Genomic DNA, 143,592 nt, shown 5'->3' on the forward strand with positions numbered 1-143,592 from the left:
ACATGGTTGGTTGCCAAATAAACGGAATTTAACTCCTTGAAATCTCACGTCATAAGGGTGAGTGGAAGGAAATCAATTTCATGCTTTCATTTTTTTTATTAAAAGGCCAAAATACTCTCATTATATGTATTGAGATTGATAAGGCAAATTAAAAGAAAACCATTGACATGCGAGTGATTGTCATATCAAATTTCGTTGGTAATTTTCCAAATTAACCATCTATCATGTCAAAATGGTTAAATTGAAAAAATGTCTAAAACCATAAAACTTTTATGGTTTCATATTGGGAAAAAACAAAGTATGAGTGGTTAAACTGCTAAATTGACCAAAATATATGTAATTTGCTTACTAATAAATGAAAATTTTAAAACTATTCAATCTTTATTATGGAACTCTATTCCATTTCTTGCCAAACAAACATTACAATTCATTTAAAAGATTCCATTCATATCGGCAATTATCTTTGCAATTACCTGAACCAATATTGACATGACATCATTGGGAGAAGGAAATACAGCCCTAATGGTAGCCGATTCTTTTCTGACAGTATCTGTAAAAAAAACATTCATAACAGTTATAAGTCCCATACATAAAACACCCATTTTTTACTTTAAAAAAATAATAATAATAATTTTTAACAAATTTTATAAATGTCCATACCTATTATCTGTCTGTAGCGTGTTGAAAGTGCATTGTCAACTTCAGTGGAATCACGCGTGTAATCTTGATCACCAAGAACTAACCGCGAGTCTTCATTCATGACTTCAACATCAAACATTGGTCTTAAACCCACATAATGTTGCATCGCACTTGTGCCTCTGTTAAACTGCACACACATTTTAATATTATTACTCAATTTTCCTTTAGAACACTAATTCATAATTAAATTAAATGATAATTACTATCTGGAGTTGATGATGATGATCATGCTTCATGTGGATTTTAAATTTTACATTCACCAAATTTGGTGTTTTACTATTCAATGATGTGCAACTGTACAATTTGCTCCTTTGCGTTTCAATGATGTGCATTTTTAGTTTTTTTGATTGTAAAATGATATGTTAAATGTAATATTTGTTACTTATAATATTTTGTTATATACTAAATTGATGATAATTTGTGATATATATAAATTTAACCTTTATGTTTCAACTAGCAATCTTAACTTATTGTAAATCTCATGTTTTTAATTTAATAAAAAGTTTGTTTTAGTAATATGATAATCAATTGTAAGTTAATTATAGACGAATAATTTATTTTAGTTATAAATGTCTCTAATAATTTGTTACTCTAATAGAAAAAGCATGACTCAAATTTGTAAAAAGCTAATAAGTTAGAAAAAAAAAAAAAAAAAAACAAATAGAGTCCAGAATAGAGTACCTGTGAAAGGATTTTTGCACACTCTCCCATATTAGTCAATTCTCTTCTCTGAGATGCAGCATCGAATCGAGTCAACAGCTTGTTCTCCAGTTCTACATATATATATTCACCATAAATACACTTCACTTGTTATTGATACAAACAAAAACAAACAAAAAAATCATGGTTTTTCACTTTTTTTTATGGAAAAAAAAAAAGAACTTTAAAATTTAATAACAGTTGGAGACCATTGCAGTATTCTTGCAGATTAGTAACAGCAACCTCCAGTCCTTTACTAGCAGTTGCATTCCCTGATTCAAGGGATACACCATGCCTTCCAATATCTTCCTCAGCAAATGAACCTAAAACCAAACACAAAAACAATAACATTCAATTTCCAAAATAAAAAACTTTTAAAAGGGATTATGTCATGATTTAGCAACCAACTGTTTCATATGTCTCATTTAGTCATTTTAATGTTTTGGAGGGTAACCAACTACTAATGTTGTTTCAGGTGCTGATTTGGCATACTTTGTCCACGTGGCAGATTAGTCATTTTAGTTATTTTTCTAATCTCCGGAAGGGTAACCAACTATTTTGTATGTCCTCGTTTAGTCATTTCACTATTTATTTATTATATATAATCTAAAAAGTTATATATACTAATTAGTCACTTTATACAATATTATATATTTATTTGCATATATGCTAAATTATGACATAAACCCTTTTTAAAACATACTTAAAAGGAAATATTGTTAGACAGTTGTAAAAAGAATGTCATCATACGTAATTTTTGTGCAATAGAAGCAGCCTCCCCAACACGCTTGTCATCAGAAAACAGTGACGAAAGTTGTAAGAGGTCGTCTTGGCTACTGTTGAATTCCATCAGATACTGCATGACAAAAATAAATTTAACTTTTAAGGTAATTAAAACCTGAATGTTGAAAAGGGTATATGGGTAAATATTATATATTTAATGGTCAAATGTGACATATATCCTAATCAACTTAATATACCTTTATGAGCTCCATTGTTTGGCTAGCAGTCTCGCGTTGTGAATCTGCACTCTGGTAATAACAAAAAAAAAAAAAAAGTTGAAATAAATATTTTGAGAAAAAGTTACATTTATTGAAAATGATCAGAAGCGTTGATTGATTAATTGATCTAATGAACTTCACCTGTAAATGATCCCCAATCTTAGCAGCTGTTTGTCCAACGCTAGAAATACGGGAATCCAATCTTGCAAAACTACTAAATATTGCATCTACACCTTTTTCTATCTGAAAGATCAAATAAAAAACATTCCAAAAGGTGGTTTCTATATAAATATTATTGAAGCAAACTGTTGATTAAGATTTAAGAAAGAGAAATTAACAAGGTTAGATGAATAAGTTACCTCACCGAGTGTCTTGGTATGTTTAGAGTCTTGGGAAACAACATCCTTCTTAAGCTTATGTAGTCTCCCATCAATCTATAATAAACATGGGAATTTGTGAAAGAAAAATAAACTGGTGTTGTGTATGTAGTACATAAATACATGTATGAAAAGTATAAAGTCAACAATTACCTGTTTCTGAAGTTCGTATAATTGCGTACAAGAATCCTTAAAGATTAACAATAAAGCATCTACTTTAGGAAATAAGGGACTTGAATGCCCTTTAGCTGACTTGCCACTTGGCACTGCATCATTTGTTGTAACACTTATCAATCCTTCCATTGAGTGAATCTCTTCATCACGGAAAGCTGGCAACATCCCATTTACTAACTTTGCATATAATCCATCAAATGAGAAATCCCCCTTCATAAAAATTAAAAAAAAAAAAAATAGAACATTACAACAACATAATTTAGTCAAATAAACTCATAGTCATGCATACACAGAACACGAAGCTTTACCTTGAAATCTTCTAGGTCTAAATCAAGTGACTCATATTCATCTCGAGCCTCTTTCATCTAAAATCCAGAAACAAACATTTAACATTCAGCCTTTTGTAACTTTATTACAAGAAAGCAGAATAACTGATAGTTTAACTAGATCATCGCAAATGCCTTTACTAATTGATTGAAGAATGAACTGAACAAGAGATTTAGATTCCAAATAACTGATAGTTTAACTAGATCATCGCAAATGGTAACAATTTATAGAAAAAGTATACATTTGAAATTTTGTGGAGTGGTAACACCAACTCTAAATTCAACGTAAAATTGATACTGATTTCACCTCTATTCCACAAATTAAGCGGAATTGTTCACCCAATGAGTTCCTATCTGATCATGGATCAACGACTCCATTTCAGATCGAAACTTAATAACATCAATTACTATAAGCTGGTGAAAACGAAAAATACTGGCGAAATCATTTGATCAGATAATGATCAAATGTGTAATAGTCATGATGTATATCCATTGAACGAGTAGAAAGAAACCAAAAACAAGTTTCATATGGAAATTATGTTGAATGGTTTAACCTCCTGCATGACGGGAGAAGGTGATTTTGATATTTTTTCCTTAAGAATTCTTTTTCGGGTTCTTTGATATTGAGAATTTAGATCAAGGGCGGGTAAGCGAAATGGAAGCAGAACGTCCTGTTCTTGGTGGCGTCGTGACTTTTAGCATGAAGAATGTGATGGGTGTGTGTGACGCTGCACCTCCGAAAATAAGATAAACAAAAAACATTGCATGTTTTAATAGAGAATAAAAGAATTTATTATTTGAATATTTATAATTTGACAATCATATTATATTTTTAAATCAATTAATTTTTCTACTTAAAGAGTTAACTCTAAAACAATATAAGATATGTAACACTCCAATGCAATCCACCCTCCAAGTATTTCATTTTTGCAAAAAGGGACCTTCTGTACGTTGTGCATACATATGTGTACGCTAACATGCAATGGGTGGCTGAGGCTCGTACGTTGGGCGTACGAGCATGTACGGGGGGCGTATGTCGCCAATGACCAAACCCTAATTTCTTGGTTTTGACACTATTTAAGCACACTTATATCATTTGGACTAAACCCTAATCAGCCTCCATAGCCTCCTTCCGTCCTAAAACCCTAGTTTTGCAAGAGAGTGTGAGTTTTTTTTGTCTTAAAGTGTTCTTGGTGTCCATTCTTGTGGGTTTTCAAGAAAAAGGAAGTAGTGTTCAAGTCTTCAACGTGGGAAGAGCTTGACGATCCTGCATTTAGAGTATCTTGGGAAGCTTTGGAAGGTAAAAAGCTTTCTCCTTGCTTATCCTTGTTGGTTATTGAGTTAGGGTTTTCTAGAAGTTCTTTTTTGAGTCCATAAATCGTCTCTTGGGAGTTTGGGCAACTCCAGAAGTTAGGAAAGAGAGATCTGAGGTCCTTTGGCTTGATTATATCATAAAAATGCAATCTTGATGACTTCTAAGGCTTCATGCATGAGTTAAGACTCTTGGAAAGGTCTTAATGAGATAGATTGGGTTGTTAGGAGCATATACGGCATGCAAAGGCAATGCAGTTTATACGTTGGGCATATTATGTTGTGTGCTGCGCATACAGCCCCTTGACCCAGTATGCTAAGTGTACAGAAGAGGTACGTTGGGCATACGCTCTCAGGAAGCTTTGGGCCTTTGGCAGACTTCAGACCTTTGGGTCCTAATGCTTTTGGGCCTGGACTTGCTGGTATTTGGGCCTGAATTTATCTTTGGGTCAATGTTGGTATGATTGGGCCTATTAGGCCTTGTGGCCTAATATAGAGTTGGACTTTGATGCTAGGCCTATTAGTGAAGGAATGACCTTTGGGCCATTATGGAGGGACTTGGACTTAGGATTTTGGGCTCTTTGATTAGGTTGAGTTATAATCCTAATTAGGTCTATTTGTATATTTATTCAATGTGAGATTTTGGGCTGGTAGTCGAGCAGCTATTGTTTTTAGCAGACTGAGGTGAGTCTTCTCACTACACCAATGGGTCAAAGGAGTTTTGTCATGACGGTAGCCGTCAGGAGTAATGATGTTTATTTATGGATGGGTGTGTGATCATCTGTCTATGATTAGCCGTGGAACATGGTTTAATGGATGCAGAGTGTGGCGTCGACTGGAGAATGAGACCGTAGGATAGTAAGAGAAAGTACTGTAAGGCTGCAGGGAGTTACAACATCCATGAGTTAGTACGAAAGGGTGTGGTGATACTACGGGGAGTCGTAGTATTCACCAGTTAGCAAGAGGGTGTAGTGACACTACGGGGAACCGTAGTCTTCACCAGTCAGCAAGAGGGTGTGGTGATACTGTAGGGAGCTGTAGTATTCACCGGTTAGCAAGAGGGTGCGGTGATACTGCGGGGAGTCGTAGTATCCACCAGGCAGCGAGATGGTGTGGTGATACTGTGGGGAGCCATGGTACTCGCCAAGCAGTGAGGGAGCATTATGGAACTACGAGGAGCCGTAGCTTTCACTGGTCAGAGGGAGAGCGCTGTGGAATTACGGGGAGCCGTAGTTTTCACCAGCCAGAGTCGTGGTTATCATAACCGAAGGGAATTGGAGAAGTGGTGTACGCATGGATTGCGAATCTTGGGTCACGAGTTGAGTACCAGATTGGAATTGAGTGGTTCCAATTTTGTTGTTGAATTCGACTATCTAGCTTGAGTCTGGATTCGGTCATGTGTTTAGTAGGCAAGATGAGGTTTCGGATTCGTAGATGGGTTCATTCTGAGAAGTATTGTTCTCCATCAGATGTAATAGACCATAGTGAGTTAGTTTGTCAGTATGGGAAGAACCGCGAAATGCATGGAATCAGTGGTTAGTAGACGACAGGGGTCGAAGGTGAGACGATTTCAGATAAGTTGTAGTATTCTCTTGGGGTAAAGCGAACTACGTGACTTGTGTGTCGCGATGAGCTGAGATAGCTATTGTGAGCAAGAGGTTTGTAAAGTCATTTTATTAGGTGTACAAGGGGTAGCCCTTGGAGGTTCAACCTTTGGGTCGGGAGCTGACCTGGTACTCAGAGTTGGGAGTGTGTTATCCGAGTCTGTTATTCGATGAGCGATTATCAGGGTGATATTCTGCATGGGCGGTCTGTCGGGGAGATAGACCACTATAGTTTCCAATTCTAGAGAGTTAGAGCAGTTACCTTCACGGAAAAAGGGGTCTGTCCTTCTTCGGCTTGGGAAATGTCTATTTGGTTTCGGATGCCTTGGGAGAAGGATCATTGAATGTTAAGAGATTTTCCAGTTGTGCTTCTCGGGTTATTTGTTTCGATCTATGCGAAGAAAAGGAACGATTTCGAGGGAAAAATCTAATTTAAGTGGGGGAGAATTGTAACATCCTGCTCCAGATTGTTTTGTGATTTAAGGCCCGTGGGCCTTAATCCGAGTATGAGAAGGTTTTGAGGCTTTAAAGGAGAATGTTTTAGGCCTTTTTGGGACATGGGTAAGGTAGGTTGTGTGATAAAAGAGTTCGGTTTGTGCTTTAGAGCCCAAATGTATTGTTAAAGGAGCTGGTTCGAGCTTTTCATGAATTTTGGATCTGATTTCAAGTAGGCTTCAGGCGGAATAAAGTTGATAGAAGCGTAGGGCTTCTCGTTACCTTTTTGTGGATATAAGGATCGTCGGAAACAGATTTATAAAGAAGAAGTTATGGCCTTCAGAAGTTTTGAGGTTTACAGGCTTAGCCAAGTACGCTGGGCGTACAAAAAGCGTACGTTGGGCGTAATTTTGGAGTACGCTGGGCGTACTGACCAGGGATGGTCACGAATGTTCTTCGGAGTACATTAGACGTACTATATGTACGCTAGGCATACGCTGATCAGACCTGAATGCTATTTTAGGGTCTTGGACCCTATTTAAGCTCCTTATCTCATAACCTAACCCTAATATCTTCAGCCTCCATCCCTCTAAACCCTAGAACTCGACCCTAAGCCTCCATTTGAGTGATTCTTTGGCATTTTGGTGATTTGTTGAGTTTTTGGTGCATATTGTGGAAGAAGGAGTTCCTTGAGGAAGCATTGCTTGGCTTGGAGCTTGTGGATCCAAGCCCTAATCATGTTGATCTAGCTCCAGAAAGAATAAAGTTTGAATCTTGGTGGCTTTCTCATGTGGATCTAGTGGGGTGATCACTTGTTGTGTTTGGCTTTTGAAGAAGAAGGAGCTTTGAAAGAGAATAACTTGAGCACCTAGCTTTTGGATCTATGTTCTTCTCTTGTTGGTGCATCTTCCAGAGGTATCAAGTTTTGAACTTGCTTATTGTTGTGCTAGTTTTTTGTTTTGGGTCCATTTTAGGGTTTTTGTTCCCAAAGCTTGAAGCTTTATGAGTTGTTGATCTCCAAAGCATAATATATGTCCCTTTGAGTATATATAGTGGTGTTATGTCACAAAAATCCAATCTTGGACGTTGGAATCAAGCCATGCATGAGATAGGAGGTTTTTGAGATAAGGAAGTGAGTGTTTTGGGTGTTTGTGACCTTTCCAGCCAAGCAAAGGCTTAAAGTCACTGACTTTATGGAGTAAGTGCCATTAGGGAGTCCAAATATGGGGATTGAGGTAATGTCTTAACTGTTTAAGACCAAATGAGTAGAAAGAGTGAATCTGGGGAGTACACTGAGCATAATTCATGTACGCCCCGCGTACTGCCCCAGTGTCCCCGATGGCCAATATGTATTCGTGAGTAACATTGAGCGTACCAAGAGAGGTACGCCCCCACGTAACCTCATTGTGGACTTTTGGGCTTAGTCTCATTTTGGGCCTTGAGTGTTGGGCCTGGAGTTTGGACTTGTTGCAATAGAGTCTTGGACAAGAGGATTATATATATATATATATATATATATATATATATATATATATATATATATATATATATATGTGTGCTTTGGGCCCTTGAGTTGGGCTTGCCATTAGATGTGAGAGAGTTGGGCCTCGGGAGAGCCTATTTATTATTGGGCCTTGGTAGGCCCAATGGGTTTTAGGTCATTGATGGGCTGGTTAGTGGACTACCTTTAGACCTAATGAGCGAGAGTTGAGAATTAGTTCCTAATTGGGATAATTGTGGGTTTGGCACAGAGCTAGAGGCCAGTGTGTGGCAGCAGCGTTTATAGGGACTGTTCATCATCCGAGGTGAGTCTTCTCACTATACTTTACCTAAAGTGGTAATTACGTGTGACCAGAGGGTCTTATGTGCTTGCCTGAGTTATGCATTTTATGTGTAATATGTGTTGTATGCTATAATATGTGATATTTAGATCAGACCAGAGGGTCCAACGAACTGTGCTATATTATGACCAGACCGGAGGGTCCAACAAACTATGAGACCGGAGGGTCCTCACTTAGACCGGACCGGAGGGTCCAACGAGTAGTGAGACCGGAGGGTTCTCACCCAGACCGGACGAGAGGGTCCAACGAGCCATGAGACTAGAGGGTCCCATTGAGACACATTGGACCGGAGGGTCCTACGGAGTTATAGCCTCGAATGGCTAATATGTGTATGTGGTATTTTGAGGAACTCACTAAGCTTCGTGTTTACCGTGTTATGTGTTATGTGTTTCAGGTTCTTATCAGGATCGCGAGAAAGCGGCACCTCGATTGTACACACAAGAGAAAAGAGTCATGAATGAGGATCCTGGATTTTGATAATTACTTGAAAACTATTTTGAAATATGTTATGACATCGACACTTGAGATTTTGAGAATTATTATATGTGATGTTGGTAATTTAAAGTCAAAAATTTTGTTTGAAAATTTACGGTGTTACACCTGCATTTGGGGGAGTGAGGCACAATATTTTGGAAGAGGCGCATAAGTCCAAGTTTATTATCCATCCGGGGGCCACAAAGATGTACTGAGACTTGATATTGATCTATTGGTGGCCCTACATGAAACGAAAAGTTGCTTGGTTTGTGGAGCGGTGTTTGACTTGTAGGAATGTCAAAACCGAGCATCAGAGGTCCCACGATAAGATTCAGCCGCTACCCATCTCCTTGTGGAAATGGGAGGAGATCACCATGGACTTTATCACAAAGTTACCCAGGACATCGCGGGGTGTTGATTCTATTTGGTTTATTGTGGATAGCTTTACCAAGAGTGCTTATTTTATTCAGATTTCCGAGAGTATCTCTGCCGAGAAGTTAGCGGATATCTCTGTGCGGGAAGTGGTAGTCAGGCACGAAGTGTCGATATCTGTAGTCTTGGAGTGTGATGTTCGTTTCACCTCCAGGATCTGGAGGAAGTTTCATGAGGAGTTAGGTACTCAGTTGCTTTTCAACACAACTTACTACCCTCAGACTGATAGGCAGATCAAGCGGATGATCTAGACTCTTGAGGATATGCTTCGGGCATGTGTTTTAGACTTTATAGGGAGTTGGGATACTCACCTTCCACTAGCAGAGTTCTCATACAACAACAGTTATCATGGTAGTATTGACCAATCCACGTTCGAGATATTGTATGGTCGGAGGCGTAGGACTCCAGTTTATTGGGGGGGGGGGGGGGAGGTTGGCCATCGAGTCATGGGAAGCACTAAAGTGGTGCTTAAAACCACCAAGTTGATTCGGTAAGTGTATGACAGGCTGCGAGTTGCGCAGAGTTGTCAGAAAAGCTATGCTAACCGACATTGATCGGATCTCGAGTTTCAGGTGGGAGATTTTGTGTTGCTGAAGGTCTCACCTTGGAAAGGTGCCATCCGGTTTCAGAAGAAGGGGCAAGCTAGGGCCCCAATTCATTGGTGCATTCAAGATTTCTGCCCGAGTTGGACGGGTTGCTTATCGGTTGGATATTCCTAATGAGCTCAGTCAGATCCATAATACCTTCCACATGTCTCAGCTCCAGAAGTGTGTAGCTGGATAAGGCTACAGTTATTTCATTGGATGATATTCAGGCGGATAGGAGCCTGAACTATGTGGAGAATCTCATTCCAGACTTGGATAGAAAAACTAAAGCTCTTTGTAACAAGGTGTTGAAGCTAGTAAAGGTGCAATAGCAGCACCGGAAGGCCTCGAAATGGACTTAGGAGCCGGAGGACAAGATGCGAGAGCATTACCCAGATGTATTTGCGACAACGGACTTCGAGGATGAACTATAGTTCAAGTGTGGGAAAGTTGTAACACTCAAATCCAGGTATTCCATTGTTCACCCTCAAAGTATTTCATTTTTGGCAAAAGGGACCCTCCGTACGCTGAGGGTGCATATGCATACGCTGAGGGTGCATATGCATACGCTTAGTGTACGCGTGAGCATGCAACAGGTGGCCGAGGCTTGTATGCTAGGCGTACGAGCATGTACGCGGGGCACACGTGGTCAATGACCAAACCCTAATTTCTTGGCTTGGACACTATTTAAGCACACTTATATCATTTGGACTAAACCCTAATCAGCCTCCATAGCCTCCTTCTGTCCTAAAACCCTAGTTTTGCAAGAGAGAGTGAGTTTTGTGTCTTAAAGTGTTCTTAGTGGCCATTCTTGTGGGTTTTCAAGAATAAGGAAGTGGTGTTCAAGTCTTGAACGTGGGAAGAGCTTGAGGATCCTACATCTAGAGTATCTTGGGAAGCTTTAGAAGGTAAAAAGCTTTCTCCTTGCTTATCCATGTTGTTTATTAAGTTTGGGTTTTCTAGAAGTTCTTTTTTGAGTCCATAAATCCTCTATTAGGAGTTTGGGCAACTCCATAGGTTAGGAAGAGAGATTTGAGGTCCTTTGGCTGATTATATCATAAAAATTCAATCTTGATGACTTCTAAGGCTCCATGCGTGAGTTAAGACCGTTGGAAAGGTCTTAATGAGATAGAATGGGTTGTTTGGAGCATATATGGCATGCAAATGCATAAAGTTGCCAACTTTATGCCTTAGGACCCTTAAAACGTCTAAGATCTGAAGTCTGAGCGAAAAGTCTTCATGCATTAAGGACTTAATGGAGTTGGATGCAATGAAGCTCGCACGCTAGGCGTACTATGTTGTACGTTGCACGTACAGCCCCTTGACCCAGTACGCTAAGCGTGCATACGAGGTACAATGGGCGTACCCTCTCAGGAAGCTTTGGGCCTTCGGTGGACTTCAGACCTTTGGGCCTTAATGGTTTTGGGTTTGGACTTGCTGGTGTTTGGGCCTGAATTTATCTTTGGGCCATTGTTGGTATGATTGGGCCTATTAGGCCTTGTAGCCCGATATAGATAGGACTTTGATGCTAGGCCCATTAGTGAAGGAATGACCTTTGGGCCATTATGGAGGGACTTGGACTTAGGATTTTGGGCTCTTTGATTAGGTTGAGTTATAATCCTAATTAGGGCTATTTATATATTTATTCAATGTGAGATTTTGGGTTGGTAGTCGAGCAACTATTGTTTTTAGAAGACTGAGGTGAGTCTTCTCACTACACCAATGGGTCGAAGGCACCAATGCCAGCCCATTACCTGACATGAGATTTAATGGTTTTGTTATTTGGTATGTATTAAGTTATGTGAAGACCATAGGGGATCCCATGGCACTTGGTAAGACCATGAGAGGGAGCCCATGGCCCTTGGATGTAAGACCATGGGGGTAGCCCATGGCATCCTAGTTGAAGACCATGGAGGGAGTCCATGGAAAATTTATATGTATATGTGCATGGCATTTTGTGGTTTTGTGTTTTGTGTATTTTAGGAAACTCACTAAGTGTATGTTTATAGTTTTGTTGGATGTTTCAGGTACTTCTGGTTCTAAGGGCAAGGGTCGGGCTTGATGGCGAAGTGTGCACTCTCCAATATTTCCGCACTTATTGTTTAGATACTCTGATCTTTTGGACAATGTGTTTATGTAATAAAATCTTTGAATAACAAATATGGTAGTGATTTTTAATTATTAAATGAAAATTTTTATTTGAATTTTTGGGGTGTTACAAGATATATTGTTTTATTTTAGCAATTGATATGACATATACTTTTTAACCATTTAGTATAATAAAAATATTATTTTCAGTAATTTATGTAATGTTATATAAAAGATAAATATGTTATGCCGTTGCGCAAATTTTTAGTTTATTTTTTGAATTTTTTAATTATGATATTTGACAATTAAAAGATTGCTTATAAACTAGTTTTAGAAAACATATATTTACACTAGCATTTCAACCAGTTTGTAGAGTTTTTATAAAATTCTTTCTGGTATCCTTAATTTTAATATTTAAAATTTGGTTAATTAAGTAATAGGCAATTTTGTATTGATATAATTAGTTGAACTTTTCAAACAAATAAATTAGAATGTTATCATTGTTATTTTGACCCTAAATTCATATTTTTTTAAATGTCTTTCGACTTAATTAACCATCAAAGTTACAAAAACATCATCATTTTTGTCATTTATGCTTAAAACATAATAATTAAGCCATTAAACTTTAGGTTTTTTTTTGGGTTTTTGGAACTATAGCACAAAAAAGTATGACCAATTTACACAATTAGTCACTCAAGTTTTTTTTATACACAATTAGGCACTAAAGTTATCATTTACGTGTCAATTACACTTTTTGTTCCCTGGTACCAGAAGAACCGATAAATTTACAGATGTGGCACCAATAGTATCTTCATTTCCCCACATCAAGGCACATCATTTTCTCCGGTGAAGGTTAAAACCTATGCACAACACCTTCAAGGAAGAAAACTATGTTGTTGAACCAAAAATAACTTTTTTATTCACAAACTTGTTTATTTTATCATCGTTGACTATGCGATTTGGAAGTAAATTAAAATACACAAAGTAGAGAAAAAGAGTGGAACTCTTGTGCAGATAGAACGCAGAAACAACATCCGAGCAATCGCCATTACATCCAATCACTCAGCCGGCTATCCAGGTCCTTCGTCCAATCACCGTCGTCTTGGTCCGTCATTGCAGCACTCTTCGCATCCTTTCTTTTCATCTTATCGTCAGTCTTTGCCTATGAGTATGATCACAATGTTAAGTAACGCCTCTACCCTAAAATCTATATTTCGACCATGAGATTTCGATCTTCTTGATCTTTGATTTAAAATGTCATGGTTTTGCAATTGATTGTTAGATATCTTAACGACATTTGGTTTATTTTGTTAGGAAATCTAGCTCCGGAAATGTGATTTGAATTGGGTTAGGGTTTAGATCTCTCATAAAAAATTGCTTTTCTTGTCTCTCTTTCTGCCAACGCGTCAAAGACGAGATTCAAATTATTATCATACTTCCAATTTGGGAAAAGAAGCACAAAATCAAACGACAATATAACAAGGTTCAAGATTCGAAGTTCAAGTGGGCATCAATTTCAATTTCACATACTAAGGTGAAGGGCAAAGTGTTTATTTTAGATTCGAACTTGACATTTTTTTGTACCGAGTAGTGGTAGAGAGCATCGGAGGTGAGGCGTTTCAGGGAGGTGGTGGCGCTGGAGATGAGGCGTCATTGGAGGTGGAGAACGACAGCGGGAATAAACGAACAGATTTTAGAGCAGAAGCTCCAACAAAGTGTTTTTTTGATATATTATGATTGTGAGTTAAGGAAAAAAACCATATTGATTTAGATTTGATTTTTAATTTTGAAAAAATTAAAAAAAGTCACCTAGATTATAATCTAACCTATAAACCGGATAAATTTTGGTTCGATCCCTTAATTTTACGGTCATTCTTAACTTTAGTGACTAATTGTGCATAAAAAAACTTGAGTGACTAAATGTGTAAAGTGACCAAATTTCGTTGTGCTACAGTGTCAAAAACTTTTTTTTTTCATTTTCCCATTAGAACTTTTTATAGTAGGTTTATCTGTTTTTTTTTTTTTCATTTTCCCATTAGAAACCACCCGATATTGATTTCTCCTTTTTTCCTTCTTGAACCCAACTTGTATGTTTCCTTAAAAAAATCGATGTGCATGGTTTTGTGAAGGTGATGAAAAAAAAGACCATGGTTTTTTCCTTGCTCGACTATTACCTTTTCACATAGGTTAAGAATAGAAAGGTACAACCATCATCACAAAGCACCATCATTTTTGCAAATCATAGACCCTTTTCACAAAGCACTCCTTTTTTAACAAATCAAAAAACTTTTTCACAAAGTACAACTATTTTTATACATAAACCCTATTCAAAAAGCAAAAACCTTTTCACAAATCACAAACCATTTAACACGTCAACCCTTTAACAACTTTGTATGTCACATAAGACCATTTAACACGTCAACCCTTTATAACCCCTTAACATGTTATATAAAATATTTAAAAACATTTAACACATCAACCCTTTAACAACTTTATATGCCACATAAGATATAGTAAAACATCTTAACAGATTGCATGCACATAAAATCACGTAGAAGTATAGTAACATAATACATGAATAACACATAGCAAATAAAACAAATTGTTTTTATAGAGGATGCGTGTTTAGGAAAATCTATGTACTCACCTTAGCCTCTACAATATGGTTTCACCTACACAAAGTCTTGTAGTGCCTCTCTAGCTAGCTCGTCAATGAATCCCTATATCCAATTACAACTTTATTAATTTCAAGTTCAACACCCTATAACATCTTGTTTAGTTTACGTCAACTAATTAAGTTAACATTTGCTTATTTTCTGTGTTTATGATCATAACGGTCCATATGATCTCTTTTAGTTGTCGAATAAACTTAAATACAATTATAATTATATCGGGTTAAGGCTTTACCACCTTAGATTGTTTTATTTTTTTGAACAACAAATATAATATAATCCTAAACTACTCCTAAATCCACCTATGTCTCAGACAAGATTTGAACCCTCGAACTCAAGGAGAAAGGGAAATACCTTAGATTATATTTTAATAATCAAAGCTTCATTGTGGTCTTAAAAACTCAAAAGTATTAAATGGCATGGGCATAATATAATCAGGTTGACACTTAGATTATAATTTTGATAACATAACCCTTGTTGTGATGATAATGCTTAGATTATTATATTCTTCTTGTTATTGATCAAAATTTTGTAATAGTAATCATGATTCAAAATTTATAAACTTCTTAATAAGCTTTTATGGATTATGTCGATAGGCCCGACCCAATACATGAGGAAGTTAGGCTAAGGTCCAGGACATCAAACTAAAGGGGCATAAATTAAGTCCACTAAGTTATTGCATGTATATTACTTTGGCCCACAAATTTAGTCCAAGAAGCCAAGAAGGCAGTCGACGTTTGGCTCTAGAGGCGAGAGCGGAACTTCTTGAGCGCCAAATAATTGAAACCTAAGAATCACCCAAAGAAAAACCTTTGAGATGCAGAGATCGAGGAGCCCTTTAAGGCACTAAAGTCTAAATCGAGTTGGAGAGATTGGGAATCTGTTTACCATCCTTCTACATCCTATTTCTACTAATTATTCTCATTATATTCTCTTTAAACCTACTCCAGCACTTAATCGACCATCTAAAATTCTTAGGGGGTGTTTGAGATTGTTTTTCAAAATAGCTTATTGATTTATTGGTTTTTTAAAAAAGCTAATAAGTCAAAAAAAAATGTTTGGCAAACTCAAAATCACTTTTCAAAATAGCTTTTCTGTTAGCTTTAAAAAACACTTTTTAAAAAGCATGTAAAACTTGGTTTTTTGAAACTTCTTTTAGATTTTTAATCAAAATAACTTCAGAAATGAGTTTTAAAACCAAACACTGTTTAGCTTATTGGCTCATTGGCTTTTTCACAATAAAAGTTGATCCAAACACTTTAAAAAAAACTATTTTTTTACCACTACAATAAGTCAATAAACACTTTTATATAAAAGCATTTTTAGAGTTCAAAAAGCACTCCCAAACACCCCTTTAATAATCTCAAAATCAAAGTATTGCAATTTCAGATTTGAAGTTGGAGTTCGATTTCAGATTTTTCGATTTTCTTAACCAATTAACTATTAACCAAAGCAAACATCTTAGGGCAAACGACAATGAAAGTAGAAATCCAAGGCCTTGTTGGATTTTTCAAACTAATGTCTCTTGAAATGATTTCGGTGAGTTTGATTTTTCTTAATCTTTTTCTAGTTTTTTTCTAAACCTGCTGCCATCAATCTTCACCTCTTAATCTGGTTTTTATGGATAGTGGTTGTGGTTTGATTTTTACCTGTTTGAGTTCAATTATAGTAGAAATCTCGATTTCTAATTTCTCATCAACTGACTTGGGTTATTGGGTGAGTTTGATTTTTATTAATGTGATTTTAATTTCTCCCTATACTAGTTGCTAAGGTTCAATTTCTTACTTTTGAGGTTTGTTTCAGGAGTTAGGTTTCTACCTGTCTAGAGTTTGATTACAGTAAAAAGGACCTATTTGAGTTCGATCAAGTCTAAAGGTCTGATTTCTCATCTTAGTTTGATATTTGTTGGTTTATGTCTGAATTTTGAGATTTGCTTCAGGTAAAACTTCTGGCTGCTTGCTTTAGATATGATTTCTAACGATATTTTCTAAAATATTATCTTATGTTTCTGTGATTTGGGAGTCATAGTTTTGTATCCATTACAAGGGTGTATGAATAAATTTATTGTTAGAAATCAAAATGTTAGAAATTCTAATGATCTCACATTCCGACTCTTGTTCGGTTGAAAAGTAAATTTGAACAAATACAACAATTTAAATCATATTTGGTTTTTTGTTTGAGTGGTCTAGATTAGTTTCATTAGTTGATGATGAATTAAAAAATATTGTTTATTCTTGAGTCCAATTTACAAATGGTGAAGAATCTGATATCGATGGATTAAGTTTATTTAATGAGTTACAAATTTTGCAGAAAATGTTATCGGATGAAACATACAAAGGTGCAAGTCCTTCGGCCATCTATTCAAATAATGGAGTATGCAAGGCGAATGAATATGTTCCCTAATATGTTGGTTGCAAATAAGCATCTATTTACAAAATATTGAGTGTTGTAATGTAAGAGACGTTTTTGCTTAAAAAAAATGCATGAAGACATTGTTTTAAATTTTAGGTGATTTTTATAGGTTTTTGTTTGTATTATTTGTTTGATTATAAAGTTATTGCATTTTTGTATTTATAAATTTTTTATATATAAGTTCTGTCTATCGTATAGTACTTATATATGAGTATAAAATTTCTTATATCGTCCCAAGTATTAAAAACCAATGAACCGGTCATGTACATAATAAAAGATTCCACATACTTAGAACCCTATCGTATTAATTCTAATATTCAGCAGAAGTCATTTAGCTACTTGGCGTTGAAAGTATGAATTAGATAGTGAAATTAATAAGGCTCATATTGGTTCAAAATTCGCATGTGTGGCCTTTTAGGGGCATTATGTCCACTAATTTCCAGCACTTAATTAACAATACTCATTGGCTTGGTTTATCAATGCTAATAAGGAGCAAGATTAATAGGTTTGGCAGCAAAACACAAGTACAGAATTCGTAAAACATGGCAAGAATTTGAAGTAAAGTCACATGACAGCAGGGTATAGCAATAAAAACATTTAACTAATGCATGAACTAACAAACTATTCTTGGTGTTTTTCATGACTAGAGAGTAAGAAAAAAAAAGTGTGTGTGTGTATGTATATTGCTGGACATGAAAGAACAGTATGATACACAGGGCTGGACAGAAAAGAACATCCATGCCTAAACAACTAACGGGTTTACATGACTGGAATACTAGGTACCAATAACCAATGTCGGGGAAAGTTATATATATGGACAGAAGTACATGCGTAACAAAAGAAAGAGACAAGTTTTGGGATAGCGACCCTAACATGCACGAGAAACTGTATATAGCAAGAATTCAAGGGCAGCAAAGGTCTTCACAATAGATAAATCGCACAAAAACTTGCATAAAATTAATTGTTCACTCCGAAAGAAAGAAAGAAAAGAAAGAAACAGAAGCTAGGAGAAAATAATTAAATCGTGAAATTGGATGCATGTTAATTATTCCATGACTAGACATTAATGGTTATGTTGGAGCACCCAACTAGCAATGAACAAGAAAGGTAGAAGCCAACAGCAAAACCGTTTCAGGGGAAGGAATTAAGACACAAGTACAAGAGGCTAATCTTTCTTTTTTACCAACTCCAGAACGTGCTTCCAACATGAGAGAAAACGATGCATGATCTATCGATCAGGGAAGGAAAGAAATGTACAGCAAACAATATCAACAGGATACATGATCGAGGAATAGATTGAATCATGTACGTAAGAAGAAGAAGCTTACCAGATTAATGTCGATCGTTGTCCCCTGCTTCGATCCAAGGCCACGCAATCTCCGTATAGTATGACCGTATCTCTCTTCCAATTCTCTCACACGTATCTTTCTGCCTCTCTGATTTCAAGTTTGCTTCTCTCGATTGAACGCGTAAAATCGATATAGGGTCGTAATCAACTTGCAGTGGGATTCGATCAGAGGCGAGAATACGGAATAAACTTGGAGGATATGACTGAATACGTACACCACTGAGTATTTAAACCTAATTCTAGAATTTTTCGTTTTGGTCCTAAACTGTCGAAAGTTTGATGGTTCCTACCTCATTCTTGTTTTCTATGAACTTGTTGATGCTTCTGGGAGTGGCAAAATACCCCCTCTACTTATCTTATTTAGTTTCAAATAATTTAACTATTTAATTTGTTTAAGTTTTTCCCATTTTGACAATTAATACCCTATTATTATTTTAATTTTCAAATAAATCCCTATTAGTTATTTAAACCTCAACTAAACTCTTTTAATATTTAAGGAATTCTATTATTTAAATTAATTACTTGTAACATTTCATTGCATATTTTTTATTCTATTTAATGTCAAAATACCAAACCCGTAATTTTAGCCATTTAATTGTTTCATGACCATGAAATTTGATAAGATTAAAATAATTTCAGCCATTCAATTGTTTCATGACCATGAAATTTGATAAGATCAAAAGAGTTTCCTTGAAGTGATTAGAAATTTAAGATAGGAATCGATAATGTTGTTTGTTGAGAAATTTAGACGAGGTTCGATAAAATAGTAATATAATTATACAAAATTTTGAAATTACAAATATAACCCTGGATAGCAGAGATAGAGTTATAAAATTGTTTTCAAAAAGAAAATCTAAAAAACCAAGTGGATGTCATGTCAACACAGCGTGGTTAAATGTGGATCAGAAATGCCTATGTGTAACATTAAGGATGAGCTTTTTAACCGAAAAATCACACTAAAACTAGAACCGAACTGAATTGATTAGTGGTATTCGGTCCGGTTTCTGGTTCTCCCAATCCATCATTTCTGGTTTTCGGTTATTTTGATTCTTGTCTGATTCAGACCGGTATTGATACTGAACACCTTAGATAACACATTTCCTAGTAGAACTGAAACGGAACCGGTTGGAACCGGTTAGTGGCCGTTTATGGTAGTCACACCCGATTTAAACAAATAAAGTAATCACTGCTAGTTGCACTAAAAATATAACACAGGGAAGTAGGATCGAATCCTCAAGGACACAACCTAATAGTCAATGCCTTTTGATATCAGGCACATTCTAGTCAACAAACAAAAAATATAAAATGGGGTTTTAACATTAAACTAAAAACTAAAATTGCAGTGATATTAAACTAAACGAAAATCAATATATAATAATAACGATTTCAGTTCTGCAGCGACTTTCCTAATCATGCAATCAGTTCAAATCTGGTTATTTGAGATGTGTTCTATCTAAGTTGATACTGAGAAAAACTAATAAGCTCTAGTATAATCTCTTTTACCTAAATTAGTTATCCAAAACAAGCTCTTTGAATTAACCCTAACTTTTTACTATCCAATTAAACAAGCTCTTAATTAAATCAGAAAAATGCATTACGTTTTGTGTAAAATTCCCAACAATATCCAATACTTCTTACAAGCTCGGAAGCGTAGAGATATGATTGTTTAGTTTATACTAGAGTTAAATCCCAAACGGAACCAATCTGATACTTATTATTTTTTACCAGTAGACAAGAAAAATTACGTATTTTATTAATTGATTAACTGGAATGATAAAACCCTAGCTAGGTGATCAGACTAACAAGAATTAAAAATCAAACATTCATTAACCTCAAACTGAAAAACCTATATAGAAACACAAAACGAAAATCACATCTATAAAATAATCACATGAAAAGTGCTAGTCTATGCAGAACTGAAAACTAAGGTTTAGCCAGACATGGCTAAAAACAAAACAAAACTATATAAAAGAAACATTTATTGATCAATCTTCTAAACTTAACGAATGAGATGATTTGTAGCCTTCCGATCTTCAGAAACCATTGAAAGTTATCAGAAATAGTCTTCAAAAGGTTATTATGTCGTCTGGAATCGTCTAACCCTTGAATATTGATAATGAGGGTTGTATTTATATGCGAGACAAAAACTTTCGGTGAAACAAACCGAAAAATGCGATCGCAAGTTGGTTATATGCAATTGCAAGTTTTTGAATTTTTTCCAGATTTGCCCCTAAATGATTCAGGATGCTTTTTTTGACGTTTCTGGAACTTTGGATCATCCATGTGATTGCAGATTTCCAGGTTTTTGAATTTTTTCCAGATTTCTAGGTTTTTGAATGTTTGTTTGTCGAGAAATGTTCCTTGACAGAGAATCTTATATGTCAAGAGGTCAGTGGGAGTCTTAATGATCTTGAATAGTTTCAAGAACTAATCAAGAATAAACTTATTATTTATCACTAGCACACGACTTGAGGTTTGTAATCTATCGTGTTGACATATTCTTGTTTTTATGCCTATTCCAGTTAAGTTAACTATGCATGTGAGTTCTATGAGTTCTCATTTGATTGCATTAGACAAAGCACCTTGATCAGTGAAAGTACATTGACCAGTATAGGTGGGCTACTAAATAACTTAGAAGCAATGGTAGGACCTTGTGCGACCAGAAGGCGAGGAATTAAGATTAAGCAAGTTCAGTCCACAAGAGTTTGGATTTGTCATAAACCTTGTCTTATGAAAGTGGTTGGAAATGACAAATTTACATGGATAAGAACACATACACCATAAAATCTAAGTGGCAAGAGGTTTCTCTCTACTACATGAAAATGATTGTGAGGAAATGCTTTCACTAAGTAGATTTTGAAGAGTTGGCAGTTGTGTTAATTGCGTTCTCAAATTCGAGTATGATTACGACATCCATTTTCATAGTTCGAATTGTGAGAAATGGCAAAAAGTTTGAACATTTGGGACTTATCGCTATAAGTTCTGAAAAGGTTTAGACACACACATAAGTTGTCTATTAAAAGGTGTATGAGTTTGAGAAGCATAGATAAAGGCTTATCGAACCATCTCATATAAGGAATCTGAACTTTGGTAAGAAAGTCAATAGGTATTAATTTCTAGAAGTCCAGTTGATTTCTACGTATATGCCAAAGCTAGTGGGAGCATAATTATTATGCTAGTAAGAATATAATTATCAAGCTAGTGGGAGCGTGATTATTATGTTAAGTGTTGCAGGTTAGCAATGCTATTTATAGGAAACAAACTTCTAAAATTGCAAAGTCGCAAAATTTGGAAATTGTTTTGTTGTAGTAATGCTTAAGGGATAGAGCATTAATACTTCATTTTGAATCTAAAAGTTTAGATTGAAATTTTAATAGGACTTGGTCATGGATATATGTGAATGTAGTGTTGAAATGTTTTAACATTGGAAATTCTATATATGGAAATATTATATCAGGAAACCGATCAAGTATCATGTCTTTATGTAAGACATTATGAATTGTATCTTGTAAGCTTCGTGTATAGGATCGATTGCATATGCTATAATATTCGTCTGTTCTGTTTTTTCAAATGTCTAGCGCATTAAGAGGGAAAAGGGACCAGAACCAGATATGACTAAAATTATTGAACAATTGTCAAGGACAATCTGAGGTTTACCAAAGATTGGTTGCTTGTGGACAGTTTGAAGTATAGTAATGGATGGACCATATTGATATAATTCTGAATATATAGGATTCTATTTGGAATGGATAGTCATATAGCAATTATGGAAATCTTTCCATAATGGGATGGGAGTTGGATATTAAGAATTTATGTGTAAGTTAGAAACTTTCATGCAAGAAGGATGTTCAAGGTATGTACCTTAAATGTGAGATTTCATTTCCATAGAATTGTTTTGTAACAAATCTCCAGTGGAATGTTTTGTAATATCATTGGCAAAGTCTCTGTGACTTTGGTGCCTTGACATTACAAAAGGAACATTGCATGTAAGTTTAGATCTAACAAGATTCTAGTAGTGGCAAGAATTTGGTATTCTTACACTTATAATAAGGATTAGGGAATTGTGAAATGAGCATCATTGGAAATGTGTTTAGTTGATCTGTTTCACAAAAGGAATGACCATAGATAAACATAGTGTGCATGCTTGGAACATGGGATGACTATTGTTTTAATTCAAGTATCGAGTTGATTGATTGAAACATTATACAATGAGTAAAGTCTAATTAATATGGTGATTAAATAATAAGTGTTTTTGTAACACCCCGAGATTCAGGTGCATTTCTTTCATCCTTGTTCTTTATTGAATTGTCATGTTTAGTCCTTCAGTGGAGGATGTGTAGCAAGTGAGTACGTTGGGCGTACCAGAGGGGTACGTTGTGCGTACTCACGCGCTTAATTTGGACGCGGAGTCGCCAAGGTACGCTGGGCGTACCTAGAGTTACATCGGGCGTACCCGGCCCAGGTGAAAAAACCCTAATCCTCCTTGTGCACTATTTAAAGGGTGTTATGGCTCATTCCTTAGCCTCCATATCAGTGAGTGAAACCCTAAAAGAGAGCCCCATCTTTCTTAGAGTGAGAGGGTGTTGATTTGAGCTTGTTGGTGCTTTAGTGGCTTGGTGAAGAAGGAGGAAAGGAGATCTTGGAGGCTAAAGCTTGAGGTGCCATTTTGGATCTGAGATCTACAGAGGAAAGAGCTACTCTTGGAGGTATAAAGTTCAAAACTTTCCTCTTCTTTTGGTTGTTGTTGTATGTGTCCTTTTTAGGGCTAAAACCCCAAAGGTGGAGACTTTATGAGTGTAAAGTGCTCCATGGTCCGAGATCTGTCTCTTTTCAGTGTTATTAGTGATGTAGAGCCATAAAGTTCCCATCTTGGATGTTACTTTGGAGTCATGCATGTGTTTTAAGCCTTCTAGAGTTAAAGGTTGGAACATTTTGGGAGTTAGTGACTTGTTCAGCCATGCAAAGGCTTAAAGTCATCAACTTTATGGATTAAGGGGCTTAGAAGGGGTCAGATCTAAAATATGGACGTAGGTCTTAACTGTTTAAGACCTCAAGAGCAAAAGGGCTGAAGCAGGGGAGTACGCCGGGCGTAATCCCTAGTACGCGCCGCGTACTGGGTGGCGCTCCCCGATTCTGTGGTGCAGCCGGGTACGCCCAGCGTACACATCTGGTACGCACAGCGTAACCCGGAGAGTTGACTTTTAGGGTATGGTCTAATGTGGGGCCTTTGAGCTATGGGAGGGGTAAAATGGTCTTTTACCCTTCTAAGAGTGTCATAAGAGAACATAGTCTAGCCTTGAGAGTTATATTAAATAGAGTATTATTTTCATATGATTAGGCGGAGGCTAGGCCAGCATTTACCGAGTCAGAGATTTACTGAGATACCCGAGGTGAGTCTTCTCACTATACTTTACCTAGTGTGGTAATAGAGTTTAGAGACAGAGTATTATAGAGTTATATGCCAGTGTGATTGCATGTTATTATGTGTTGTGATTTGTTGTGATATGTGATATGCATGATTCAGAGTTACAGAGTTGGGACTTTCGGGTCCCTAGAGTTAGGGCCAAAGGCCCACAGAGAGTTGGGGCTGGAGGGCCCCACTGAGACACATTGACCAGAGGGTCAACAGAGTTACAGCCTCGAGTGGCTATTATGTGATTAGTGTGGTATTTTGGGGAACTCACTAAGCTTATGCTTACAGTGTTATGTGTTATGTGTTTCAGGTACCGGTGATGACCGCGGGAAGGCGCCGGCTTGATTCGTACACACATATGGGACTGGATGTATTTTGATCTTGGGAGACATTTGTGATTTAAAAACATGATGTTATGACATTTTATGAATGAATGGTTTTATTTAAAATATGTTTTCAAATTGAAAAATTGTTTTAAATTTTACGGTGTTACAGTTTTATTTATATTCAAAAGTTTCGAGACCATTTTGGATTAGGTTATTCTTCATTTTTATTCCGTATGTTTACTTCCCGAGTAATAAGATTATTCAAACATCCACAGTCAGTCATACTTTGGAAGTAAGTAATGAGGTAAGACTGTCATGAATCCGACTGTAGATTGTCTAAGTGCTTAGACATAGCACAAGTTTGATGCAGTGTTCATGAGTACTCCTGAAATAAGATTTGAGTATTGGATTAAACCCATGCTCATTTGAACCACTTCATGGATTTTATCAAGAGTGATTATGAGACGATAATATCTTATATTCTTGAAACGGAGACATATAGTTGTTGTTTACAAATCGGTTGTGCGTTGATAATACGTAAACACATTAATAACTTGATGTTATAAAACGTATTGTTGTGTGTGATTTGATGAGTAAATAGTACAAGCATATGAGTCAAAGTTTATCTGTTCCTTTTACCCTAAGGGGATAAAAGCGATATGTGTGGGTGTTGGATTAATGTCTAAGTCCATAACTATAATTGGTAAGACTTGACCCGACCCGGCATGGTCCATTTGGGTTGCATACCATCATGCACTTGGATAGACTATAATGAGAGAAATAAGACACTTATGGTTATTAATATATTATAAGTTCTAGTATTTTAATAATAAGAATAATAAGATTATTTAATTAGTATTGATCAAGAATTAATCTAGGATTAATTAAGTGATCAAAAGAAGACTAATTAAATATATGGGTTGATTGTGTAAATCATCCATACTTGTATAGTGGGCTAATGCTCCATGGATAATCAAGTTGGGCTAAAACCCATAGGATGGTCCATGGATGCTCCATCGTGTATTTGTACCCATGGATCATGGAAATGAAAGGCCATGTCAATTAGGGTTTACATGGTGTAACCCTAACTATATAAGCATCTTATTCTTGACCAAAATCGGCCACTAGAGAGTGAAGTGAAAGGGCTAGCCGATTTCATGAGTTGTAGAATTCTCTCAAGTTATTCTAAGTGTTTTGGTGATTGTGATTCCATTTGAGGCTTCCACACTATTGGGGCTAGGCACTCAAGCTTCATGAAGACTTTCTACATCAAGAGGTATGTATTCTATCTTGTTACATTCATTGTTTTTGTATGCTAGATTAGGATAATACCTTGGAAGTTCTTATTTGCATGTATAATAGAGAAAACATAGATCCAAGGTATTTAGGGTTGCATGTACACTTAGGAGTGTTAGAATGCTCAAAACCTAACAGTGGTATCAGAGCCTAGGCTTGTTTTCTTGTTATACCTGCAATAGAAGCTGAAAAAAATGAATTTGGTGTTGTCTGATCATCAGACTCGGCGAGTCCATCAGGAGACTCGGAGAGTCCATGCCTAAAAAGTGATCAAATCGATCCAACTCGCCGAGTTGGTTCATGCACTCGACGAGTTGGACCCCCAGACAGCATATTTTCGAGTTTTTTAGCTAGAAATGGACTAGGAACATTACCCTAAGTTGTTTTTGAACTTATAAACTTGTTTTTGATGTGGTAATGTTCATGCTAATCCATTTTCAAAGATAATTGTCAATAGATTCATGTTTTGTATTAGTTTAAGGTTTAGACTAATTACATGAAAAAGTTTGATTTGAATTATCTTGTTCTTATGAGTTGCTTAGATTAATAGAAAAGTTAATTGAAATAGTTGTTTTCAATCCATTTTAATCTAAGAGTTGAGTATAAAATGTGTTTGTGTAACTTGTCCTCAAGTTACATGAAGAGTCACATTAAAGTCTCATAAAATTCATAAAAGTTGGCAATGGTTACAAAATGAAAAGTCTTGTGTCATTGAATAATTTTTTATGACTCCATAACTTGTCCTCAAGTTAGGGAAGTTCAAGAGTCACTTCATTAAAGAAAAATATGTAACCATAATTAAATCCATAAGTTATAAAATAAAGAAAAAGTTAGTTCTTTTATTAGTTTAAAGTCTTCCATAACTTGTCCTCAAGTTATGGAACTCGAAGAGTTTTTGGATTAAAACTACTTTAAACACATAAGTTATGGAATTAATTAGTTTTGAATAGTTTCAAAACTTGCCCTCAAGTTTTGGAATTTGAAAAGTTTTCCTTATGAATACTTTAATTCCAAGTTAGCCCTTAGAATTTTAAAAGTTAAAATTCAACCCTTATACTTTATAATATTATAAGTTAATAATATATATATGTATAAGAGTAAAGTCAGTCTTACCGCTAGTACGCCTCATTCACGAAGTCGGTCTATAAGGTGGGTATAAGGTTGTTGCCTATAAAATGGCAACTTAATGGGTGTCCACTCTCACCCACCGCTTGCTTGACTGGTGGAGGGTCGTTAGCCGAACGGGTTTGACAGGACTAGAATTCTCCCTTCATTAAAAGTATTAATGATAAATACTAAGTAACTAAACTCTTAATAATACCCAATCTTAGTTACTTAGGAAAAATGTGAATAAGGTGCTAACCCATGAAATTACACTTTACACTTTGTCCAAGTCGTTAGTGGAGCGTGTGTGGTTAACCGGCACACTAACTTAGACTTAACAAGGTAGGTAAAGGGTGACTTAATATTTATCATAGTATCGATGGAGCGTCTGTGGTTAACCGTCACATCGATTGAGGGGTAATTTATTAAGGGTACCAAGTGATTTGCATGGTTACTTCACACCTTGTTTTGTGATCCTCGGCATCCCAGTCACAAAACCTGAAGGGCACACTCGAGATTGAAACATGCCTTTGAAAAGTTCAATGAATCTCAAAGATCTAGGAGTTTCAAAACCAATTAAAACCTAATAATACATTTCGTTTATCTTGGTGGAAATTGGTGAATCGTCATTCACCTACCTTCAAATATTTTATAGCTTGGATTACGGCATACCTCTTCTAAGTTATAAAATAGTTTGTTGGGTCCTAACCTTAATATTTCATATTGGGTGTCATATTAAGGACTTTAAAATTCAACTATCTTGAATGTCTCCCAAAAGATGTCTGGTTTAGACATTTATGATCTTCCCAAATCTCTTGAAACAAGCTTTCCTAAATGAAGATGATGTCCCTTGGTAATCATACTTCATTCACCTCCTCCAATTATTCTCCTTAACCCACAAGTTCTTGAAAAAGTTTAAGGTCACTCAAGCCCTATTGGCAAGGCAAGGTCTAGGTGTGAACACATCTTGGAGATGTAGTCACATATTGACAAGCCGGGAGAGTTGGGTGTCGAAGTCTTGAGAAAGTTGGTGGTTCAACTACTTTCTAAGTCACATAGTGAGTTCTTTTGGAACACCTATGAAACAGACTATGACAAGACCCTTAATGATCTTATATATTTGTTAAGATCGACTTCCTTAAAACTTGATGGACATTGACAATAGTGACACAGGAAATCCAGAAAAACATTCTCTTCCCAATGGAAAGGGATTGGTCATAGTCAACTCGGTTGACCAAATGGTAAAGAGAAAAGCTAAGTTTGTGATAGTCTCGTGTACCATTATCAAAGAGTCCATATGTTTATATTGCCAAAGGAAGGGGCATTGGTTGCGAAGCTGCCAAATTTACCTAAGGATGTTGAAGTCAATAAGTTTGACTCTACTTCAGGTAAAGTCCACTATCTAACTCTGCTAAGTTTCTATTCTGAGATTCTTATTACATGATGTGACTGGGTCACATGTTGATGTTTTAAGAATCAAAGAAAAGTAAAGAAACCTAAAGAAAGAATATGTTGAATCTGATCGCATAGATGGATTTCTATCGCATAGTTTGAAGATCGGATTCCTGAGCTACTTCTTAGGAGTTATGAGATATTGCCTAGGAATAGATGACAACAAGTTTTCATATGGATTGTAAGGATAAGTTTTTCCGCAAAGTTTTAAAATAAAAGAAAATTTTTGATTTTATTTATTTTAAAATATCCTTACAATGGCATTTGAGGAAAAATTGGTGCTTATATGATTCCATTAAGAGCAAGAGTGGAAATATGAAATTGATTCTTTCATTTGTGGTAATGTCTAGATTTACCAAATAAGGAAATATTCTCATCACCCAAGTTTCAATTGGACCGAAACTTGGAATCATGCAAGTTGTATAGCATGATGAATGAGAACTTTCAAGTTTTGGAAAAATTAAGACTAATTACTTGTTCACATGGATGTGTGAGTCAAGTAAAGGACTAAAGGATCGAGTACACATTCTTGTGCACTGATTAAGTCCACCACAAAAGTTTGATAAGACTATTCGTCATAGTTTACTAAAGCTCAGTAAATATGATTATACTTACATGCTTAAGTGTAACTCTGAGACATTGGAAAAGGTTCCAATGTATGGCAGGGCGAATAAGAAGAATCAAATTAGGCAGAAGGATAAAAGTTTCTCAAATCTGAAAAGATGGGAGAGTACTTTAGTATCAGTTTTGTGATCATCTTAATGATTAAGAAACCATATCAAACTTAGTTCTCTAAGGAAATCTTAGTGCATTCTTGTGACTAAGAAGAGGGATCTTGAATTGTTGAAATGTTTAAATCAGGTAGATGAGTCATACTTCGTGCCAATACAAGTCTTAGAGTCATACTCCAAGATTGTAACATGAGTGACATGTCTTAAAGAAGGTTTAAAACACTTGTCAAATGTAAGAGTAAAAGTTTACTACTCTTGTACATTTGGAATTGGTAAGTTGTAATGTTTTGGATAAAACAAAGACCAACTTAGGCCTATTGGGTAAAGTGTTTTTCTTGATTAGAATCTTCACTATCTCTTGGATATTTGACAAGGGAGTCTTATAGGTCAAGAGGACAGTGGGAGTCTTAAAGGTCTTGAAAGTCTCAAGAACTAATCAAGAATAAAACCTGAAGTTCTTCACTAGCACACGACTTGAGGTTTACAACCTATCGTGTTGACATATTCTGTGCCCATTCCAGTAAAGTTGGCTATGCATATGAGTTCTTATAGTTCTCAATTTGTTGCACAACAACTTGGAAGCAATGGTAGGCCCTTGAGCTGCCAGGTGGCAAGAAATTAAGATTGAGTTCAGTCCATATGAGTTTGGATTTGTCATTATCCTTGTCTTGTGACTATGATTTTGACAATTCACATGGATAAGAACACATACACCAGTAAATCTAAGTGTCATAAGGTTTCTCTCCGATTCATGAAAATGATGGTGAGGAAACACTTTCACTAAGTAGATTTTAGCTAGATAGCAACTGTGACATTTGCATTCTCAAAGTCGTTAGTGGAGCGTGTGTGGTTTACCGGCACACTAACCTGGACTTGTGAGAAGTGGCAAAAAGGTCTAAACATTATGATTACGGCATCCCTCTTCATAATTGTTTAGACACACAAGTGTGCTATCTAAGGGAAGGTGTATGTTTTTGATAAAGTCTTATCAAAACAATCTAGTATCAGAAATCTGAACTTTGGTAAGAAAGTCAATGAAGTATTGATTTCTAGAAGTCCAGCTGATTTCTGGGTACATGTCAAAGCTAGTGGGAGCATAAGTGTTATGCTAATAATCATCATGTTAGTGGGAGCATGATAATTATGATAAGTATTGCAAGTTAGCAATGTTAATTATAGAAAACAAAAGTTTCAATTGGGAAAATTTTGTTTTGCTATAATTAAGGGAGAGGAAATTATGCTTCATCTCAAATCTATAAGCTTAGATCGTGAGGTTTTAATCATTTAGTCAAGGATATATATATGAATTTCATGTTGGAATGGCTCAACATAAGGAATAAGGAAATTCTGTATATGGGTCCATTATTTGCGTTCTAAAATTCGATTATGATTACGGCATCCCTTTTCATAATCTGAATTATGAGAACTTGGCAAATTGAAATGGAAATGTTATAGCAAAAGACTGGTTTAGTCTTTATGTGAGACATCATGAATCGATTCTCATATGCTTCGTATATAGGATCGATTACATGTGCTATATTCATCCTTTCTAAAATTTTCCAAATGCCTGGGGCATTAAGAAGGGAAAAGGTTTAGAACTGGATATGACTAAAAGGATTAAACAATTGTCGAGGACAATCTAAGGTTTACCAAATATTGGTTGCTCAAGGACAGTTGGAAGTATAGTGATAATTCTGGAAGGACCATATTGACATAATTTGTAAGGAGGCAACTCTTGTTCAGAAGTGATAGTCAAAATGGAATCTGGAAATGTTTCAAAGTTAGAATTTTCAATCTGTGTAAGATTAAGGAAACTTAATGCAAGAAGGATGTTTCCAAAGAGTTGATCTCCTTTGGAATGCTCTGTAATGATTGTTGTCAAGTCTTTCTGATTTTGTACATAATCATTACAAGAAGATCAATGCATATAAGTTTAGAATCTAACAGATTTCAGTAAATGACATGAATTTGGAATTCTTGTATTTGCAGTAAGGATTTGGGAGTGTGAAAAGAGAATCATTGAAGTTATGTTCAATGGATCTAGTTCACAAAGTAAAGATCATAGACAAACATAGTATGCATACTTGGTGTATGGCATGACTAGTGTTTAGAAAACATAGTGTACATGCTTGGAGCATGGGACAACTATTGTTTTAAATTCAAGAATAAAGTTGATAGCTGAAATAGTATACAATGAATAATGTGTAATCATATGGTGATAAATAAAAGTTGTTTTATTTATGTTCAAAGGGTTGATACCATATTGGATTCAATTATTATTGTGTTTCATTTTGCATGTTTTGACTTCCCGAATAAACTGGGTTATTCTTCCGGAATGACTAAGTTATTCAAATCATCCACAGTCGGTCATATGTTGGAAGTAGATATGAATTAAGATTGTCATGGGTTGGCTTGTAGAGGTCTAAGGTGTTGGACAAAGGGCTACAACACTCATGAGTGCTCATAAGTTCTGAGTATTGGATTCAACCCGCGCTCATTGGAAGCACTTCATGGATTTTATCACGAGTGATCATGAGACGATAATATCTTATATTCTTCAAACCTAGAGATATGAGTTGTTACTATGAGTTGATAGTACATTGATTGCACGAAAACGCATTTGGTAACTCGGTGCTATAAAACGTGCCTTTGTGTATGATTCAACAAGTAGTAGAACAAGTCATATGAGTCGAAGTTTATCCATTCCTTTTACCTTCGGGATAAAAGCGATATCTGTGGGCCCCTCGATGATTTGATGATGACAAATGGAAGTGCTCGGCCGGGCCAGGACTGATTTGATTTGTTCAGTTAGTCAGTCGTCATAAACCGCAAATCGGGAAACAACAAATGGACAGAGAGAATGATTATAATCCATGTCTCAGTCCATATGATATCTAGAATGGAGGAATATATGATCCCTTATTTAATGGACAAGTCATTGACAAAGGTCAGAGTTCATCTACAAGGTCAGAGTTCGACAGAAGCTTTTGAGAGCTACGATTGCCAGTTGGTTCCTGAAGTCATACGCAATAATAGTTTTAGACTTATCCAAGTGGGAGACTATTGGATTAATGTCTAAGTCCATAACTATAATTGGTAAGACTTGACCCGACCTGGCATGGTCCATTTGGGTTGCATGGCATCATGCACTTGGATAGACTATAATGAGAGAAATAAGACACTTATGGTTATTAATATATTATAAGTTCTAGTATATTAATAATAAGAATAATAAGATTATTTAATTAGTATTGATCAAGAATTAATCTAGGATTAATTAAGTGATCAAAAGAAGACTAATTAAATATATGGGTTGATTGTGTAAATCATCCATACTTGTATAGTGGGCTAATGCTCCATGGATAATCAAGTTGGGCTAAAACCCATAGGATGGTCCATGGATGCTCCATCGTGTATTTGTACCCATGGATCATGGAAATGAAAGGCCATGTCAATTAGGGTTTACATGGTGTAACCCTAACTATATAAGCATCTTATTCTTGACCAAAATCGGCCACTAGAGTGTGAAGTGAAAGGGCTAGCCGATTTCATGAGTTGTAGAATTCTCTCAAGTTATTCTAAGTGTTTTGGTGATTGTGATTCCATTTGAGGCTTCCACACTATTGGGGCTAGGCACTCAAGCTTCATGAAGACTTTCTACATCAAGAGGTATGTATTCTATCTTGTTACATTCATTGTTTTTGTATGCTAGATTAGGATAATACCTTGGAAGTTCTTATTTTCATGTATAATAGAGAAAACATAGATCCAAGGTATTTAGGGTTGCATGTACACTTAGGAGTGTTAGAATGCTCAAAACCTAACAGTGGGCCCCTCGATGATTTAGTGATGACACCTGAAGTGCTTGTGTAACATCCCAAAAATTTAAGCCAATTTAAAACTTTTCAAACAATCCAAAAACCATTAGTTATTACAAAACTTGTTTTCAAAAGGTGCAATATCAGAGTATCCCAGAAACATAAACATAAATATGAGGAGCTGTACGATCACGCCTTTGCCTTGTCGTGATCCCCTGATGTACCTGAAACAATAAACTGAAACTGTAAGCCCGAGGCTTAGTGAGTTCCCCAAAATACCGCTATACTACACATAATACATATACAAATAACAACATGTCCTGGGTCCACAGCTTTACAGACTGGATTACCCCTGGGCCCATGGTGTGAGTCTGGATTGCCTTTCGGGCCCACAACTCACATCTGGATTGCCACCGAACCCTTAGTACGAGTCTGGAATGCCTAGCGAGTCCTTAGCTCGTATCAGGATTGCCACCAAGCCCTCAGTACAAGTCTGGAATGCCTACCGGTCCCTTAGCTCGTATCTGGAATGCTCACGAGTCCTCAGCATGAGTCTGGAATGCCTAACCTGGCCCTCAGCTCATCTCTGGCATACTCTAAGGTTTGTTGGACATCGCACGGAGCAGTACAACCTCAACTCATCCCATATAACATATAACATATAACATATAACATAACTACTGAGCATGCAATAATCATATAACATCACAGGTAGTCCTACAGATCTACCTAACTATCATAACTACTAGCATGCAATACTAACTCATACTCAACATCCAACACTGCTAAGATAACATATCCAATGGTCCGGGCTTGGTGCCTTACACCCCTTAGTATAGTGAGGTAACTCATCTCGCAAGTAGTGCTGAGATACTACAAATCTCTTACTGTTGTCTCATCGAGAGTCCCGAACTGTCACATAATAATAAATACTAGGTTAATACCCAGCGTTACTCCCTTGACTAAGTGTCCTCATAACTCATTAAGTCCATTCCCCTTTTGTTGGCCCAAGGTCGCACACCAAGTCCTTCACTTGAAAGTCCATACACATAAGTCCACTAATGGCCCAATTTACTAAATTGGGCCAAAACTCCTTATTGGACCTAACCCCATGATTCACTACCACTAACTGGACCAAAACATCTTATTTACCAAGTCCAGCAAAGGCCCAAACCTTACTAGCCCAAAGATTATCCCAACCCCAAAGCCCAAATTACCAAAAGTCCACAGAGGGCGTACGCTGGGCGTACCCCCAAGGCTACGCGGGGCATACCTGAGCCTCGCGTTGACTGGAAAATTGTAACATCACGAAATTCAGGTAAGCTATTTAACCCTTCCACTTTGTCAAGTTATCAAGAGTGGCCCCTTGAGAGAGAGTTCTTGTAGCAAATGAGTATGTTGGGCGTATTGGGGAGTACGCTTCGCGTACTCATGCGCTTAATTTGGACGCAGACTCGCCTGGGTACGCTGGGCATAACGGGTCCAGATGCAAACCCTAAATTATTGGCTTGTGCACTATTTAAAGGATGCTAAGGCTCATTTCTCAGCCTCCATACTAGAGAGTGAAACCCTAAGAGAGAGCTTTCCATCGTCCTTAGCTTGAGTGTGTGTGTTTTGGAGCTAAAAGTGTCTTGGTGTGTTAATGAAGAAGAAGGAGAAGAGCTTGTGGAGGCTAGGACTTGAAGTGCAAGTTTGGATCTGAGATCTTCAGAGAAAGGAGCTTCATCTAGAGGTATAAAGTTCAAAACTTTCCTCCTTATTTGGCTAGATGATTGCATGGACCATTTCTAGGGTTAAAAGTCCCAAATGTGGAGACTTTATGAGTGTAATGTACTCCATGGACCTAGATCTGTCCCATTTCAGTGATATTTGTGTTATAGATCCATAAAGTTTCCATCTTGGTCGTTGTTATGAGGTCATGCTTGAGTTATGAGCTTTCTAGAGTTGGGAAATGGAATGTTATGGGTGTTAGTGACTTGTCCAGCCATGCAAAGGCTTAAAGTCACCAACTTTATGGATTAAGAGGCTTAGAAATGGTCAGATCTAAAAGTTGGACGTGGGTCTTAACTGTTTAAGACCTCAAGAGCTTAGAGTCTGAAACTGGGAGTTACGCGGGGCGTAATCCCAGTACGCGCGGCGTAAGGGGTCGTGCACCCCGTTTCTATGAGGACGTCGGGTACGCCCAGCGTACATGTTTGGTACGTGCAGTGTAACCTGGAGAGTTGACTTTTGTTGATTTTTAGGGTCTGGTCAATTTTAGGGTCTTTGAGCCACGAGAGGGGTAAAATGGTCTTTTACCCTTCTGAGAGTACCAAGAGAGGGAAGAGTCTAGCCTTGAGAGATGTATTGATTTAGATTATTTATTTCATATGATTAGGCGGAGGCTAAACCAGATTTTTACAGAGTTTGAGATTACCGAGTTACCCGAGGTGAGTCTTCTCACTATACTTTATCTAGAGTGGTAATTAGAGTTATGTGACAGAGTATGTTGTATGCTTTTGCATGATGTGATTTCTATGTGATTTATGCTATGTATGTTCAGAGTTCACAGAGTGAGGACCGGAAGGTCCACAGAGTTAGGAATGGAAGGTCCACAGAGTTAGGGCCAGAGGGCCCACAGAGTTATGGGACCGGAGGGTCCCACTGAGACACATTGACCAAAGGGTCAAACAGAGTTGTAGCCTCGAGTGGCTAATATGTGTTGTGTGTGGTATTTTGGGGAACTCAATAAGTATTTATGCTTACAATGTTGTGTTATGTGTTTTAGGTACCAGTGAGGATCACGGGAAGGCGTCGGGTTGATCAGTACACACACGAGGAGTTTTTACATACTATGATCTTGGGATGTGATGTTATGGATTGTTGTTAAATAGTGATATTTTTATAACAATTATGAATGAAAGTGTGTTTTAAATTGTGAAAAAATTATTTGAAAATTTTGGGTGTATCAGAGCCTTGGTTTGAGGGATTCGGATACACCTTCGGGCGTATATGAACTCAAACTAAGGATTTGAGGGATTTTCAAAATAAAATTCACAAATTTTTCTCAAGAGTAAAAAGTTTTTGAACGAGCAGAGCAATGTGTACGATCAGCCAGCGCCCGAACAGTGATTTCCCAAAATACCCTTACATTATGAGTTATGAGATATGTTATGATATGATATGCATGCTAGAGTAGGCTAGGTATTCTTATTAGGACTAGAGTGGCCTGATTTGTGATGCCTTAGCCTAGGGGTTTTGCTGCTAGGAGATGCTTGAGAGTGAATAGATAGCAGCGAGGAGCTTATGAGAGATCTGCTAGAGAGTAGACTATGTAAAGAGAGAGTAGAGTACTTGGGACTTGGGATCCTAGGAGGAGGACTTGGGGTGCATATTGATGCGGTGTGGATGGTAGTATTGGGCTCGTACTACCGGAGACACCGGATCAGTCCGCAGCCCAAGTAAGAATCCTTAAGGTATCAGGGATCAAGTAGGAATGGGAAATCGAGTGTGTGTACACTCGAGCGAGTCTCTGATATCTTGTGTTGTATTTCAGAGAGACATCATGGTTAGGACACACCACAGGCCAGGGACTAGCGAGGGGGTGTGAGCGATGAGGAGCTCCGCCAGATGATTCATGATGAGGTGGCTGTTGCCATCCGCACTGAGATTCCAGAGATGTTCGGGTCCATCAAGACCACACTGATTGAGACTTTTGATGAGTGGTATGATGCTCTTACTGATATTGCTATTGTTCCAGCCACTGCAGCCGTTGCTACTGCCAGGCCGCAGGGGGTGACGTGTTGTTGTACCGGGAGTTCAGCAACACGAAGCCACCAGAGTTTGATGGGACTCAGGATCCGATAGCCGCAATGAGGTGGATCTCTGATATTGAGGGGTGCTTCTACACATGTTCGTGTCCGGAGCATCAGAGAGTTCGGTTCGCGCTGAACCAGCTTCGCTTGGGGGCGAAGGACTGGTGGAAGTTTGTGACAGCGCACTATTCTGCTGCAGAGCTTGATGCGGTGACCTGGGAGAGGTTCACCGCTATGTTTTGTGATGAGTATGTTGTTGGCCTGATTAATGTCTAAGTCCATAACTATAACTGGTAAGACTTGACCCGACCCGGCATGGTCCATTTGGGTTGCATGGCATCATGCACTTGGATAGACTATAATGAGAGAAATAAGACACTTATGGTTATTAATATATTATAAGTTCTAGTATATTAATAATAAGAATAATAAGATTATTTAATTAGTATTGATCAAGAATTAATCTAGGATTAATTAAGTGATCAAAAGAAGACTAATTAAATATATGGGTTGATTGTGTAAATCATCCATACATGTATAGTGGGCTAATGCTCCATGGATAATCAAGTTGGGCTAAAACCCATAGGATGGTCCATGGATGCTCCATGGTGTATTTGAACCCATGGATCCAAAGAAATGGAAAGTCATGACAATTAGGGTTTACCCTAATTGTAACACTATATAAAGATCTTATTCTTGACAAAAATCGCCCACTAGTGTGTGAAAAAGAAGGGCTAGACGATTTCATGAGTTGTGGATTTCTCTCAAGTTATTCCAAGTGTATTTGGTGTTGTGTGAACCATTTGAGGTGTCACACTTGGGGCACTAGGCACTCAAGCTTCATGAAGACTTTCTACATTAAAGAGGTATGTATTCTATCTTGTTACACTCATTGTCTTGTATGGTAGATTAGGATAATACCTTGGAAGTTCTTATTTGCATGTATAATAGAGAAAACATAAATCCAAGGTATTTAGGGTTGCATGTACACTTAGGAGTGTTAGAATGCTCAAAACCCAACAGTGGTATCAGAGCCTAGGCTTGTTTTCTTGTTATACTTGCAAAAGAAGCTGGAAAATCGAGTTTTGATGTTGTCTGCCCAGCAGACTCGCCGAGTCCAAGGCAAAATGCATCCAACTCGCCGAGTTGGTTCGTGCACTCGACGAGTTGGACCCCCAGACAGCATAAATTCGACTTTTTTGGCTGGAATTGGACTAGGAACATTACCCTAAGATGTTTTTGGACTTATAAACTTGTTTTTGATGTGGTAATGTTCATGCTAATCCAATTTCAAAGATAAATGTCAATAGATTCATGTTTTGTATTAGTTTAAGGTTTAGACTAATTACATGAAAAAGTTTGATTTGAATTATCTTGTTCTTATGAGTTGCTTAGATTAATAGAAAAGTTGAGTGAAATAGTTGTTTTCAATCCAAATTAATCTAAGAGTTGATTCTAAAATGTGTTTTTGTAACTTGTCCTCAAGTTATATGAAAAGTCACATTTAAGTTTCATAAAACTCATAAAAGTTGGCAAAGGTTACAAACTGAAGAGTCTAGTTCTAATTAAATGGTGTTATGACTCCATAATTTGTCCTCAAGTTATGGAGGACCAAGAGTCTCTTCATTAAATAATAAATTAAAAAAAGTGTAACCTTAATTAATTCCATAAGTTATAAAATAAAGAAAAGTTAATTCTTTTATTAGTTTAAAGTCTTCCATAACTTGTCCTCAAGTTATGGAACTTGAAGAGTTTTTGGATTAAAACTACTTTAAACACATAAGTTATGGAATTAATTAGTTTTGAATAGTTTCAAAACTTGCCCTCAAGTTTTGGAATTTGAAAAGTTTTCTCTTATGAATACTTTAATTCCAAGTTAGCCCTTAGAATTTTAAAGAGTTAAAATTCAACCCTTATACTTTATAATATTATAAGTGAATAATATATATATGTATAAGAGTAAAGTCAGTCTTACCGCTAGTACGCCTCATTCACGAAGTCGGTCTATAAGGTGGGTATAAGGTTGTTGCCTATAAAATGGCAACTTAATGGGTGTCCACTCTCACCCACCGCTTGCTTGACTGGTGGAGGGTCGTTAGCCGAACGGGTTTGACAGGACTAGAATTATCCCTTCATTAAAAGTATTAATGATAAATACTAAGTAACTAAACTCTTAATAATACCCAATCTTAGTTACTTAGGAAAAATGTGAATAAGGTACTAATCCATGAAATTACACTTTGCACTTTGTTTAAGTCGGTTAGTGGAGCGTGTGTGGTTAACCGGCACACTAACTCGTATTTAACAAGGTAGGTAAAGGGTAACTTAATGTTTATCATAGCATCGATGGAGCGTGTGTGGTTAACCGGCACATCGATTGAGGGGTAAACACTTAAGGGTACCAAGTAATTTGCATGGTTACTTCACACCTTATTTTGTGATCCTCGGCATCCCAGTCACAAAACCTGAAGGGCACACTCGAGATTGAAACATGCCATTGAACAGTTCAATGAATCTCAAAGATCTAGGAGTTTCAAAAACCAATTAAAACCTAATAATACATTTCGTTTATCTTGGTGGAAATTGGTGAATCGTCATTCACCTACCTTCAAATATTTTATAGCTTGGATTATGGCATACCTCTTCTAAGTTATAAAATAGTTTGTTGGGTCCTAGCCTTAATATTTCATATTGGGTGTCATATTAAGGACTTAAGATCAACTATCTTGAATATCTCCCAAAAAGATGTCTGGTTTAGACATCTATGATCTTCCCAAATCTCTTGAAACAAACTTTCCTAAATGAAGATGATATCCCATGGAAATCATACTTCTTTCACCTCCTCCAATTATTCTCCCCAACCCACAAGTTCTTGAAAAGTTTAAGGTCACTCAAGCCCAATTGGCAAGGCAAGGTCTAGGTGTGGTCACATCTTGGAGATGTAGTCACATATTGACAAGCCGGGAGAGTTGGGTGTCAAAGTCTTGAGAAAGTTGGTTGTTCAAATACTTTCTAAGTCACATAGTGAGTTCTTTTGGAACACCTATGAAACAGACCATGACAAGACCCTTAATGATCTTATCTATTTGATAAGATCAAGTTTCTAAAACTTTATGGACATTGACAATGATGACATTGGATATCTAGTAAAGCTCTCTCTTCCCAATGGAAAGGGATCGGCCATAGTCAACTCGGTTGACCAAATGGTAAAGAGAAAAGCTAAGTATGTGATAGTACCATGTACCATTATCAAAGGGTTCATATGTTTATATTGCCAAAGGAAGGGACATTGGTTGCAAAGCTGCCAAATTTACCTAAGGATGTTAAAGTCAATAAGTTTGACTCTACTTCAGGTAAAATCCACTATCTAACTCTGTTAAGTTCTATTCTGAGATTCCTGATACAAGATATGACTGGGTCACATGGTGATGTTTTAAGAATCAAAGAAAAGTGAAGAAACTTAAAGAAAGAACATGCTAAATCTGATCGCATAGATGGATTTCTATTGCGTAGTTTGAAGATCGGATTCTTGAGCTACTTCTCAGGAGTTATGAGATATTGCTTAGGAATAGATAACAACAAGTTTTCATATGGATTGTAAGGATAAGTTTTTCCGCAAAGTTTTAAAATAAAAGAAATTTTTTATTTTATTTATTTTAAAATATCCTTACAATGGCATTTGAGGAAAAATTGTTGCTTATATGATTCCATTAATAGCAAGAGTGGAAATATGAAATTGATTCTTTCATTTGTGGTAATGTCTAAATTTACCAAATAAGGAAAGATTCTCATCACCCAAGTTTCAATTGGACCGGAACTTGGAATCATGCAAGTTGTATAGCATGATGAATGAGAACTTTCAAGTATTGGAAACATTAAGACGAATTACTTGTTCACATGGATGTGTGAGTCAAGTAACGGACTAAGGGATCGAGTACACATTCTTGTGCACTGATTAAGTCCACCACAAAAGATCGATAAGATTATTCGTCATAATTTACTAAAGCTTAGTAAATATGGTTATACTTACAGGCTAAAGTATAATTCTGAGACATTGGAAAATTTCAATGTAAGGTAGAGCGAATAAGAAGAATCAACTTAGGCAGAAGGATAATAGTTTCTCAAATCTGAAAAGATGGGAGAGTACTTTAGTATCAGTTTTTGTGATCATCTTAATGATTAAGAAACCATATCAAAGTTAGTTCTCTAAGGAAATCTTAGTGTATTCTTATGACTAAGAAGAGGAACTTGAATTGTTGAAATGGTTAAATCAAGAAGATGAGTCATACTTCGTTCCAATACAAGTCTTAGAGTCATACTCCAAGATTGTAACTTGAGTGACATGTCTTAAAGAAGGTTTAAAACACTTGTCAAATGTAAGAGTAAAAGTTTTCTACTCTTGTACATTTGAAATTGGTAAGTTGTGATGTTTTGGATAAAACAAAGACCAACTTAGGCCAATTTTGTGAAGTGTTTGTCTTGATTAGAATCCACACTATCTCTTGAATAACTGACAAGAAAGTCTTATATGTCAAGAGGACAGTGGGAGTCTTAAAGGTCTTGAAAGTCTCAAGAACTAATCAAGAATAAAACCTGAAGATCTTCACTAGCACACGACTTGAGGTTTATAACCTATCGTGTTGACATATTCTATGCCCATTCCAGTTAAAGTTGGCTTTGCATATGAGTTCTTAGAGTTTTCAATTTGTTGCACAACAACTTGGAAGCAATGGCAGGCCCTTGAGCTGCCAGGTGGCAAGAAATTAAGATTGAGTTCAATCCATATGAGTTTGGATTGTCATTATCATTGTCTTGTGACTATGGTTATGACAATTCACATGGATAAGAACACATACACCAGCAAATCTAAGTGTCATAAGGTTTCTCTCTGATTCATGAAAATGATGGTGAGGAAACACTTTCACTAAGTAGATTTTAGTTAGATAGCAATTGTGATATTTGCATTCTCAAAGTCGTTAGTGGAGCGTGTGTGGTTTACCGGCACACTAATCTGGACTTGTGAGAAGTGGCAAAAAGGTCTAACCATTATGATTACGGCATCCCTCTTCATAATTGTTTAAATACACAAGTGTGCTATCTAAGGGAAGGTGTATGATTTTAATAAAGTTTTATCAAAACAATCTAGCATCAGAAATCTGAACTTTGGTAAGAAAGTCAATGAAGTATTGATTTCTAGAAGTCCAGCTGATTTCTGAGTACATGTCAAAGATAGTGGGAGCATAAGTGTTATGCTAATAATCATCATGTTAGTGGGAGCATGATAATTATGATAAGTATTGTAAGTTAGCAATGTTAATTATAGAAAACCAAAGGTTTCAATTGGGAAAAGTTGTTTTGCTATACTTAAGGGAGAGGAAATTATACTTCATCTCAAGTCTATAAGCTTAGATCGTGAGGTTTTAATCGTATTTAGTCAAGGATATATATATATATATATATATATATATATATATATATATATATGAATTTCATGTTGGAATGGTTCAACATAAGGAAATTCTGTATATGGGTCCATTATTTGCGTTCTAAAATTCTATTATGATTACGGCATCCCTTTCCATAATCTGAATTATGAGAACTTGGCAAATAGAAATGGAAATGTTATAGCAAAAGACTGGTTTAGTCTTTATGTGAGACATCATGAATCGTGTCCCATATGCTTCGGATATAGGATCGATTACATGTGCTATATTCATCCATTCTAAAATTTTCCTAATGCCTGGGGCATTAAGAAGTGAAAAGGTTTAGAACTGGATGTGACTAAAAATGATTAAACAGTTGTCGAGGACAATCTAAGGTTTACCAAAGATTGGGTGCTCAAGGACAGTTGGAAGTATAGTGATAATTCTGGAAGGACCATATTGACATAGTCTGTAAGGAGGCAACTCTTGTTCAGAAGTGATAGTCAAAATGGAATCTGGAAATGTTTCAAAGTTAGAATTTTCAATCTGTTTAAGATTAGGAAACTTAATGCAAGAAGGATGTTTCCAAGGAGTTGATCTCCTTTGGAATACTCTGTAATGATTGTTGTCAAGTCTTTCTGACTTTGTGCATAATCATTACAAGAGGATCAATGCATATAAGTTTAGAATCTAACAGATTTCAGTAAATGACATGAATTTGGAATTCTTGTATTTGCAGTAAGGATTTGGGAGTGTGAAAAGAGAATCATTGAAGTTATGTTCAATGGATCTAGTTCACAAAGTAAAGATCATAAACAAACATAGTATGCATACTTGGTGTATGGCATGACTAGTGTTTAGAAAACATAGTGTACATGCTTGGAGCATGGGACAACTATTGTTTTAAATTCAAGAATAAAGTTGATAGCTGAAATAGTATACAATGAACAATGTGTAATCATATGGTGATAAATAAAAGTTGTTTTATTTATGTTCATAGGTTTTGATACCATATTGGATTCAATTATTATTGTGTTTCATTTTGCATGTTTTGACTTCCCGAATAAACTGGGTTATTCTTCCGGAATGACTAAGTTATTCAAATCATCCACAGTCGGTCATATGTTGGAAGTAGATATGAATTAAGATTGTCATGGGTTGGCTTGTAGAGGTCTAAGGTGTTGGACAAAGGGCTACAACACTCATGAGTGCTCATAAGTTCTGAGTATTGGATTCAACCCGCGCTCATTGGAATCACTTCATGGATTTTATCACGAGTGATCATGAGACGATAATATCTTATATTCTTCAAACCTAGAGATATGAGTTGTTACTATGAGTTGGTTGTACATTGATTGCACGAAAACGCATTTGGTAACTCAGTGCTATAAAAACATGTCTTTGTGTATGATTCAACAAGTAGTAGAACAAGCCATATGAGTCAAAGTTTATCCATTCCTTTTACCTTCGGGATAAAAGCGATATCTGTGGGCCCCTCGATGATTTGATGATGACAAATGGAAGTGCCGGGCCGGGCCAGGACTGATTTGATTTGTTTAATTAGTCAGTCGTCATAAATCGGAAATCGAGAAACAACAAATGGACAGAGAGAATGATTATAATCCATGTCTCAGTTCATATGATATCTAGAATGGAGGAATATATGATCCCTTATCTAATGGACAAGTCATTGACAAAGGTCAAAGTTCATCTACACGGTCAGAGTTCGACAGAAGCTTTTGAGAGCTACGATTACCAGTTGGTTCCTGAAGTCATACACAATATTAGTTTTAGACTTATCCAAGTGGGAGACTGTTGGATTAATGTCTAAGTCCATAACTATAATTGGTAAGACTTGACCCGACCCGGCATGGTCCATTTGGGTTGCATGGCATCATGCACTTGGATAGACTATAATGAGAGAAATAAGACACTTATGGTTATTAATATTTTATAAGTTCTAGTATATTAATAATAAGAATAATAAGATTATTTAATTAGTATTGATCAAGAATTAATCTAGGATTAATTAAGTGATCAAAAGAAGACTAATTAAATATATGGGTTGATTGTGTAAATCATCCATACATGTATAGTGGGCTAATGCTCCATGGATAATCAAGTTGGGCTAAAACCCATAGGATGGTCCATGGATGCTCCATGGTGTATTTGAACCCATGGATCCAAAGAAATGGAAAGTCATGACAATTAGGGTTTACCCTAATTGTAACACTATATAAAGATCTTATTCTTGACAAAAATCGCCCACTAGTGTGTGAAAAAGAAGGGCTAGCCGATTTCATGAGTTGTGGATTTCTCTCAAGTTATTCCAAGTGTATTTGGTGTTGTGTGAACCATTTGAGGTGTCACACTTGGGGCACTAGGCACTCAAGCTTCATGAAGACTTTCTACATCAAAGAGGTATGTATTCTATCTTGTTACACTCATTGTTTTGTATGCTAGATTAGGATAATACCTTGGAAGTTCTTATTTGCATGTATAATAGAGAAAACATAGATCCAAGGTATTTAGGGTTGCATGTACACTTAGGAGTGTTAGAATACTCAAAACCCAACATACGTTCCCCCGGTGGAAAGGAAGCGTTTGGCCCAGGAGTTCTTGACCCTCAAGCAGGGTACTAAGTCTGTTACTGTGATCACCAGGATGTTTCATGAGAGGGCGATGTTCTGCCCTGAGCACGTGTCTTCCGAGCAGGCACGCATGAGTCGGTCTTTTGTGTCATTAGCCTTTAGTCAGCATATCAGTATTCGTCGAGAGGCGTTGAGTCGACCTTTGCGAGTTTCCATAGCTGACGAGAGAGCGATGTATGCCACTGATGTGATTCGAGGATGTGTACTCGAGATATTCGGCGTTGAGTTTCCGATTGATTTGGTCCCGATTGCTATGGGAGATGTCTGTGTCATCGTGGGCATGGACTGGTTGAGCAGATTTGGAGCGGTTATCGACTACGGGTGACAGCTAGTGACCTTACAAGACCCTAGTGGGGGAGTTCTTACGGTTTATGGCAAGGGTACCCGTTCTGGGTCAACATTTTGTTCAGCCGCGAGAGCGAGGCAGAGTCTACAGTAGGGCTGTAGTGGGTTTGTGGCTTACGTGGTGGATATGAGGGTAGGTGCAGAGAGACCAAGGTCGGTCGATGAGGTCCCGATAGTACGTGAGTTCCCAGATGTTTTCCCCGAGGAGTTTTCAGGTGTTCCTCCCGAGAGGCAGGTAGAGTTCCGTATCGATTTGGTTCCGGGGGCAGCGCCTATCGCCTTGCACCTCCAGAGATGCATGAGTTATCCTTGCAGCTTCAGGAGCTGCTGGGAAAGGGGTTTATACGGCCGAGTAGCTCGTCGTGGGGAGCGTCGATCCTTTTTGTCAAGAAAAAGGATGGTTCACACCGGATGTGCATTGATTACCGGGAGTTGAGCAAGCTGACGGTCAAGAACCGTTACCCCTTACCGAGGATCGATGATTTGTTCAATCAGTTACAGGGAGCGTCTTGGTTCTCTAAGATTGATTTGAGGTCTGGATATCATCAGATGAGGGTAAGTGATGAGGATATCCAGAAGACAGCATTCAGGACTCGTTATGGACATTACGAGTTCGTGGTGATGCCTTTCGGGCTCACCAATGCACCGGCGGAGTTCATGGATCTCATGAACAGGGTGTGCAGGCCGATGTTGGATCATTTGGTGATCGTGTTCATTGATGATATATTGGTATATTCGAGGTCCAGAGAGCAGCATGAGGAGCATTTGATGGAGATCCTCGGAGTTCTGAGATCAGAGAGGCTTTACGCCAAATTCCCCAAGTGCGATTTGTGGTTACGAGAGTCCAGTTTCTAGGACACCTCGTCAACCAGAATGGAATATTGGTCGATCTGGCCAAGATTGAGGCGGTGATGATTTGGGAGGTGCCGAGATCCCCTTCGGAGATCAGGAGTTTCCTGGGGTTGGCTGGTTATTATCGGAGATTCATCCAGGATTTCTCCAGGATTGTTGTTCCTCTCACCAGACTGACCCGGAAGGGCGTGGCTTTCAGTTGGGGACCGGAGCAGCAAGCCTCATTCGAGACACTTCGCCAGAGATTTTGCGAAGCCCCGGTGTTGGCCCTTCCGGAAGGAATGGAGGACTTTGTGGTATATTGTGACGCGTCGATATCGGGATTGGGTGCGGTGCTAATGTAGAGAGGGCATGTGATAGCATACACATCGAGGCAGCTGAAGCCTCATGAGACGAGGTATCCTACTCACGATCTGGAGTTGGGGGTTGTGGTGTTCGCCCTCAAGATCTGTCATCACTATTTGTATGGGGTTCGGTGTACCATATACACGAACCACAAGAGCTTGAAGTATCTGATGGATCAGCCCAACCTGAACATGCGTCAAAGGAGATGGTTGGACGTGGTAAAGGTTTATGAGTGTGAGATCCTGTACCACCCGGGCAAGGCTAACGTAGTAGCCGATGCCTTAAGTCGCAGGGCAGAAAGTTCCCCTTCGCGAGATGTTTGTCTGAGGTTGACAGTGATGACTCCGGTATTGAACACCATTCGGGAGGCCCAGGTAGAGGCCATAAGACCGGAGAACCGCAAGCGAGAGCGGGTGATTAGATAGATATCTGAGTTCATTGCCGATAGTCGGGGGCTTATGACCTTCCAGGGCTGGATTTGGGTACCATTTGAGGGCGGGGAACGTGCCATTTTGATGGAGGAGGCGCATAGGTCGAGGTTTTCAATCCATCCCGGGGCCACTAAGATGTATTTGGACCTAAAAAGAGACTATTGGTGGCCCTGTATGAAAAGGGATGTGGCGTGGTTTGTAGAGAGGTGCTTGACCTGTCGCAGGGTTAAGGCCGAGCACCAGTGTCCATATGGCAAGTTACAGCCGCTCGAGGTTCCCTAGTGGAAGTGGGAACAAATTTCCATTGATTTTATTACCAAATTACCGAGGACTGCGAGAGGCGTCGATGCAATTTGGGTGATCGTCGACCGGCTGACAAAGAGCGCTTATTTTCTTGCTATCAGCGAGAGCTCTTCCACAGAGAGGCTGGCAGAGGTGTATGTGAGAGAGGTGGTATCGCGGCATGGTGTACCGATCTCGATTGTGTCAGATCGAGATGTGTGTTTCACTTCCAGGTTCTGGAAGAAGTTCCATGAGGAGTTGGGTACTAGACTGCATTTTAGTACTGCTTACCACCCATAGACGGACGGACGGACAGAGTGAGCGGACGATTCAGACACTCGAGGACATGCTTTGGGCATGTGTGTTGGACTTCGGAGGGAGTTGGGACACGTATCGGCCTTTGGCTGAGTTTTCCTATAACAACAACCACCATTCGAGCATTGGTATGCCTCCCTTTAAGTTGTTGTATGGGAGGAGGTGTCGGACTCCCATTTGTTGGGGAGAGGTAGGGCAGTGAGTGATGGGCAGCACAGAGATAGTGCTTCAGACGACAGAGTAGATACAGCAGGTTAGACAGTGGTTGCTGACGGCCCAGAGTCGCCAGAAAAGTTACGTGCATAGGCGTCGGTCCGAGCATGAGTTTCAGGTTGGAGATTTTGTACTCCTGAAAGTGTCTCCTTGGAAAGGAGCGATCCGATTCAGGAAAAGGGGCAAGTTGGGGCCCTGGTACATTGGACCGTTCAGGATGATCGCGAGGGTCGGCAGGGTAGCATATCGATTGGAGCTACCTATGGAGTTGAGCCATATTCATGATACCTTCCACGTGTCTTAGTTGAGGAAGTGTATAGCTGACGAGTCGGCAGTGGTGCCATTGGAGGACGTCCAGGTGGACGCGGGTCTGAATTATGTTGAGAGACCGATCGTGATCTTGGACCGGAAGGTCAAGGTTCTGAGGAACAAGGAGGTGCCTCTGGTTCAGGTCCAGTGACAGCATCGGAGGGGGTCCGAGCTGACTTGGGAGCCGGAGTCAGAGATGCGGGAGCAGCATCCGGAGTTGTTTTCAGCATGAGACTTCGAGGGTGAAGTCTGATTCTAGTGGGGGAGAATTGTAACATCCCGAAACTCAGGTAAGCTATTTAACCATTCCACTTTGTCAAGTTGTCAAGAGTGGTCCCTTGAGAGAGAGTTCTTGTAGCAAATGAGTACGTTGGGCGTACTGAGGAGTACGTTGCGCGTACTCATGCGCTTAATTTGGACGCGGACTCGCCTGGGTACGCTGGGCGTACCTAGGGTTACGCTGGGCGTAACAGGTCCAAATGCAAACCCTAAATTATTGGCTTGTGCACTATTTAAAGGATGCTAAGGCTCATTTCTCAACCTCCATACCAGAGAGTGAAACCCTAATAGAGAGCTTTCCATCGTCCTTAGCTTGAGTGTTTGTGTGTTTTGGAGCTAAAAGTGTCTTGGTGTGTTAGTGAAGAAAAAGGAAAAGAGCTTGTGGAGGCTAGGACTTGAAGTGCAAGTTTGGATCTGAGATCTTCAGAGAAAGGAGCTTCATCTAGAGGTATAAAGTTCAAAACTTTCCTCCTTATTTGGCTAGATGATTGCATGGACCATTTCTAGGGTTAAAAGTCCCAAAGGTGGAGACTTTATGAGTGTAATGTACTCCATGGACCTAGATCTATCCCATTTCAGTGATATTTGTGTTATAGATCCATAAAGTTTCCATCTTGGTCGTTGTTATGAGGTCATGCTTGAGTTATGAGCTTTCTAGAGTTGGGAAATGGAATGTTATGGGTGTTAGTGACTTGTCCAACCATGCAAAGGCTTAAAGTCACCAACTTTATGGATTAAGAGGCTTAGAAATGGTCATATCTAAAAGTTGGATGTTGGTCTTAACTGTTTAAGACCTCAAGAGCTTAGAGTTTGAAACTGGGAGTTACGCGGGGCGTAATCCCAGTACGCGCGGCGTAAGGGGTCGTGCACCTCGTTTCTATGAGGACGTCGGGTACGCCCAGCGTACATGTTTGGTACGTGCAGTGTAACCCGGAGAGTTGACTTTTGTTGACTTTTAGGGTCTGGTCAATTTTAGGGTCTTTGAGCCACGAGAGGGGTAAAATGGTCTTTTACCCTTCTGAGAGTACCAAGAGAGGGAAGAGTCTAGCCTTGAGAGATGTATTGATTTAGATTATTTATTTCATATGATTAGGCGGAGGCTAGACCAGATTTTTACAGAGTTTGAGATTACCGAGTTACCCGAGGTGAGTCTTCTCACTATACTTTATCTAGAGTGGTAATTAGAGTTATGTGACAGAGTATGTTGTATGCTTTTGCATGATGTGATTTCTATGTGATTTATGCTATGTATGTTCAGATTTCACAGAGTGAGGACCGGAAGGTCCACAGAGTTAGGACCAGAGGGCCCACAGAGTTATGGGACCGGAGGGTCCCACTGAGACACATTGACCAGAGGGTCAAACAGAGTTGTAGCCTCGAGTGGCTAATATGTGTTGTGTGTGGTATTTTGGGGAACTCACTAAGCATTTATGCTTACAGTGTTTTGTTATGTGTTTCAGGTGCCAGTGAGGATCGCGGGAAGGCGTCGGGTTGATGAGTACACACACGAGGAGTTTTTACATACTATGATCTTGGGATGTGATGTTATGGATTGTTGTGAAACAGTGATATTTTTATAACAATTATGAATGAAAGTGTGTTTTAAATTGTGAAAAAATTATTTGAAAATTTCGGGTGTTACAAAAACGGGTTCATTGACTCAATACGCTAGGCGTAAATAACCTTACGCTGGGCGTACGCGGGGTTTCACCAAAACCCTAATAAGTGCTTAATGGCTTAAGCACTTAAGCCCAAACTCCAGATCCAACGACCAAATGTGCCTAGGACTCATAAAGTTTCGAACTTTATCACTTTGGACGTCCATAAAGTTCTAAATTCCTGGTCTTAATCCGTTAAGACCTTATTTCTCTTTGCATGGGACACCTACAACTAATGGGACCTTGTTTTTATCACCCAATGTCTCTTGAAGAGCCTGGAAGGACAGCTCTTTTCGTCCACAACACAACATGCACCAATTTATGGCTTTTGGGACAAGAAATGCTTCTAATAAAGTAAAATGATGAGATATAAGCATATATGCATAAAGTTTGGAACTTTATACCTTCTAGAGCTTCTTGAGCACAAACTAACTTCAGATCTACAAACTTGATCCTCTTCTCCAACACTTTGATGCAATACCTTCCTCTTGAAGCACTCAAAAACACATTAAATAAGCTTAAACACACAAAGGAAGAACTAGGGTTTGGGGAGAACGCATGTAGGCAGTGGAGGCTGAGGATAATCAGAGGAAATGATCTATAAGGGTGCTTATATAGTCCCAATACCCTAAATATTAGGGTTTTCACCTGACACGAGTATGCCCAGCGTACATGAGTGTACGCCCAGCGTACTAGGGCGCGCCTAGTACGCTCAGCGTACTCCTTCTTGACTTAAAGTTGCAACTTTAGTACTTATACTCCTCATGGCCCAACTCAACCAACTCCTGGGACTACAAATGGCAGCCAAAAAAGAGGAGGGATTTGAAATGTACCTACAAAATTCGGGATGTTACAGCTTGGCCAAGCCTGGACTAAGTTGATGTGATCAATTGTAGTCTGTTGTCAGTCGTCATCAATCGGAAATCAGGAAACAAACCTTGGACTGTGACAACCCGGAACTTCCATCTTGTACGATTGGTCAATTGTATCAATATAAAACTCGATTGTGTCACCATTTACCACCGTTTAAGGGTTGATAAATCATTATAAGCCTCATACAATCAAAGTTTGGGTTCTAGGTCGAGAAATACCAAGTCGTAGTACAACATCCGGGAATACACCCTCTTGGGAGGAGTGTACGGTCGTACACATGGGTGTGCGGCCGCACACCCACCCCTCAACCGCACACCCTCCTCTATATAAAGGAGGAGACCCCTTCATTCATTCTTTTTCCCTTTTGGTTGCACACTACTTTCTCTCTCTAGAATCTTCACATAAGGACCCTCCAAAGGCTTCAAAAACATAAGTATTCCATCATCTAGCTTGTTATACATGTAAGAATTATTGATTTAAGCCTTAATTCATCATGTTCTTCATCCTTTGAAGGTGTACGGCCGCACACCTTCATAAGGTGGCCGTACACACCTTAAAGGCTCTCCAAAGTGAGAGTTTGGCCCCTATTTTCAAGATTTGGACTTGGTATTAGCCTTAAAACACCTCAAAATCGACATTTTGGACATGTATGAAGAGTGTACAGCCGCACACCCCTCTGTACAGCCGCACACTCATCCTCAGGGCCGCATACTCACTTTAATGTCCATATTTGGCCTTAAACTCGCAAAACCACCATATGGGGCCTAGAACCACTCCTTGAATGCTTGTAGAATCTTGGAAACACCTCAAATACATTCATGGGCCATACACCCATGGTCGTACACACCCAAAGGGTGGCCATACACCTCCTTCATTTGATTGTTTATGGATCCGACACTTAGTTCTAGTGTTCCCAGGTCATTAAGATGGTTTCCCGTCATGATTAGTCATGAAATACCCTAATCCAATACATATATGTGTTACCATATGTTAATAGGATCTACTTGCATATGAAACATCAGTTGACTCTCAACATTCACCCCAATCTTATGTTCGAATCCTACGTTAAACAGTGAGTTCATACCCGTACGCTTTTATGGTTTTAAATGTTTTCAGGGGGGAATACAAGCCAAACTCAAAGGATTTCAATGAATCAAAAACTTATGCAGTTTATACAAACCCATGGATTTCTTAAAGTTTTTAGATAGATATCCCTTTTGTATTATGCGGAGCATAAGGGTCATTTTCTAATCATAATTGCATAGCTTTCAGAACAGTTTCACAAACATAACAGTCAAACTATAATAGGTATAGTTTGGGGAAATTCATTACTAAAATTCATAGATACGAACTGCATACACGATTGAACACATAAACTATGACAGATTTAGCTTATAATATTACTACGAGAGTACAACAGTAAATAATTATTTTAGTATAATTATTTTAAATCTACAAAGTATAAATCGGGTTTTCATACAAAGATACAGAACACTTATATACATTATTATTTTGTAAAGTCGTCAACTTAATTGGGAGACATGTCCTCATACACTTTAATAACAAAGGGAAAGGACTTCGTCCTCGGGAACGTACAACATAGTAAAGTGGAGGACTTTGTCCTCGGACACTTTCAAACATCAGCTAAGTGGAGGACTACCCTTATGAACCAGAATTTTATGGAGGGAAAGCGTGGCTTTTGTGTATAGATCTATACGGGACTGACTATCCCGTACCTGGCTGCTAGCTATAGTCGGATCGACAGGTCTACGGGTGACAAATGTCATAAAGGATATCGACGTCCGCTTCCTGTCATATCAAGTTCAAGTATGGTCATAAAACTCGTCAATCGTACGAATCTTTTACGTAATAATATACCTCTTATAAATAATTGCTTTAATAACATAAGTGTGATACTTATGCCTCACAAGTTTTGGAACCATTAAAGCAACAAACACACGTATACCAGGGAAAATAAGGGATTTTCCTAGTCAAACACTACATATTGGTGGTAGCTAGGAATTTCAAACTGAACATACTACATACCGGCGATAGCCAGGGTTTTCAAAACAGAACATACAACATATATATACTGGTGGTAACCAGGGCTTTCAAACAGAATACAATTCACGTACCGGTGGTAACCGGGGTTACCGTTACAAACGATATTTACCTATAATGAAAATGAACTATTTTCACAAATTCAGTGACTAGTTTTCATTACAAAAACATGCTTATGAACTCACCAGATTTATGCTGATATGTTTTCAAACTGCTTGTATTCTCAGGGCAACAATAGACAGGTACCCACGCGAACTTTTGGTGAAGACGGAGCGTATTAGGAAATCTTGTCTTTTACTTTTGTTTCATTTCAATGTATACAAACTATGTTTTCAAACACATGTAAATATTCATATTACAATGTAATGGTTGTGTTTACTTTGATTACTATGTTACAATTGTTGTGATACTACGCATGACGTCATCCGCCCCTGGACGTTTCCGCCATTCTGGTTTGGGGGTGTGACATGGACAGAGAGAATGACTATAATCCATGTTTCATGTCCATACGATATCTTATAGAACGGAGGAATATTTGATCATTTATCTAAAGGACGTGTTACTGATAAGATCAAAGTTCAACAACGACTTTTGAAGCTACGATTGCTAATCAGATTCCTGAAGTCATACTTGCAATAATAGTTATTAGACTTATCCAAGTGGGAGACTATTTGATTAGGTGTCTAAGACCATAATTATATTTGGTATGTACTGGATTTGATTATGAGCATGGTTTTTTTGAGTTGCCTTTACTCATGCAACTTGATAGGATGACTAGAGGAAAGAGGGCAAATTTTATTATATGAATAATAAATTAGTACTTAAAATTATTTTATTAATATATTACATGATTGATATATTATTTGGAAATCATATTATTAATTAGTAATTAATCAAAAATTAATTTGATATTAATTTTAGGATTAAAAGGAACTGATAAATAATGGAGGGACTGTTTTGCAAATCATTGATAGTTGCAAGACTTGGTTGATGGACTCCATAGAGTGGAGTGGACGAAATCTATGGGTAAGCCCATATGATTTCGTCCAAGGGCTCTAATGGGTTTCTTAGGTCTTAATTAGGAATTAGGGTTTCCTCCAGAAACCCTAACAGCCCACACAACTATATAAGGAACCCTCTATGCATTAGATCTCAGCTCCTATGCTTCTCGGTGAAACCCTGGCCGATTTCTTACCTCTCTCCTTCTCATCCTTTGTATTGGGTGTTTGTGACTCCATTAGAGGTGTAACACTTGGGGCACTAAGCTTTCAAAAGGTCAAGGTGCCTTGTTATTGCTACATAACAAGTGAGGTAATGATCAAACCCTATTTTACATGTCAATTTCGAAATTGTGTATGCTAGTCTTAGGTTTGTTGCTTTGGAGTTTGTATTTGCATGATCAATAGAGAAAAAACTTAGATCCAAAGCAATTAGGGTTGCATGTACACCGTAGGATTGTTGTAATGCTCATAACCCAACAGTCTCAACTCTTCACAACAACCCCACTCCATATCCTCTACAACCTACTCTACCCCGTATTCACAAACAAAATCCAAAATATTTCAACCCATCCTTTGTCAATTTAGCCATACTACCCCCAATTCCAACCACTGATGAACCTACTACTCATACTCAAGCTCTCAAAGATCCACAATGGCGTCATACCATGGATAAATTATTCAATGCCTTGATCCAAAATCGCACATGGGAACTAATTCATAGAGCCTCTCATTCTCTAATTAGATGCAAATGGATCTTTAGAATCAAATGCAACATGGATGGTTTCATCTAAAAAAAACAAAGCTCGTTTGGTTGCCAAGGGATTTTTTCAACAATATGGTAAGGATTACTTTGACACTTTCAGCCCTTTCACCAAACCAATCACTATTTGTGTAGTCCTTTCCATGGCCCTTTCTCACCACTAGCCACTCTGACAACTGGATGTTAACAATGCCTTTTTACATGGCACGCTTCATGAGGAAGTCTTTATGACTCAACCCCCAGGCTTTGTTCATCCTCAATTTCCCTCTCATATTTGTAAACTAAAAAAATCTCTTTATGTCTTTAAACAAGCCCCACGAGCATGGTACATTGAGCTCACCACCTTTCTTTCTTTCTGTTGGTTTTCGTAAATCTAGGGTTGATCCCTCTCTCTTTATCTACAACCATAATGACACACTTAGCTATCTCCTTGTCTATGTATATGATTTAGTTCTTAATAGCAACAATAATTCCTTCCTAGATTATTTTATTGCTAGCTTAGCCAAACGTTTTTCCATCAAAGATCTTGGTTCTCTTCCCTACTTCCTTGGTGTTGAAGTCATACCCATACCCAATTGTCTCTTTCTCTCTCAACATCGACATATTCAGGATCTTTTTAAACATTTTCACATGGATGGAATGAAGGAGGCAGCAACCCGTTAATCTCTTCAGTTCTCAAATTTCAAGACATGTCCGCAAGCATTGATCCAATACCCTATCGGAAGTTAGTGGGCTCCCTCTAGTACTTGGCATTCGCAAGACCAAATATCTACTTCGTTGTCAATAAGCTATCATAGTTCATGCACTCTCCCTTGGAAATTCATTGGCATTCGTTAAAAAGAGTTCTCAGATATTTAAAAGGCACAATCCATCATGGTCTCTTTCTCCGTCGTAGGTCATCCATGGATCTCAAATCCTTCTCTGACTCTGATTGGGTAGGAATTGAATGTGGAGATCGCTGCACCACAACTTACTTGTTGTATCTTGGCTCCAACATTATCTCATGGTGGTCCGCTCGTTAAAAGTCAGTTTCTTGATCGTCCACTAAAGCAGGATATAAATAATTGGCTAATGCAATATTTGAAGCGTATTCAACGTAATAAAATACACCTTAGATATATGACACTATTGTATGCGTATTCAAAGTAATAAAATACACCTTAGATATTATCTCTCTCTATTCAAAGTAAGAAAATACACCTTTAATACTTTCTCTCTATAGTATGTAGATAATTTCCTCAAGGTCATGGTTGTAGAGATTAAGAGAATGTGGTTAAATCATTTTTTTTAAAAGTATTGTGCTTTCATGGTGCATCTATACTCTTGGGGTTGGGTTTGGGCTGTGCTTATATATAATAGGAAAAAAATAATCCAAAGTGAAATGGTTGCTTCCTTTGCTTTTTTGTTAGTATAAGTTTTTTGTGGTATACAATTTTCTTTTATCCCAAATAAAGGTAATAATTTCGATCCATTATATTATTAATAAAGTCGATTTTAATCAAACTGGTCATATAAACAAACTTTGCTAAAACGAAACTTAGAAAAGTGACCAAATTGAATCGCGTATTCAAAAGCCGTCCTAAGTCAAGGAATTATCGACCAAACGAATTAGTGATTGTTCGTCGACAATCGTTGTTACTTGGAAAAAGAAGAGTTGGATTAAAAGAAAAACTAAAAATAGTTCAATGGTTGAACTTGAAAGTAATAAACTTCTGGATTCTAGAATATAATATATAGGGGTTAAAATGCAATTTATTAAAGTTTTTGGAATGAAAATAGAGATATTCTGTTTTTGACTTTTCTATCTCTTCCCCCAGAAATAAAAATGACCACACCCCCTTAAAATCAAATCCGAACCTCGCCGGAAGTTTTTCTCACCTTTTCCGATGGCCGTTCTCCTACACTCAATCTCTGGATTTTTCTATGCCAATTCGCCGACCAAGTTTCAATCGATCACAAATACTAATACGATCAGTCCCGATCCTAACGGACTTCCGAAAGCTAGAAACAACAGAAGAAGAATTAGGGTTAAGGTTTGCTCGAGGATCAAGGATTTGGAGCCCTGGGTTTTAACTGATGTTAAAGGGACGCGTAATTCAGCGGCGACGTCGGTGAAGCCGAGTAAAGAGGATGAGGAGAAGCAGAATTATTATGTGAACACTGGACATGCGATTCGTACGCTTCGAGAGGAATTCCCGGAGTTGTTTTATAGAGAGCTCAGTTTTGATATATACAGGTATGATACTATGATTCAGTTTGATATGCTTTTGATAGGTTTTGAGTTCGTTTTCGTCGTGTAAAATCTACTTGATTATTCTTCTGTGAACAAAGAATAGAATCCGTGCTGAATTTTGGTAAACAGCTAGCCCTAATTCGACAACAATTCAATGCGAATTTTCAAAAGTTCCATTTGAATCTTTCTAGTTTCAATCTTGCAGTAGTTACGAACATACAATTAACGAATGCATTGTGTATTAAGGATCATCCTGCTGTAGTTTTCTAAGACAGTGTTTGCGGGATGGGATTCATGGATTGGAACCAAACTGGTGCTTTTTGTTCAATTTTGAAACTAATTTCTTGTCCTTTCTCCAAAAATGCTGTAAATGGCATGTGAGGTGTGCAAACGTCCACATATGCATCATCTTGTGCCTGTCAGGTGTAATTATGTCTTCCATGTGAGGTGAGCTATTTTCATATTTCCACAACACAAAGAAAGACAAGTTCTAATTGATAACTACTTCAAGATAATTGTGAGCAAGAACACACGTCACACTAGACATATATGTTGCCAACTGTTCAATCTTCAATTTACTTGTTGATTTAATCAATTCTCTAATTTTTTATGCTTGGTTGATTGAGTTGTTCATGATTTTGATATTCTGTTTTGTGTTTTAGCTTTTCCTATGTTCCCATGGATTTTTAAGCCTGTTCAGAAATTTTATCAAATCTTTGCAATGTATTTAAATTTAAGAAAATTGCAATGACATGACAACCATTGCCACATCATCATGTTTATAGTTTTCATGTTACATATTCCCCAAATCAGTAGAAAATTGCAAAACAGTAAATATTATTTGTAGGTAAAATAAAAAGTAGGTTGCTATTTTACAAGTTTGACCTTAGTTTTTGTGTGTGTGTGATGACAGGGACGATATCGTCTTTAAAGACCCACTGAACACGTTTTTTGGAATAAAAAACTACAAATCAATATTTTGGGCATTAAGATTGAATGGGAAGATCTTGTTCAAAGCGTTATGGGTTGACATAATAAGTGTATGGCAACCAGTGGAAAGCACAATCATGATTAGGTGGACAGTTTACGGGGTCCCGCGGGTCCCATGGGAGAAGCGTGGAAGATTTGATGGTACCTCAGAGTACAAGCTGGATAAGCACGGTAAGATTTATGAACATCGTGTCCATAATATTGCCTTAAATGCCCCTCCAAGGTTTCAAGTTTTATCAGTCAATGAATTAATTCAGTCACTTGGTTGCCCTTCAACCCCAAAGCCTACTTATTTTGAGTTGGAAATGGATTCCTCATCATCATCACATGATAATTAGTGCCATGTCAGCAGGGTTTTTTTTTTTTTTTTTTTTTTTTTGAAGTTTTATTTTATGTTGTCTGTATGATTATGTATAATGTATATATTGTTGTATAGTATGAAATGGTTTTTTTTTTTTTTTGTTAAATGTTAGTTGGAAGAAATAGCAATGTTACTTTCATATATTTGTGTATTATAGCATCCGACTTTCATTTCTCACGACGTTGTATAATCAGGTTTTTCCTTTAATGGTATTTTTTTTGTTCAAATTAAATATTTGTGAATACTATAACAAATTAACAAAATTAGAATTTATAAATTGAAAATATAAAAGAGTTGCAAATGTTATGATATATATTCATGATGGGTTTAAAAACAAACCCTCTATCCATTTCATCTTTCAACCCAACTTTTATATATATATATATATATATATATATATATATATATATATATATATATATATATATATATATATAGAGAGAGAGAGAGAGAGAGAGAGATAGGTTCAAATGTTTTTGACAACTATTGTGTGCATAAATGCACCAATAGGAATTCAGGAAAAAATTAATTCTTAAATAATCAAGATAAGGCTAGATATGTAATTTTGCATATAAATTAAATAATAACCAAAATTAAATCCCTTGATTCATGGATCAAATCCTTAAATTAGACCACCGATTCTCCCTTTTCTCTAAAAATCATCGTCTACACCGCCGGACTCTCTGGATTAGTAGCAGCAAGGCAACTGATTTTTCTAGGGTTTAAAGTCGTGGTCTTCAGTTGATCGTCCCAGAAGCAGAAATTAAAACGAAACTAAGGAGCTGTTCAAATCGGTTCACTTCATCTTCAAGTTCTTCATCGTCATCTTCAGTTGATCGTCCCAGAAGTCATGGAAGAACTGTTCTCCCTTCATCATCGCTTTTGATGCTTAATTCCCCATCTTCTCAGGCAATAACAGTCTGTAATGGTAATCATATGTAATCAATCTTCCTTCTTTTTATTTTTTTTAAGCTTTTGGGCTTTTTATGAAGTTAAATCTACGAAGCACATGAACGAGTGTTTGGTAATGGTTGTTAACTACTCAGAATTCGTACAAGTTACAACTAATTGATTCTTGATATGAGTTATGACTACGATGATTTAAATAAAGATTTGTGCATCTGATTTGCCCGCCAAATGTTTGTTAAAATGCTTGAATCAAATATTTCAGCCAATTTTTTTTTTAATATTTGAGCTATCATATCTCTCTCATAGTAGCTTGGAATGATATGAAATTTGTTTCTGCATATTCTCCTTTGTGTTAGCTCCAAGTTAGGTTCAGAAGTCATTTAAATTTGATTAATATTGGTTTAGTTATAGTCCTTCGAACATGCAATGTTACAGCTGTATTTTTAGCACTCTTTGTTCAGAAACATTTGTGATCTTTGAACTGTCATATTTACCACATTCTAACTTGTAATAAGTTGACCTTTTTCCACAGTATTGTCCTCTTTGTTAGCTACAATGTAGTCATTGTAATTAGATTAAGTCGATAATTTGGATCAGATGACTCAGGGAATACTTGATCAAGTGACTCAAGTACATTCTGTTAGAATAAATTAAAAGTCTTTAATGTCTAACACATTCTGTTAGAATTATTGTTTTATTCTGTTAGAATATACTGAAAGTTATACTATTTTAAAGTTGATTATGTTTTTTTTTTTGGATTTAGGCTTTGAAGGGGCTGCCATTGATGTGGAAAATGAAGAAAACATGGACAACGAGAGTATTCTAGCAGAATGTTGTTATTTTTTAAGAATGTTAATCATTTTTGTTGATATTCTTTTAGAATATTTATAATATATTAAAATGTATAAGACTTTTAGTCTGTAAGAATATGTATGAATTTGTATTTAAGTTTGGATGTATAAGAATATATTAGAATGTTTGTTATTATTCAACATATGATTCAAGAATTTTGTTTTTCATCAATAATATTCTATTAGAATAAAATTCTAAAAGAGTATCATTCTAACAAAAAAATATTCTGGTAGAATAAATCGGTATAATTTAAATTGAATTAATTAAAAAATCAGATTTTTTTTTAATTAGGAGAATTAATCATCCTTAAAAATTCGAAAATTTCCTTTTATAAATGTAGTTATTTGTCCAAAATACCCTTTTGCTAAAAATTGTGTGATTATATGGTACATGTTACCCCATTGTAATATCATACACTCTCAAATCATGTCCATTGATTAATTTCATCCGTTGGTCCAGATTTGTGCATTCTGGCACACAATACTTAGTAAAAACAAAACAACCTAGCCCTATATATATATATATATATATATATATAGAGAGAGAGAGAGTTAGGTTCAAATGTTTTCATTATCTATTGTGTGTCTGTAGGATTGATTCTGGACCAATCATTTTAGTTATTTTAAGAAAGTAATTAATGTTTATTAAATGCTGAAGATGTAATTAATATCTATTATGTTTTCAACATGTAATATGCATTAATTGTTTTTCTTAAAATAACTAAAATGATTAGTCTAGAATCAGTCATACATGCACACAATAGATAGTGAAAACAAAATAACCTAACCCTATATATATATATATATATATATATATATATATATACACACTTTAATAACCATTTAACCTAAAATGCTGAATTTTAAGAGGTACAAGGCTTAAAGCAATAGCAATTTGTACAACGAATTTATGCATTGAAATTTTAAAAGCTTTTGAATTAGTATTCCCTCATTTCTGGACCCTTATCTCGAGTTTGACCCAACCCCTTGCCCGTATCTCAGTTGCATACCATGAAATTTTAAAAGATCTTAACTATCTCTCCACAAACCATGATTTGTATCCCTTTCTTCATACTATATCTCATTCATATCCCCTCTATATCTCATCTCAACGAACTCATTTTCCAAGTGAATTAGTTACAACTAAATCGATCATCCCTTATGTTCAAGCAAGTTGAATCAGTCAACAGTAAGTATGTTTTATAATGCATCTATTCTCTCAGTTCGTTCAAGCATACCCGAGAAACCATTCACCACTCACTGCCCTCTTCATCGCCTCCATCGCCTGTCGCTTCCGGATAAAAAAGCCTCTTCATGTTAGCGTTTCATTTTTAATTGCATCTTTTTCTGCTTCTGAGAAACCAATCACCACCACTATCGGATCATTATCCACTCACATTGATCTGGAACTATAAGAGAAAAAAGTTACACTTTCTTCATCAACCTCTCTCTTCCTAGGCTTTCTTCATCTACGGTTTTTACCAAAGCATACCTTTCTATGCAGGTAGAAACAAACCACTAATGTATTGAGGAACATATGTAACAAGGAGTATAAGATTATGTGGTTTTTTTTCTAACAATTTCAATTTCTTGACAGATACTGCTTCGAAGATGTAGGGATAGATATGAGCACCATGAGAGCCAGTTACAGAACAGATATAAGGTGAGTAAAATAAATGAAGGTAATTTTGTAAAAAGTTAGTACGGTAGCCTCATGTGTATTAATGTTTGTTTGTTTGTTTTTTTTTTTTTTTTTTTTTTTTTTTGCAGATGAGAAGAACTCTACCTCCGGCAAAGAAGCAATAGCATGTAAAAGTGTCTTATGATAAATACCACTTTTGAGAGTGAGTGATGTCATGAACACTAGCGAACAGGCACCATCCTCCTTCTCCGACTCTTCATAACCTTCTATCTCCTTTTTTTTTTCTCTGAATATTTCATGCGGACGTAATTTATCTTTTCTGTCTCTATCAATTGAATTTCTTGTCTGACACTCTCGATCAATTGTTGTCTCTATCAATTCAATTTCTTGTCAGACACTCTCGATCAGTTGTTGTTGGTATTAAGAAGGTATTCAAATTCCTTCTTCTTCCTACTAATTGCAGGTAGTTTCTCTACTAATCAGTTTAAAAAGGTTCGATTTTTTTACCTTTCTATTTGTTCTGTTTATTTTATCTTTTTATCTATATGAAGATAAGCAGATTGATGTGTGAATGTATACAATTTTACCTCCTTTCAGGATTTTTTTTTGTTGATGCTTTGGTTTTGGTTTAAAGGACGCATTTAATTGTTTTATAGGCACTCTTTTCGAAGATGCATACCAAGTGTTCGATAGAATGCCTTAACGAAACCGATTCCATTTTGAACCTTAGAAGCCACTTATTTTTTATCTATATTGAAATACAGTCCATTGAAACACCAGACTACTGTTATTAGGACTTATTCCATGTCTTCTCTCATTTTTATTTTTGATTGTTTGGGATAACCATCTTATATTTCCTTTTCAATATCGGGTTTGATAGAGTATTAATTATCATGATGGGTTGTGACCGGCAAGATAGAAAACTGATGAGAGGGATTAAATTCATGTATGACATTATTTTTTATACTTTGTTGTCTATGTTAGTTGATCAATGAGAAAAGACAGAAGAGAAAGACCATTAAAAAAAGGACAAACATAAAAAGAAGTTGAAACAAAAATTGTATAGACCAGTCTCAATGTTTCTTATTTTTCGGGCAAGTTTCATGAGCTTCCCGATTTCAAATTCGTGAAACTATTGGTATGTTGCGTTATTGTATAAAATTTGCTTTAAAATTACATTTTGTGAATAAAATATTTGTTTCATGATCATAAATTGGCGATTTTAATTATATAACACATATAATCACATCTATTCATTTCAAAATTTAATTAGTCTGACAAACATGCACTTGCACAACCATATATACACACATAGTCACTAACAGACATTCTATAGAAAAGAATAGGACTTTGGCATTGTATATCCTCTTTTTGGGTTTAATTTTAATATTAGGTAAATATTAGAAATTATAGTGACATTTCAGTCATTGTGCAACGACTGACATAACTAAAAGCTTTTTAATTTTGGTTCTTAGTTCAAGGTTGCATATTGAATTTGATATTTGGAATCTTTAAAATAAGGAGCACGTTTGATACTAGACTTTGAAATAATGAGGAAGTTTGATACACGAATTTGAAATAAGAACCAAAATCAAAAATTCTACCAACTCCCCCTCCCTCACACGAAAAATACAAAAAGTCCAAAATTTAAACATTTTTATCGAAATTAGTCCACACATAGACACACTATGTGGCGGCTTAGGTGGAATGACATATTTTCTGTCTGACTATTTTTTGCTTATGTGCAACCAGTGTAAGCATACAATGTGGTAGATGATTGGAATTCATCTAGGTTTGATCACTATAAAAAAATAGCTAAGTGGCTGCTAAGTATGCTTTTAATTAGTACTAACGGCAAATCCAGTACTTTACTCAAACGGGTAGTTTTGTATTTTTCACATGTTGTTGGGTTTTTCTACCAATCCCACATATTTGTATATTTATGTTTTTTTGTAGTCTCTACACTTAACAAACTAAGGTTTTGTTCGTTTTTTGGAAAAAAAAAATTCTTCAAACCTCTTATTGTTGTGCGGCGCAGCACACGCGCAACACTTTTCATCTCGCAGTTGTTTGTTTTTTAGAAGTCTTCAGATTAAAAAACCTTTGCACATGTTCTTCTTGGCGCAATACTTGTTTTGTCTCTTCCTACCTCTTCCAACCTCCTCTTCTTCTTTTTTTCTTGCTAAAATATTGATTATATATTGTTGAATTCTTATTTCAATTTTTTTTTGTTTATTCTTGTTGAACTTTTTTTTTCTTTTTTTTATATTGAATAATAATAATTTCTTGATAAAATATCATTATTTTATGCTAAAATATTTTTATTTTTTGTTACAATATCATTATTTTTGTTGAAATATCATAAATTCTTGCCGAAATGTCATACATTAATAAATTTTCGGTATTAAAACACTATTTTCGGATTATAAAATCAGTTTATTTTAATTTTTTAATATCTGTAGCAGCATGCAGATGTTAAAAAAACAAGCACGCTTCTTATTACAGTCTGCAGTTGTAACATCCGGGTTCCCAGGTATTCTATATTGTTCATTATATTTGAGTTAGAGAGAAGGACTCGACGAGTTGGCGCCTAGACTCGTCGAGTAGGATCGCAATTTGATGACTAGATTAATGATTAGACTCGACGAGTCTGCGCTGGCGGCAGAAACCCTAAATCTCGGGGTCTGTACCCTATTTAAAGGCCTTTATGGCCTTCATTTGCGGCCATTACACCCCTGAGAAACCCTAGAGAGCAGAGAGAACGTTTGTAGTGCAAGAGGAGGGCTAATTCATCATTATTTGGTGTGTTTTAGTAAAAGGAAGGGAGGATTTCAAGCTAGGCAGTCTTGTGGGACTTAAATCTTCCATCATTTCGTGCAGAGTTGTTGTGGGAGGTATGGATTCATGTCCATTTTCTTTGAGTAATAGATTTCATGAATCTAGGGCTTTTTCTCTTCTTTTTAGTAAGAGATCTAGTGTATGTGATGTCCCCTTGTGTCAATATCATTAGATCTGGACCTTGGGAGGTCCCGAGAGTCCCTGTCCTCCAGCTTTATGCAGTCCTTTATGAGTTTGGGGCTTAGGTTATCATATTAAGGGTTATTTTGGCATTTTGAGGTGATAGTGTGATGCATGGGCCTAAAGTTCAAACCTTTACGTGATTATCATGCTTGGAAAGGTCCGATCTATAGGTTAGAGAAGCATATCTGACCTCAGAAGGTCATTTGAGTATGATCATGGAAGCAACTCGCCGAGTTCACAAGTGGACTCAACGAGTCAAGTCGGGGTTGCCCCGCGATTCGTGACAGGAGGAACCCGTCGAGTGAAGGGATGACTCGACGTGTCATGAGAGGCTAGAAGGATTCAGAGGACCCGCATGGACTTGCCGAGTCGCCCATGTGCACTCGACTAGTCGGGTCAAAGTTTGACCGTTGACTTCCGTTGACCTTAGGGTTTTGGTCGAGACTGATTTAAGAGAATTCAGGGAAGGGTAGAATGGTCTTCTACCCAATCCTCAGGGATGATACTATGAGAGAGTATTGATCAGGGATGTTATTTGAATGATAGGAGGAGGCTAGGTCGGAACGTTGAGCACGAGAGTTTATCCGACTTCATTTGAGGTGAGTCTTCTTACTATACTGTACCTGGAAGGGTATCTATGAGTGACCGGAAAGTCTTATATGCTATGAGATGTATGTGATGTATGTTGTTATGTGATGTATATGTGTTATGTATGTTATGTATGATAAGGACCGGAAGGTCAAGATGATATGGGCCGGAAGTGTAACGCCCGTAGATCCGGGGTAGTCAATTTAGAGATAATAGGGGTCGAAAACGACTTTTCAACAAAAGATTATTTAGAATAAATAATCTTAACCAAGTTTTATAATATGTCTCAAGGGTTCCGTACATAATCTTAACCAAGTTTTATTAGTTTATTGATTTTGTTTTTTTTATATACCTTTCTTTAACATTTAAGAATACGTATCAATTCATGAATGAGCAACCACCAACTAATACATAAATTGAAGGATACATCACTTTAAAAAAGTTTTAATCAAGTCTCAGTTCTCATTTTTTGGATCATCATATCTTTATGTTTATAACTTCATTATGTTGTTTATTATGAGTAATTGAAACCATTGATAGTTTTGTTTTTTTTTTGTTTTTTTTTTTTTTTTTTTTTTTTTTTTTTTTTTTTTTTTGTGTGTGTGTGTGTTTTTTTACTTTGCATTAATGGCCTTCTATGGTCTATGGTCGAAGATTAATAATTTCATTTTCTATTGTTTTTGTGTTGCTTTGACACTTTTTTTTAATTTTTATTTTGTTTATATATGTCGATTTCTTCGAAGCATATGTTGATAAAGTTCTTAAATTCTCAAAAGACTATTTTCGAAAATCAAATACATTTATTTGCATGCATTATAGATATATTTTAAAGTAACCATATAAAACAATATATATTGCATGCTCTTTAAAAGTAATGATATTTTACACTGTATATTGCATGTTCTTTATATTATTACACATGTTTACTAAATAAACTAATTGTCTAAACGAAACTATTCGACAAAATGTAACCATACGTTTCCCGTCTAAAGGATACTAAATGCCGAATTAAAATTATTCACCATCCTTCGAAACACAACTGTCAACAAAAGAAATTTATTCGCCGAAAAAAGAGAACTCCCAGTAAGATGTTATATTATGCAATGTTGTATACAAAAAAAGTGATTGCAATATATGATTTATAGCAATTATTTTATTTTTTCAACCTGTATAGTAGACAAATTATAACCAGGTATGAAAACTATGTATTATATGAGTTTATTTAAAAGAAAAAACTAAAATTAAAATTCTAAACATTTGAGAAATTTAAATTTATAAGAAAAATAAAAAAATATCGAATTATAAAAATTAAAACATTTTATTCTCTAAATTAAAAAAAATAAATTAGATAAATAAATAAATGAAATTAATGAAGCTTTAATTTTGTAATATTGAAATTAAAAGGAAAGTTCATTAAGAAAATTAATATGTATTTATTATTACATTTAAATACTATGTGAAATTAATAAAATAAAAAAACCATAAAATGACCACAAAATGACATTTGACAAATTGAATGAAAGTGTGACAAGTGGTAAAAAAAAACATTCATTTATTATAGTAGATGTTGTATACAAAAAAAGTGATTGCAATATATGATTTATAGCAATTAGTTTATTTTTTTCAACCCGTATAGTAAACAGATTATAACCTAGTTCTTTATATAACAATTTTAAAATTCTCCGTCGTTCAAAATTTATGTAGCTTTTAAGTATAGGGCAATGTTTTAAAAACCGATTTTTTAGTTGAATCGGTATGGTGACAGGTTCCCGGTTCAACTGGTTTAACCGGTTCGATCGCCAAGTGAACCAGTTTCTATATTTTTCATGTTTTTTTTTTCTATTTTCTACACATACATATATATAAAAATCATGAATATGATGTTTATAAGTTCAAACATTAAAAATACATATAAAAATAAGTTGTAGATAAATCCAAATACATTAAAATAACACATAACTATAAGTTTTGGTGTTTTACATCAATCCATATACTATAAAAAGAAAATAAAATATAATACCGAAACTAAATATGGTTTTGGATGAATAAAAACACATTAAAAAACTTTATAATATTTACCATATGTTTTTATTTTGAGAAAAAACTAAATAGATATAAAAAAATCACCAATGTAAATGGTTCTTTTTCATGTTTTTTTATTCGGTTTAAGCGTTTTATTTTGACCGGTACAACCGAGTTTTTTTCTAAAACCGGCCGATTCAATCCGGTTTTTAAAACATGATCCCACACTTCAACTAGCGTCTAGCTTAAAGTATAGGGACCTTGATGCAAAATAAACCCAATTTCAATATTTTCACCTAGCTTTAATGATAGTCCCGTTGATTTCGATTTCAACCACCTTTCACGACTTGCAATAAATTCTTTCTACATTTAACACTTTCCCCGCTCTACTTCACACTTCCCCCAAATACTTTCTGCCTTTTTTGCTTAACAAACACTCCTCTAATTTCCAAACTCTAAAATCCAATCAAAACGACAAACATTTTTGATTCGTAGCCCTACGCATAAGATTCCGAACTAGTTTTCGTACGCATATTTCTTGAATTTGCGTTTTTACGATTACACTAGGGTTTTTGCCCAGAGTTTGGTGATCAAATGTTCTGGATTTTATCGGTATATCTATTTTGAGTGAGCGATGGAAGTGGAACAATCAAATCAAGGAATGACAATTGAAGAGGCGTCAATGGAACAAAGCATTGGATTTGTTAAAGCCCTACAGGTTTTCAGTCAATTTAATTTCTCATTTTTCGGTTGATGTCAGATCTGTATTGTTATATGAAATGATATATACGGATGTTAATTATGAAATCTGTGCTATAGTTTTGGTTTTACTGTATTAGGTTTCTGTTTTATATGTCCTCTAATGTGAAAATTAACTACGATAGTAGGTCACAAAAATCCTAATCAACTTGAAGTTTATGAATTCCAATCGAATTTAGGCTTGAGTTCACTACATACTTGGGACTAGCTTGTATTGGTCTTTATTGGTTTGAGTCGTATAACATTTTCATTATGATGTGGAATGGATGAATTAGCTCGATGTGTGATTCCTCTTATGTCAATAAATGATAATGTCAGGATACAAAAACCCTAATCAAGTCAAAATGGATAGAGTTCCAATCTAGGATCAAGCTTGGTTCATATCAGAGACATGGGAATAACTTGTTATACTTTAATGAATTAGTGTTGTGTTTATGCTTTATTGGAGGCTTTTGTATGTTAAAATAGTAACCGATTATCGTTGCTAATTGTTTTTGATTCTTGTATGTTTTCTAGGAACTCAAAAACTTAAGACCCCAGCTTTATTCGGCAGCAGAATATTGTGAAAAATCTTACCTTCACAGCGATCAAAAACAGATGTAAGATCCATCTTTTCGCCTACCTAATAACTTGATAGTTGAATCTTTTGTTCAATTGTAGGCAATCGAATAATTCACCGTTCACACGATTGTTCTTAAAAAAGCCAAAACAGCTCTATATTAATTTTGCTTTAATCGTGTGTTTTGGATAATATTAAATACCTATCAGGACTCATTACATTAGCTGTAGGTTGATTATAATTACATGATTCCTCTTTTTTGTCATCACTAAGGGTATTTCAGAATGAGTTGAAGACTTATTTATTCAACAAAACACGTTTTGTCAGTTTAGGCAAGAAAGTGGATTTCTTATTTAATTAATGCAGCCATGTTTCAATTTCTTATCACCTTTTACCAATTCATGCATAAAGTGAATTTTTATTTAAACTGATAAGAATCCACTTTGTTGCATCATTTGGAAAAAAAATGTGTAAGTCATTATTGCATAAATAAGTGATTAACCCGACATTTTGCTTGTAGTGGAACTATTGTGAATATTTTTTTTTCCAAATTCGCCCTTATACTTTACATGAATGATGAATTGTGATACAGGGTCCTTGATAACCTGAAAGATTATGCGATTCGAGCCCTAGTCAATGCTGTTGACCATCTTGGCACTGTTGCTTACAAACTCACTGACCTTCTTGACCAACAGAGTTCAGAAATTTCATCAACAGAGTTACATCTTACATGTTTACATCAAGTACGATATATTGATCTTTTTTTTTTTTTAATTGACTTACAAACAAACAACCATTCTTGCAATAATGCTAGATAAAGAAAAGAGAAAAACCACACCTGAATTTTAATCAGTTTTTCTTTTTCTTTGATATTTTTGTAAGAACAATGATTTAGAAAGTAAATCACTCCAACATAATTTTAAAATTTCTTTTATTTTTTGTTTATGTAAAGCAACTTCTTACATGCCAAACATATACGGATAAAGAAGCCATCAGACAGCAAGAATTATTAGCAGTTTTACCAAGGCATCACAAACGTTACATTTTACCTAGTAAGAATCTTAATATTTGTACAACACTTTGACATCCATAGATGGTGCTTGAAATGTGTAACATTTTCTTTGAATGTAGATTCTGTCAACAAAAAGGTCCATTTTAGCCCTCAGATTCAAACTGATTCAAATGCAAGACAAAGTAATCTTCAACCACGAACTCGCCAATTTACTTCAGGTAGCAAAGCTAATACTCTCTTCTTTTCATGGAAAATGCAACATTTATCCTTTTTGAGGCTGATAGTGATGTCAATGGGGGCAAAATTGTCATTTTTGTCCCACCTGACCTATTAGATAAACAGGTTGACATGACCCAAATAAAAAAAAAAAAAACTAAAGTTTACATCAAATAAAAAAAGTTCAGACTTAGTTAAATAAGTAGATTAAAAAGAAACACAACTACAACTTAATTCTCCAAATAACATTCACATTTTCTAACTTGTAACTGTGGGATATTGACATACTTTCGATCTCTTGTGTGTGCAAAAGACGTGAATGCCCTCCTCTTCATTCTTTGTTATCATGAAAAAGTGATTGATTTCTTGAATCATTGTACCTTGCTTCTCTTTGGAAACAAATTCCTAGTTTTTCTGAACTACAAAAGAGCATATATTTATTTATTCATAAACAAGCAACTTTTTTAACACAAATTGGGAAATAAGATTAAGATGGTTATTTTTTGTGTTTATATTTCCATTGTATGTCTAGAACTAGTCATTCTTGGTAAGTAGTGTATTTTGGGCAATCTCACACACAAGAACAATGATCAGTTGGATTAAAAATCCTATGCCACTTTTTTTAATGGAAGTTATAAAAAGTGAAAATTATTTAGTTTTATAAATTGTGTTTAACTCCAGGTACCCCAGCTTCAAATACTCTTTCTTGGCATTTAGCAACGGAAACTAAATCTACTTTGAAAGGGGGTTCACGCCCATTGATGAGGTAATAATATGAAAATATTTCTCTTTTTCCACAAGTCACAACAAAAGAAAGAAATTTTTGTTTTTTTTATTCATTCCATTTCATTGTCAAAGCAACTTCATGGATTCTTGAAGATTGTATAAAAGTTCCTGAAAAGAAATGTGATATTTATAGCATTGGACTTTCATATATTTTTTTTGTTAGAGCATTATAGTTTGAAAAATCTACCTAATTATAGGAATATAGATTGCTCTGTGTAATAGTTTCTGAAAAGGAACTTGATGTTTTTGGGCTTAATACAAGAAATATCTACATATTTTCATTTGTTTCTGTTATAGCATTGTACTTTTTGTGTGTGTGTGTGTGTGTTTTTTTTTTATTTTTTTTTTTAATTTTTTTATCAAGGCATTATAGTTTTAAAGATAGATGTTATCAAGATAATTGTTGCATTGCACTTTCATTTTTTGTTCTTATTTGGACATTATACTTTGAAAAATCCACCCAATTTAGGAATAAAAATATCAATGATAATTTGGTAGATTTTTTAAACTAATAATGCTGTAATAAGAATAAATGGAAGAAACAAATGAATGGAAGTATGTTGCTGTTTCTTGCATTTAACCCATTTTTTTTTTAATTATTATTGCAGCATGGAAGAACCAAAACCATCTCGCCGAACTCCATCCAGTATGATGGACTTTTATTAGCTTTTGCTATATTATTTAATAAAGTTAATTTTTGCTACTTTTTTTTTTAATATTTATATATTTATATATGCATATAGATGGTGAAGAGGGCATGCAGAAAAGGGTAGATAATCTTCGGTTGTCGAATGTGGGGCCTGCTTCTACCACAGCTATGCAGACACTTGGCATCATTCAACGGGTATGTGTATGTCAATTCTAAATCTTTTAAATTGTATATATATATATATATATATATATATATATATATATATATATATATATATATATATATATATATATATATATATATATATATATATATATATAAAATTGATGAAATTTCTCGAGTCTTCGTGTGCTTTGCTGGTTCCACAACCAAAAGGGTATTTTAGTCATTGAGTAATATACAATTGTTATAATTTCCTCTTGACAAAATCAACAAAAAACTAAAAGGGTATTTTAGTCATTTGGTCATATACAAAAAATCGACGAAAGGGTAGTTCAGTCATTAGGTAATAATTTATACGGTTGATGAAAATTTCCTTTTGACAAACACCGAAAGGGTATTTTAGTCATTTGTTTTTATAATTTTCTTTTGACAAAATTGGCAAAAAACTGAAAGGGTATGCTAGTCAGTCATTTGGTACTTCACACTTGATGAAAAATTCCCATTGTTAAAATCGACAAAAAAACTAAAAATTTGGTAACATAGAATTGTTATAGTCTATCTCCTTCTGACCAAAAAAAACTGAAAGGGTATTTTAGTCATTTGGTAATATACAATTGTTGTAATTTCCTTTTGACAACATTGACAAAAAGGTAAAAATGTATTTTAGTCTTTTGGTGGTATACAATTGTTATGATTTCCAACCTTTGGACAGAATTAAAAAAAAAAAAAAAAAACTGAAAGGGTATTTTGGTCATTTGGTAATAAACATTAAACAATAGATGATTTTATTTATATAGGATCCAAGTGAGGGTCAGAAGCCAATGACACCGTTCCGATCATTTGACAACCAAACAAGACATGAAAAGGAAAAGTCAAAGGCACCCGGTCGCAGCAAAAGTCTCTTATCCGCTTTCTTTGTCAAACAAAAGCCAACCAAACAACATCAACCCCCCATTTCATTTTCATGAAGGTACAACTTTCATTGTGTATTGTACAACTACAACACAACTCCCCATAAACCATATTTTCATCAAGACATTGTGTACTTTGAGATTTTATTTTATTTACTAGTATATAGGAGGAAGACGTTGTATTTTGAAAAATCCACCCAATTATAGCATTGTTGTTGGGTAGATTTTTCAAAGTAGAATGTTGAGAAATATTGTAAAAAGAAATAAAAGTAGGATGCTATAAACAAATATATGAAAATATGTTGCTATTTATTAAACCAAACCGTGTACCATGTGTTTTACAGCTTCTACAAGTGAACGTGAAAGAATCAAAGAATAGTTTTACTATGAAAGAGAAAGAGTAGTTAGTTAGTGAGTGAGTGTGGTTGTAGTTTGGAGTTGTATATGGTGTGTGTAACAAATGCATAAAGTTTGTCTAATAAATACACAACTAATCCTCATCTTTAAAGAAACTTAACAATACTTGCTCTCACAAATCCTATTTTTATTTCATAAGAATTACATGTTTTTTTTTTCCTCATTATACATAAAAAGCATGTTATTACTTGTATTGGAGAAAGTTTTTATTTAAGTAAAGGTTGTTGCAAACTTGGTAATGTTTAAAGGTATTGCTAAAGGTTTATGCATTGTGAAATGTAAAGATAAAGCAATCTCATATCCATTGAACTTACCATAGTTTGATGGATTGGTACATTGTCAACATCATATTTTCAACGATTTTATCATTTATTTATTGCATGTCTCCATGTTTTGGAAATTCTAGTAATTAAAACCACAAAGTTTTAAATAGTATACAAAAACAGTTCAGCATAATTAAATTTTTTGGGTTTTTTATTGAAAAAGTGGTTTGTTTATAAAGTATCATTTCCATACATGTATGAGAAACAATAGGAGTAAGTCGTAAGTATTCATAGATTTTACCAAACAATAAAAATAGTTTTCATACTTATTTTATTTTTTATTTTCTTATTATTTTTTTTATCAAACAATAGAAATAGCTTCCATAACATTTTTCAAACAATAGAGTATGCCCTTTATAGCTTTTATCAAATAATAGAGTAAGATTTCATAGCTTTTATCAAACAATGTAATAAGCTTTCATAGCCTTTTATTAAAACAATAGAAATAAATTTCATAGATTTTATCAAACAATAGAGTAAGCTTTTATAAAAACATTTGGCATGTGTTCCATGTTGGGGAAACTGCAAGTTCTCGCTTGTCCTTTCTTGAGTTGCAAATATATCCACAAGTTGTATTACACACATTAAATATCAACATACTTGGATAATGCTAAAACTAGCATCCCATGTTCAACCTAATCAACGCTCTAGTATGTTGAGTGTCAAAGTATTGCATTCATTAAGGTTATTATCTTGTCATATCACGAATCAAATGCTTTGTATGTTTAATTATGTATACACCCTAAGTATCTATACACCTTCTATCAATTTCATGAATCAATATTCACAATTTATTAATTCCAAGAACAATGATAACACCCTATAATCAATTACCATCCATTGACATTCATGGTTTAATCCAACTATCAAAAATGAATTGTCAATTTTTTTTTTTACTAACATTATCCATATTGTCCATCTCACACGCTAACTGCAATTTTCTTTGATGCCTTAATCATTTACCATTCCAATTTAGGGTTCTTGACCCAAATCAATGAGAAAATAATCATTCATGCTTCAATCTTGTTGTTCTAGTAACAATAACATGTTAAGAATGTTTAATCTATCATTATCTACCATATTTTTCAAACATGCATACCCTTTTCTCTACGTTAGGTTTTATGTGTATATCCTTCAAATTACTCAATTTCCACATACTAAAAACGGATATGTGTTTATTACATTCATCTCCAAGGTTTTGTATATAACTAATTTCTTCTTTAAATGCTTAAATCCATCCTTTCTAGCTTCAATATGTGAATTTTACATCATAATTTATGTTAATATAGCTCCATCTATCGTTAACTAGGTTTGATTCTAACATGCAAAGCTATAATCCAAGACTTGGGTCCTTAGGAGCAGCATAGGCCCAGGCCCACCCTCAAACTTTTAATTTTTAATTTTGGGATAATGACTTGAAAGGGTAACAAACTTTCGACTTTTGTCACATTTAGTCACTAAACTTTTTTTCGTTATCTATTTGCCATTGAACTATTGAAACTGTTCATATTTTACCCTTATGACCGGCTGTTACCGGTCATAAGGGTAAAATGTGAACAGTTTCAATAGTTTAGTGGCAAATAGACAACGAAAAAAAGTTTAGTGACTAAATGTGAACAAAATCGAAAGTTCGTTTCCCTCTAAAAAGTTCAATGACTAAATGTGAACAAACTTCCTAGTGTGTTATGTTTTAGCAAATTATTTATTTTTGTTTAATTGTAGCAACATTTGTTGATGAAAAAATCTATGAAATAAAAAAAAAACAAAATGTAACATCCGGATTTCCAGGTATCATAATTTAAGTATTTTTCTTTTGAGTTAAGAAGAGAGACTCGACGAGTTGACGCCTCAACTCGTCAAGTAAGGTCGCGACTGATGACTTGGATTAATGAATGGACTCGACGAGTCGGTGAGGCGACTCGACGAGTCCGCATTGTTGGTAGAAACCCTAAATCTTTGGGCCCGAGCCATACTTAAAGGCACTTATGACCTTCAATTGCGACTACCTTTCCCATAAGTGAGAACCCTAGCGAGCTTGAGTGTGTAGAGTGAAAGGAAGAGCTATCTTGAGCTTTTTGGTGTGATAGATCTGGACCCTTCTAGGTCCAGAGAGCCGAGAATATGAAGCTTTAGTAGAGTAAACCTTGGGGTTCGAAGTTAGGAAGCATTTATGGGATTTTTATGGTATATATAGTTATTTTCATCTTACACATAGATATGAAGTATTTTATATAAATTACGTGCTATGTGTGCATATTATTTGAATACTTGCTGTCTATGCTGGATGAACAATTTTATACATGTTTTAAAAGATTTAAACGGTATATTTATTTTATATCTACAAATATGTTGCGGATGAAACATGGGTAGATGAAATAGTTGGTGTGTGATGAAATAAAATGATGAGAGATAGGAGATGATAGAAAGGTGATGATAATTAGGTAAATCGATGATGATGAATATGTGATGTAGGATGAAAGGAGACACCATAACCTTAACCGACAATGTGGCGATGTAGTCATCTATCAGAGTATAGATGGCGACCACAGACTATTCTAGACAACTCAGTGGAAACACCAGCAGACCCATAACTTGTAGGTGATGAATTACGAGTTCAGGCAATGTTGTAACTACGTATTCATGCGATGATACTCTAACCCCTTACTATGAATTACGAGTTCAGACGATGTTGTAACTACATATTCATGGGATGTCACAAATTCAGCATGCCAAACTAATGGTCATAATTCACATCAGTGAGAATGGTTCATTTTTTTGTAAAACCAAAATCAGATTGGAAATTTTGATTTTTTATTTTGGAAAATGTCAAACCAGTGGTTTTTTATTTCGGTTTTGGTTTTTTGTTTTTTTTTTAAATATATTTTCAGGGTTCTGTTTTTTTTTTTTTTATTTTTTTATTTTTTTATTTTTTTATTATTTCATAGATTTCTTCATCAACAAATGCTTCTTCAATTTAATAAAAATAAATAATTTGCTAAAACATAATACAAGAGAAAGTTTGTTCATATTTAGTCATTGAACTTTTTAAAGGGAAACGAACTTTCGATTTTGTTCATATTTAGTCACTAAACTTTTTTTCGTTATCTATTTGTCATTGAACTATTGAAACTGTTCACATTTTACCCTTATGACCGGCAACAGCCGGTCATAAGGGTAAAATGTGAACAGTTTCAATAGTTTAATGGCAAATAGATAACGAAAAAAAGTTTAGTGACTAAATGTGACAAAAGTCGAAAGTTCGTTACCCTTTCAAGTCATTATCCCTTTAATTTTTTGCAATTAGAAATTAAAGATTGGGTGCAAGTTATTTAAAAAACAATTGTAGTTCAGTTGGTAGGGAGCTATATCTCTTCCTCATCATGAATTCAACTCCATTGCCTTGCATTTGGTGTGAATTTTTATCGCAATTCATTTCTAAAGTTACATTTTGCTCATAATATTTAGAAGTTAAATTCTTTTAGTAAGTTAGGTTTCAAAATTTACATATTTCACACCTCAAATTTTATAAACTTGCATAATTCTATTTTTAGCTAATTTAATTTAGTTTATAGTTTTTATTTTTTAGATTTATTTTTATTATATGTATAAAAAGATTGTATTTAAGGTTCCATTTTCACTTTTCGAATAGGGTCTTCAAAATCAACGGACCGACCCTATATATATATATATATATATATATATATATATATATATATATATATATATATATATATATATATATATATATATATAAGGAACATCCTAAATTTTTTTTTGGCTCCGCCCCTATGCACGAGAACTTCCAGTTTCACCAAAAACACCATTAAGTTGCAAAGATTTCAAGATATTGCCTTTAATCGACTATTCTTGTTTCCTCCTACTGATTCTCCTCTATTTGTCTAAAAAATTGAGTCTTGAACAAATATTTTTGTACCTTCAAATACATACACAAGTCTATAAGGTTTAAAGATGAAAAATGGCTTGAAATGAGAAAAACATGTAATTAAAAATGATCAACTTTCGACTGCTCTTCATGACTTACATGGAAAGGTAAGGCTTAAAGGAGAAGGGTACTCAACCGCATAGACAACCCCAAACCTATTCCTATTTGTCAACTTTGTTCAGCTTGGCCAAGTGCATGTATGTACATGGTTCTACTCTGCCACGTAAATAAGATATCCTTCAACATTTTCTTCATAACCTCTTCATTTCAACCCCAATCAGGGCCGCCCTAGAAGGTGGGCAAGCTGGGCAACCGCCCTGGACCTCGCCAAATCTCGGGGCCCAAATAGTGATTTTTGAGATGATAAAAAATATATTTTTCCCTAAAATAACTAAAGGTGCTTGTAGTTCGTGTGGTTGAAGCACAAGAATGGTTGTAGTTGGTGTTCCGTGTTCGAACCTTGTACCACTCCTAGAAGGGATCCTTTTTTTATATGTATTTTACTCAAATGTTAAGGCCCCTCTAAAAATGAAACGTGGAGCCACTAAAATGGGTTTATAAAAAAAGTGCACTCTACAAATATATCCTATCAAAACTTTTGATTCAGCAACAAAATTTTCTATCTTGTTATACAAATTCACAAGGAAAGAGCATAAAAAAAGATGAAGGGAATATTATTGGTTTATGTCGACAGCTTTCGAAAGGAGATTAAACTCTGATTCAACAACAAAACGTCATTTTTTTGTGAACCTTTGCGCATGGTTGATTTAATCAAGTAGATTATGCTAGATTTAGGTTTGCTTCTATAAGGTGATTTTTATGAGATTTTTTTGTTTGATTTATCGTATTAACTTTATCTTTTATACGACTAGTATTTAATCGCAACCCGTGATGCGTTGAAGAACTCATTTGGAAAATGGACCACAGTTTATAAAAATAAAGTTTTGATCTAAACAATTATGTAAAGTAAATAATAATTAATAAATTATAATAATAAAAATTATATTAATAAAAATGAAAACTATAAAAACAAAGTTTGCAAGGGACCAAAGACAATTTTAAAATATTGTATTAACTTTTTAAATTTAACAAAATTTTCCGAGGCAGTGAAGGGCCTCAAATTTTATTTTGCCCTGAGCCTCAAATCGTCTTGGACCGGCCTGACTCCAATTGTGACAATTCTTTTTGCATTGGTTCTTAACTGTCTTAACTACATGTAACTTTTTTTGCACTGAAATGGTGAATAAAAATCAGATACATGGAAAATTCCAAATAGCATTTCTCAAGCTTTTCGCTAATCATCCAAATCAAGCATCCATTTTCAAATCTTCGTATCTTTTGCATCTTTGATCCAAATGAACTTTTTTTTAATCTTAATTAAATTTATGTTGGTGTATCCATTTTGTTTATATACCATCCAAAAACATGGTTTCCATGTTTTTTTTCAAGTGTTCATCTCAAGAAACCATAATTCTTCAAATCACCATAAATTTGCCTTTCAAGGACTTTTTAATAACACTCCTTGTATTGGAATATATGGTCATTGATGTAGCCCACTAAACCTTATTTTTCATAGCCATTTATAAGGTGGACTTAAATTCCTTCAATTTCCAATTCATTCAAAAGATTTAAAGTCTTTCTATTTTTTTTTTTAAAACTATTTCAAAGGAAATCACAGTATGGAACATTTGGTTTACTTGTTGTCTGGATCATACTAATGCTTAAAGGAGTGGGCTTGCTAGGAGCACTGTAAACCGCGTGTCAGGGAGCTGGCTGGAAGAGAAACGCTACACCCACAACGAGAAGAGAGAGAAATGATTTAGGTGGATCTTGGGATGTGATTGACTAATTCCTTTTTCTTTTCTTTTTTCTATTTTTTTCCAAAATAAACCTTATTAAATTGACATACTACCATTCCCTACATTTTTTATTGTAGACATAATAAGCTTATTAAATTGACATACTAACATTCCCTATATTTTTTTATGTTAGACATGATAAGCTTACGTGACTTCAAAATATTTAAAAAATCATACATAACAATATGCTAAGAGCATTACTTGTTCGGCCTAATATCTCTTACAAAATAACTTTATTTGATAATAGATACATATCCTTAAATTTAACTAAATTTAACGTTTTAGTTGTTTTCGGTGACTTTAAATGAATCTTTTGACTTTGAAGAGACATCGATTAATTCACAAAGAAAATTCATTTCTCACGAGGCTAAAACGGTTTGATCTAAATCAACATCTTTATAATAACTTCTATTATATACATGCAACGGAATTTATATCATGTGTTAGATTGCAACCCTTTCATAAAATGTCTTGTCTCACTATTAATGGAATTTTTTGACTTTGAGGAGATGCCAACTGATTCGTGAAGAAAAATCATTTTTTTCAAAGGGCTAAAATGGTATGATTTAAAGCAATATCTTTATAATAACTTCTACTGCAAGTAATGAAATTTATACCTAGTTTTCTATTGCGATGCTTTCATTAGTTGGATACTTCAACCATTACAAGAGCATTTCTTTGTGCAGAAAATTTTAATTATTAAATAACTGAAATATATATATATATATATATATATATATATATATATATATATATATATATATATATATATAAATGAAATATATTTTGAATATTTAGTTATTAAATAAAAATATTATGTTTTCCAAGAAATGAACAATTCATTTATCTCAACATAATTAAAAGAATCATTGCAAATTATTATATTAGTATGAGGACCACAAAGACATACTGCCATATAAAGTTTAATATGTACAAACTTTGTAGCTACAAATACAATCAACTTGTATTAAAAGCTAAAATATTTTAAGTATTTATTAAATAAATTACACCTAAAATAAACAAACTTCCATTTACAAAATATAAATAATCGACATTCAATGTCTTAGCTTTTATATTAAAATTTTATAATAAATACTTAATATGACAGGAGTAAAATTTTTTTTTTTGGTAAAATACCTTTCAAGAATTGTTGAAACTATCTCTCACCCAATATGTTACAAGTTCAAGCGTCGTTTGACGTAGATTTATAAAGTTATATTTGTATTTAGCAGATGTATAAATTAGCCATTTATAAAAGAATCTGATCATTAAATTATATTTCTTAATTTCAAAGTAAGATTAAAAAAAAGAATTTAACAAACAAAAAAGGTGTAAAAATTCAGTGTATTTTCTTTTTCTTTATATTCGCATTATATATTTATATGTTGAAAATTATGAACTTAAATTATATATAGTAACTTATTACAAGTACAAGTTCGAACAAGAGTTGACATCAAATATAAAGCAGGCGACTTCGAATTCAGTCCATCTTCCCTATATTTCTTGATAAAATTCCATCTACCAAACAGTCTCTCTCTCTTCTTTCTCGCTCTAGAAACTCTCATTGCTTGTTTTCATCGACAGGATCTATTGATTTCTTTAATGGGGGGCTTTTCTTTTTAGTTTATACAAATAAAATAGAAGAAAACAAATAGTCCTTCTGCCATACCTCATTCATTCCCCACTCGTGTTTATATCATCACACTCCACTATGTGATTAATTTGATCCCATTCTTAGCTCAAGAACAAAGCTGATAATCAGCAAACCCTTTCATCGTTTTCAAGAAACATTTCGTTACCAATCCATCGATAAAGATTCTTTCTTTGTGTTCTTGCTGGGTTTTGTAGGATTTCCGATTTGGGGATTTGGTATAATATCGGTGGGAATGTAAATGGGTTCTCTTAGTCCGGTACTTCCGCTTAAAAGAGACTCTTTACTTAAAATTTCACCAAATAATTCTTCGCATTTGCAAAGACCCAGATCAAGATTTGCGAGGCTTATTGGTTTCAAGAAGATAGATTACTTGCAATGGGTTTCAGCGTTGGCTGTCTTCATCTTCTTCATGTTCTTGGTTCAAATGTTCTTGCCGCTTTCAATGGTGGATAAAGCTGATGGCGATTTCCTGAAACGAGAGGCTGATTCTGATTTCATCAACTTATTGAAACAAATTGGTGATTTGGATTTCGGTGAAGATGTCAAGTTTATGCCCACGAAGCTTATGATGAAATTCCGAAGAGAAGAAATGAACAATGCTTCTTTTGGTGGTTCAAGAACATTAGCCAGATTTCCCAATAGAAAACCCCAACTTGCTTTGGTGAGTATTATTGTCAATGAATTTACAAAATTCCTTCCATTTTCATGTTCAATTTAGTTTCGCTTTTTATTAGTTTCAATCTGTAGGTTTTTGCAGATCTGTTGGTTGATCCACAGCAGATATTAATGGTCACAGTTGCAGCTGCTTTAAGGGCAATTGGCTATGAAATTGAGGTGTTGTTTTAATTCCGTTTGTTTCATCAACATTTATCTTATAAGTTTCTTATATTTTCTGCACAAATTATATTACTTCTGTAGGTTTACTCACTTGAAAACGGACCTGTCCATTCTATTTGGAGAAGTATTGGAGTTCCTGTGAATATTATGGATGCTAACAATAAAACAGACATTACAATTGACTGGTTAAAGTATGTTGCTTTTTATTATATATTACTATATTATAATTACAAAAACTCTCTGAAAAATGTTTTCTAAAACATTTTTTTTTTAATAATCTTTTGTAGCTATGATGGTGTACTTGTGAACTCTCTTGAAGCAAAGGATGTTGTTTCATGGTAAGTGGAGTCTTATTTACTACCAAAAATAAGTTGTTAATTCTTTCATTTAGTCCTATTTCTGAGCAATTTTTATATTTTGTTGCAGCCTTTTGCATGAACCCTTTAAATCTATTCCTCTTATATGGAGTATCCATGAAAAAAGTCTTGCTACTCGTGTGGCAAGTTATGTCTCCAGTGGCAAAGTTGAGATTATTGATGATTGGAAGGCAATTTTTAATCGAGCTACAGTTGTTGTCTTCCCAAACTATGCCCTTCCTGTATGTATATATAATCTAAGGTTTAAAAAAATAGAAAAGCAATGTGCTTTCATTTAAATGGAAGTAGAATATTATAATACACAAATAAATGGAAAGCAATTTTTAACATTTTGATTTTGTGGGTCCCATCCCATTGAATGATGTCATGAGAAGAAAAAATTGTGATTATAGGTGTTTTACATTAATAAAGATGGGAATGGGACCCACATATATATATATATATATATATATATATATATATATATATATATATATATATATATATATATATCCCTAAAGATGTGATTTTTATTTTTCTTATTTTTCAGATGTTTTATGCTGCATTTGATGATGGAAACTACTTTGTCATACCTGGATCTCCTTCCAAAGCTTGCAAAATAGAAGATTCAACAATCATTCATGAAGGAAATCATCTGCGTGTAAATATGATGAATATTGGAGTTGATGATTTTGTTGTTGCTATTGTGGGAAGCGAGTTTCTATATAAAGGAATATGGCTGGAGCATGCTCTTGTTTTAAGAGCTTTATTTCCACTTTTAGCTGAGTTTCAGATTAGTGACAATTTCAGTCCTCGTCTCAAGATCTTAATCTTCACTCATGATTTGACCGGTAATTACAGTTCTGCCATTGAGGTAAAGTTGTTTTTTGTTTCGACTTTCCTTTCGTTGAAGTTTGTTTGATTTTTTTAGCAAGTTGGGTAAATGCAAGAAATAGCAATGTATTTTTATTAATTTATAAAAAAAAAAACACTACATAAAACTTTGAATTCAGTAAAAACCACTATAGTTTGGAATTTGTTTAGTTTAACCACTCGAAGAAATGTTTTTATGATTTTAACCATTAAAATTTTGATTTTTTTCTAGAAAAATCAACTTCAACCAAAAAAATCTTCCGATTGATTTTTACAACTCATCACCAGAAAAAAAAGTGTTTTTTTACTTATTTGTAGTTTGACTATCTTGATTTCGGTCCAAAAGGTGTCTATGATTAGTTGTGATTAAAGGGTAATTTAGGTATTTGAGAAATAGTCAAACAATCTCCTAAAACTAAGTCAGGTCAAATTATTGCATTTATAAAATCTACCTAGTTACATGCAAATGCAAACCGTTGGGTATATTTTTCAAAGTTTAATAATGTCTTAATAAGAAAAAAAAAACTGAATTAGGGCATTAAACTTTGAAAAATCATCAACCACATTATAGCATTATACTTTCGATATTTTTCTTATTATGAAAAATCTATCCAATTTAGACCTTTGCAAGCTGTTAAGTTATTGTCATTTGCCATTGTTTCAAAATTTTGACTGTAAGGGTAGTTTAGACATTTGACAAATGTTTTTTGTTGTAGGAAATTGCTTTAAACCTTAATTACCCAAGAGGTAGTGTGAGTCATGTTGCCATTGATGAAGACATGGGCGTTTTAGGAATAACTGATGTTGTAATATACGGGTCATTCTTTGAAGAACAATCTTTTCCTGATATTCTGACAAGGGCAATGTGTCTTGAGAAACCAATAATTGCCCCTGACTTACCAATAATCAAGAAATATGTAAGTCAACCTATCTCTATTACAAATTATCCTTTGACTTTTTTCAGTCAAACTTCTCTTTGGGTGAAATTTATATGATCTTGTATTCTTTTTTTGTTTAAACCACTAATTGTATTTCTTAAATCCAATTACTGTTTTTTCCACAAAAACTTCAATAAGTTCTGATTCATATCGTTTTCGAAATCGAAAATAGTTTGTTTGACTTTGTAAGTCAATGTATGACAAACTAATGTCAAACTTCTATAGACTCATATCATTATTTTTGAAGTAGAAAAAAGTCTGTTTGACTTCAAAAGTCAAAGGATACAAACTAATAATTTCATAACACATTTCAGGTTAATCACGGGGTAAATGGGCTTCTTTTTCCAAAGGAAAACATAAAGGCGTTAACACAAATAACATTACAAGTGGTTTCCAAAGGAAAACTATCATCTCTAGCTAGCAATATTGCATCAACCGGAGAAGACACTGCCAAAAACATGATGGCTTTGGATTCCATTGAAGGGTATGCTTCATTGATAGAAAACATCCTTCACCTTCCCTCGGAAGTTGCATCTCCAAGGGCAATATCGGAAATTCCCTCCGATATCAAAACAAAGTGGCAATGGCATCTTTTTGAAGCTATTGAAGATCGTGAATACGTAAATAGAACTTTGAGGATTCATCATTTGTTAGACAAAGTCGAAGGTCAACGGAACCGTGCTCCAAGGGCAATTTCGGAAATTCCAACAAATGATTCCTTTATATACGATTTATGGGAAGAAGAAAAAAGAGACCAGATAATGAAAGCTAGAAGGGCAAGAGAAGACGATGAGGTAACGGGATGAAAATTGAAAAAAATCTCTTTTTCCTTATTTTGATTGATGTGAATTTACTTATTTGGCCTTTGTTATGTAGGTGAGAGATAGAAGTGAGCAACCAAGGGGGACATGGGAGGAAGTGTACAAAAATGCGAAAAAAGCTGATAGAAATAAGAATGATTTGCATGAGAGGGATGATGGGGAGCTTGAAAGAACAGGTCAACCGTTGTGCATCTATGAACCTTACTCTGGTCAAGGATCTTGGTCTTTTCTCCACACTAATTCTCTTTATCGGGGGATTCGACTCGTAAGTTTTTTGACTTTTTCATTATGCATCTATGAAAACCCTTTTGACTTTTTTGTCGAGGTGTTTTTCATCAAATTTTTTTGGTCAAGTACAAAAGACCAAGATTTTCATTTCTGAACTCATATTAGTGTCAAATTTACCTTTTATCAAACCTTTTGAACTGTTGGTCAAAGTTTGACTTTCTCGGTGTAATGTTTTCAAGGTTAGTTCTGAATTTCACTTGTATGATTATGTCTTTAAGGTGTGTTTTTAGGTCATTTTGGCACAACCCCTTTTGATTAATTGGACAAACATGGATTTTTACTGTGTTTATTAGTGTTGAAAATTTTCTTTGACGTTTTGGAGTCAAACTTTGACTTTTTGGTCAATTCTTGATTTTTAGTACAAAAAACAAGATTGCCACTTTTGAAACACCCTTTATTCATAAACGAACCAGGATCATGTAATTTTAACCTTACATTCATTGGAGTCAAACTTTGACTTTTGGTACAAAAAATCAAGACAACAAAACCATGATGAAGTAAGTAAATGCATTTATGATTTATGAATTGATAATGATGGTAAATGTTGTAGTCAACAAAAAGTGGAAGACCAAGAAGAGATGACATTGATGCAGCTTCTCGTCTCCCTCTTCTAAACACAGCTTACTACCGTGACACATTTGGTGATTTTGGAGCTTTTCTTGCCATTGCTAATCGAATAGACCACATTCATAAAAACGCTTGGATCGGTTTCTCTTCATGGAGATCTACCCCTAAAAAGGCAACTTCACATCACCTTTCTTATTCTAAAAAACTACAACAACATACTTTCCACTTCCAATTTTTTACACCTTAAGAAAGCATTGCATTTGAAAATCTTCCCGTTATTAATTATAGCAATCAAAATTGCTTTGTATTTGGGAAGAAATGAAAGTATGTTGCTATTTCTTGCATCCTACCCTACCCTAAAAAAGTAAAAACAATGTCGTTGATATAGGAATCTTTATCGAAGAATGCCGAAATTGCTTTACTAGAAGATATTGAAGCTCAAAAACACGGTGATGCGCTTTATTTTTGGGTTCGTATGGATAAAGATCCAAGAAACCCGACCCAACAAGATTTTTGGTCATTTTGCGATGCTATAAATGCCGGTAATTGCAAGTAAGTTGCAAAAAAGAAAAAAAAAATCCAGCCATTTTGGGCCAAATCCAAGTTTTGATTTAGTCTTGTGTTTTGATTTGTACAAGGTTTGCGTATTCGGAAGCTTTCAAGAAAATGTACGGGATAAAAAGTAACTTGACAATTTTACCCCCGATGCCCGCAGATGGAGGAGACACGTGGTCTGTGATGAATAGTTGGGCCATGCCAACAAAATCTTTCCTTGAGTTTGTCATGTTCTCAAGGTTTGTAGATTGTTTTTGATTAGTGAATTTGAATTTATATAAAGTTAGGGGAAGGAATTTTAATTTTTTAGTTGTTAATTTGCAGGATGTTTGTAGATGCTATAGATGAACAAATGTATGATGAACATCATGGAAGTGGTTTGTGCTATCTAAGTTTGAATAAGGTAAATTATTTTACTATTATCGTCATATTTGGTTGTGTCAAATTACATGAATTATTTATAAAATTTTGAAGGACAAGCATTGCTACACACGGGTCCTCGAGGTTCTTGTTAACATTTGGGCATACCATAGCGCAAGAAGAATGGTGTACATAGATCCCAACACCGGAAAAACACAAGAACAACATCATTTCCAGAAACGCGCGGGAAAAATGTGGGTGAAATGGTTCGATTACAGCACCTTGAAAGCCATGGATGAAGATCTGGCGGAGGAGGCCGATTCCGACCACCCTACAAGGCGGTGGTTATGGCCTTCCACCGGCGAGGTGTTCTGGCAAGGAGTGTATGAGAAAGAAAGGATGCAATGGAGGAAAGAGAAAGAAACAAAGAAACAAAAGACGCGGGCAAAGATTCAGAGGATTAAGAACCGGACTCACCAGAAAGTGATCGGAAAGTATGTGAAACCGCCGCCGGAAAACTCTACGGTGGCGGCGGTAGTGAGGGGTTTCAGGTAGCGGAAGTCGTTCTTGATAGGTTTTTCTTAACGGTGTAGGTGTAGTGGGATTGGTTCAATTCTTTGTGATAATCTTTTGTTTTTTGTTTTTTTTTTCAATTATTTTTTGGGGAAGGTGAGATGGATAGGGTTTTTTTAGAAGTGTTTTTTTATATGTAAATTGCATTTTTTAATGATATGATGATGATAATGCTAATGCTAATTTGACCAAATGTTTCCATATGGTGAGTGATTTTTAGGGATGAACATATGGACCGGGAAACCGGCCGGAACCGGTAAAACCGGCAAAAAATGGAACCGTATGATGCTATTTTTCGAGGACCGGTTCCAACATTTGAAGACACGGTAGGAACCGGTAGAACCGCCGAGCCGGTTCGGTTCTTGATTTTGGCCGAAACCAGTTCCCGGGTCGGGTCCGGTTCGGGCCTTTTGCTCATCCCTACTATTCGACAATGACTTTAATTTTGGTATTGAGTATAGCTAATTTTTATGATTTTGGTATTTATTTGAGATTTATGTAATGTTTTTTTATCTCTATGTTTGCTTTATGGTTAGAATTGATGTTTATAATTTTGGTCTCAAAACTATATATTGAAATTTGAACCGAGGTCTCGTTTGATAGTTGCTAACAACAATGGTAATCTGATTTTTAGCATAAGATTAAACAAACACCAAACATATTAAAGCATAATCTGATTTATAGCATAAGATCAAACTAACATCAAACAATCATGTAGCAACACTCAAATCATATTTTATAACAAGTAAATCGAAAAGAAGATAATCAGATTTAAAAAAAAAAATTGATTTTGAAAAAAACAATGGTAATACTTCAGATGGTTGATTTTAAATCAAATGGGGAAAATGAGAAGGAGAAGGAGAAGAAAAGTGTTACCTAAAAATTTGATAGGGGAAATCCGGTTTTGGTCATCGGTGGAAGGAAGAGGATGTCAATCGGCGAGGGGCAGAAAACGGGGATGGAGGGACAGGAGAGCAAACATATTCTAAAAAATAATTTTAAAATGCAAAATAAATGGAAAAATCTAAAAATTCTTTTTTAAAATATTATTTTCGGAACTTGAATTAAATAAAAAAAAATTGCATTTTTTTTGAAAAATACGTGAAATATTCTAATAGAATATTACACTGTATATATTCTAAAAAATAATTTTAAAATGCAAAGTAAATGGAAAAATCCAAAAATTCTTTTTTTAAATATTATTTTCGGAACTTGAATTAACTAAATAAAAAAATACGTCTCACAGTCTCACAAAATTAGGTCGTCTCACATGAACCTAACCCTATATATATATATATATATATATATATATATATATATATATATATATATGGTTAGGTTATTTTGTTTTCACTATCTATTGTGTGCATGTATGACTGATTCTGGACCAATCATTTTAGTTATTTTAAGAAAGTAATTAATGCATATTACATATTGAAGATATAATGAGTATTAATTACATCTTCAGCATTTAATATGCATTAATTAGTTTTTAAAATAACTAAAATGATTGGTCCAGAATCAGTCATACATGCACACAATAGATAGTGAAAACAAAATAACCTAACCCTATATAGAGTTAGGTTCATGCACACAATAGATAGTGAAAATATTTGAACCTAACATTTGAATCAGTCATGCACACAATAGTTAGGTTCTAACCCTATATAGAATCAGTCATACATGCACACAATAGATAGTGAAAACATTTGAACCTAACTTTATATATATATATATATATATATATATATATATATATATATATATATATATATATATATATATATATATCCCCTATCTTAATAAAAGAAACCTTTTAATCCTATGTGACATCTTCTCTCAGCCCAGTATTTTACAAAGTTGATTACCTATTTTGCCCTTCTCCTTTTAGTTATCCCATAATCGCTTTTAATGACACATTGAAATTGAACTACAAATCATCTATCAGTCAACGATAATCTCTCCCCCAATTTCGCCTTCTATTTTTTGGAAACCAAATCACCCTCTATCTTTCCAGCTCTCTGTAAGAAACCCTACATCAACACGGTTTATATAAGTCTATCACCACCATTGCATTGATGGTTCTTCCTCTATATCGATCGATGGCTCTTCTTAGATGATGAAGAATCCTACATGTGTAAGGCCTAATTTCTAGGGTTTTCTTTGATTTTGTTAAGGTTTGCTTTTTTGTATTTATACTTTGACTCCCATTGCTAAACCAATTAATTTATTAGGTATTTTTTTTGTTGTTCGACTTCTTTCATGGATTTTCTTCAGGTCGGAATTTGATTGTGTGTTCTTGTGAATTATGAAGCTGTTAAAAGTAGTGTTCTATGTCGATTAACAAGGGTAAAGTTTTGATTTTGGTTTTATCTGGTGTTATAGTGGTTAAAGGAGATACAACCATTGTTGCCTTTTTCTTTTAGTAGAAAAGGCCAAAGTTAAAATGATTTTATGGATGTATGTTATTGTTTTGACCATAAAACATGGCAGGAAAGTATGGCTGTGGCAGGGGAGGGGAGGGGTATATTGGTCATTGCAAAGTAGAGAGTGAATTATGTGCATATGATTATATATTTGTGTGTGGCAATGGCAAAAATGTTTTGAACAATTTGATTTGTCAATCCGATTGGGATGTTAATATAAAAATAGGTGGAATTCGGGAGTACTGTGAATGTGGTATTTTGTTTCTAAGGTTTTATAATTATACATGCATAAACATTTTTCATTTTGCTTTTAAGTATTGAATATTTCTTCTTTTCATGGAGCAGGGATACTTTTACATTAAGTTCTATCAAGCAGCAAGCCTCTAGATGTGAAGCTAAAGTTATAAACATGAACCTCACTTCGAAGAGAAATTAGAAGGTACCCTTATCAATTTGTTGTTAGGGTATTCATGCCATAAAATTGTTCTACATGATTACAATAAAAAGTTAACCTCCATATATAATAAGGATTATACATTTTCTTCTTTCGATTAACCACATTTGTCTGAAGGGTCTTTGCATGCCGGTACCAAAACTGATGCCTTACCACTTGGCTATACTCCATGCGGCCTGTTTTGGACGGTAGAACGGGGAGAGGGGGAAGGGGGAAGCAGGGATCGAAGAACGAGTCGAGCCGTGCAAGGACGTGTTGGTTGATCATATATTTCATTAGAGTTCTATTATTCAGAGTATCCTTTCGTATTTGATCCCTTTGAATTCCATATTCTCTTTATAAAAGAGAGAGAGAGCCTTGTCTTGAGAGTGAAAAGAAAAGGCAAGCGATAGAAAGGATAGTCCCTTGCGCGTTCGTGAGAACTACCCGAATATGGTGAGATCATTAGTGAAAGAAGGACCAACGACGATCCTATCCTAAATGAGAAGCATTTAAGATACATGTATAATGAATGCCTCTTATAAAACATAATTTCTAAAATTTAAATTTTACAGCATGCAAAATCATGGTGTGTACATGTTGAATGGATCAAATGTAAAAGTTGAGATGTATTTGTTTGTAAAGATTAACCTGTATCGGTTCTAAAGTATGGATATGTTTAAAAACACAATGAAGGTGCAATCATTATGAGAAGGTTTATGATCATTTCCAACTTTAAATCCAATAGTTCTTATTCCCCAACTTCCCCCCGTTTACAGATTTTTCTATTATACTTTTAGGAAATTTGGTCTTAGTTTAAGGTATCATTAATAAAGAATTTGGTCTTAGTTTAAGGTATCATTAATAAAGAATTTGGTCTTAGTTTAAGGTATCATTAATAAAGGTTGTTTATAGAAATTAGGAGATTTTTTTGTGATGGTGGTTGTTCTTATTTGTTTTCTGTATTACCTACACTACATATTTATGTGTGTATTCTATCACGAATTGAGGTCAAGAATGTTATTAGGTTTCAAGAATGTTATTAGGTTGTAAAAGAAAAAATCATATTAGTGATGATTATTTTATTAGCGTGTTTGTTTTGTGATCATATGTGTTTCAATTTCAAAAAAAGAAAGACTAAAATAAAATTATTATTTAATGTTATCAAAGAAAAACTATGAACTTTATTTTTTAAATTATATATAAAGAAAAAATAATTTGAAGTTTAATAAAAACTGCACAAAGTTGAACAACAACATCAACAACAACAATTATGAAAAAAAATTAGAAGTAAATCAAACAAACTTAAGTTGGTTGTTTGTTATAGCATTATTCAAGGAACAGACATATGATTGTTAATAATTGTAAAACAAATAATTTTTTTAAAAAAGTTATTTTTTAACGATGTATAATATACTCTATTTTTATATATTTTATTGAAATAATTGCATTATAAACAACCTTCTATATATAATATTATAATAATTATTAAATATAATTGTTGTTTTAATATTATTTTAAACTATTGTTATGGATAAATCAACTTAAGAATGACTTATTTTACTATCTTTTAATTTCAGACAAAACTTATATCTTTGTAAATTAATAATTTTCTTTTGCAAATCTTTGATTGGTGATTACGATTTAAAATTATCAATAGTGTTTAATTATCAATATTATTTTTTTTACCCGTAGTTACCACGGGTTGTAACCTAGTATATATATATATATATATATATATATATATATATATATATATATATATATATAAAACCCTTTTTTTCTCCTTTCGCCTAAACCAAAATTATAGGGTTCGTTACACGCCACGTATCCTAGATTTGAACGACGCGGTGCTTTTTCTTCTCCAAGGTACCATATCGGTTTCGTTTTATCACATACCTGTCATTCTTGTTCACCAATGATTAACTTACCGTCGTAGGAATGAAGAGGCAATAAAAACTTTATCCTCTTTTAAAAACCACAATTAGACACTGTCTTTCCGTTCATCCACCGACTGTCTTCTTTCGATCGCAACTTCGACTTTCTAGAACATCTCTGTCTTTCTCACAACCAAAAAGAAGTCTAACCAAATCATTTAGAGAAAGAAAGAACAACTGATTTGGCGGCAATATATGATTCATCTTCCTGGATTCGTTAACACAGGTTAGAATTCATTTAATTTTGATTTCAATTTTTGTTTTAACTATAACTTTGAAGTATCTTTTATATAATTGAGCCACTTATTCATTTGTATTGATTCAACCTTGTTTATTTTAAAATTTGGAAATCGAATTATTCAATTTTCTATTCTATATATGTTCAATTGAGTCATGAAAAGGGTTGAACAAGAATTGTGATCATTATATATATATATATATTTGTAGAAATATGCGTATATGGAAATTTCTATGGAATCCTAATCTGAATTGACATCAAAACTAAACAAGTTTTCTCCATGGTTCATTTAGCTATGCCATCTTTGACAATGCATATCAGTTGGGCTATGGAAGCCAAGTATTTGATGAAATGTCTAGGAGACCGTCTTTATTCCATTGTCTCTACTTATTACATTTGCTAATAACATTTTACCCGAAAATTAAAAATTGGCAGTTTGGATTAATAAAATCTTTTGGATGCTGATTGTTAGAATTGTTAAAATTGTTCTTTGGTTCATGGCTTTCATAATAAAAAATACAGGGCAGAGTAGTTACAACTTCCTTTTCTTTTACGTGTATGAAACTAAATAAAAGTTGATGCATATTAATAGTATATGGAATGCTTTTTCAACATAGTATTAACGAACATAGACTTGGGTTTGTTGGTTTTTAAATTTTGTTTTGTTTGATTCCTAAAAGTTTTTTTTTTTTTTTTTTTTTTTATACTTTATGCAATATTATTGTAAGGGATTTTACCTTTAATCCATGGAATAGGTACCATTAAAGACACTCTTCTACTAATTGAATTAAATTTGAATAAAAAAACATAATTGAAATCCTTACCTATGCAATTGTATTGTTACCATTATCTAATATGAATAACTATCCCACCAGTGTAGCATAATTAATAGAATAACTATTTAATTACAAGTATGGTATTCTTTATTTCCATTCCTGGAATTCACCATATAATTACAGCAAAGAGGAAAAGTTTTAAAATTTTATGCCCATAAAAGTCATCCACATGAACGTCAAATATACCAAAACATCCATTTGTCAATAGTAAATATTTGATCCCTTTCAAACAATCAACAAAAATCCGTTTATATTTTAATCTCCACAAACAACCATCAACATCCGTATCACCATAAACCACCTGATGTTTAGAAAATATTAAATGAAAAAAAACAAAAGCACAACATACTATGCTATAATTTTATATGTTTTCCCAAGTCATCAGTTATGTTTTAATCCCTGTCAAACAATCAACAACACTGTATTGCCATAAACCACCTGCTTTTCAGCAGATTAAAAAAAATTCAAAATTGATTTTGAAGTATTGAACTATTAATATCCAAACTTCAATAGACTATCTGATTTTCGAGTACAATGTCCTAAACCCTAATAACAAAATTATGAAAATCCCAGGCAATAAGATGGAGTGGTGATTGGTGGAAGACAGTTAAGCAAAATTAGTGTCATGAAAAGAAAAATAACAAGTAGGTAATTTCATTTCTAGATAAGCATCTCTCTTGTAAATGAGATAGCTAGGTGAATGCAGTGACAAGTTCATAATTTACTGTTGATGGCTGATCAAATACATAGGCTATCAGTATAACACCAATTAATTCAGTTGGAGCATGTTACATTTTTTCTTTGTTATGTTTGTTATTTCCAGGGTGTTCAACTGTCACAAAGTTCCAGAAGTGCTATGAACACAGTCAACATGATTATCTGTGGAGTCACTTCATAATATGCACATAATCTGTTGTGTAAATGCTCAAGTAACTTCTAAAAGATTCTGGCGATGATAACCATCTGATGAGTTTAGTTTTGGAATTAAAAGAAATAAAAGTTTACTGAGTTTAGAGATATAATTGATAAATTATTACCAAATGTTGACTATTGTTCATTGTCTAATGAAATATGAGGTATATGTGCATGTTGTAGTGATAAAAATGACTAACAGCTAAGCTATAGGGCATAAATAGCAATGTACTTTTTAATTTTTTTTTATCTATGCGTGACTGCCATACAAGGTCCATGGAAGAAATAACCATGTACTTTAGGTGTAAGTTATTATGACTAGAGGATTGAAGTTCCATTTTTATTAAGTTGCATTGTTAATAAATGTGCAATATTTTGACAGCCTCCCAACTATAGGTCTGTCGATTTTGATAACAAATAAAGATGCTCATGCTACTATTTGTGAAGTTGATCATATATGCACGCACATGTTACATCTTCTTTCAAATGCTGTAGGCTTTATGTGAATTGTGTTTCCCCTTTTTAGTTCTTATCTTATATTCAGTGAACCAGTTATGATATTGGTGCCGGAACCCCGCCAGAATCCGCCACATCCCTATCTATGGTCCCCGGTGAGATAATCTTTTGTTTGATCAATTACTTCTTACACAATCAAATTTGCTATCACTAACACTTTCAATATGTACATACGAAGTCATGGTGTTTTTATTATGCTTTTTGTTCTTATTGGTATGAACTATGAAGGTACAAGAAGATGATGATCCGTGTTAATATCATGTAAAATATTACATGTATGATAGAATAAGAAGAATATTAGGGATGGTTGTTTGTTGGGCATGAAAGAAGAAGGTGTTGGATGTATAGCTATTGTTTGTGGTTATGGTGGGGCAGCACTAGATGCTAACACCTTCTTGACAGCAAGGGATGTAAGCAAGTTGATGTGCATCTAGAACCATCAATAGATGACAAGTAACATAAAAATTATGATGCTAATGCATGTGGACTCAATTTTTTTCTAAAGGTTATATTAAACACCAAGCGGGTCAACTACTACTTTTTATATGTAAATCATAGTGGGCAAGGCGTTAAGATACCAAATATTGTTGTGTTTGGGCAAGTATGTCACATACCCTCCCCTGGCTAACTCCTAATTGAAACCACCAGGTCTTGAATACCGAACCACCCATATGGAGACGCAAGTTTATTATTATATATGTTTAATCGTTAGTGTTGTTTGCAATTTGCATATGGATGAACTCATTTTTTTAATTTCAAGGCATCACTTAGCATTGTACTTTAACTTTTTAACATATGCAAATTACCCACCACAAATCGTTTGAAAAATCCACCCATCGATCCATGGGTCGTGCTGAGCACGGGCCTCAAAACTTTTCTAGTATATATATATAAAAGTTGCTTATATAAGCAATTTGTAAAATTGCAAACACACACGGGCATAATTGGAACTTAGTCTACACTTGAATACATGTTTGATTTACAACCCAGTTTTGGTTACAAGCTCGGCCTAGATCAGAGATAATGGGTATGTTTGTAAAAGTAATTGTGAGTTAAAAGTTAGAGCTTTTATCGGTGTAGAAGTGCCCGACAAAATAACTCAACATTACCTTGTAAGATTGTTTTAAATTGTTTTTGCTTTGCGATAAACTTTTTCTAAAGTCTTCAAATAGCCATTGTATAGTTTATGTCTTTATGAATTATACTTAGTAGGGAACTAAACACACTAATGGTTCGAAATAAGACCATGCGTTATGAAGAAAAGGGAAGAAAGAATTGTTTATCTATAATCAAAGAAAACTATAAATGAAGAAGAATGGGATTTCACTTTCCTTCCTACTGGACTATCAACTTTAGATAGTCATCTTCCTCCCCGTCTTCTTCATTTTCACTCGTTTTCTATTCCACAATGTCTTAGTTGGGTCATATGATGTTAGCTTTAGACATAGGGTCTTATCACATTGCTTTATTTCATTTGATTATTCATGCTTATGTCATTCTCATCTTCATTCTCCGCTTACTACAATCCTTTCCCAAGCATTTGGTAATTCTTGTTGCCTTTACACTCATCACTTGCTTTCCACCAAGCCAATACAATCTGACTCTCTATGCTTCTCGACTTTACCGATCTACTATAATAAATGAAGTTTTTTTTGACACATGTCCTCTTCTCATTCATTTGGACACATGACATTTTCTAGAATTTTTAAAATTTCTATTTTCCACTTGTCATTTTATTGTATTTTTTATTTTATTAAATTAAAATTCCACATTTAATTTGTAAGGTAATATATATGTAAAGTATATATTAGAAAAAGTTTATATATGTAATGTATTCAATACATTAAAGTCTCACTAATTTTAATAATTCAATTTTTTCTCATTTTTCTTATAAATTCAAACTTTTCAAATTATTAAAATTTTATATTTATTTTTTTTAATTAAACCCATATAATACATGGGTCTTATACCTAGTCAGAAAATAGATCTACTATAATAGAGAACGATCTATCTAATTTTATTTAATTTTTGGTGAACATGATCTAATCTCTTTGATCTCTTAATACAGCAGGTCTTATGTTGGTTAATCTAAATAAAAGATAAATAGGAGGAGCCTCATACTTATTTTAGTGAAGATCGCAACATAATAATGGATAAGTTTGAAGAAAGAAGTACAAAGGTTCTTATAGATACGCACTCAAATCCCTAATGAGAAACAATATGCTTTATGAGTTAGCAGACTATTTAGGTAAGAAGATGTTAATAAAGATTCAAATTAATACATAAAAACTAAAACTTTTTTAAAACTATTTTAAATAGTGTTTGCATAAAAACTCTGTTTTTGATGATCTTTATATTCATGAAGTTATGAGAACATACTCTATCCAATTTGATCTTCCATTATCCCCAAGTATACTGTAACGCCCGTAGATCCGGGCTAGTCAATTTAGATATAATAGGGGTCGAAAACAACTTTTCGACAAAAGATTATTTAGAATAAATAATCTTAACCAAGTTGTAGAATATGTTACAAGGTTTCCGTACATATAAAGACCGCCGAAATCCGAGTTATAATGAAGAAGTTATGACTCGTCGAAGTTTCGCGACGGAACCGACACGATACCGGGAAACGTAAATAGTGAACTTACGATAGAGCAAGATTTAGCCTTAGCGATCTACAAGAAAGTCGTAGAATACGTTAAACCGAGAGCAACCATAAAAAGAACGCTCAAATCTGACTTCGTATGAGAAAGTTATGATTTTTCGAAGTTTCGGATTAACAGTGTACAACCCGAAATTCGAATAATAGATCGAGCGGTTTTTAGCCGACACGACCTAAATGAGAATCGAAGATCTCGTTAAGAGTAGTGTAACGAGAAAAAGATGGGCGAAAACGGATGTCGGATGAAGAAGTTATGAGAATTTAACGGACCAATCCTGTCCCGGCCTGTTAATAATGTAACTTTTAAAATAAAGGAAAAATTAGCCAACGGAGTCTAAACGAAAGTTGTAGAGTATGTTCCCGCCTTCGCGTGGATATAAAGAACGTCAAAAACGGAGCTCGTATACAAAAGATACGAATTTTTAAAGTTTTTAGTCGAAATTGCGAAGTGTGATAAGAACCTGATGATGTGGCAGCATCTGGGCCATCCGATGTTGGTTCAGGAGTCGCTTCGGATCACACCACATTGCCCTCGCATACGCCCCGCGTAGCTTCGGTGTGATCCATCCGATGGTGCGAGACAGCTGGCTTCGGCTGGCATTCTTATCCGAGGATTACGCGCCGCGTAGCCAAGGATTACGCCCAGCGTAGTCCGAGGCCTCGCAGGCTATAAAAGGGGGCAAGGGTCTCCGGATATTTCACACATTTTCACTTCTCTCTCTAAATACTTTCTCTCTCTAACCCATTCTAACTCCCCTAAACCCTAGGAAAAACCCCTAGCACCCTAAGGAAGCCCCGAGGCTCCCGGAGTCCCGAGAAAAAGGGTCTTTCGGTTTCGAAAACGCTGCTCCGAGCAAAGCCCGGTTTTCTTTAAAATCCGCTGTAAGTGAGCTACGCTTACGCAATTTTTAATATAGCTTTCAAATAATTATAGTAATGATATTAGGTCATTAAAATAATTATTTGGGCTATTATTATGAGTAAATAATTATCGTTTAATGCTTATATAATAGTAATAATAGTCAGACTATTAATTTATCGCGGTTATCGTTAGACTAAACCCTAGTGGTATTGATACTAGGTTTTATCGAAGGAAAATTGTTTTGAGAGTATCGAAGTGCTGTACGAGTACCGAGTCACCACCTTTCAGGTGAGTGCATAGTTACTTTCATCTTACACATAGATATGAAGTATTTTATACAAACTACGTGCTATGTGTGCATATTATCTGAATACTTGCTGTCTATGCTGGATGAACATTTTATAAATATTTTAAATGATTTAAACTGTATACGTACTTTATATATACGAATATGTTAGGTATGACATGAGTAGATGAATGATGAGAGATAAAAGATGATGTGAGTAAACATTGGCAGCTATAGACTTAGACATCGGCAGCTATGGACTTAGTGCCTATTGGACAAACACTGGTAGCTATGGACTTAGTACCTGTTAGAGATTGGTAGCTATGGACTTAGTACCTATTAGATAAACACTGGTAGCTATGGATTTAGTACCCGATGAATAAACTATAGCAACTATGGAATTAGTGCTTTACAAACGAGCATTGGCAGCTATGGATTTAGTGTCAGTCCTATAACCTTGGAAGCAAGGGACCTCGGAATAAACGAATGCATGATAGATGACTCTTAGGATAGATCCTTAAGAGTAAAAAAGATAATGGGGATGGGTAATTGGGTTGATTTTTTGATTGTTTAAACATAATAATTATATTATTGTGGGTTGAAAACCCTAAGTACTCACCAGGTTTCCCAACCTGACCCACTCAGTTTATTTATATCACAGGTGTTGTTACGATGTCACATTACACTGAGAGATTAAGGAGATGTAAATCACTAGTGATAATGAATGTAGGTTATGTTTATGCTTATGTTTCTGTATTGACGATGACATCCCAAATGTTTTAAAATGAATAAAAATACTTTTCTTCGGAAATGCTTTGATAACGTATTTATCATGTTTTACTGGGAACAAATTCTGCAACATTTTTATTAAAAGAGGTACTCTGATTTTTATAAAGCATAAACAAAAATCGGTCTTTTCTGGCCGAGAAAATGGGGATGTCACAGTTGGTATCAGAGCATTAGTTTAAGCGAACTAGGAATTTGTAGGAAATTTTTAGACTTAAACTTAGAATGTTAAGCGATGATTGTGAGGTGAGTGTCTGCTATATTTTAGACACAAGCACTAATTTATTTTAGGAAAGATGCCTAAAATGTTTTATGTTATAGCTATAAAGATACCTTATATGCTATTATTTGTTCGGATCTATGGTCTGTTGCCGAACGGATCTGAAAATTTTATGTGTTCCGATTTCTAAACGTTTGATTACGGTATTAGAACTGGCATATAACTTTCGGTGTGACAAGGAGATTTATACGTCTATCATAAATAAAATTTTTCCTATCTTAAAATTATTGCCTCGGTACACCGAACGTCTGCTTGGGTGTATAAAACGTCATGGTGAAGACAGACTAGGAAATATCCGAGGAAGATGACAACATGATCCTAAGAATGTGATGGGTCATGCATCGGTCGTTGCGCCTGCACCCGAACCTATCACAATGGCAGAAGTTCAGGAAGTGATGAGAACCATGATAGACCCAGAAAATAGAGGAAATGAGATGGCTTACGATAGTGAATGATACCTATTGGAAGATATCATAAGAGAGGTATCTTGCCTTTAGAATACGTCTGATAAAATAGTAGTACGTTTAGAGAAGTACGATACATCTGAATGTACACATTTGATTGGCGGGATGATAGAACGATTGGTGTAATTCCTAAAGTTTTCCTATCATCTGGAATTTCCATCACCAACCGAGTTGAAGCAGAATTGATGATTGAAGATACGCATGGAAGAAGTCCTAGTAGATTCTAGGGAAATTTTTATGATTATTTGGACACACTCGTATGTGTTAAATTGTTTTGTGATTTTGGGACTTGGGGACTACGAGAAAATACGTGGGACGAGTATGAGTAGGTGTGAAAGGTAGTAGATGCATATACTGCCGGAAGCACAGGACTCACGCTTGGATCAAGGAAAGTCACAAGGTTACCAAGAAGCTAGTAATTGATTTCGTTTTGTTCAAGTATGTTGTTACCATCGTTTCGGTAATGACTAAGAAGATTGTTGTTATTCCGACCCTAGTGGTCATATCAAATTGAGTCTGAATACGATGAGTATGATACGTGGTTCAGAGAACCAAGTTCGATGTAGCATTTGACTTAAACCAGAAGTTGAAATGAAAGCTAACCAAGGCGATCAGTAGAAGTATTGCGATGATTGTCAAAGAAGTTGGTAGCTAGAAATGCTACATATTGAAATGTGATTGTATCACATTAGAACATGAAGGAAGGTATAGTCTGTTCTGGAATTTGACTCTAAGAGACCTGGGTCTGAGCATTGCAACATACGATGAGAGGTCATTAGAATATGACACATCGGTCCATGATAGTAATAAAAGAACTTATCTTAAGTTCGTATCCAGTGAGGATCGAGCTTGTGACTTGAAGGTCATAATTTGGAGTCTAACGTGAGATAGGGAGCGAGTCCAGGATCGGGCACCACCTGTAGTCAGGAAGTCTTAAAGTTAGATACTTGTTCGAAGAAACATCAAAGTTACGGTTATTACCTAGGATGAAGAGATAACGCGTGGAGTCATTATACGAGCCCTGTTTCGTTGATGATTCTGGGACGTAATCATCATAAGGGGGAGATAATTGTAACGCCCGTAGATCCGGGCTAGTCAATTTAGAGATAATAGGGGTCGAAAACGAATTTTCAAAAAAAAGATTATTTAGAATAAATAATCTTAACCAAGTTGTAGAATATGTTACAAGGTTTCCGTACATATAAAGACCGCCGAAATCCGAGTTATAACGAAGAAGTTATGACCCGTCGAAGTTTCGCGATGGAACCGGCACGATACCGAGAAATGTAAATAGTGAATTTACGATAGAGCGAGATTTAGCCTTAGCGATCTAAACGAAAGTCGTAGAATACGTTAAACCGAGAGCGTCCATAAAAAGAACGCCCAAATCTAACTTTGTATGAGGAAGTTATGATTTTTCAAAGTTTCGGATTAGCAGTGTACAGCCCGAAATTCGAATAATAGATCAAGCAGTTTTAGCCGACACGACCTAAACGAGAATCAAATATCTCATTAAGAGTAGCGTAATGAGAAAAGATGGGCGAAAACGGACGTCGGATGAAGAAGTGATGAATTTTAACGGACCAATCCTGTCCCGTTCTGTTAATAATGTAACTTTTAAAATAAAGTAAAAATTAGCCGACAGAGTCTAAGTAAAAGTTGTAGAGTACGTTTCCGCCTTCGCGTGGATATATAGAACGTAAAAAACGGAGCTCGTATGCGAAAGATACGAATTTTTAAAGTTTGTAGTCGAAATTGTGAAGTGTGATAAGAACCTGATGACGTGGCAACATCTGGGCCATCTGATGTTGGTTCAGGAGTCGTTTCGGATCACGCCACGTTGCCCTCGGATACGCCCTGCGTCCGAAGAAGTTACGCCCCGCGTGGCTCCGGTCTGATCCATCCGATGGTGCGAGACAGCTGGCTTCGGCTGGCATTCTTATCTGAGGATTACGCGCCGTGTAGCTAAGGATTACGCCTAGCGTAGTCCGAGGCCTCGCGGGCTATCAAAGGGGGCGAGGGTCTCCGGATTTTTCACACATTTTTACTTCTCTCTTGTGACAACCCGATATTTCGACTTTATGTAATGACCTAAAAAAAGTCAAGTATTGTAGCTACCTTTGAAATAATGAAATTTACTTCGAAAATGAAATATGTAAAAGTCTTTATAAGAATATCTATTATGTTAGATATTGTGTCAAGGTTTACAGAAATACTAAGAACACTAAAATCCGAGTTACAACGAAGAAGTTATGACCATTCTAAGATTTCCGACAAAACCGGCAACACCGATTAAACGAAAAACGCGAAGTTTCAATGCAATAGCATTTAGCCTTAAGTATCTAAATGAAAGTTATAGATAACATTAAACCGTGAGCGTACACAAAAAGAACGTCCAAATCTGACTTTGTATGAGGAAGTTATGATTTTTCCAAGATCCGAATATAGCAGTAGACAGCTAAAAACTCGAAATAGAGCTCGAGAGACTTTTGACCAAAACAAACTAAATGAGAATCTAAGGTCTCAACATTAGTAGCGCAACGGCGAAAAGTATGACGAAAACGGACATCGGATGAAGAAGTTATGGATTTTATACGGACTTTTCGTGTCCCGGCCCGTTAGAAATAAATAATTAAAAATAAAATCAAAATTTGCCGATGAAGTCTAAACGAGAGTTGTAGATCATATTTTTAGCTACGCGTGCATATAAAGAACGTCGAAAACGGAGCTATGGATTTTACAAGTTCGGGGTCCAAAATTCGAGGCTGTCAGGTTTGCCACGACGTGGCACTGTTTTGCCGCGACCCGGCAAGTGACTGAGGGTGTCCCATCAATGGAAGAGGATAGAATTGCTCCCCACGACGTGGCACACCCTTGCCACGACGTGGCACTCAAAAATACCCCCTATAAATAGAACTCTTGGGGTGCCGGGTTTAGGTGCTCCATTCTTCCCTCTCTCGTGCTGAAACTCTGCGGTTAAGCTCCCGAAGCCCCGATTTTCACACTCAAGTTCCGAAGGAACGTTCAACTTTCCCGAGATTCCCGAGAATCCCGAGAAAATCGACTTTCACAAGCCGAAGTTCTGCTCGATTTTCATCTCGTTTTCCCCAATCAATCAAGTGAGTTCATACCCCTATAAACTACACTTTCAAATGTTTATCACTACTTTTTATACACTTTTAAGGGGGGGGGGGGAAATACAAGTAAACACACGGTTATTATCGTGTGTAACATAAAGTTTCAATATATACTCTTTTCTATCAAGTGAATCATATGTGATTCATAACTACTACATGGGAACTTTTGCATGCAATATATATTCACGATAACATCTTGTCTTTTGGAAATAAAACATGTTTATATATATATATATATATATATATATATATATATATATATGTGGATCAAACCCTTTATTTATACTTAAGTATATGTGATCATATATGTCACTTTAGATGTTATACTTTACATAACAAGTGAGCATTACACTAGGATTTACTATACAAGCGAAACACACACTTTGAATAACTATAATAGGTATAGTTTACAAGGAAATCATGAACATTTACATACAAGAAATGCTATATCAAAGAGATACTTTCATATTCAAGAACAAATGGACATTTTCATTCGTAAATCTGTTTTATACTAAGTTTTGTGAGACATTTCACGTACCTTCGAGTATGCATTTTAAGTCCTGTATTATATACCATAATCCCTTGTAGGGGGAGCGTGATACTTGTGTATAGATCTATACGGGATTGACAATCCCGCACCTAAGCTGTTAGCTACAGCTAGGCCCGTAGGCCTGGGGTGACAAATGTCATAACATTTCAACGCCTGAAGAACGTTGTTACAGGCAGTCTGGGTCATTAGTATGGTTATAAAACTCACATGGAGTATTAAGAACTTATTGATTTACCGGGTTATCAAATGCCTTAGTGCTTTTATATTTACATAAATTTACTACTCTAGGCATGAAAATCACGATTGCATTTCGGTGTTGGAACTCTTAAACTACCACACACTTATGAACGGATATTGGATTTGTAAAAGAAAACCTTCAAAAAGTCGAGTCTTTGTAAAAGATTACTTTTATACTATTAGGAAATATTGGATTTCCTAGGAGTCTTTCGAAACATCTGCAAACAAATATCATTTGATTTTATTCAAACATTGTCACTAAATACTTATGAACTCACCAGCTTAAATGCTGACCTACTCTTTCAAAACTACTTGTATTTCTCAGGGATTCAGTAATACAGGTAAACTACTGCTTTTGAAGAAGGGGCGCTGTGGCGTTAGTTTAATTTCATTTCGACAACATATTGTAATTGATATTTTGGAACATGTAATACCTACAAATGATGTGACTTTTTCAATTATATATATGTTGGTCGTGTTTGCTTTCTTTACTATGCATTCAACTGTTTCGATACTACATGAAGTCAACCGCCCACGAACGATTCCGCCGTTCTGGTTTGGGGGTGTGACAGATTGGTATCAGAGCATTGCTTATAGTGAACTAAGTATATCAAACCACATAAGATATACAAACTATAAATGCAAAGGGACTCTAAGTCTCTGACAAAACATTTTTACACCTAAAACCTTGTTTCATTTAAATTAGATTGTTTTGGGTCGTAAAAGTACAAACACATGCATGCAACAATATATTTTTATGGTTAGAACTATACAAGAAGTATTAAGACAAGTTGGACACTACGATTAGGACTCGACATATGTAATCAGATTTGGGACGAATATAGCTTGATCAACTATATTTATCTGAGATTGGACTAACGTGTGTCGAGGAATGGTAGTAGTGAGCAACAAGTTAAAACTTACCAAAATAAACATCAGTATCAAACATACAAATTTAAATGCTATAGGAGTATTTGGTATAGTTTAATCGACATGCTTAGTTTTACATGCTTCAAGTTTTGTTCAATTCCTATAACCCTATTCTCGTATAGTCAAATGGCTGGATTCGTTCCACACGGAGACCCCTACTATCTCAACCAAGGTAACGGGGGATGGGTCGAAGAAGATCCCAAAGAGGATGAAGAACCCATCGAGTTGGATGAAGGGGATGACTCTGGGACAGACTCAGAACCAGAGGTAATCAACCCACCACCCGCACAACCTCCTGTCTTTGTGAGAAATTTCAGGGACTGACTCCCGTTTGGGGAAGTCACCTCCACCATTGGAGACAACAACAAGGGATACGTCCTCCCTACGGCATGTGTCGGGATTTCTACGATGTCCGTGGCGGGGGTTCGGCCGATCGAGCACTCCCAGTCATGGTGGGCAAGCTAGCCAACCAGTCCTATCAATCCGGGGTTCAAGTTAGTCGGATTCGGGAAGTCAATGTGGAAGTACAGGTGCATACTTCTGACATCCGCCGGCTGGATAGGTTGCAGGATGACACCCAACTCCGCGCCGAAGCGTTCCAAGCACAAATGATTGCAGCCCTCTCTGAGTTGAGGGAACAACAAGTCGCCTTAGATAGGCGCCTTATGGAGGCAAAGCAATCAGACGCGGAGTCAAGCTCCAAGCGCAACCTACGTCGCAAGTAGTGCTTGTTGATCCCAAAATTTTGATATAGAATAGGACCATCGGCTAAAAGTCTTACTTTCTTTAACTTCCTGTAATCGGAGACCTTTAGAAAGGTCAAAATTTTCTAACTTCGGATGTAACGCAACCATATGTTTAATATATATAGGGCATATCTCTGTCGTGTGTTAAATATGTGCATGTCAGTCGAGTTCATGAGTTTGTTTATTTATTTTTCAAACTCCATTGGTAAATCAAACTCAAAGGCCTGCGTTGGTCAAAAACAAATTCTCAAACTATTAAAAATAGTAACTCATTGTCATTCAACTCTCAACCACCAAAACTTATGATCTTTTATTTTTCCTTATCAGCACGATGCCGCCCCGTAGATCTACACGCCGTGTCAACAACGCACCACCTCCACCACCACCTCCCCCGACGGAAAATGCCGCTTTGATAGCTACTGTAACGGCTGCAGTAACAGCGGCAATGGCCCAAATGAGTAACAATGGTTCTGGTGGGGGAGTAAATAGTTCTACGAATGGCGAACATCAAGGTCGTTCGGGGGATTCTACATATAAGGATTTCATGAATAGCAGACCCATTACTTTTAATGGGACTGGAGGGATAATGGCTCTATTACAGTGGATAGAGAAAACTGCAGCAGTTTTCTAGATTTGTTCTTGTCCAGAAGGGAGCAAAGTGAAGTTCGCTGCATGTACCTTCTCTGAGAGAGCTCTGACATGGTGGAATGGCCATATCAATTCACTAACACTAGTAGTGGCTAACTCTATGGGCTGGGAGAATCTAAAACAAATATTACTGCAAGAGTACTGTCCAAGGGGCGAATTACAAAAACTCGAACAGGAACTTTGGGGCCTCACTATGGTAGGCTCGGACATCACGACCTATACCAATAGGTATAGTGATTTGGCAATCCTTTGCCCAGGGATGCTTGCTCTAGAGAGCAAGAAAATCGAAAGATACATCTGGGGACTGTCAACCCAAATTCGAGGAAGTGTTCTAGCTTCCAAACCAATCACCTTCGATAGCGCCAAACAGTTGGCACAAGCTCTCGTGGACCACGGGGTCTGCCAAAACTTCGCAACCACTGCACCGGAGCAACCCAGAGTAAGCAACAACAACAACGATAATACCAACAACAACAACAAGAAGAGGTTCTGGAACAAAAGGAAGAGTCAACCTTCACAAGAACCTCCCAAGAAACAACAGATTGTGGCAGTCCATGCCGCTATTGCCCCCACTGCTGCTTCTGTTACCCCCACCCCAGTAAAGGGATATGATGGGAACTTCCCGAAGTGCAGCAAGTGTAATGTCCACCACAATGGAAATTGTCGGGAGATGCACTGCAACAACTGCAACCAAAAGGGGCACATTGCCCGTTTCTGCAGGGAATCGGCACGACCAATCACCCAAGTCCCTGGGGTCGGTGTGGGCCAGACGTGTTATGGTTGTGGTGAAGCTGGACACTACAAGAGGGACTGTCCTAAGGCAAGGAACGCTGGCGACACGGGACGAGTGCTGGCATTAGGGCAGAACGAAGCGATAGCTGATCCCACGGTGGTTACGGGTACGTTTCTCCCCAATAACGTTTATGCATGCATACTCTTTGATTGTGGTGCGTAGAGGAGTTTCGTGAGTCATAAATTCAAGCACGTACTAAAACAGAACCCTAAAACACTCAATAAGATATTTACAGTAGAAATGGCAAACGATAGAACAGAAAGCACGAAAAATATGTACATAGGCTACACACTAACTCTAAACGAACACTCATTCCAAATCGATCTAATGCCGATCACTATAAAGAGATTTGATGTCATCATCGGTATGGATTGGTTAAGCCTACACCATGCCGATATACTTTGTCACGAAAGGGCCGTTCGCCTAAATCTGCCAAACGGCGAAACTCTTGTTATTTATGGTGACAAACCCAGTACCAATTTACAAATCATCTCTTGCGTCAAAGCCCAAAAATACCTACGTAAAGAGTACCATGCCTTCTTAGCCCACGTGGTTGATAAGGAAAAAGAAACGAAAGGCATCAAAGACATTCCAGAAGTCTGCGATTTTCCCGATGTCTTTCCTGAAGATCTTCCCGGAGTTCCACCAGAACGTCAAGTCGAGTTCAGAATCGACTTAATTCCCGGAGCTACACCAGTAGCCAAGTCGCCATACCGTCTAGCACCGGCAGAGATGCAGGAACTATCCAGCCAACTAAACGAACTACTCAACAAAGGGTTCATCAGGCCGAGCTTCTCACCCTGGGGAGCACCAGTCTTGTTCGTAAAGAAGAAGGATGGATCTTTCCGCATGTGCATCGATTACCGGGAACTCAACAAGCTCACTATCAAGAACCGATATCCCTTACCACACATTGACGACTTGTTCGACCAACTCCAAGGAGCGAGTTATTTCTCAAAGATCGACTTAAGATCCGGGTACCACCAACTACGAGTCTTGGAAGGAGATGTCCCTAAAAAAGCTTTTCGAACTCGTTATGGGCACTACGAGTTTGTAGTGATGCCCTTTGGATTAACAAACGCACCGGCAGTGTTCATGGACTTAATGAACCGAGTATGTCGTTCATTCTTGGACAAGTTTGTGATCGTATTCATCGACGATATACTCATCTATTCAAAGACTAAAGAGGATCACGGTCAACACCTCCGACAAGTCTTGGAAATGCTAAGAAAAGAGAAGCTATACGCAAAATTCTCCAAGTGCGAATTTTGGATTCGAAAGGTAGATTTCCTAGGTCACGTGGTTAGCAAATATGGAATACACGTGGACCCTTCCAAAATCAAAGCAATCGAGAACTGGTCAGTTCCAAGAACCCCAACAGAAATTCGACAATTCTTGGGCCTTGCTGGCTACTACCGAAGGTTCATACAAAACTTCTCGAAGATTGCGAAACCACTTACCACCCTGACCCAAAAGGGTGTTACTTTCGATTGGAAAGAAAGACAAGACGCTGCATTCCAAACACTGAAGCAAGCTCTATGCAGCGCACCTATTTTGTCCTTGCCAGAAGGAACAGAAGACTTCGTGGTCTATTGTGATGCATCTAATCAAGGTCTTGGATGCATACTAATGCAACGAGGTAAGGTCATCGCTTACGCCTCAAGACAACTCAAGACGCACGAAGTCAACTACACTACCCACGATCTTGAACTAGGAGCAGTCGTTTTCGCGCTAAAGATCTGGAGACACTATCTTTATGGCACAAAATTCACGATCTTCACCGATCATAAAAGCCTCCAGCACATTCTAAACCAAAAAGAACTCAACATGAGGCAGAGACGATGGGTTGAACTACTTAGCGACTACGAATGCGAGATTCGCTATCACCCAGGAAAAGCAAATGTAGTAGCTGATGCTCTTAGTCGAAAAGAATACTCAGGCCACCGAGTGAAATCCCTAACCATGACGATCCATTCACATCTGTCCACACAAATCAAGGAAGCTCAGAGGGAAGCCTTGAAAACAGAGAATGTGGCAGGTGAAGCCCTAAGAGGAATGGACAAGAATCTTGAAGTCAAGGGGGACGGAGTTCGTTACTTCATGGATCGAATCTGGACACCGAAGTTTGGTGGATTCAGAGACGTGGTCATGAACGAGGTGCATAAGACTCGATACTCCGTGCATCCAGGTTTGGACAAAATGTATCTGGACCTCAAGAAATTGTATTAGTGGCCGAACATGAAAGCAGAGATAGCTACCTATGTGGGCAAGTGTCTGACTTGCGCCAAAGTCAAGGTAGAATACCAGAAACCATCAGGATTACTACAACAACCCGAAATACCTGAGTGGAAGTGGGAACGGATAACCATGGATTTCATAACCAAATTACCCAAGACAACAGGTGGACTAGACACCATCTGGGTAATTGTCGATAGGTTAACCAAATCCGCACACTTCCTACCCATAAAGGAAACCGATAAGATGGAGAATCTAACTCGAACTTACATCCGAGATATTGTACGACTGCACGGTGTACCAATATACATTATCTCTGACAGAGATAGTAGGTTCACCTCGCGATTCTGGCAATCGTTACAAAAATCCCTAGGAACGAGGCTCAACATGAATACTACTTACATCCACAAACCGACGGTCAAAGTGAGAGGACCATACAAACCCTAGAAGATATGCTAAGAGCTTGTGTAATCGATTTTGGCAAAGCATGGGATACCCATTTACCACTAATTGAATTTTCATACAACAATAGCTATCACTCCAGCATTAAAGTTGCTCCATTCGAAGCCCTCTACGGCCGGAAGTGCAGATCACCACTGTGCTGGACTGAAGTAGGTGACACACAACTAGCCAAGGAACAAGTACCCGACAACACTCTAACTGGCCCAGAAATCATAAGAGAGACAACCGAGAAGATTGTACAAATTCGGGAATGACTAAAGGCTTCAAGAGACAGACAAAAGAGTTATGAGGACAAAAAATGGAAGCCCTTGGAATTTCAGGTCGGGGACCGAGTACTATTAAAGGTCTCGCCCTGGAAAGGGTTAATACGTTTCGGAAAGCGGGGGAAACTAAACCCAAGGTATATCGGACCATTTGAGATCCTCGCAAGGATCGGCCCGGTAGCCTACAAACTTCGTCTATCGCAGGAACTCAGTAACGTACACACTACCTTTCATGTGCCAAACTTGAAGAAATGTTTTTCCGATGAGACTCTCGTCGTCCCTTTAGACGAGATCGAAATCAACGAGAGTCTCCACTTTATAGAAGAACCAATTGAAATCATGGATAGGGAAATAAAGAGAACAAAACAAAGTCGCATCCCCATCGTGAAGGTCCGCTGGAATGCAAAGCGATGACTTGAATACACCTGGGAACGCGAAGATCAGATGAAACACAAATACCCACATCTTTTTCCCTAATCCACAAGTGTTTTTGTTACATTAAATTTCGGGATGAAATTCCCTCTAACGGGGGGATGATGTGACAACCCGATATTTCAACTTTATGTAATGACCTAAAAAAAGTCAACTATTGTAGCTACCTTTGAAATAATGAAATTTACTTCGAAAATGAAATATGTAAAAGTCTTTATAAGAATATCTATTATGTTAGATATTGTTTCAAGGTTTACAGAAATACTAAGAACACTAAAATCCGAGTTACAATGAAGAAGTTATGACCATTCTAAGATTTCCGACAAAACCGGCAACACCGATTAAACGAAAAACGTGAAGTTTCAATACAATAGCATTTAGCCTTAAGTATGTAAATGAAAGTTATAGATAACATTAAACCATGAGCGTACACAAAAAGAACGTCCAAATTTGACTTCGTATGAGGAAGTTATGATTTTTCCAAGATCCGAATATAGCAGTAGACAGCTAAAAACTCGAAATAGAGCTCGAGATACTTTTGACCAAAACAACCTAAATGAGAATCGAAGGGCTCAACATTAGTAGCGCAACGGCGAAAAGTCTGACGAAAACGGACATCGGATGAAGAAGTTATGGATTTTATACGGACTTTTCGTGTCCCGGCCCGTTAGAAATAAATAATTAAAAATAAAATCAAAATTTGCCGATGAAGTCTAAACGAGAGTTGTAGATCATATTTTTAGCTACGCGTGCATATAAAGAACGTCAAAAACGGAGCTTGTACGCGAAAGTTATGGATTTTACAAGTTCGGGGTCCAAAATTCTAGGCTGTCAGGTTTGCCACGACGTGGCACTGTTTTGCCGCGACCCGGCAAGTGACTGAGGGCGTCCCATCAATGGAAGAGATAGAATTGCTCCCCACGATGTGGCACTCAAAAATACTCCCTATAAATAGAACTCTTGGGGTGCCGGGTTTAGGTGCTCCATTCTTCCCTCTCTCGTGCTGAAACTTTGCGGTTAAGCTCCCGAAGCCCTCCCGAAGCCCCGGTTTTCACACTAAAGTTCCGAAGGAAGGTTCTACTTTCCCGAGATTCTTGAGAATCCCGAGAAAATCAACTTTCACAAGCCGAAGTTCTTGTCACACCCCCAAACCAAGGATGGCGGAAACGTCCAGGAGTGGAGGACTTCATGTACAGTATCACAACAACGTGTATAATAGTGCTCAAAGTAAATACAACCATCATAAATATACTTGAAAAAGTTACACCAAAGTATATGTTTACATGTTTCAAAATCAATTACATTATGATGACAAAAATAAATTGTTGACGGTTTAACGTCCCATCCTCAAAGCGCTGAAGTTTTCCTGTTTCACTGATTTCCTGAGAATACAAGTAGTTTTGAAAGAGTGTCAACAATTAAGTTGGTGAGTTCATAAGAGTTTTGTTTGGAGTAGAAACCGTTTCCCTTATAACATCGATAGAGTTGATTTCCAGAAAATCCAATATTTTCTTAGTTAAGTGTGAACAGAATATTCCTATATGATGTATTAATGAACCCTAGATTGACCCGTAGATTTCCCCTATAATCGTCCAGCGTATATAAGTTATATAAGATTTAAGTTAGATAAAACGTTGAATATAGTGGGTCTGCCCTAGGTCCACAACCCAACGAGGAACAGGAGATGAGGCGGGCACCACCAATTCTAAGCCAATCCAGACTAAATTCTTGTATGACTCAAGCATATACGCTCAACGATTATAGTTGAAGTCTAACAATGCGAAAATTTAATGTGGACTTAAATCCAAAAACCGAAACCAAACCCTAGTGTAGTGTATGAAATAGTAATAGTGATTGTGAACATAAACTATACATATCATAGTTCATCGGATAGTGATAGTGACTAGTGAACATGAACTATGCATATTATAGTTTACCGAAAGTGGTGGTGATGGTGAAATATAACCTATACATATCATAGTTCATCAAATAGTGATAGTGGTAGTGAACATGAACTATGCATATTATAGTTTACCAAAAGTGGTGGTGATGGTGAATTCCTTTCTTGTAATTAAGTTCATAGGGTAGATGAAACATAAACTATACCTATTATAGTTTATCACTTTGTTTGTAATATATATATGCCATAACTATACCGATTATAACTAGCGTGTTCGTTTGTGGGGGTATAATGGCTTAACTATACTTGTTATAGTTTATCATAATTATCCATAGTGGTAATAACTCTTTTGTATGTGTAAAACCTTTAATCATGTGTTTGTTATGTAAAATAACCCTAAACTATACCTATTATAGTTTATTAATTATTTGTGTGGGTAGTGAGCATAAGCCTTACTTGTCATAATTTACCAATGTTTATATTTTAATGGATATAGCCTTGTAATATCATTTATGTATTTACCATACTTGTGGAGGTATAAATCCATTTGTTTTCTGATGTATGTCTATATAAGAATACAAAATTGTCATATATTGCAACAACACATAATCACATAATGTTGTATACCTTGCTCAACATGTTACAAGGTGAAATGAAATTTATAGTGTTTTTCTGTTAATAACATTTTATGTAACTGTTATTGGAAAAATCGTAGAAAAATCATAAAATGTCCAAATCAAGTTCTGTAACTTCTGAGAGTTTGGAAAATGAGTCTAGTTTGTTCATAATTTTTATTATAATTTTTAATGACTTCTTACTTGTGTGAAAAAGTCCATAATCACAGACTGGTCCGGATTGATGTTTGAAATGATAGGCAGTTTTGTAAAAATCACCATAAATTGTAGAAAAATCGTATGGAGATGTGCAAGTAGTCATTTTAAAGATAAGAAGTGGAACTACATGCACCTAAAACAGTTTTGAAAACTAAAATGTTTAAGTTGTCCAAAACAGTCCGTGAATGGGGTTGAACTTTTCTGATGAAGGCTGTTAGAAAAGTTTAGTTATGTTCTTGGTGTTTTAACTTGTATTCCCCCCCTAAAAACTTGAGAAAACATGAAAATGTAGGGGTATGAACTCACCTTAAGTGTTTTCAGTAGATGATTGTAGAAGAATGGAGGTGTTTAACTCAAGAACACTTGGGGATGCCTTGAAGATTTTTGAGAATCTAGCATCATAGTTATGGAGTTTGTATAAGCTATCAATGATTTGAGTAGAATGAAGTGTAAAAATCACAAGGAGGATGAATTACACTTACCAAGAGTGGAAGAACACTTGATGATCACCCTTGGGATCTTGAATTAGAGAGAAAAGTTGGAGAGAAAAGTTGGAGTTGGATCTTTGGTGGAATGAGAGTGATTGAAAGAAAATGAGGAGAGAGGTTGAGTGACCAGCCCTAAAAACGTGGGGATGGCTTGTGAGAGGGGTAAAAAGTACAAGGAAGTGACAAGGTATGGTGGGGAGGAGTGTGGGTTAATCATGGAGTGGGTATGGGGTTGCTTGTGTCATAAAATAAGGTAAAGTCAACACTCTACCTTTGTACTTTACCTTCTCTCTTTTGGATAAGGTTTTATCCTTAAAATGTGATTAAATCATTAATTTAGGGGTCTTATATGTTAAAATAAAGTTTTAGGTGAAAATCCTGTGTTAAAACAATTAAAAACGGCTTAAAACGCGAATTTAATCGAAAACTGGGAGAAAAAGGCTTCCCAGCGAGGCCTCTCGGTCCTAGGCCGAGGTTCGGTCCCTAGGCCGAGGTTCGGTCAGGATGGTGCTGATTCGGAAGCGAGAGGCTGAGCCAGAAGAAGGAACGAGGGCGATGGGCTCGGTCCGAAGGTCAGAAGCGAAGGTTCGGTCCTCGGTCCTCAGAAGAGAAGGTTCGGTAGCCATTAGAAGAGAAGAGGTCAAAACCGAAAGGTGCCGAACGTTCGGGTTCGGTTGAGCAGCCTTCGGCTCAGAAGGGTTCGGTTCAGCAGCCTTCTTCATCAGGAGGGTTCGGTTCCTAAGGGGACTTTCGGTTCCTAAGAGGGGTTTCGGTTCCTCAAGCCCGTTTTTCGCGTAGACTTCCGCTTTTGGGCTGTTTTCGCCAAATTCGAGGGTCGGGATGCCCCGAGTGATTATAGAAAGAGATTTCGAGAGAGATTTGAGAGAGATTCCACATACTCAGAGAGATTTGGGAGAGATTTGACATTCTTGGAGAGATTTCACATACAAAGAGATATTTGGGAGAGATTTCACTTTCTTAGAGAGATTTGGGAGAGATTTGACATTCTTGGAGAGATTTCACATACAGAGAGATATTTGGGAGAGATTTCATATTCTTAGAGAGATTTGGGAGAGATTTGACATACTTGGAGAGATTTCACATACAGAGAGATATTTGGGAGAGATTTCACATACTTAGAGAGATTTGGGAGAGATTTGACATCCTTGGAGAGATTTCACATACAGAGAGATATTTAGGAGAGATTTCATATACTTAGAGAGATTTGGGAGAGATTTGACATCCTTGGATAGATTTCACATACAAAGAGATATTTGGGAGAGATTTCACTTTCTTAGAGAGATTTGGGAGAGATTTGACATTCTTGGAGAGATTTCACATACAGAGAGATATTTAGGAGAGATTTCACATACTTAGAGAGATTTGGGAGAGATTTGACATTCTTGGAGAGATTTCACATACAGAGAGATATTTGGGAGAGATTTCACATACTTAGAGAGATTTGGGAGAGATTTTCGATAAGAAGAGATAAGAGTGAAAACGATTGAGAGCGGTTTCGTGTGTGACGAATGTGAGTGTCCGGCTTCGCAATGCAAGGTCCGTAAACCCTGTTAAACCTTGTTTAAAGATCTTACGCACTCCCGATGAGTATGTAACATTGTTTTATCGGTTTGGCTCGTCACTTACCACTGTTTTAGGTTAAGGAGATCTAGATGTACGTACTTTTCAATTTACGATCCCTTATTAGAATAGCGAGTTGTTTAGTAATTACATAACGTAAGCCCTAGTACACAAGGGTTAGTTGAGTTGATCGGTTTGACTTGTTGACTTCAGTTGACTTTAGTTGACTTCGAATTGACCGGAAATTGACGGTTGTCACAGTTTTGCTCGATTTTCATCTCGTTTTCCCCAATCAATCAAGTGAGTTCATACCCCTATAAACTACACTTTCAAATGTTTATCACTACTTTTTATACACTTTTAAGGGGGGGGGGGGAATACAAGTAAACACACAGTTATTATCGTGTGTAACATAAAGTTTCAATATATACTCTTTTCTATCAAGTGAATCATATGTGATTCATAACTACTACATGGGAACTTTTGCATGCAATATATATTCACGATAACATCTTGTCTTTTGGAAATAAAACATGTTTATATATATATATATATATATATATATATATGTGGATCAAACCCTTTATTTATACTTAAGTATATGTGATCATATATGTCACTTTAGATGTTATACTTTACATAACAAGTGAGCATTACATTAGGATTTACTATCCGAGCGAAACACACACTTTGAATAACTATAATAGGTATAGTTTACGAGGAAATCATGAACATTTACATACTAGAAATGCTATATCAAAGAGATACTTTCATATTCAAGAACAAATGGACATTTTCATTCGTAAATCTGTTTTATACTAAGTTTTGTGAGACATTTCACGTACCTTCGAGTATGCATTTTAAGTCCTGTATTATATACCATAATCCCTTGTAGGGGGAGCGTGATACTTGTGTATAGATCTATACGGGATTGACAATCCCGCACCTAAGCTGTTAGCTACAGCTAGGCCCGCAGGCCTGGGGTGACAAATGTCATAACATTTCAACGCCTGAAGAACGTTGTTACAGGCAGTCTGGGTCATTAGTATGGTTATAAAACTCACATGGAGTATTAAGAACTTATTGATTTACCGGGTTATCAAATGCCTTAGTGCTTTTATATTTACACAAATTTACTACTCTAGGCATGAAAAACACGATTGCATTTCAGTGTTGGAACTCTTAAACTACCACACACTTATGAACGGATATTGGATTTATAAAAGAAAACCTTTAAAACAGTCGAGTCTTTGTAAAAGATTACTTTTATACTATTAGGAAATATTGGATTTCCTAGGAGTCTTTCGAAACATCTGCAAACAAATATCATTTGATTTTATTCAAACGTTGTCACTAAATACTTATGAACTCACCAGCTTAAATGCTGACCTACTCTTTCAAAACTACTTGTATTTCTCAGGGATTCAGTAATACAGGTAAACTACTGCTTTTGAAGAAGGGACGCTGCGGCGTTTGTTTAATTTCATTTCGACAACATAATGTAATTGATATTTTGGAACATGTAATACCTACAAATGATGTGACTTTTTCAATTATATATATGTTGGTTGTGTTTGCTTTCTTTACTATGTATTCAACTGTTTCGATACTATATGAAGTCAACCGCCCTCGAACGATTCCGCCATTCTGGTTTGGGGGTGTGACATTTCTCTAAATACTTTCTCTCTCTAACCCATTCCAGCTCCCCTAAACCCTAGGAAAAACCCCTAGCACCCTAAGGAAGCCCCGAGGCTCCCGGAGTCCCGAGAAAAAGGGTCTTTCGATTTCGGAAACTCTGCTCCGAGCAAAGCCCGGTTTTCTTTAAAATCCAGTGTAAGTGAGCTACGCTTACGCAATTTTTAATATAGCTTTCAAATAATTATAGTAATGATATTAGGTCCTTAAAATAATTATTTGGGCTATTATTATGAGTTATATAATTATCGTTTATCGCTTGTATAATAGTAATAATAGTCAGACTATTAATTTGTCGTGGTTATCGTTAGACTAAACCCTAGTGGTATTGATATTAGGTTTTATCGAAGGAAAATTGTTTTGAGAGTATTGAAGCGCTATCCGAGTACCGAGTCACCACCTTTCAGGTGAGTGCATAGTTACTTTCATCTTACACATAGATATGAAGTATTTTATATAAACTACGTGCTATGTGTGCATATTATCTTAATACTTGCTGTCTATGCTGGATGAACGTTTTATATATGTTTTAAATGATTTAAACTGTATACGCATTTTATATATACGAATATGTTAGGTATGACATGGGTAGATGAATGATGAGAGATAAAAGATGATGTGAGTAAACATTGACAACTATAGACTTAGTGCCTAATAAACATCGGCAACTATGGACTTAGTGCCTATTGGACAAACACTGGTAGCTATGGACTTAGTACCTGTTAGGGATTGGTAGCTATGAACTTAGTACCTATTAGATAAACACTGGTAGCTATGGATTTAGTACCCGATGAATAAACTATAGAAGCTATGGAATTAGTGCTTTACGAACGAGCATTGACAGCTATGGATTTAGTGTCATTCCTATAACCCTGGAAGCAAGGGACCTCAGAATAAACGAATGCATGATAGATGACTCTTAGGATAGATCCTTAAGAGTAAATAAGATAATGGGGATGAGTAATTGGGTTGATTGTTTGATTGTTTAAACATAATAATTATATTATTGTGGGTTGAAAACCCTATGTACTCACCAGGTTTCCTAACCTGACCCACTCAGTTTATTTATATCACAGGTGTTGTTACGATGTCACATTACACTGAGAGATTAAGGAGATGTAAATCACTATTGATAATGAATGTAAGTTCTGTTTATGTTTGTGTTTCTGTATTGACAATGACATCCCAAATGTTTTAAAATGAATAAAAATATTTTTCTTCGGAAATGCTTTGATAACGTATTTATCATGTTTTACTGGGAACAAATTCCGCAACATTTTTATTAAAAAAGGTACTCTGATTTTTATAAAGCGTAAACAAAAATCGGTCTTTTCTGGCTGAGAAAATGAGGATGTCACATATACTTAATGTAAAATTTTTATTTTTGCGCATTAAATGATACTTATTTTTACTAATACCGTTCTGTTTTCTATCGTTTGACGCCAATTAGAGATACGTAAAGTATTCTTTGTGCAACTTTGAGTCAAATAATTCAATTTTTTAACATCATAAAATACTAAACAATAGGCCCTTTTAAAATTGTGTTTACGGTGGTTTGACTGACGAACTTTGACCTATTTTTACTAATTGTTACAGCGATGGTGGTCCGACAGCAAATAAGAGAGAGAGAGAGAGAGAGAGAGAGATATGGATGAGTGTTGTTAGGGCTATAAACGAACCAAACGGGGGCTTGTTCATGTTCATTGGTTTACGTTAGCCGAACAAATGAACAAACACGAATAAATAAATGAACGAATTTTCTTATTCATGTTCGTTCGTTTATGTTTGTGAACAAGCTAAAGGAACATAAATGAACAAAAATAAACAAACATCATTGAACATATATGAACATAAAAATAAAAAAAACTTATATGAACAAACATAAATAAATGTAAACGAACAACATAAACGAAACTTCACGAACATAATTGAATGAACAAGGTAATTGTTCATGTTCGTTTATTTAATAAATAAACAAACATAAACAAGTTTTCCATCAAACGGTTCACAAACAGTTTGTTGAGTTCGTTTATATATATATATATATATATATATATATATATATATATATATATATATATATATATATATATAGGGTTAGGTTATTTTGTTTTCACTATCTATTGTGTGTATGTATGACTGATTCTGGACCAATCATTTTCGTTATTTTAAGAAAGTAATTAATGCATATTACATGTTGAAGATATAATGGATAATTGATTACATCTTCATCATTTAATATACATTAATTACTTTCTTAAAATAACTAAAATGATTGGTCCAGAATCAATCATACATGTACACAATAGATAGTGAAAACATTTGAACCTAACTATATATATATATATATATATATATATATATATATATATATATATATATATATATATATATATATAGGTTTAGGTTCAATGGAAAATGATTAATTAGGGCAACATATGCTAGAACCAATGATCAAGTGGCACGTGTCCATTTTTTTATTCATAAGCAATGTATTATGAAAGTTATTTATGTAGTTATTCTAAAGTGATGTGTTGTCATTTTTTTATTGGTTCCAACATGTGTTGCCTTAATTCTTTATTTTCCATATAACCTTTCCCTATATATATATATATATATATATATATATATATATATATATATATATATATATATATATATATATATATATATATATGTGTGTGTGTGTGTGTGTGTGTGAAGGACAAATTGGTCATGATCAAAACCCTAATAAAATTCTTATTTTGTTAAATACAAAATATTTTGGACTAAAAAAGATTTTTGCAATTTTGTTCTGTAGACTTTAGTGATATACACGTGAAACGACGCGAGAAATGTCTGGAGAATTCCGTTGGTAAAGAGGCGCGAGAAAAATCTGGAAACCAGTAGACAACCATAACGAGAGACGACAATATAAATATTGCTCCGATGGATATTTACATCTCACAGAAACGAATTGAAACAGAGCAAACTACAAGCGAGAAGCACAAGCACATTCTAGAGCTTTCATTGGGTTGGTGGATCGAGATCGAACTGATATCGGAGTTATTAGGATTTGTGGAATCGATTGGTGGAGCTTTGTTTGGATCTGCTGTTACTGTAAGTCTACTTGTCCTCTTCTTCTTAATTTCACTGTAGTGGTTTTTGTAGCTGCAAATCGAATTGTGAGATCATTATTTTGTAGTATAATTGTTTTTTTGATCTCCTTTCCCAATTTCGTTCTACTGTAGAAATGTTTGTTATAGTCTATTACTCTGATTTCATGGAGCATATTTTTTGCGAAAATTGTATTTTAATCGATATAGTGGGATATATTGTTGTTTTTAACCTCATTTTCTGATTTTGTTTTGGAAATTGGAGGTCGTGATCGTTTTATATGGTTCTGTTTGTTTTAATCTATCACACTAATCTCACATTAAATGTAATATGTTATGGACATTGATTGTGATCGTTAATTCGTTATGTAGTGGTATTATTTCTGGAATATTTTGTTTTTTATTATACTTTCATGATTTCATCCGGATAATTTTTGTAAATCTAAACTTGTACTTTTCGATTAAATACTCGTCGATTTTGGTTTATATTGTTTCATGTATGGAGTTCAATGGTTTCTTGAGAGTTTTAATTAGATCTGTGGTTTTCTTTGGTTGTTGGTTTCAGGTGTTTTTTCCTATTGTAATTTCTTCAATCTGCGAGTCATACTTTTTCATCAAATCCCGTGATAATGTATCCTGCATACCCACGGACGGATTCATACCCCTATCACACTAAGCCAAGACCCATAGAGATGGATCATGGTATGAATTTACCATATTACCCCTGGCCTTATGCTAGCCACCATTCTTATCCAATCCCACAGGGTTATCACTCATGTTGCAACCATAGCTATTTCGGTTGTCCGTACAGTTACCCTTCCCCTTACCCTTACCCTCACCACCCACCACCATTTCACACCCATGGATTCTACCCTCCTTTTCCCGGAGCTCACCCTGCTTACACTGTTCCACCACCACATTATTCTATGGAGCAGCCAAGATACGATTATGACAAAAATACCCCTACTACTACTACTCATCATTGCTCTGGATGCGAGAAAAAGTCAAACATTGGACAAGAGGAGCCAGAAGTTGAAAAGAAAACATTCTTGAAGGACTCCCCTTATCCAATCATGTGGGTCCCTCCTAGCTACATGAACACCACCGAATCAAAAAATGCAAATGAGAAAGAGAATCATTCCCATGAGCCTGTTTTAAAGACTATTCAACCTTCAAAACAACGAGGAAATGGTGAAATACCCCAAGAATCATTCCCTTTTCCTATATTTTGGTTGCCTTCTAGGAATAATGAAGTGGGAAATAAGGACATGAAGGAGGACAATCACAATCTTGATGAAGAGACAAGGAAAAAAATTGCAAATGAGAAAGAGAATCATTCCTATAATCCTGTTTTAAAGCCGATTGAAGCTTCCAAGCAAGGAGGAAATGGTGAAATACCCCAAGAATCTTTCCCTTTTCCTATATTTTGGTTGCCTCCTAAGAATAATGAAGTGGGAAATAAGGGCATGAAGGAGGACAATCAAAATGCTGATGAGAAGACAAGGAAAAACGATGAGGCTGAATCTGAAAAGAGTAGTAAACATGGTGTTCAAAAGGCGATTCCGGTGAAACAATTGGGGACAAAAGAGGAGAAGGCATCAAAACTGCCTCCTGTTTGCTTACGAATTGATCCTCTTCCAAGAAAGAAGAAGAGTTCATCGCGATCACCTAGTCCTCCTGGTGATAAAGAAAGATCAAAAGTATCAACAACTGAAGATTCAAAATCTTTTAAACAACAAACACAGTCATCAGAAGACTTGAAGAACGATAGCAAGAAAGTTGAAAAAGATAGTGTTGTTGATTCTTGCAGTGAAAAAGGAGTGGAACAAGATCGATCGAGTGAAGTTGAAGCTTCAAAAGTGGAGAAAAGGAAAAATTTGTCTGAAAATGAAGCAGTGGTGATGATACAGTCTGTGTATCGTGGTTTTGAAGTGAGGAAATCGCAGCCGTTGATAAAACTAAGGCAAATTGCTCAAGTTGGAAAACAGGTGGTTGAGCTGAGAAATCGTATTCAGGATCTGGAGTCATCCATGGATGACAAGCAAAAATTGATCATCGGAGAGACCATAATGAGTCTTCTCCTGAAGCTAGACACCATTCAGGTACACCTTCATTTCTTCATCCTCTCAATTGTAATTTTTTTTCTGCTGGAATCATAATTCCGTTTTTTTTTTTTTTTTTTTTTTATTTTTTTTTTATTTTTTATATGCGATTCATTAGGGTCTGCATCCGATTGTGAGAGATATTCGGAAATCGGTGGCAAAAGAGCTTGTCGGTTTACAGGAAAAGCTTGATTCGTTAACATTTGTAAAATCTGAAACCCTAAGTGAAGCTACAGAATCTCAAGAAGATGATGGTGCTCTTGAGCCACAAGTAGAATCGCATAATGCAGAAAACACCGGCGAGCTTAATAACGATCAGATTACGACATTGGTGGAACCGGAGCAGCCTGTAGATGATTCCATTGATCGGGAACAAGCTCAATCTCGTAACAAAGCTCATGAAGTCGAAGCTGCAGATCCTATACACGATATGAAGCCGGATCATCTGGTTGAACACATCTCCGGCAAGCTTAACGATGACTACATTCAAGCTCAATCTGGTAGCAACGATGAAGCCGTGAGGTTAGATCTTGAGAATCATGAAGTCGAAGTTACAGATTCTGTACACGACATGACGCCGGAGCAACTGGTTGACCAGACCACCGGCGATGTTAATAGCGACCAAATTCAGATGGCGGTGAAGACCGAGCGGCCTGTAGATGATGATGTCATCCAAGAAAAGTCGTATCAGCCACAATCGGTATCTGGAATCAGTGTTGAAACCATGGAATCCGATCTACGTGAGCATGACGGCGACAATCATGAAGTCAAAGTTGCAGATCCTGTACACGATATGAAGCCGGAACAATTGGCGGAACAGATCACCGGCGAGCTTAAAAATAACCAAGTTCAGACGGCGGTGGCGGCCCAGCGGCCTGTAGATGACATCATCCAAGAGAACTCCGATCAGGATCAGGCACATTCGGAATCTGGTACATGTATTGAAACCATAGAGTGTGACGGCGGCACAGAAGCTCGTGATATCAATCTGGAGCCACATGTGGAACCGGAAGGGAAACAGAGCATGATAGAGCTCTCCGGCGAACAGCTTGAGATGGTGGAGGAGATCGAGCCGCCGGTGGAAGAAGAGAAGTCCGATCAGAGAGAAGCCCTAATTTTACAAAACGTGGATACTATGGAAGACCTAACCACCGCCACAGTGGAGGTGGAAACGGATGTAAGCACGGTGGAGACGATGGAGATGGGTAAAGAAGATGTTGACCTGGAAGTAGCTCCAATGGTGGATGATGTTGATGGCGGCTCTAAGGAGGTGGTTTTAATGGAGGATGTTGGAGGAGCTCCGCCATCGTCTGCCGCAGGAAGCCATGGTTCGAGTGGTGGCGGTGACACGAAGATAGTGGAGGAGAACGAGAGGCTGAGGGTGTTAGTGGAGGAGCTGATGAAAGCGGGGAATGAACAAGTGAGTGTGATAAAGGAGCTTACAGGGAGAGTGAAAGATTTGGAGAAGAAACTGTCAAAAAAGAAAAAGAAAGTCAAAAGGTCCAACAGGAGGCCACGTGGCTCCCTTGTTGAAGAAGTGTGCGTAGTGTAAAGTTGTTACAAGTATATTTGTCGTGTAAGATATGTGATCGTTACAAATGAATAAACTTTTTTTTTCTTTATATTTTTATGTACATTAGGATGTCTAGCATCACAACTCACAAGTGGTTTAGACATTTCAAAAATAATATGAAAAATAAACTGCATCTAAATGCACCTCTTAGATGCCCATATCAAGAATTTCCTGTGAATTTTGTTCTAAAATTAGAAATGTCATGTGAATTTGGTCCATAAGAAATTTAAAAAGATTATATTACTCTTATCATTTATTTTTTTTACATTTTATTTATTTATTTTAGTATTTAATCAATTATATAAAAAAAAGTAAAAAGAAAATCCCACCCCACCTACACCTATCCAGTCTCCTCCGTACCCCACATTCTCCCTAGCTCTCTCTTTGACTCTATTTCTCATCTTCTTCTTCGTCAGTCGTCACCTACATATCAAAACTTAAACTCATATATGAACATAAAACCCAACTTAATCCATATGAATTTTGATCACCGATCTAATGAAAAAGAGAAAACCGAGCTAGAATCTCCATTACAGTTCAACTAAGTTACAATCTTCACAAAATAAAAAATAAAAATTAATTTGATTAAATCTTTGATACATTATCATCAAAATTAGGGGTTTTTGACATAAAACCCCCCAAATTCACACAAAATGTTCGGTTATGTCCCAAGTCGATTTTTTGGTGCGTTAATGCCTCAAATACCGTAAAATTGTTCATTTTTGCCCCATGGTCGATTTTTACCTTCAAGAGCCGGTTACCTTTGTTTGACTTTGACGAGTTGTTACCTTGGAGCTGAGTCATCAATGTTGTTTTGCTCCCACCAAAAAATAAATAGACAATTGAAGATGACAGGTTTCGAACCTGCGCCTCCCACTATGCAAACAACAAGCTTAACAACTAAGTTGTAATGTTTTTTGGTTATTATTGTCTGAAATAATGTATTTAATGTATTCTATTCAAAAGTTTACTAATGTTAATATTAATAATAATAATAATAATAATATTAAGATTAATAATAATAATATTTGTAATATTAAGATTAATAATAATAATAATAATAATAATAATAATAATAATATTATTATTATTATTATTATTCTTATTATTATTATTATATGTAAAATAGTATAAATACGTATATGATATTTTTATATGTAAAAAAGTATAAATGCGTATTATAATATCTAAATATTATTAAAAGAGAACCTTTAATTCACCAATGAAGCAATCAAGGCCCTTGATTGTATTTCAATCATATGATTTTCACCATTAGATCAAATTGATGACATCATCTTCTCAACATAGAGTTCAAACATTTAATTATAGAATCTTTAAATTTACCAATTACATTTCAAACACAAATTACATTAAATTATAGAATCTTTAATTATAGAATCTATTCATACTTTTGAAAATATATTTCACATTTAATTATAGAATCTTTAAAATCAGCAATTATGTTATCAATTAAAGCATATCATTTTATTTATATATGAGACATCGGTTTCTCCATAAATCTGGCCAAAAACATGAATAACCGCCCCCATCTTTCTCCTCTATTTTTTCTCTTAAACCAGAATTTCCTAATCCTCTTCTTCCTCATGTTAATGGTTGTGCTTCAATTGATGTTTTGTGTGTTCATAACAGAATGTAGCACCATAACGTGGTTCCTTTTTCTCATGTATTCTTAGAATTTGCGTATTGCCTCTTCCTTGCATCTCTAATTATCACACCTTTGCTTTGGCTTCACACAAATATCTGCAAACTGAAGCAAGCATCTCCTTCAAGACATCTTTTGACGATCTATGTCATCATTAACCCTAATTAATATTGTTCATAATTTAATTCCATTATTTATAGTTTTTGGCTTCAAAATTTAAACCTGATTAGTTTTTCTTTTTTAAAAAAACTCATTAAATAAGCATATCAATAATTATGTTATTTTTAATCTCTATATATATTAAAAAAGAAACCTGATTACATCATCTTCAAAAATCAGGTCTGTTGATTGGCTTTTCCTTATAGTTTTCCACCTTTAGATCAATTTGATGATGTCATCAATGTTAATAGGATTTTTTTAAATCCTTTCAAATGTTGATTAAGGAAATAATTATTTTTTTGGATTCCGACATTTATGATTAAAATGTTTATTAAGGAAATAATATCTTTAAATCATTTAAAATCGTTGACTCTTATAATGTTCAAAACCATCATTTAATCAAATCTCATTAAATATGCATCTAATTCATCTATTTTTGACAATTATTTGAATTTAATATAAAATCACACCTCTTATTTTCTAATTATTTATTGAAAATCGTTAATCAGCTCTCATTCCTTATTATTTATTGAGAATTAGGAACATTTATTTGTTTCTTGTCATTCAATTTACAATAGAATTATGGCATAAACTGATTGTGATGGAGTATATCGATCTATTAGGAAACAGTATAGGGACATTTTCGTTAATTTTTATACAATAACACACATTAATCCTTTGTTTTGGGTCATTTTTGCTGACTGATTTGGTTAGTTTCAGATTCCTTTGTGAAAATTTGATAATTTTCTTGGCTTTTGGTGCAAGTGTATGGTTTATAGTTTTTTTTTCATTTTTTTTATTTATAGCAAAGTACTATGCTATTTGTGTATACGTCTTTATAAAACAAAAAAGTTTTATTTTTTGGTTTGTGCGAGATTCGATCTTCAAGGAATTATTTTTGTTAATCTGAAATAGCAAAAGGTTTTAATCTAAAATTATAAAAATATGATTAGAGACATTTTTAGCTATTTGGCTATTCGATCAAGGCTCATATGTCAGGTTTGCAACCTGTGAAATTTTTGCATTTTATTCGAAGTTTATGGTTAGTTTGGTTCTCATGATATAAGTAATGCATATTTATGCATAACATTATGCTTTGAATGTAAAAATAATAATAGAAAAAAACTTTTATTTAAATAAAAATGTGGGTTTTAAAAAAAAAATATATATATATTTATATGGTTTAAAATGTAATAAAAATATATTTATATGATTTCAAATGGAAAATGGTCAACATTGAATAAAATTGGATAAAATGATGTTCGATTTGGAACAAAAATGCAGAGTGTCAAAACTAAAAAAAAAATTCCATGTAGTGTCAAAATTTCAAAAAAAAAAACAATAACTTAGTGTATTTTGTGGGAAATAAATTCAATTTTGACATGTCATCACGTCATCATGTCACGTCAACAGCCAATCGGGTTGAACGGTCAAATTATCAGAATTGTAAAAAATTGAAAAACGCAGTGTCAAATTTGAGATAAAAATAAACATAGTGTCAAATTAGAATTTTGGTGTAAACTTAGTTATTACAATTAGTTATAACTAAAGATGAAATTACGTTTAATCTATTGGTTATTTTAAAATTTTATTAACATTTAGAAAAACGAATTTTTAAATGATATAACTTTTATTTTATCGATATTATATAATTATAATTTGAAAGATATGTTAAGATTTTATCTAAATATGGTATGATATCATTTTTTTATTTTAATGAAAATATTATAAAATCTTTATTAATTTTGGTATGATGTTGAATATTTTTGGTATAATTTTTTAGATGTATATTAAATTTTAATTTTAATTAATTTTAACAAAATCGAAGTTAATTATCTTTGGATTTGATACTAATTACGAAAATATCAATTTTATATATTAGAGATGATTATGATTTTTTTAAATATTATGTTATAAGAATCGGATTAATTTTGATATAATTTTAAAATATTTTGGTATGATCTTATTATACTTTTAGGTTGATTTAATAGTAAATAATATATAATCTATTTATGCATCCTTTGAAATTAAGTATAGAAACAATTTTGTTGACATCTATAATATACGGGTAATAATTTCCAAAATTGTCTTTAAACTTCTGTTGTATATATTGTATATGACTTCCTTAACGATTACTGTTATTCACTGTGAACATCAAAGCTCTCTAATATCGGAATCAAAATACCGAGAAATACACAAGGTTAGTGATTTTATTCTTTTTGTGTATACAATATCAATTTTTTTACTTGACACATATTGAAAGACAGCTATTACATGATGTTTGCTTACTAATTGTCAATTCGAGTTATCAAATCACTTCAATTTATCAAATCAATAATGGATTACACTTCAAGCAATAAAAGTAATGATGCACAAGATCACTCATCCATCATATATGGTTTACATCTTATTGTCTAAAGGATGTACGATTAAGTATGTTGTTCCGGCACATCGTTTCTCAAGAAGTATTTTCATTTCAATTAGATTTTGAGATAGTGACCGTGCCAGGTAGAAATATATTTTAATCTTCAACTAATGTTTTATTTTGTTTAATGATATTAATTTTTTTAGGTTACTTTATCATTTTTTTTATTGTGTCGACTTTTTATAATTTTATATGATTTTTTTATACGTTCTTCCGCGTTTAACGCGGGTCATAATCTAGTTATTATTTTTATAACTCTTTATATATATAAATACATATATGATATTTTTATATGTAAAAAAGTGTAAATACGTATATAACACGTTTTTAAACATATTTATATCGGTACTTTCATTTAAAAATATAAGATATAATTTCATTTTAAAAAATATATAAAAAAAAAAATCATACTTGAAGGTATACGTAAGCTTTCAAATGTATAAATACTTTGTTAAATGTTTAAATACTTTTTTAAATAAATGAAAACACTTTTTAAATATATAACTACCTTTAAAAATATATTATATACATGTAAAGCTTATTTTTTACCTTTAAAATATATTTTTACATTTAAAACTTATTTAAAAATATATGTACAATTTCATAAATAATAATAATAATAATAATAACAAAATGTTGCAACGATATATATAATTTGATTATAATCTTTCAGCTGGTAAATATGCTTGCTTGGGTTGGAAGTTTAAACCTTGTAAACTTTGTTTTAGTTTCCAATAAACCAATGTCATCATGATATAATTAATAGCACAACAAACATAGAAAAAAATATAGGCAGCTTGATGGTTAGGCGTTTGCAATATACGGAGGAGACCCAAGTTCAAATCCTTTTAGCCCCATTTCTTATTCCTAATTTAATAATTTTTAGTTAAATGATTTAGCAGTTGACATGGCAGCCACCTAAGCTCCACGTCAGCATGAATGGGCCCGGTCAACGCCACCTAGCTTGGGTAACCGGCTGTTGAGGGTAAAAACCGGTCAGGGGGCAAAAATGAAGAATTTTTCCAATATTTAAGGCATTAACGCAACAAAAAATCGACTTGGGACATAACCGAACATTTTGTGTAAATTTATGGGCTTTTATGTCAATAACCCTCAAAATTAGTGCAGTTTTTAACATTTCAAGGCCTCCTCTTCAAATAAACAACACATAATCATCATCTCGAATCCTTCATCTTCGTTCACCATCAAACCCATTTTGAAATCAAAATAAAACATCAAGAACACTTAAGAGTATCAAACCTAAAACCATCACTTACCCCAATGACCGCTTCTAAAAACCCTAAAGCCCTTTCACCGGACCTGATAGACTTCGCATATGAAGCTCTCCTTCCACCGCCTTCGTTCCAATGATGTTAAAATATTGACTTTTAGTCTAGGGTCAATGTAACGCCCGCAAATCTGGGCTAGTCAAATTAGAGGCAATAGGGGTCGAAAACGACTTTTCGACAAAAGATTATTTAGAATAAATAATCTTAATCAAGTTGTAGAGTATGTTACAAGGTTTTCGTACATATAAAGAACGCCGAAAACCGAGTTATAACGAAGAAGTTATGACCCGTTGAAGTTTCGCGACGGAACCGGCACGATACCGGGAAACGTAAATAGTGAATTTATGATAGAGCGAGATTTAGCCTTAGCGATCTAAACGAAAGTCGTAGAATATGTTAAACTAAGAACATCAATAAAAAGAACGCCCAAATCTGACTTCGTATGAGGAAGTTATGATTTTTCTAAGATTTAGCATAGCAGTGCACAGCCCGAAATCTGAATTTTAGATCGGTCGATTTTTAGCCGACGGGATCTAAATGAAAGTTGTAGTACTCGTAAATACCAACGCGTGGATATAAAGAACGTCGATAATAGAGCTCGTATGCAAAAGTTATGGATGAAGCTTAGTCCCTACTTTTCGAGCGCGGCGAATTCGATACAGTTTTGTAAATCCGAGATAGAATGAGAATTAGCCAACGAGGTCTAAATGAAAGTTGAAGATCTCATTAATAGGAAATCAACGGTAAAAAGACAGACAAAAACGGAGCTCGTATGCAAAAGTTACGGACGAAGCTTAGAGACTACTTTACTATAAAACTCCTATAAATACAAGGGTGAACTCCTCATATTTTCTTCACACCATAAGCCTCTCTTTCTCTCTCTAACTTCTCTCTAGCCTCCCTAAACCCCTCCCAAGTCTACGGAACCTCCCTAGCACGAGAAGAAAGCCCCGGAGCGCCCGACGACTCCGAGAAGAAAAGCTTTCGGCTTGGAAACGCTGCTCCAGCGAAGCCCGGTTTTTAATAAAAACTCGCTGTAAGTGAGCTACGCCTATACTATATTTAATATAGATTTTATTTAATTATAGTAACATTATTAGGACCTTAAAATAATTATTTGGGCTATTATTATGAGTTATATTGAGTGTTATTTAACGCTTATATAATAGTAATAATAGCTAGACTATTAATTAGTCGTGGTTAACGTTAAAAACTAAACCCTCGTGGTATTGATACTAGGTTTTGTCGAGGAAAATTGTTTTGAGATAACGAAGTGCTGTCTGAGTTCGGAATCACCACCTAATCAGGTGAGTGCATAGTTACTTTCATCTTACACATAGATATGAAGTATTTAATATATATTACGTGTTGTGAGTGCATAGTTACTTTCATCTTACACATAGATATGAAGTATTTTATTATAAATTTACATGCTATGTGTGCATATTGTCTAAATACTTGCTGTCTATGCTGGTGAAAGATTTTTATACATGTTTTAAATGATGTAAACTGTATAAAGTATTTTATATCTACAAGATATGTTGGGTAAAACATGGGTAGATGAATGATGATGGATAAAAGCTGAAATAGAGGAACATTAGTAGTACGGACCTAGTGCCCTATAGGTATACATTGGCAGCAGTGGACCTAGTACCCTATAGATGAGCACTGGCAGCTGCGCCACAACCCGTAGATGATTTAGATCTACGGTAAACGTCCTAGCAGCTGCGCTCCAAGGATAGTATCGGCAGCTGCGCCTAATAGGGAGCCTTATGACCATGACAGTAGTGTTTAAAGGTCAATACCGGCAGAAGCGCCTCATAGAAAATGTCCTAATTCTGGCAGCTGAGCCTAAGTGACAATATTAGCAGCTGCGCTTGACCAATGTGTCATTGGCAACAATGGACTTCATGTTGTTTCCTTAGGATGATCCTTAGGAATGAATGAATGAGAAATAGCTGATTCTAAGGGTAGATCCTTAAGAATAAAGAAGATAATGGGGAGGGGTAATTGGGTTGATTGTTTGATTGTTTAAACATAATAATTATATTATTGTGGGTTGAAAACCCTATGTACTCACCAGGTTTCCCAACCTGACCCACTCAGTTTATTTATATCACAGGTGTTGATATGAAGTGACATTACACTGAGAGATTTAAAGAGATGTAGATCACTAGTGTAAATAATTGTAAGTTCTGTTTATGCTTATGTTTCTGTATTAACGATGACATCCCAAACGTTTTAAAATGAAATAAATACGTTTCTTCGAAAATGTTTTAATAACGTATTTACCATGTTTTTCTGGGAACAAATTCCGCAACATTTTTATAAAATGAAGTACTCTAATTTTTATAAAGCATAAACAACATCGGTCTTTTTTGGCCGTGAAAATGGGGATGTCACAGTTGGTATCAGAGCATTAGTTTAAGCGAACTAGGAATATGGATTTATTTCTAGACTTAAACTTAGAATGCTAAGCGATGATTGTGAGGTGTGAGCACTAGCTTATTTTAGGAATTATGCCTAAAATGCTTTTATGTGCTAAATGCTTTATGCCTTATATGCTGTTATTTATTCGGATCTATGGTCTGTTGCCGACCGGATCTGGAAACCTTATATGTTTAGGATTCTAAACGTACGACTACGATATTAGAACTAGCATGTAAACGTTTCGGAGTGATAAGGATGATTTAAACGTCAATCCTAAGTAAAGGTCTAGATTCACCTTATTCGGTGTATAGATCAAGATGGCAAGGACCCGTAGCGGAAACGTGAATGCAAATGAGAATAGGAACCAACCCCTAGTGGTTCAGCAAATACCTGTTGTAGAAGAAGTTGCACCTGAGCCAGTCACGATGGCTAGAGTTCAAGCCATGATTCGGGCTATGCGAACTGAATAAAGGGAAGAAATGAGGAGGATGTCGAATAGGGACGAACCTACTATGCCCAATGAGCAACCCGAGCTGATTCCCGAGCAATCGGAGGAAGGGAACTACAGTCGCCAAGTGAGTCAAGTGGGGACTCAAGATGGCCTGGAGAGGAGAAACGACAAGGATGGGCGAATGTACAAGAATTTCATGGGTGCGAAACCACCAAGTCTCTCAGGAAGCCCAAAGCCTGTTGAGATTATGGATTGGATCTCCGAGATGGAAATGGTGTTTGAGAGCTGCGACTGTAGCGAGAAACAGAAGAATGTCTTCGCCGTAAGACAACTGAAAACTGGAGTCTTGAGCTGGTGGAAGCTATTGGCAGATACGATGCCACGAGGAGAAGCCTTAAGGATGTCATGGGAAGAGTTCTTGGAACAGTTGAAAATGCAGTACTGCTCGGAGATAGATCTGATAGACCTAAACAACGAGTTTCAGAACCTGAAGAAAGGGAAGATGAGTGTTGATGAGTATGCCACCGCATTCACCAAGAGGATGAAGCTATTCCCCTACTTGGTGCCTTCTAAACTCTCCAAGATTGATAGGTTTGCTAACGGACTGCCCACTGACTTTGGCCCAATGGTCAAAATGGCAACTACCTTGAAAACAGCTGTTAGGGTAGCTAAGAACGTAGAGGCCCAGGTAAGAGAAAATGGTCTAGAAAAAGATAAGTCAGGAGAGAAGCGGAAGTTTGAAGGATCTTCAAGGTCCAAAAAGGAAAGCAAGACTACCCAAAGAGAGAGGGGGGCTACAAAGCCATATGTGCCGCCAAAGCAAAAGGCGAGAACATTTCAAATGATTCTTGACGAAGCAGATGACAATGCGAAGATTCAGGAGTTAACGCTTGACATCCAAGGATCGAGTTATGGAGTAATCGTGTAGATAGTACCTCGCGATGTAGCCTGTTAGGGGCATAGTTTAGGGTGAACTTGAACACCTATGTAAACATTTTAAGGAATAATATAAAACCTTCGTTTTGATATTTTATGTGTTAAACTGTTATGTGATTTTCTTGTATGGTGACTTGGAAAACTGCGAGACAATACTTGGGACGGGTATGAGTAGGTGTGGATGGTAGTAGAGGCCTATACTACCGGAAGCACATGACTCACACTTGGATCAGGGAAAGTCACAAGGTTACCAAGAAGCTAGTAATTGATTTCGTTTTATTCAAGTGTGTTGTTACCATCGTTTCGGTAATGACTAAGAAGATTGTTGATATTCCGACCCTAGTGGTCATATCGAATCGAGTCCGACTACGATGAGTATGTTGTGTGGTTCAGAGAACCAAGTTTGATGTAGCGTCTGACTTAAACCAAACGGTTGAAATCAAAGCGATCAATAGAAGTATCGCACTCGTTGTTAAAGAAGTTGGTGGCTAGAAATGCCTAATGTTAAAGTGTGATTATATCACATTAGAACATGAAGGAAGGCATAGTCTGTTTTAGAATTTAACTCTAAGAGACCTAAGTCTAAGTGTTGCAACATACGATGATAGGTCATTAGAATATGACACATCGATCTATAGTAGTAATAAAAGAACTTATCTCAAGTCCGTATCCAGCAAGGATCGAGATTGTGACTTGAAGGTCATAATTTGGAGTCTAACCTGAGGTAGAGAGCAGGTGCACGATCGAGTACTCTTACAGTCAATGAGTTTAAGAGATAGAATTGAAGGAATGTAGAAGTTATAATTATTACCTAGGATGAAGAGATGACGTATGGAGTCATTATACGACCCTGTTTCATTGATGATTCCGGGACGTAATCATCCTAAGGGGGAGATAATTGTAACGCCCGCAAATCTGGGCTAGTCAAATTAGAGGCAATAGGGGTCGAAAACGACTTTTCGACAAAAGATTATTTAGAATAAATAATCTTAATCAAGTTGTAGAGTATGTTACAAGGTTTTCGTACATATAAAGAACGCCGAAAACCGAGTTATAACGAAGAAGTTATGACCCGTTGAAGTTTCGCGACGGAACCGGCACGATACCGGGAAACGTAAATAGTGAATTTATGATAGAGCGAGATTTAGCCTTAGCGATCTAAACGAAAGTCGTAGAATATGTTAAACTAAGAACATCAATAAAAAGAACGCCCAAATCTGACTTCGTATGAGGAAGTTATGATTTTTCTAAGATTTAGCATAGCAGTGCACAGCCCGAAATCTGAATTTTAGATCGGTCGATTTTTAGCCGACGGGATCTAAATGAAAGTTGTAGTACTCGTAAATACCAACGCGTGGATATAAAGAACGTCGATAATAGAGCTCGTATGCAAAAGTTATGGATGAAGCTTAGTCCCTACTTTTCGAGCGCGGCGAATTCGATACAGTTTTGTAAATCCGAGATAGAATGAGAATTAGCCAACGAGGTCTAAATGAAAGTTGAAGATCTCATTAATAGGAAATCAACGGTAAAAAGACAGACAAAAACGGAGCTCGTATGCAAAAGTTACGGACGAAGCTTAGAGACTACTTTACTATAAAACTCCTATAAATACAAGGGTGAACTCCTCATATTTTCTTCACACCATAAGCCTCTCTTTCTCTCTCTAACTTCTCTCTAGCCTCCCTAAACCCCTCCCAAGTCTACGGAACCTCCCTAGCACGAGAAGAAAGCCCCGGAGCGCCCGACGACTCCGAGAAGAAAAGCTTTCGGCTTGGAAACGCTGCTCCAGCGAAGCCCGGTTTTTAATAAAAACTCGCTGTAAGTGAGCTACGCCTATACTATATTTAATATAGATTTTATTTAATTATAGTAACATTATTAGGACCTTAAAATAATTATTTGGGCTATTATTATGAGTTATATTGAGTGTTATTTAACGCTTATATAATAGTAATAATAGCTAGACTATTAATTAGTCGTGGTTAACGTTAAAAACTAAACCCTCGTGGTATTGATACTAGGTTTTGTCGAGGAAAATTGTTTTGAGATAACGAAGTGCTGTCTGAGTTCGGAATCACCACCTAATCAGGTGAGTGCATAGTTACTTTCATCTTACACATAGATATGAAGTATTTAATATATATTACGTGTTGTGAGTGCATAGTTACTTTCATCTTACACATAGATATGAAGTATTTTATTATAAATTTACATGCTATGTGTGCATATTGTCTAAATACTTGCTGTCTATGCTGGTGAAAGATTTTTATACATGTTTTAAATGATGTAAACTGTATAAAGTATTTTATATCTACAAGATATGTTGGGTAAAACATGGGTAGATGAATGATGATGGATAAAAGCTGAAATAGAGGAACATTAGTAGTACGGACCTAGTGCCCTATAGGTATACATTGGCAGCAGTGGACCTAGTACCCTATAGATGAGCACTGGCAGCTGCGCCACAACCCGTAGATGATTTAGATCTACGGTAAACGTCCTAGCAGCTGCGCTCCAAGGATAGTATCGGCAGCTGCGCCTAATAGGGAGCCTTATGACCATGACAGTAGTGTTTAAAGGTCAATACCGGCAGAAGCGCCTCATAGAAAATGTCCTAATTCTGGCAGCTGAGCCTAAGTGACAATATTAGCAGCTGCGCTTGACCAATGTGTCATTGGCAACAATGGACTTCATGTTGTTTCCTTAGGATGATCCTTAGGAATGAATGAATGAGAAATAGCTGATTCTAAGGGTAGATCCTTAAGAATAAAGAAGATAATGGGGAGGGGTAATTGGGTTGATTGTTTGATTGTTTAAACATAATAATTATATTATTGTGGGTTGAAAACCCTATGTACTCACCAGGTTTCCCAACCTGACCCACTCAGTTTATTTATATCACAGGTGTTGATATGAAGTGACATTACACTGAGAGATTTAAAGAGATGTAGATCACTAGTGTAAATAATTGTAAGTTCTGTTTATGCTTATGTTTCTGTATTAACGATGACATCCCAAACGTTTTAAAATGAAATAAATACGTTTCTTCGAAAATGTTTTAATAACGTATTTACCATGTTTTTCTGGGAACAAATTCCGCAACATTTTTATAAAATGAAGTACTCTGATTTTTATAAAGCATAAACAACATCGGTCTTTTTTGGCCGTGAAAATGGGGATGTCACAGTCAAAACTTTCCCTCCAAGGACATATACAAACTCTAAAAATCTACAAACTGAAAATAAAAAATTTGACTCCAAGTTCTACATGACAACCAGGTTCTTGTGGTGATCGGAGAAATGGGTTCCGGGAAGACAACTCAGGCGACTCTGTATCTAGCAGAAGCATGGTACACCACCAAGGGTAAAATTGGGTGCAAGCAACCCATTAGAGTGGCTACCATGTCTGTCACAAAAAGAGTTGCAGAAGAATTTGGGTGTCGATTGGATGAAGAAGTCGGAACACGATGTTGAGTAGCTGTCGCCGATGGAGGCTTGGCTAGAGGCGGAAGATGGCTTGGTCTCGTCAAAGACATTTTCGAAGATGAAGATCGAATAGGCATTTGGGTTAGGTTAGATAGATAGAGAGAGAGAGAGAGAGAGAGAGAGAGAGAAGGGATGGTACGACATAGGTGGGGTAGTGGGGCCAATTTTTTTCTTTTCATTTTTAATTTAAGTATTAAAATAAATATGAAAAATATATAAAAAAAAACAAATAAAAATGGCAAAACGGTCATTTCAAGTATTTTTGGACCTAAACCACAGAAAATTCTTGATTCTGGACTTTTCATGTAAGTCGAAAACTTTTTGAACCCTATCCAAAGTTTTTTGCATACCACAAGGACCAATTTTGCAGTTTTGTCTTTAAACATCCTATACAGAATCCTCAATCGTTAGGCCTTTCATTATGAAAGTGCAAAAAGAAAATATAAGCTAACACTCATCACGTACCTTGATCACAAGCAATGTTTTACAAACCGGTTTGAATTGGTCGGTTGGACGGGGAACCAGGGGAGGGGATCGTTCAACTATCATTGGTTTTATGTTGATTTCTGAACGGATTGAACCGGTCTGTTTTTAGGAAAACCTGAACCGGTTAAAATAAACCGGTTGACCCGAATAAAAACACATAAAAAATAACCATTTGCATAATGAACTTTAATGATTTTTTTTTTCAAATCTATTTAGTTTTTTCTACATAAAAACATATGATAAATGTCATTAAGTTTTTTGATGTGTTTATGTTCATCTAAAATTATATTTTGTTTCGGTATTATACTTTATTTTCTTTTTGACGTATATGGATTGATGTAAAACACTAAAACTTATAGTTATGCGTTATTTTAATGTATTTGGATGCATCTACAACTTATTTTTATGTGTATTTTTAATGTTTGAACTTGTAAACATCAAATTCATGATTTATATACGTATGTGTACGAAAACAAAAAATAAAGATGAAAATTATAAAAAACCGGTTGACCCGGCGTTCGAACCGGTTGAATCGGGAACCGGTCATCATACCGGTTCAACTAAAAAACCGGTTTTTAAAACATTGATCACAAGTCATGTCTTTAGTTGTCCTTAATTTTCATCTCTATCTAGTTTTTATATGTCCTTGATTTCTTAGATGATTTCCCTTTGGTTTCTTCAATGATGGGTGGTTAAGTAGAACAAGTTATCTAAATTGGCACAAAGCACACAAATACTCAGATCAAAACTCTAAATGTCAGCTCACATATTTACTTACCACACTAGCAACACTCAAGTGTCGTGAAGATGGTAGTAAAGGACTCTAACATAACTTTTAAAAAGGTCGTTTCAAAATTATCATACTAGAAGACTCGTACATGTTAGAAGATGTTGTTATAGATTCATAGATGCCAAATTTCTTTTAGGATCGTAGTTAAATTTGTGTATATGGTAGTAGAAACGAGATACAATTTCTCAAATATGACAAAACGAATTTCAACTTCTGAAAAAAAACCATTTTACATAGCCTTCTACAACTATATAGATTTATTTATATTCTTTTTAACATATCATATTAAAAAAAGTTTATTAGGCAATCAATACATGGTTTGTAACGACCCAATTTTCACGTCCAAAAATTTCGTTTTTAAAACATTACTTAGAAAACATTAATGATTAAAACATTGTTTAATTAAACCATTTCACATCAAAAACCCAAATTTGAAATCCACAACATGTAAACAACCAAAACATTAGAGTATCAATCCCAGAATAAACTCATAACTTGCGGAAACAAGAGTGTGTGTGATATGCTGTTACCGCGCCGGCTCCTTTCCCTTAGTCGAAGAGGTACCTGAAACCAAAACTGAAAACTGTAAGCACGAAGCTTAGTGAGTTCCCCCACTGTACCACATACCATATAATCACATAACATACATAAATTGTAAGGCATATCTGGGTGCCCGACCTACCCCTTCGGTCCTCTCGACCGGATACTGCCTAGCATATCTGGGTGTTGGCCTCCCCTTCGGTCCTCTCGACCGGATACTGCCTAGCATATCTGGGTGCTGGCCTCCCCTTCGGTCCTCTCGACCGGATACTGGGAACTATTCCTCCCATCTACTACTACCACATAACATGTATCATAATATCAGAATCTATCTAGCATGGCTGGATATGACAACCCCTTCGGCCCTACCGACCGGATATCTTGGGGACTATCTCCCCTACTGTCACAAGCACATAGCATCATATCATACTAGCAAATCGCATAACACAGGTAGTAGTAATCCCTAGATGAATATCACAGAGACAATCATCTACATACAACTCCTACTGGTGGGCCGGCATTGTGGCCGTAGACCCACCACTACTGGAAGGTAACTCTGTTGGGTTTTGAGCAATCTAACACTTCCTAAGTGTGCATGCAACCCTAATAAACCTTGGATCTATGTTTGTCTAAATACATGCAAAATAATAATTTTCCAAGGTTCATAAGCTATCTAACATGGCATGGGGTACTTTTAAACATAAAAGAATTAGATGAGATTACATACCTTTTAATGAGTTTGATTCCTTTGGTGTTTGAGAGCCAAGCACCAATAGTGTGAATGCCTCAAATGGAAATCACAAATCACCACAAACACTTGGAAAACTTTAGAGAGATGTACACACACTTGTAATTTTCGGCCACACACAAGCACACACACTAGTGTCACTAGTGGCTATTTCATGCAACATAAGCATGCTTATATAGTGTACATGATTAGGGTGAAACCCTAATAACCCATGACCTTTCCTTTTCCAAGGATCCATGGGTTAAAAGCTCCATGGATCCTCCATGGACTTCCATACAAGCCTAGCCCATTAACAAATGAGTGTTAGCCCACACTATATAAAACCAATAGCCCACAATCTAATCACTCTTCCTTTTAATCTCTAAATTAATTCATAATTAATTTAAGACTAAGACTAATTAAATAACATGACTTCATATTAATATATTATAACTTATAATATATTTATAAACATATGTGTATAACTCTCATAAAATTATCCATAAATAGTTCGGGTGAAGTGCAACCCAAATGGACCATGCCGGGTCGGGTCAAGTATATACCAAATAAGTTATGGACTTAGACACCTTATCCAACAGACTCCCACTTGGATAAGTCTAATAACTATATTTGCGTATGTTACTTCAGGAACCAACCAGCAATCATAGCTCTCGAAAACTCTGTTGAACTATGAAGCGCCATTTTAGATAAGTGATCATATAATCCTCTGTTCTCATGATATCAACCGGACAAATACATGGAACAACGTCGTACTTATTGTCCAACAGTTTGTTTCCCGATTTTCGATTTGTTTGACAAAGAACTTAATCGAACACATCAATTTAGTTCTGACCGGCCGGTACATAGGTCACAACAAAATCATCGAGGGGCCCAAATATCGCTTCTATTTCTAGAAGGAACAGATAAACTTCGACTCATATGCTTGTTCTACTACTTGTTGAATTGTACACAAAGGCACGTTTTATAACATCAAGTTACTGATGCATTTACGTGCAATCAATGCACAACCAACTCATAGGTAACAACTCATATCTCTAGGTTTGAAGATTTATATGATATTACCGTCTCACGATCACTCGAGATAAATTCCATTAAGTGATACAAGTGAGCGTGGGTTTATTCCAATACTCATAACTTATGAGCACTCATGAATGTTGTAGCAACCATTGCTATGACTAAACCCATTTAGCCATCTACAAACTCGATTCATGACAGTCTTGATTCATACCTACTTCCAACATATGAACGATTGTGGAGTGTTTAAATAACTTAGTCATTCGGAAAGAATAACCTAGCTATTTTGGAAGTCAAAACATGCAAAGTGAAACACAATAATAATCGAATCCAATATGGTCTCAGAACCCTTTTGAATATAAATAGAACCACCTTTTATTTATCACCATATTGATTACACATTATTCATTGTATAATGTTTCAAACAATCAACTTAAGACTTGAATAAAAAACAACAGTCGTCCCATGCTCCTAGCATGTACACTTTGTTTTTCTAAACAATAGTTATGCCATACTCCAAGTATGCACACTATGTTTGTCTATGATCCTTATATTGTGATGTAGATCAATTGAACATGATTCCATTGATACTCATTTCACAATCCTAAATCCTTATTGTAAATGTGAGAATCCCCGATTCCTATCATTTACCAAAAAATCTGTTAGATTTTAAACTTTTATGCAATGTTCCTCTTGTAATGATTATGCACAAAGTCACCAAAACCTTGTCACCAGTCACTATAGAGTATTCCAAAGAAGGTCAACTTCTATGGAACGGAAGTCTCATATTCAAAGTACATTGCTTTGAACATCCTTCTTGCATTAAGGTTTTCTAATCTTACATAGATTGAATAACTTCCACCTATGGAGACATTTCCATAGTCCCATTTTGACTATCACTTCCGAACAAGAGTTACTTCTTTTCGGAATATGTCAATATGGTCCTTTTCGACAACTTACATCATACTTCCAACTTTCCCTGAGCAACCAATCTTTGGCGAACCTCATATTGTCCTCGACAATTGCTTAATCACTTTAGTCATATCCAGTTCTAGACTTTTCCCTTCTCAATGCCTTAAGCATTTGGAAAATTTAGAAAAGATGAATATTATAGCACATGCAATCGATCCTATATCCGAAGCATATGGGACACGATTCATGATGTTTGACATAAAGACATGATACTAGACAAGTCTTTTGCTACAATATTTTTTATTTGCCATGTTTTCAAAATTTAACTATGAAGAGGGATGCCGTAATCATAATCAAACTTTGAAAATGCAATTTATATAGAATTTCTTCAAGTTGAACCATTCCAACATAAAATTCATATATATATTCTTGACTAAAGATGATTAAAATCTCAATCTAAGCTTTAGAATTGAAATGAAGTATAATTTCCTCTCCCTTAATTATAGCAAAACAACTTTTCACCCCTGCAACTTCACGAATTGAAACTTTGTTTTCTATAATTAACATTGCTAACTTGCAACACTAAACGTAATAATCATGCTCCCACTAACATGATGATTATCAGCATAACACTTATGCTCCCACTAGCTCTGACATATTTCCAGAAATCTATTGGACTTCTGAAAGTTAGATTCATACACCCTTTCTTAGATAGCTCACATGTGTGTCTAAACAATTTTCAGAACTATGAAAAGGGATACCGTAATCATAGTCTTAATTGCTTAGGCATTTGCCATTTCTCATAAGTCCATGTTAGTGTGCCGGTTAACCACACGCGCTCCACTAACGACTTTTGAAAATGCAAATAACACAATTGATATCTACGTAAAATCTACTTAGTGAAAGCGTTTCCTCACCATCATTTTCATGAATCGGAGAGAAACCTTATGACACTTAGATTTTATAGTGTATGAGTTCCTATCCATGTGAATTTGTCAAAACCATAATCACAAGATAAGGTTAGTGACAAATTTAGCCTTACATGGATTAAACTTGTTCAGTCTTAGTTTCTTGTCACCTTGGTAGCACAAGGCCCACCAATGATTCCAAGTTGAACTCTGATAACTCACATGCAAATTCAACTTATTTGAAGTAGGTACAAAAATAAGAATTATGTCAACACGATAGGTTGCAAACCTTAAGTCGTGTGCTAGTGATAAATTACAGGTTTTACTCTTGATTAAATCTTGAAACTCTTTCAGGATCTTTAAGGCTCCCACTGTCCCCTTAACATATAAGTTTCCCCTGTCAAGAACCATTCCTTGACAAAACAAATATTCAAGGGACAGTGCGGATTCTTATCAAGACTAACACTTCACACAATTGGTTTTATTAGTTGGTCTTTGTCTCATCCAAGACATCACAACTTACCAATCTTAAATGTACAAGAATAGAAAACATTTTACTCTTACATTTGACTAGTGTTAATAAATCTTCCTTTATGTCACTCAAGGTTACAATCTTGGAGTATGACTGTAAGAATTGTTTTGGAACGAAGTATGAATCATCTTCTTGATTTTAACCAATCCAACAATTCATGACCTCTCTTCTTAGCCATAACAATGCACTAAGACGTCCTTAGAGTATGAATTTGTGATATGGTTTCATAATCATTAAGATGATCATGAAATATGATACTAAAGTACTCTCCCATCCTTTCAGATTTGAGAAACTTTTATCTTTCTGCCTAATTTGATTCTTCTCATTTGTTTTGTCATACATTGTAACCTTTCCAATGTTACAGAATTATACTTAACTTCATGAGTATAATCATATTTACTAATCTTTAGTAAATCATGACAAATCAATCTTTGTGGTGGACCTTGACCAGCGCACACCCAATGTACCTAATTCCTTAGTCCTTCAATTGACTCAAATATACATGTGATCAAAGAATTAGTCTTAATTTTCAAAGATGAAATTCTCATTCATCATACAATACAACTTGTATGATTCCAAGTTTTTGTCCAATTGAAACTTGGGTGATGAAAAACTTTCTTCATTCGGTAAATTCAGACACTACCACAAATGAAGGAATCAAATCCACTTTCCAATATTGCTATTACTGGAAACATATAAGCAACAATTTTCCACAGATGCCATTGTAAGGATATTTTTTAAAATAAATAAAATTAAAACCCTTTTTTTTCTTTTTTTTTAAAACTTTGCGGAAAAACTTATCCTTACAATCCACATGAAAACCTTGTTGTTATCTATTCATAAGCAATATATTATAACTCTTAAGCAACAACTCAAAATTCTGATTACCGAACCATACGATCGAAACCCACCTTCGCAATCAGAATCAACATATACTTACGTTAAGCTTCCTATCTTTTCTTTGATTCTTAAAAACATCAACATGTAACCCATTCACATTATGTAATAAGAATCTCCAAATAGGAACTTAATAGAGTTAGTCAGTGGACTTTAACTGAAGTAGAGTCAAACTTTTTGACTTGATCAATCTTATGATCTTTCAGGTAAATATGGCAGCTTCGCAATCAGTGTCCCTCCCTTTGGCAATAAAACATATAGACCCTTTGGTAATGGCACATGAGACTATCTTAGACTTAGCCTTTCTCTTTACCATTTGGTCAACCGAGTTGACTATGGCCGATCCCTTTCCATTGGGAAGAGAAATGCTTTTCTAGATATCCAATGCTACCATTGTCAATGTCCATTTAAGACTTGGGAAGTTGTTCTTTTAATCAAATTTGCTTTACTGGTGTTCCAAATCATTGCTGATTCCATAACACCAAGCAAATAGATAACATCATTAAGGGTCATGTCATAGTCTGTCTCATAGTAGTCCCAAAGAGACTCACTATGTTACTAAGAAAGTGATTGAACATCCAACTTTCACAAGACTTTGACATCCAACTCTCCCGGCTTGTCAATATGTGACTTTATCTCCAAGATGTGAGCACACATAGACTATGCTTGCCAATAGGGATTGAGTGACTTTAAACTTTTCAAGAACTTGTGGGTGAGGGAGAATAATTAAAGGAGGTGGAGGAAGTGAAGCATGATTTGAGGGACACCATCTTCAAGAGATTTGGGAAGATCATAGTTGTCTGAACCAGGCATCTATAATGGGAGAAAATCAAGTTAGTTGATTCAAAATCCTTAATATAACACCCAATATGAAATATTAAGGCTAGGACCCAACACAATATTTTATAATTTGGAAGAGGGATGCCATAATCCAAGCTATAAAATATTTGAAGGTTGGCGAATGACGATTCACCAATTTCCACCATGAAAAACGAAATAATTTATTAGGTTTTAATTGGATTTGAAATTCCTAGATCTTTTAAGATTCATTGAACTTTTCAATGGCATGTTTCAATCTCGTGTGTGCCCTCTCAAATTTTGTGACTGGGATGCCGAGGATCACAAAACAAGGTGTGAATAATCATACCAATTCACTTGGTACCCTTAATATTATCACCCAATCAATGTGTTGGTTAACCACACACGCTCCATTGATCTATGACAAACATTAAGTCACCCTTCGTGATCCTTACTAGTCCAAGTTAGTGTGCCGGTTAACCACACACGCTCCACCAACGACTTGGTAAGGTACAAAGTGTGAATTCCATGGGCTAGCACC

At 35.5% G+C, this 143,592-nt stretch overlaps 5 protein-coding genes and 2 long non-coding RNA genes across 11 annotated transcripts in view; 6 read left to right on the forward strand and 1 right to left on the reverse strand.

Moving 5' to 3' along the window:
- Positions 1-18,649, reverse strand: part of LOC145094138 (exocyst complex component SEC10a-like) — a 22,595-nt gene extending 3,946 nt beyond the window's left edge. The window contains exons 1-12 of one of the 2 annotated variants that reach the window (XM_079032424.1): positions 18,458-18,649; positions 14,693-14,765; positions 3,259-3,315; positions 2,930-3,160; positions 2,759-2,833; positions 2,541-2,642; positions 2,379-2,429; positions 2,149-2,254; positions 1,608-1,721; positions 1,381-1,472; positions 661-826; positions 474-550 (exon numbers count right to left, since the gene is read on the reverse strand). In XM_079032424.1, the coding sequence (XP_078888550.1) occupies positions 474-550; positions 661-826; positions 1,381-1,472; positions 1,608-1,721; positions 2,149-2,254; positions 2,379-2,429; positions 2,541-2,642; positions 2,759-2,833; positions 2,930-3,160; positions 3,259-3,315 (1,071 nt within the window). In that variant the 5' untranslated portion in view covers positions 14,693-14,765; positions 18,458-18,649. Of the gene's footprint in view, positions 1-473; positions 551-660; positions 827-1,380; positions 1,473-1,607; positions 1,722-2,148; positions 2,255-2,378; positions 2,430-2,540; positions 2,643-2,758; positions 2,834-2,929; positions 3,161-3,258; positions 3,316-3,830; positions 3,977-14,692; positions 14,766-18,457 lie in introns of those variants that run through there. The other variant, XM_079032423.1, reaches the window with a different exon arrangement.
- Positions 18,650-56,002: 37,353 nt separating this feature from the next.
- Positions 56,003-58,005, forward strand: LOC145094140 (DUF2358 family protein (DUF2358)). The gene is made up of 2 exons (XM_079032425.1): positions 56,003-56,445; positions 57,356-58,005. The coding sequence occupies exons 1-2, from the start codon at positions 56,096-56,098 to the stop codon at positions 57,768-57,770; spliced, it is 765 nt and encodes a 254-aa protein (XP_078888551.1). The 5' UTR covers positions 56,003-56,095; the 3' UTR covers positions 57,771-58,005.
- Positions 58,006-67,167: 9,162 nt separating this feature from the next.
- On the forward strand, positions 67,168-72,419 carry ABIL1 (ABI-1-like 1). Of its 2 annotated transcripts, XM_079032426.1 has the most exons (10): positions 67,168-67,544; positions 68,102-68,184; positions 68,737-68,887; positions 69,097-69,196; positions 69,276-69,374; positions 70,054-70,138; positions 70,767-70,804; positions 70,902-71,002; positions 71,770-71,942; positions 72,228-72,419. In XM_079032426.1, exons 1-9 carry the CDS (start codon positions 67,461-67,463, stop codon positions 71,938-71,940), a joined length of 912 nt encoding a protein of 303 aa, XP_078888552.1. In that variant the 5' UTR covers positions 67,168-67,460; the 3' UTR covers positions 71,941-71,942; positions 72,228-72,419. The 2 variants fall into 2 exon arrangements, with proteins under 2 accessions (XP_078888552.1, XP_078888553.1); XM_079032427.1 differs by lacking the exon at positions 72,228-72,419 and having other exon boundaries at positions 71,770-72,224.
- Positions 72,420-79,898: 7,479 nt separating this feature from the next.
- On the forward strand, positions 79,899-86,440 carry LOC145094142 (uncharacterized). 2 transcript variants are annotated; one of them, XM_079032429.1, is made up of 14 exons: positions 79,899-80,740; positions 80,827-80,913; positions 80,998-81,107; positions 81,204-81,254; positions 81,343-81,514; positions 81,823-82,146; positions 82,862-83,062; positions 83,398-83,877; positions 83,960-84,169; positions 84,743-84,931; positions 85,148-85,311; positions 85,398-85,553; positions 85,639-85,717; positions 85,789-86,440. In XM_079032429.1, exons 1-14 carry the CDS (start codon positions 80,318-80,320, stop codon positions 86,227-86,229), a joined length of 3,087 nt encoding a protein of 1,028 aa, XP_078888555.1. In that variant the 5' UTR covers positions 79,899-80,317; the 3' UTR covers positions 86,230-86,440. The 2 variants fall into 2 exon arrangements, with proteins under 2 accessions (XP_078888555.1, XP_078888556.1); XM_079032430.1 differs by having other exon boundaries at positions 80,603-80,740; positions 80,837-80,913.
- Positions 86,441-88,181: 1,741 nt separating this feature from the next.
- On the forward strand, positions 88,182-89,899 carry LOC145094143 (uncharacterized). The gene is made up of 3 exons (XR_013703220.1): positions 88,182-88,384; positions 89,019-89,112; positions 89,245-89,899. It is a non-coding gene; the product is annotated as an uncharacterized LOC145094143 (long non-coding RNA).
- A 1,012-nt stretch (positions 89,900-90,911) lies between these two features.
- On the forward strand, positions 90,912-94,269 carry LOC145094144 (uncharacterized). 2 transcript variants are annotated; one of them, XR_013703222.1, is made up of 2 exons: positions 90,912-91,269; positions 92,691-94,269. It is a non-coding gene; the product is annotated as an uncharacterized LOC145094144 (long non-coding RNA). The 2 variants fall into 2 exon arrangements; XR_013703221.1 differs by having other exon boundaries at positions 92,941-94,269.
- Positions 94,270-118,760: 24,491 nt separating this feature from the next.
- Positions 118,761-122,634, forward strand: BAG6 (BCL-2-associated athanogene 6). The gene is made up of 3 exons (XM_079032431.1): positions 118,761-118,914; positions 119,476-121,012; positions 121,131-122,634. The coding sequence occupies exons 2-3, from the start codon at positions 119,540-119,542 to the stop codon at positions 122,562-122,564; spliced, it is 2,907 nt and encodes a 968-aa protein (XP_078888557.1). The 5' UTR covers positions 118,761-118,914; positions 119,476-119,539; the 3' UTR covers positions 122,565-122,634.
- Positions 122,635-143,592: the final 20,958 nt, after the last annotated feature.

Source organism: Lactuca serriola, chromosome 3, assembly GCF_051521515.1.
Source record: "Lactuca serriola cultivar US96UC23 chromosome 3, Lser_US96UC23_V15, whole genome shotgun sequence".
Classification (NCBI taxonomy): Eukaryota; Viridiplantae; Streptophyta; class Magnoliopsida; order Asterales; family Asteraceae; genus Lactuca; species Lactuca serriola.

Coding starts and splice junctions, on each gene's coding strand:
- BAG6 (XM_079032431.1), top strand. CDS start 119,540: ATGTATCCTGCATACCCACGGACGGATTCATACCCCTATCACACTAAG. Junction 121,013..121,130: donor TGAAGCTAGACACCATTCAG/GTACACCTTCAT, acceptor GCGATTCATTAG/GGTCTGCATCCGATTGTGAG.
- LOC145094140 (XM_079032425.1), top strand. CDS start 56,096: ATGGCCGTTCTCCTACACTCAATCTCTGGATTTTTCTATGCCAATTCG. Junction 56,446..57,355: donor CTCAGTTTTGATATATACAG/GTATGATACTAT, acceptor GTGTGATGACAG/GGACGATATCGTCTTTAAAG.
- LOC145094142 (XM_079032429.1), top strand. CDS start 80,318: ATGGGTTCTCTTAGTCCGGTACTTCCGCTTAAAAGAGACTCTTTACTT. Junction 82,147..82,861: donor ATTACAGTTCTGCCATTGAG/GTAAAGTTGTTT, acceptor TTTTTGTTGTAG/GAAATTGCTTTAAACCTTAA. Junction 83,878..83,959: donor GGGCAAGAGAAGACGATGAG/GTAACGGGATGA, acceptor TTTGTTATGTAG/GTGAGAGATAGAAGTGAGCA.
- ABIL1 (XM_079032426.1), top strand. CDS start 67,461: ATGGAAGTGGAACAATCAAATCAAGGAATGACAATTGAAGAGGCGTCA. Junction 69,375..70,053: donor AACTCGCCAATTTACTTCAG/GTAGCAAAGCTA, acceptor GTTTAACTCCAG/GTACCCCAGCTTCAAATACT. Junction 70,805..70,901: donor ATCTCGCCGAACTCCATCCA/GTATGATGGACT, acceptor ATATGCATATAG/ATGGTGAAGAGGGCATGCAG.